This window comes from Artemia franciscana, chromosome 8 (assembly GCF_032884065.1).
Source record: "Artemia franciscana chromosome 8, ASM3288406v1, whole genome shotgun sequence".
Taxonomy (NCBI): domain Eukaryota; kingdom Metazoa; phylum Arthropoda; class Branchiopoda; order Anostraca; family Artemiidae; genus Artemia; species Artemia franciscana.
This window is the reverse complement of record NC_088870.1, coordinates 30,668,539-30,812,717: the sequence shown is the minus strand read 5'-3', so window position 1 is coordinate 30,812,717 and position 144,179 is coordinate 30,668,539. Positions and strand designations below refer to the sequence as shown.

The window sequence follows — 144,179 nt, the reverse complement described above, 5'->3', positions numbered from 1 at the left end:
CTTCTAAGTATTTTTGTTGCTTAAAAATTTAGCAATTGTAATGTTTGTCTTGTTTCTTACCCTTCTACGAAATGGGAAGCGCGGGACCCGGAACACCTATCCCCAGCAGTTTAAGTACAAAAGTACAGCCGGTACAACGGCTATTCCGTCCCGTTCCCGATCTTTTCTGCATTTGTATTGTTTTAAGCGTTATTTTTATTGTCTTATAAGTCAATCGACTGAGGTAGTATTTAAGACCTTACTTGGTAGTTGATGCATAAGTTTAAAAAATTAGGATTTAGGATGTCCTGTTCTAAATCTTCATCTAGGTCTGTGACGTTGCTGATGTTGGGTTTCCATATTGATATAGGGTATCATCTATGGGGTCTTCGTGGGTGTGTGGTGTTTGTACCCGCCGGCTGGATATTACGTCTTCCCTAGTCTACGGTGTTCTTTTAGAAAGATGAAAATGATTGTAGTACAATAGATGGCGTTATTTGAGGTGTCACTTGGGTGATAGCTGTCTGGTTGAATCAGATGTGTTTTCCGGGCATTTTTTGGTGGTTGATAAATCATGATAGGTGCTTTTCAGTTTTTGACCATGACGTATCGTCGGCCAATGTCAGAGTATTCCAAATTCTGTAATAAAAATTTTCAAAGCAGAATCATGTTGTTAACACATAAAATGATATTAACAAACGTTACTAAGAAGCATTATTATAACATCATAATTGCTTAGCAGTAATATTATTTAAAAATTCAAAGGAAAATTGAATGTATAATAATTTTTTAGGTACATTCGAAGTAACGTGAGATATATGAGGTTATATATTAATTAAGAATATTCTTATGTGTATTACACTAATACTGTATCATTATGGTGACATGTAAATATAAAAACACTGAACAAAAGGGGGTGGTTAAATATAAGATTACATAGAGGTCTTAATTTACTCTGGATCATAATTTTATTCAATTTTCTGAACTTCCAATGCATGATTTGTCGAAAATTAATACAATTTTTCATCATAGCCTTTCAATCACCATGCCTTGGAATATTTTTAGTTTGGAAATAGAGTAGTAAAATTACAAGAGACGACCTCTTAATTCGCTTGCGCACAAGAAAAGAAAGGAACGAATTTTCCGTACTTGTTGGAGGTCTATATTTACATAAAAGTTTCTGCCAAGAGTATTTTTGATGTATACGCCAAAAAGAAATACAGTATATTGCATCATAGCCTTTTAGCTGTTATACACCAACAATATTTCCTACAGTAGGGAAAGGATATGTGAACGTACGGGAAAAGACCTCTCAATTTTCCTGTATCCTCACATCCTCCCTGTTAAAATGGCTTAAATATCATCAGGAACAGTAGTGTTTAATTGATGTATCTCTTGTGCCTCAATTATATCTTTATTTATCCTTCTTTGCTTTAAGAGTTTTCCATAGTTTATTGTTAGTAGCGCTCTTATTGGTAGTGAAATAAGAAATACCATGGATATAGTGATTATAATATTATACCATGAATTTGGTGAGAATAATCCGTATTGACTCTCCACGTATTTCAACCTTTGGTCTTCGTCAGTGAATAAGGGTATTTGCAAATCTAATGCTTCCTTTATTTTTGTTTATTGCATTGTACCTTTAATCTTTTCTATTTTTGGCCATATGGATGTTTTAGATTCCTCATTGTTTATATTCGGAATTGTTAGAGACAAGTTTATTCCTTGAAAGTTTATTATTTTTGGGCTAATGACGTTAGTGCTGGTTGTGATTAGAGGTGTTTGCACAGTTGTTTCTTTAGTTACAAGTCTGCAACCTTGTTTGATTGTAATAGTTCCAACGTCCTGTAACACTCTTTCGGTTCGATAACTGGGGTCAATTTTTTCTGTATTGTTGTAGCAGGATAAGGTTCCTACCGTCTTTTTAGGTACTGTAAATAACCATAAATCGTTCCGTAAATTAATGAAAGTTTCTCTTTTGGTTCTTCCTATTAGGGCTTCACAAGAGTCGGGAATATTTTGTTGCTGTGTTTCCTTCAGGAATAGATCTAGCATGCATATTTTTATTTTTACGTTATATATAGGCAATGTTAGTTGGCAGACCAAATTTTTAAATGACACGCATTCCTTTAATTCTTGGGCATTTACTAGTGCGTATTTTCTCCTATCTTGATCTATTAACATATATTCTGCTTCTGGGATGATGCTCATAAATGAGTTTGTCTCTTATGTTAATGGGGAAAGTAGATATTTTGTATAGGTCATATATGGATTGTTGATTAATTAATGGAATTGTGACTACTGTAAAGAGTTGTTCATTCATTTCGGTGATATGCACCTTTAGTTTTGTATAATATAAAAACAAGTTAGCTACTTCTGGTTCTACTGGTAAGTGGAGACCAAATGTTAAGTGAGTTTTTATCTCGTTTAGAATGTTCTTTAGGTCCGAGGGATCTACTAAGTCGTAAGAAAGGGATCTTCCTGTTAATTCAAATAATGCGAATTCAAATTTACTGACATCAGTAGCTAAGTTCAACAAAGACATAATAACAATGTCGAGTGACACCATTGTTAGGCTGGAATCAGAGATTAATCTATCTACTTCATTTTTTAAATAGTTCATTGTGTTGACTGTTCTTGAGATTTTTTTGGATATGGCCTCAATTTTATGTTTTTGATAGTTGGCGATACTTACTTGTATTTTTTTGTACATGTAGTGTTGTATTCATGGCTGTGTTGAGCCTTTTAACATAATCTCTTAATATATTTAAATTTTCTTCGGTGGACAAACCGAATAGACGAGAAGCAAGCTCCCCAACTATTGGGATTAAATTTGCCGATCTTTTTCATTTACTCCTTCGGAAAAATGCTTCAAATATCCGTGTTGTGCTTCGTTTAAGTTTTTGTATTTCTGTATTGAATAGTTCAAATATCGCTTCCAACCTTTGTCTATATAATATGAGGAATGCCTGATGAGTTGATATTTTATGAGCATTTTCCATGGTTATTTCCGGGAGGGGTTCTAATTCATTTTTAGCTGGTTCGTCAGCTGGTATGGCCAGTCGTGCGCAAGTTTTTTTTACCGTCTATAGTCTAACATTCTCTCCAGTGATTTTCATCTTAGCATTTTTTGTCTCCATCCATACATTGTGTTCTACCATAGTCGGTGTCGACAAAAGGGATTTGCCATCTAACTTGTATTCTTCCTCTCTTCGTAGAAGTCAATATCCAGCTAGTGGATCGGTATGGTTGCCTTACTGTTATTAAAATTTCATCGTTGTTATTTGGCATTAATACACTAGGGATAGTTTCTGTAGTAATTTCTGACATTGAGGTGTCTAACTCTATCGGTTGTGGGTCAGTAGTCGTGGGGTTTGACGTGGGGAATGTTTCTTCCACTTCTGTTATTGGGGTATATTCAGTTTCGGCCGTTGTTTCTTCGTTTTGAGTATTGGATTCCCAGAAGGTTGTTGTTTCATATTTCTTTGATGTACATTTTGAGGTTTCCAGTACTTTGTTAGTGGTGGCCTCTATATTATTTTTAGTAGTAAGATGTGGAATACGGGAGGTTGTGTTAGGTTTTGTCGTTTCTGTTTTGACGTTTATTATTTTACAGAAGTATTGACATTTGAACTTGTATTTCGGTTTGCTAGTACCATTGGTAGAATTTGATGTTACTTCTATGTTTTCTATACCCCTTATTGTTTCTTGTATTTTATTTGTTCGTGTTACAAAGTCAGATACAATTTTAGTTGTTTGGGCTTCAGTTGGAGCAGTTTCTTGTGTGTTTAGGGGAATATCTGTCACATCTTTCGTTTCAACTTCTGTTGGCTTTATTTCAGAGAAATGTATCTTTTCTTCTATTGGTTTCTTCTCAGCCTTGTTAGCTGATTTTGGCCTATTCCATAGTTCTTTGAAGAAATTCCAGACTGTGAATTCGTTTAATAATGCATATAGTGCAACATAAAATTTTCTTTGTCTAAGTTGGGTCTTAATTGGTTTAATTGTATTTTGGGTCTCTTTATTGGTATCTGGGTTTTGGTTTTCATTAATTGATCTTTTTTTCTCTTTTCAATGGCATTTCCGAGTCCTATAGCTTTATCAATTTCGGCCATTTTTGCATCGAAATCATCAACTATTTTCTTTGTTTTGAGTTAGGGATAAGTAGGGGATGGTGTATCTTTTTTTCCTTGTGGATGCTTTTGCTTGCTTGTAGTCCCTTGTCTGATCTTAAAAATTGAAAAATTGATTCTTTCAGGTCATAGGTATTTTTCTCCAGTCTTATTACTTGTTGGAATAATGTCTCAAATGGTTTAGGATCTAGCTTCATAAATATTTTCTAAGCGTTGTTACTAGTTAGAAGTGAATTTTTGTAATTGAATATTATTCCGTGTTTTACGACGTCTTGTGTGTAGGCATGTATACACATGGTCATCAAAAATGTTAAGATCATCATTTCTTATCTGTAAATTGTTTAATTAATTATCTTTTGAATAAATATGGTAAAAAAAATGAATTGCGTAACAATGAGATTGATAAAATAGCATTTGAATTGCTTAGCATAAGTACATGTTTTAAATGCCATCTTAAGTTTAAAATTTGTGAATACAGATTGTGATTAACATGAATACTGAGCCCTGTGATAGGTCTGCTTATGATAGATTAATCTAAAAGGCTAATAACCTTATAGTTTAATTATTAACAAATAGTAACTTTATAAAAATAGCTAATTTACAAATATCAATTAAAGCTGAGAAAGGATGTGATCGTCTTTTCGAAAAATCAGGACAAAATTAGAAAATAAAACGATAATATTTTAAGGGTGTAGCATTTGGTATCTTAGGTATATTGTCAACAAATTAAAGAATCAACTTGAGACTTACTAATAATTTATTAGTGACTTTCTTGATTTTTTTTTGTTTTAGGCCTGGGATGGGGTTAATTCAGGACCTATTATATGTTCATTACTCGCTACTAAAAGATGGCTTAGGGGGAGATGAATATGCATTAGCAACATTTACGTGAAAATTATTTTATTGTTTATAAAAATACCTGGATACTGAAGAAAATAATAGCACTTGCGTCCTGAGAGAATCGCCGTTAAACTTCTTCAGGATCTTAATCAATTAAGAACGAAAGGAGTAGCAACTATGGCTATTATCAAAATTAGCTTTTCTTCAATACTAATACGTGTCTTCACTTATTTATTTACGGTTAAAAATCAAATTTACATAATGTCAAGATTTTTTGTTCGGCGGGACGGGGTGTTAACCTGGTTAACACCACATATCAGATAAAAGTATGAAGTAAATTATTTGTTTGTTATGGCTTAAAGCTCAAATTACTGATTATGGAGGTGTAATAGAAGGGTTATCCATTAAATTGATATGGTATTCCTGCCTGCTGAAAATTTATTAGCTTATTTTATTATCAAAATTTTGATTTATGGTTCAAATTTGAATTTGGTTAAAATCCAATTATAGATGGGTTAATATAGTCTGGAGCTTAAAATGAGGGATTGATATTAAATAATAAGATTATAAGGGCTATATCTCAAAGATTAAAAAAAAAACAACTTATGACCTGTAATTTGAATTCAGTCGAATTTTAGCCTAATTTAAATGATAAGTGGTATGTTTTTAGTCTTTTTGTATATATAAGCTTATATTGTCTCATAATTAAGAAGAGATTGTATCATAATCATCTTCAAGAAAAGTTAAATTATTAGATTAAAAATTTCGAAAAATTTTCCAACTTTCCCCCTTTTTTTAAATATTTGTTCTAAATTACACTTTTCAAGCCAAATTTTTGACAAACTACCCTGGCTCCTGAAATTTTGTAGGTGAAGAATAATTATATATATGTAAATTTATATACACATACGTACCTATATATTAAGCATGTTGTTAATATAGTCTACAGTTTAAAATAATAGCATTTTGATTTCTTGTATTTCAGAAATGAACAGCTAAAAAGTTTTTAATAATTTTCAGCCTTCCAAAAAAAATTGTACAAGTTGTGAGAAAAAATAAAAATTTGCACGTCAGTTTAACTTCTAACCATAAGTCATGCTTTCTTTAATTATATGGGGGCCAAGTTATATCACAATTAAAAATAAGATTTTTGCTGATGAGGTCTGCTATCACGGGGTAATATTTACCCCGTCGAGGATTATTCAGAAACATTATAGTATTAATTCCTTTAGGTTAAAAGGAAATTAGATTATTTTATTACTATATGCACAACTTTATTCAGCGCATAGTGACGTGTGGTAAAAAAAAATCATTTTTATTATATTGTGAAAAACGAATTAAGTATTTTCATGCAGCGTATTGAGTTTTTCTTTATGCGTCACATATAACGACATAACGCGGCGCAGGGGACTGCACATTTAGTGTTTTCCCATGTAACACGCGAGACAGAATGTTGAATGTTTTAGGTAGGAATGCATTTTCAATGCAATTACCTAGTTTGCTGAGTCTTATCGTATAAGGAAGAAAGTTACGATAGATGTTTTTCTTGAAGTTCCTTTTAGGTATAATCTGAACATTATATATGTTTATTGTGCCCAAGTTTGCGACCTGTCGTTTTGACTCATAAATAACATTTCTTTGACTTTCCAGATTCTTATAACTGAAAGGTTTATTTAAATACATTAGGGGGAACGTACGAAAATGTCCTTTTCTTTGTTTTGAACTGATTGCTATGCTGATTATATACAATGTATTACATTGTAAGCTGTGATCTTAATCTTTAGGTTTCAACTTTTTTAAGATTTCTGCGTATTCCTGTAAGTTCTTTTCTTTTTCATTCCTTGTTGGGTTGTTAAGTTGGAAACACCATATTTTTATTGAGTTAAGCGTGATATTTAAATATATTTTGTGACCAAAATGCTTACCAATCGTAGTCTTTGTTTTTTGGAGGGTGTTCAAAGTATGGACCTTGCTATGAATCTAGGTAGATTTTGGACAAGGTAAGAAATGTATTTTGTTAGATATATTTGGTATTTTCAAAATTAATGAGAATTTTTTTTTTTATAACGCCCTATAGTGTTAGCAATAGTTTCAGAGCTCCGCCTTCCTTTTTACTAAGCCAATCAAATCTTATCGATGATTAGTTTGTACTGTTGATAAAAAATTTCTGATCTAATTGGAGGGAATTGAAGATTTGAATAACTAAATATATATAAATATATATATATAACTTACTTATATATAAAGTTGTCTGTTTGTGTGTGTGTCGAGTGACGTCATGTTTGTGTGTCGACTGACGTCATGATTGTCGACTGACGTCATTATAAGGATTGAGCTGTATGCTTCATGAAGTTGTTTGTCGACTGACGTCATGTTTGTCAACTGATGAAATTACATACCGGGACACAAATGACGACCGGGACACAGGGAATATAAATGACGACTGGGAACCTCAAAGAGAAATTACAGACTGGGACATCCGGACGCAAATCACGACCGGGACACAGGGAATATAAATGACGACCGGGGCACAACTACAACGGGGACGCCGGGGGCACAGGCGGGATATATAAATGACGACCGGGACACAGGGATTGTTCGAATAGAAGTTACAGACCGGGACACAAGGACACAAATGACGACCGGGACACCGGGACACAGGGAATATAAATGACGACCGGGACACTCAAAGAGAAATTCCAACTTGGGCACCGGGACACAAATGACGACCGGGACACAGGGAATATAAATGAAGACCGGGACACAGGGACACATCATTAGAATAATAAGGAATAGATCTGAATACGGATTGTTTTTACCATGGACAATTATATGTTGCATGTTCAAGAGTCAGTAAACCTGACAATCTATTTACTTGCAACATATATATATATATATATATATATATATATATATATATATATATATATATATATATATATATATATATATATATATATATATATATATATATATATATATATATATATATATATATATATATATATATATATATTCACAGGTGGGACACAGGGACACAACTACAATGGCGCGTAACGACTTACGCGCGTGGGGGGGGGGCTTGGGAGGCGCGAAGCGCCCCACTAACTAGGCTTTGGGGTGCTACAGCTAGTATATATATATATATATATATATATATATATATATATATATATATATATATATAGGCATTCGTAACATAACTAAGTATCCTAAAATTTTTTAATCAAGAGTTTTCTTATTTTGGCTAGGATTTAAACGAAATCTGTTAGGAGATAAATAGTTTATTGGGCAAAAAAAATTTTGTACTAAACAAAATTTAATCTGTTTTGCTGCATATGAGCGGGCATAAACTTGTTGAGAGTACCCCTGGCCCTACCCTTTATTTGTTGCTTTTTTATCCTAAGGTTTCAATAGGCTAAGTTTCGAGTAGCCTATGAAAGGAACACTTGGGACAAAATACCATCATCACAGCTTGTTGCATTTCTGTTGGGGTATACGCATATTTTATTTATTTACAAAGGCCAGCAAAATTCTGACAAGGTTAGCGGTTTTAGTAATTTTAAACATATTAAAACGATTGTAGGCATATAGGTAAAGATTGTTTCTGGGTGGCTTTAAATTTTTCGGAAAGTTAATAAATTTTAGCTACTTTTAGCTACATTGTACTTCGTCTGTTTTTTTTTTTTTTTTTTTTTTTTTTTTTTTTTTTTTTTTTTTTTTTTTTTTTTTTTTTTTTTTTTTTAGAAGCGGTTATTTTAGTAGTGTTTGTGTCGGCAAGCGTGATTTATTTTCAAAATTATTACCTTAAAAACATATTTTCTGTTTTATTCCCTTTTCGTTTTCCTATAACGTTTGTTTGTTTTCCAAATTCAGTTACGTTTAGGGGCTTTTTGTTCGAATTTAATCTCTGATATTACTTCATAATTAATTTAAATCAAATATAGAAGTATTCTGGGGCTTAAAGGTTTGTTTTACAGTTGATTTTATAATTACTCGAGATATTAAAAATTGGTCCATTTGGAGTTGTTAAGAATTCTTTTGACCTGGGTATGCGACTTGACCAAAAGGTTAATTGAGATATTTGATGTTATTTTCGGAGTTATCTTCAACGAACATTAGGTATTGTTGTAAATATTTAGGGATTTGAAGGTTATTCAAGGTATAATTTATATTTGCCTTCCGCATAAGAAGACGGATGCGTTTTCTATACTTCTCTTTTAAAGTCGGCCGCGTTGACACATTACAGATCATTTTGAAAATTAATGTTTTGTGAAAATATAAGGGGTCTTTACAGCTTATTAATTTTTCACATATGATTACTTCTGTTTCTGGTGCTATTTTTGACGCAAAATTTTCGTCGCATTTGCTACAGTTAATATTTATTTTCTTTAATTCATCTTAGTCCTGCTTATGAAGGTGGAATTCTCGACCGTCTCTTATCAGATTACTTTGCGAATAACAGGTTTTATAATCCTTATAAATGCTGTGTAGTATGTTTGGTTCCTCTAATATGACATTATTATTTTTTCTTATTAGTATTGATAAAAATCTTAAGGGCCATATGATCATAAAGCCTTCTTCATTATAAATTCTCCAAAAGTTTTCGCGAATCAAGGTTGCTATTAGAGGATATTTATTTATTTTTATTTTTTTTTGGGGGGGGGGGTCTTGTTAAGCAGGGTGGTAAAAGTCAAAGACGCAAGTCGTTGTTTATATTGGAAGTCTTCTCTTTTTATTTTACGTGAAAAGGAACAGCATAATAAGATAAATAAAATTTTCGTTATTAAGTTATTACTAAGGATAATAAGAACTTCAAGTAGAAGGTACAGGGTTTGATAACGTAAATTCCTTGTTGCATCCTTAACGGCAGTTTCTAGATCTTTGTCCATTAAATCGTGGTTAATTTTAGATAATTTTGGCAAACTTTGGGTTTTATCCGGAATTCAAGATGTATGGTTTTTGGGGTATCTTGGGGGAGTTTTTATTGTCCTTAATGTTACATCAAAACTTCCACAACTCTTTAACCCGGTAAGGTTTGGATTACTTAAGGTTCTTTTTAATGACATAATTTTTATCAATATCTGTTAGTTAAAAGCAAGTTAGTTAGTCAATTAGCGATTACCTGGTTGACACCGGGTTCTTCTAGAATTGGGTATGACGTATTTATTACGGGTATTGATTCTCCTATTTCACGGTCAGCCAAATTTTCTTTTAATTTAGTCAGTTCTTCTTTGTCTATAAATTAGAGAAATTACATAAAGGATGTGGAAATAGCTTGCTAAAATACTGTTTTGAGATCGTCAATGTCATAATTTTCCGTGATTCTTAATATTGGTCCATTATTGGTCAGTAGTTTACTTTCCGATTTTAAAAGATAAGGGGTTGTAAATGTTAATTGGAAATCTTGGTTGCCTATTTCGGGACCATTTTCAATGTACATTAAATATTTCTTTAGAACAGTGTGGATTTGGAGGCTATTTACTGAATGATGAATATCCCTTTTTCTCAAAATTTGCCGCATTTGCTTTCTGCATTGATCTTTTAGACTTAGTTTATTTGGGGCTGTGTGAATTATCTTGTAAATCAATTGCTTACGAAAACATAGTGGGCTAGTAGTGTCCAGTAATTTTTCATAGACAACAATATCTTTATGCGGTAATTTTTGATCCAAAGTTCTCATCATTCATGTAGAACTTAATTGTTACATTTTTTAATTCTATATACTGTTCATCATAAATATAATGGGTTGTATTGTTTACTATCATTGGGTCAAAATCTGCACCGTAACATAAATAATTTTCATATATTCCCAACTGCATATTTTCATTTTCAACTATTTTGTAATCCAAGTCTAGCAGTAATTCCAGAAACTTCAAAGGCCAAACTATTTTGAAACCTGGTTCTTCTTGCATGTGCCAAAAGTTTTCGCGTATTAGGGATGCTATTAAAGGACATTTGTTGGGGGCGTTGCAAGAAGTAGTGCTGCGAAGGTGTATAAAGCATTTTCGTGCCTATAATTGTAATCTTTGCTCATTATTTCTTGTGAGAAGGAGCCATATAATAAAATAATCATTCCGTGTATAATGAAGTCGTCTTTAAGAATGACGGGAACTCGTAATAAAGAACTTAAGGTACTATATTGTAAGTTCCTTATTGCATTTGTTATTGCGGATTCAAGGATTATTTCGTTTAGCTCATGGTCTATTACCGAGAGGTTTGGTAAACTTTGGGTTTTATTTGGAATCCAAATACTTGTCTCGTAGGTACTTGGTCTTGATTGGGTTTTAAAGCATCGGTACTACTTAAGGTTCTTTTCCGTGGCATCTTTCCCTTGTTAGTATTAGTTACGCATATAAGCAGGTTAATTAGCTAATGGGTTATTTTTTTCGATTTTGTAACAAATTTTGGGTGGTCTACATTTATCGATTAAAAGTAGGTCGGTTTGATTGGGGCCCTTACAAAACCAATAGCGTATATTAAATTTTTGTTGTAATTTTCTTATAAATAATTGAAGGCTTATTAAATTTTTTCCTTTTTTACTTTTATTTGAGTACTTAATTTTTACTTCGCCTGTAGCGGGTTGATACTTTGGGGTATTTGCTAATTTTAAGCCAAATCTATAGGTATGAGGTTCGAATTTCGTTAAATCATAATTAAGGTACCACGTTTCAGCGTACACTTCTTTACCATTCTCGTCTTGAACTAAGACCGCAGCCGCGTAGATAACATTTTCTTTAGCGTGAATAATTGAAATAAGTTCCGTGTCTATAATTGCTTTGGACATGTTTTGGTAGTAAATTGGGTAATGAATTAAATGTAGGAGGATTTAGCAACTTAGAGAAATTGGAAATGATAAAAAGAAATGTTTTGTAAATTGGAAATTGGAAATATTGAATAACAAGCAGAGAATAAAACATATAATAGTTTCTATATAATTTTGCTCAAAAACGTGCGATTATTATATGAAATGGAGAGAATTAGATTATAATATTGGTTGAAAGAATGAATAATATAGCAATGGGGAAATAGAACAGACACTGCTTATGAATCAAAGTAGACTCCTAAGCGATGTCAGCAACGGCTCCCGGCTGTAGGCCTCCAAGGGTAATGGTTTTGTCAAATTGAAATTTTATTTAATTTCACTTGTTCACTTTATCACATTGTTGGAGAAGCGAAGAATCGTCGATTCAGAGAGTCTTTGCCGTTTGTGGTGGGTGAGAGCAAGCTGAAACACGCTTTGCTCTCCCGCCACAACCCGCAACGGCGCCCGTTATCGTTTAATTCCAGGTTGCGTGTATAGTAGACTGCTCCTAACCTCGGTTGCGATCTTAGTTTCTAAACCTAAATCTTCTTGTTTGGTATGCGTAAGCTACTGCAGTATTAATAAGCTTTCTAATTAACGTCTAGTTACTGTTAAATTATTCTTATGGTAAGATATGTTAACAAAGCGATAGATTATATTATTGGAGAAACTATAGTTCAAGAATTAGGAACAGTCTAATTGCAAAGATTTAGAATTCTATGTCACAAGAAAAAGGGATTGTTATGTTAAGGATATTTTATCAAATTAGTTTGCAATTAGGAAATTATGGGCAACATATAGGAATACGTTTAGTTCTTCAGCAACGGTTTACGGGGGCGCTTGTTGGCACTTAATTTCTTTGAGTTATTCTTGGGATAATAATGCACTTTTTAATAGGTGTTTGTTAAACGATGATACAATCATATAAGGTTACTTTAAATCTAAGGTTTTAATTCCTGCTAGGCCAGTGTTAATGATAGAGGTATTGACAAGCTTTAACGTTGAGGAATTATTTTTGCGGTAAAAAAAAATGTTAATAAAACGGTTGTACTCTTGAGATTATTCTTTTTTAAAAGATGATTCGGGACTTGCTTAAAATAATGAGCACTTTTTGACAAGGTAGGCCAATTTTTTCAATCGGAGTCTTAGCAAACTTCCTTAAAAGTACTTTATTTTAGGGATGTTTTATTACGGAGTGGTTCCTTGGCAAAAAAAATTAAATTAAAATACTTTTTATGAATCATATCTTGATTTTATCAGTAAATAACTATTTTTATTATGCCCCAGGCTGATAGATTGCTTATTAAAAATCTAATTTATCTGGTTTTTTGACAACTCGGCCTGATCTTGTTGTTACCTTTTCTTCTTTAGGCTCACTTTTCTTCTTTGGTTTTGCTACCGATATTAAGTTAAATTTTTTATGTTGTTTCTAAGGGAATTTTTGACCTTTTAGTTGCACCTTTTTAGCTTGGGCAGTAGCACTATGTGTTCTTGTTCCTTCTGATTCCTTGAGCTTATCTGTGTCTGATTCACTGTCAGTACCTGAGGAACTAGTACTTGCAGATTTAGTGTCTGGTTCTTTTGAAGAAGTATGAGATTTAGGTGTTGACCCTGCTTGACCTTCATAAATTTCTTCTCGCGAAGTAGAGGGTTTACTAATTGATTCGTCTTGTTCATTTCTTGGCTCGGGAGAATTGAAGGATTCTTGGGAGCTTTGGTAGGATTCAAATGTTTTCTTGGGATGCCTCCATTGTTTGTAAGCCATATCCTCAGGAGGATGGGGGATTGATTGCATCATGGTTTCCTTCCAAGATACCCAGTCCTTTGGTTTTGCTTTTGAAACGGTCATATCATGATACTGGTCTATGTCTCTATGTCGCCAGGAGTCTGTATAGCCTTATTTAATTCATCGTGTAATGAAAAAGGTCTGTCTATTGGTGTGACAGGGTGTACCAAATTGTCGGGAAAATGTTTTGGAGGATGAGGGGTTGATATTCTATCTGGGAAAAATTGTGTTTGTGGAGAAATCATATAGTCCAATGCTTCTGACTCCTCAATTGAAGATGAGTCGGTTTTCTTTCGTCTCCGCGTGATGGGGGTACTTTTTTGGGGGGTAACCATTTTTGTCATCGTTAGAAATTCATTAAATTTCTCCTCGTCACTACTATTCACAAAATGTCCTTGTTTAAAATTGAAAGGTTTAAGCTCACTTAGTCTAGAGCGAGGTGGTTCATTTTCGTCTTGCGAGGTATTCGATGTTGAAGGTTGAGGGGTCCATGTTTCTGTGAATTTTGCCCTTTTTATACGACTTAACATGCGTTTTATAGATTTTTCCCGTTTTTGGTTTTAATAGTTTAAATGTAACTTTATTATCATATTTTTTAATTATTCTGTGGGGTCCGGTATATCGGTCAGAGAGCTTTTGGCCGGCTGATTTGTTTTCATTTTTTAAGTAAACAATCTCCTACTTGAAAATTGAGTTCACCTTTGACATTATGGACATTTTTGGCCTCTTGTTTTCTTTTTGATTTTTCTATTTCTTGCTTTACAAGTTTATAAGTTTTTCTCATTCTGTTAATAAATTCTTGCTTATAATCTTCAGAGTCATTATAGTATTGTCTTGACTCTATAATTTCATTATACGGGATTCTAAAGTCTCGTCCGAATAATATATAAAATGGGTTATCACTTATAACTGGGGAGTAAGCCGTATTAATCACATTTGTTAAATATGGTAAGGTTTCGTGCCAATCCCTTCGATTTTCTTTTGTATAAATGCTTAAAATGTTAGAGAATAGCTTGTGTCTGTTCTCGATTTTTCCATTGGCCTGGGGGTGGTAGGGGGTCGTTACCAATTTATTTATTTGAAGAAAAGACATTAAATCCTTGGTCACTTTTGATACGAAATTAGGACCATTATCGCTTAATACTGTATTAGGAATACCGAAGTTAAGAAATATTTTAGCAAGGGCCTTGCTTGTGGCAAAAGCATTTTGGTTTTTCAAAGATTTAGCAAATGTGCAACCAGAAAAATGATCAATTACAGAAAGTACGCAGGTGTGTCCTTTGTTAGACGTGGGTAATCCTCCGCTAGTACCATATAAATCAAAAGAAACTATATCAAATGGAAACCTGGCCGTAGGAGTCCTTCCTATTGTTGGATTAGGGTGGATTTCGGGATTTTTTCTTAAATTACATGTTTCGCAAGTATAAACATAATTCTTCAACTTTGTTAAGGCTGAAGTGACGAAAAAGTATTGTTTTAATCTATGGAAAGTCTTACCTAATCCCAAATGACCTCCTACCTCAGAATGAAAAAATTCAAAAGCGGTTTTTTCAAAAATTTGAGGTAAAATTGGTACAATTTAAGTTAGATTTCTATTATTGTTATCGGTCATTATTCTGCACAATATTTTTTCATCCAGATCATAATAGTAATTATCAATTTCTTTCTTGAAAGATTTTTTGGCATCAGGTAGCTCTTTATCATATAAGAAATATTCTATTAGAGCAGCACAAGTAGTGTCTTTCTTTTGATATATTTTTATATTATTTAAGGAAAACGGGCTGTTTTTGTGTTCTTCCTCAATCGGTTTATTGGTTTTTATTTTTAAATTTATTTTTTGGAGCATATTTTGCTTTTATTGTGTTTACTTCTTCGTTTTCATTTTCATCGGGAGTATTATCTGGAAACCTACTAAGATAATCACATTTGGCTTTTTGTTTTCCCTTAAGATATTCAAATTCATAATCCAAATCTTGGATTTTTAGTATCCATCTTGCGAGTACACCCGTCGGCTTTTTAGTATGCATCTTGCGAGTACACCCGTCGGCTTTTTGAAAGTTTGCAAGTATTGCAGGCTTTTGTGGTCCGAACGCAGTTTAAATTTTCTGCCTACCAATTAGTGTCTGAACTTGTCCAAATGGTGGATAATTGATAATAATTCAAGCTGTGTAGCAGAATAATTACTTTCTCCGGGTGTGAGGGTACGAGAAGCGTACGCTATTGCTCTTTCTTCCCCATTTATTATTTGGGAGAAAATCGCCCCTATTCCCTTGGTTGAGGCATCCGTTGTAACAATGAATTGTCCTGTTTGGAAATCGGGTAATGATAATACAGGTTCTGAAGCAAGAGCCCTTTTTAAATGATCAAATGAATCCTGAGCTATTTTAGACCAAGAAATTTTTGTGGGTTCCCTCTAGTGAGGTCCGTTAGAGGTTTCGCTACTTGTGCGTAATTCCTTATAAATTTTCGAAAATAACTCATTAATCCTAAGATTCCACGTAATTGTTTAATAGTTTGGGGGGGTTATATTTTTAACAGATTTTGATCTTTTCAGGGTCTGGGGAAATTTGTCCTTGTGTTACAACTACTAAAAATTTTAGTTTTGTTTTAAAAAGATTTACTTTTTCTGGTCTACATTTTACATCACCTTCTCTGAATTTTTCAAATACTTTTGCTAGGGTTACTAAATGGTCTTCTGGATCTTTGTCCATTGCTATGACGTCATCCACAAAGTGAATGATATTATTAAGACCTCTTAATAAATGAAGTAGGGGTCTACACAATGCACTTGAACTAGTTTTTAGTCCAAACGCTACTATATTCATAAGTATTCATAAGAGCCACATTCTGATGTAGAAAACACGGTTTTGTAAACATCCCCCTCTGCTATTTTTACTTGATGATAGCCTTGTGTCAAATCCAGGGAAGTAAATATTTTATTTTTATTTGATATTGAATCTAAAATTTCATCTATTCTAGGCAGGGGAAATTTGTCACTGACTATCTGTTTAATTAGGGCTCTATAATCTACTACTAGTCTAAGATCATTATTTTTCTTTGGCTTGAGTATAACGGGTGCAGAATAAGGACTTGTGCTTGACCTTATGATTTCGTTCTTTTCGTGTTCCTGTATTTTATTTATTAGCCATTCTTTATGTTTATAAGGAATACGGTAGGGCTGTTTTGCCACTGGTATTCCCGTAGTTTGTATTGCGTGTTCATAAAATGGGATAAGTCCTATGTCATCTTCAGATGTCGAGAAAACATATTTATATTCCCATAATAAGTCACATAATTGTTGTCTCAATGGAATGTCCGTTATGTGACTTAGTTCGAATTTTTCAAGAAATTGAATTCTTGTTAGGGTTTATTCCTTGTCAACTTGAATGTTTATATTATTCACTAAGTTTTTTTTCCGAATTTTTTCAATTATTTATGTCCGTCTCAGATACTACTTGTATCTCTACTAAGCATGTTCCTTTGCTTAGGGTAATCATGTCATTTACGTGATTGTTCGTTACCCAAATGTAACCTTCACCCTTTTCGTAATTTATAATTTGTTCTTCACAGGTTATATTTATTGGGATATCTTCCAACGGTGAGGCTACCCAAATTTCGTTTTTATCATTAATGGGTTCTATCATTTGAGATATTTGCACTCTCTGCATAGATTTTGGGGGAATTTTTGTTTTTCGTACTATAAACACATAATATTTTTCGTTGTGATTTTCTTCTATTGAATTTAGCATATTATCTGCTTTTTTTTTCTGGGGTTTTCTATATTTGCTAGTTTTTTCCATAAATAAGTAATTTCTTGAATTTGTTTCTTCCTATACTCTTTCATATTGCCTATGTTCTCCTTTATTTTGTTTGCTTGTATGTTATTTATCATTGATTTGGTTTCCGTCGGGTAAATAAACTTTGAGTTTGTTACTTCTAATAATATTTTATTGGCTTTTAAAAAATAAGTGCCTATTATATATATATACAAAGACGTGTTAATATTAACTGGAGTAATCTGAAGTCTTCTGGCATTACATACAACGCTTTAAGCAGCCCGAAGTACTGGTTCTGCCTGCCTACCAGTGGGTAAAGGCAGGCATACTCAGCAGCCCCTACCCCTGGGGTGTAAGAGGGGACTCATCAGGTGAGACCTATGCTAATTTTAACTTGCTCCTGCTTTATTATTTGAAATTTGCTGCTAGATCGTGAACCATATCCTGCCTTATACCCAGCCTGCCATATACTACTGCTTTTTCTGTACCTGTCTTGTTGTTCATATTAAGTAAGTAATGAAAGGTCAAATCAAGCCACCCCGTGAACTTAGGTCAGACAGCTCACTCCAATTCTCTGGATCAGAATCTGTCTCAGAGCAAATACTCATGCTGACTAGCCACATGAATAATATAAAAATTAAACACAAAATGTTAGCAGATTCACTGCATCCTGACAGCCTTAAATCTTCAGTGAAAGGGTTACTTGATGACCTCATATTGGCCAAGATCTCTACCCAGGTAGATGAGGCTGTGACCAAAATGAAAGAGGAACAGGCATTCATTCAACATGATGCCACTATTTCTTCAGATAAGCTGGATGCAATCAAGCAGGATGTGTATACTGGCCTCAGTCTAGATCTTAGTAGTCTAGTTGATAAGACCCTTGAAAGCTATAATAAACGCATATCTTCAATTGAATCTTCTTTGACTACTCTAGGGTCATCAATGAAAGACCTTGAGAGCTCTTTCAAGCCTATCCAGTCTAACCTGGCAAGATTAAATGATCGTTTTGAACAACAGGCTTTGAGCAACCAAATTATTGTCTTTGGGGTGAAAGAAGATGCCCCCATTGAAAACACTGAAACTCAGTTCATGTCACTATGTGCTGTGAAATTTCCTGGCATACCAATTACCCAGTCTGATGTTGTATCAGCCAAAAGAATTGGCAAACCATCTGCCAAACCCAGACCCATAGTTGTAGAATTTTGTAATTTACGAATTCGCCAACTGCTTCTCAGACAAAAGAAGGATTTGAAAGGATCTGGGACACTATTTTCTGAGATGCTTACAAAACCTCGCTTACAGCTTCTTTCATATGCCAAGTCAAAGCTTGGTTTACGTAATGTTTGGTCCAGTAAAGGTGATATCCTGTATAAAACTCAGTCTGGAAGAGTAGTTAAGTTCAGTGATCAGGATGAAATTGATTTGTGTGCTGCAAATGCAGAGATTTAAAGTGATGGATTTTAGTTCACTTTGTTATAATGTGTTGAATTGTTTTTGTATGAATTTATTTTATGTTCTTACATTTTTCCTCTTTCACTCTTCACTGTCTTCACATAATTCTGACTTGTGCTATATTATGCTTTGGGGCAATACCTTGAATGATATGTCCCTTCCCACTAATATTGCTCTATGTTTGTTTGTGATTCTACCACCTTCATGTAGTTTGCTTTCTGTTTTACTCTTGTCATATCAGCATACTTATAGCTCACATAATTTTAACTGGTTACACATTATATTTTGTGCCACTCCTTTAATTAATATGTGCCTTTCCACTGATTTTTCATTAAGTTTGTTTGTGATCCTATCACCATCATGTTGCATGGCTTCTGGAACATTCTTGTTATGTCTGCACACTTGCAGCTCATCAAGTTTTGACTGGTCCCATATTATATTTTGGGCCAATATTATGGTTAATATATGCCATCCTACTGAATTTTTTTATTTTTGTTTTTGACTCTCTCACCTTCATGTAGGCCAATTTCTATCATATTTTTGTCATGTAAGCATAATTGCAGCTCTTATAATCTTGACTGGCTCCACATTATACTTTTGGCCAATACTTTGACAAATATATGCCATCCCACTATTATTTCCTTATTTATGTTTGTGATTGTATCACCTTCATTTTGCCTTAATTCTACCATATCTTTGTTCTGTGTGTTCACATGCAGATCACATAATTTTGATTACTCAAATCTATTTTGGTCTTATACTTTGAACATCATGTGTCTTACCATTGATATTTATTTATATTTGTTTGTGTTCCTATCACCTTCATGTATGTTATTTTCTATCACACTTTTGTCATGTCAGCACACTTACAGCTCACATAAATTTTACTGGTCCCATATTGTAAATTTAGCCTATTCTTCAAATATTATGAGCCATCCTACTAATGTCTCTTTATATTTGTTTGAGATCCTATTGCCTTTATGTAGCCTGATTTCTGTCATTGTTTGTCATGCCTTAACACTCGCAGCTCATCTTTTCCTGACTGGTGCCACATTATTTGACCCTTTTCTTTGGTTAATATTTGCCATCCCACTGATATTTCTTTTTCTTTGTTTATGATTCCATTACCTTCAAGTGTACTATGGATAGTGTGTCATTTGTGAAGGTTTTATATGTCTGAGATAAATATGGGTGATTTCTCTTTCCTTTTGAATTCTTCTATTCTTAATTCAGTTATATTTGATCAACCAAGTAGTGCTGGTAAACAAGAGGCACACACTTTTGACCCTCTCCTTGAATCTATGGTTAGTTCTAGCTGTAATTATCACACCACCATTGATTATTGTGATAATATTATGCCCTCACTCTCTTCAAACAGTTGCTTTAATGTTTTTTGTTTGAATGTGCGTGGGATAAGAGATAAGTGGGACACTCTTAAATCGTATCTGTGGTCTGATAATTCTTGCCCTTTTGATGTCATAGGCTTGACAGAAACATGGTTATCTGACAGTGATAATTTTACAGCTTATGACATGCATGGTTATATTGCTATTCATGTCCCTAGAATGGTAACAAAGTGTTCTGGGGGTATTTCTTTGTTCATAAAATCTAGTATTGAATTTTGTAGAAGATCTGATCTTGAATCCTTGTTTACATCGGTGGTGTCTAATAGTAGGACAGTTTATTCTCTTGTTATTGATCTGAAAAGCCAGGTTGCATGTGATACTGTTTGTTTGTTTTATAAGCCCCCTCCTTTTCCAACACATCTGTTCTGTGATTTGCTTGATCAGCTTTCTGGTGTGGGGACTTTCTCTAAAAAACGGATTTGTATTTTGGGAGACTTTAATTGTAATATGTTAAATGTTGGATCAAATGATGAATGTGACCATCTTTTTGATGTATTTTCTTCTTCTGGGCTACTTCCTTCAATTTTTTTTCCTTCACGTGTTGACCCTTCAAGAAATTCTGCCACTTTAATAGATAATATTTTCACTTCTCATTCTCCTAATTTGAAGTTCTCGTCTGGTCTTGTTTTCACTGATCTTTCTGATCACTTCCCTATTTATCTATCACTATCTGTGCCTAAAACAGAGATTACTGTGGATGAGAAAGGCGAGTCTTCTTTTAGAACTTTTACAGATAGAGAAATTTCTAATTTAATACATAGTCTTCAGAGTAATGATTGGTCTAGTGTTCTTGAAGCTAATGATGCTGATTGTGCAACTAGATTATTTTTGTCTCGTATGGGCACTCTGTTGGATAAGCATTTTCCTCTTAGAAAGAGGCCAAGGAATTTTACACCTAAATGCCCATGGATGTCTAGAGGTCTGATCAATGCAACCCATATGAAGGCGTCTTTGTTCAAGACTGCATGTAAAAGTAAGACACAGGAAGATCTTCTGAAGTATAAACATTACAAAAATGTGCTCACTTCTTCAGTTCGTTTAGCAAAAAAGCTGTATTTTTCACGTCGAATTAATGAGTGTAAAGGGAATTTGCGCAAGGTTTGGACTGTAATTAATGAAGCTCTCTCCCGTAAGAAACTCAAACAATCTTCCCCATCTCTTTATAGGAAAGCTGATGGATCTGTTGTGGATAAAAAATCCTTAGCAAGTGCCTTCAATTCGTATTTCACCACACTTCCCTCAGTTCTCATTCCACCCCCGAGTAGAGTAAGTTGTTTTCCTATGACAGAGAAGTCTTTTTTCCTTTCCCCATGTAGTACTACTGAGATTTCTAGTATTATTTCTCAACTTCCAAGTAGTTGTTCAGTTGATAGTTTTGGTTTGAGTAATAATGTCCTTAAAAAAATCAGTCAGTTCGTTTCTCATCCCATCTCACACATAACTAACCTCTCTCTTTCTTCTGGTTTTTTTCCTCATTTATTTAAAGTTGCTACCATGGTACCCTTGCATAAAAAAGGTGATTCTTCTCTAATTTCAAATTACAGACCTATTACAGGTCTATTTAAATTACAGGTCTATTTCTCGACTTTTCTAAGGCCTTTGATATGGTTGACCACAATGTTCTTCTGTCTAAACTATCTTTATTTGGAGTGCATGGAGTCCCACTAGAATGGTTTAGGTCCTACCTCTCAGAAAGATCTCAGTATGTTTTGGTTAACTGTACTTCTTCCTCTACTTTGCCTGTATTGAAAGGTGTCCCACAAGGCTCTGTGCTTGGACCACTTTTATTTCTAATTTACATCAATGATCTTGTTGATGGTCTTCATCCCCATGTTCACCCTGTTCTTTTTGCTGATGACAGTAACTTTTTCATTGCTGCGGTGGACCTGCCATCTGCCACTTCTATGGCTCAAGGTCTTCTTGATAAAGTAAAGGATTGGTGCTGGTCAAATGGTATGGCTCTTAACAGCCGAAAGAGTGCCATTGTCAACTTCAGGACCCCTTACCGTATGCGAGACGTACAGGAGCCAATCACCCTGACTTTTGGGAATGATATTATACCACAAGCTACTGTGGTGAAATTTCTTGGTGTGTATCTTGACTGTTTTCTTTCTTTCAAACCGCATATAACTCACACCCGTTCCTTAATCCTCCGCCAGTCTTCAATGTTGCACCGGATTAACTCATTTCTTCCTCCTGATATTATGGTTTCTCTTTATTATGCTTTTATTTATCCTTACCTTTCTTATTGCTGCTCTGTCTGGGGTAATACTAATAAATCTCTTCTCTGCTCACTTCAAAGAGCCCAAAATAGGGCAGTGAAGGCTACTTTTCTTCTCCCTCGGCTTTACCCTTCCTCTGATCTTTATAATGATACTGGAATAGCTCCGCTGGATCATATTATAGGTAAAAGTACTCTTTATTTTGCGCATTCTGCTTTTCTAGGTACTCTCCCACCGCCCCTACAGCAGTTTTTCTCACGGACAGGCTCAGGTAGGTACTTTTCTTCTTTACGTAATTCTCCTCGACGATTTATTTTACCAAAACGATCTTCTACAGCAGGCCAGAGGTCTCCAGTATATCAATCAATTCTATTATGGAACTCCATCCCTTCGGATGTCCCTCTTTTTCTTTCTGCAAAGGCATTATTTCGTCGGGTATTTCCAATTCAATAATTTTTCTCTCTATTAATCCTTTCCTAATTTGTATGTCTCTTCTCTTCTTTTAATATCATTTTCAGCTATATGTTAAATCTCCTTCTAAATCTTCTATCTGTTAAATATCCTATCTATTCAATGTCCTTGTCTTGTTCCAGTGTTTTTTGTTTGTTTGTTTTTTTTTTTTTTTTTTTTTTTTTTTTTGTATGTATGTATTTTATAATAGTGTTTTATTCTTGTTCTCTGTGGTCCATTACAAGCAAAGCTTCTTGGGCCTAGTAACCACTTTACTTTTGTAATAGTTTTTTCTTTTAGTATCAATAAATTGATTGATTGATTGATTATGGCTTCGTATGGAAAATTCTTACAAATTTTAAATCGAGTATAGAAATTTCTGTTGTCTTGCGCAAGGCTAGGTACACAGTTCCCTTTACGTCCAGATCATGTCCGGTTACGCTTGTTAAATTGGGACAGATATTGCTCATTCGTCGTTTAATATAATTGGGCAATTTGTTAAATACGGATGTATTTATCACATTTTGCCCCTGAATCTACAAGTGCTGAGAAATATATATTCCCTGCATTAAAATTTCAAATATTGGTAACATATTATTATTATTTGCACTCAAAAATGGTATAATCACTGGTGGGGACCTATAAATTATCTTGCCACCAAATTTTGGTCCTACGAATTTTGGAGGTTTGTATCGTTTCCCTGGGGTTCTCAGATATCAGGTGTAGAACTTTCATTTGTTCTATTTTGGTTTCCTTGATTATTATTTGAGGTGGACTTGTTATATTGTTGCCGTCGGTTGATATAACTACCTCTTGTATTTCTATTCCAACTATTACTAGGTTGATTTGTCCTTCCACGATACCCTCCGCGATACTGATACGTATTGCGTTCGAAATTCTGATTTTGGGTTGGGTAATTACCTCTTGTTAAAAAACTGTTCCCTCGATTGCCTCTAGGGGCGTACCCACTATAGTTTGTCCTCCTGGATAAACGGTTACTCGTACCCCTAAAATTAGGGCGATAATTATTGTTTTCAAAACAATTTCTTGCAATATGTCCTAACCGGTTAAAGCTGTAGCACCATAGTGGTTCATTATTGGTTTGTACTCTCAATTGATTATTCGTGGCAAAACGTACTTGTCTTGGAGGTGTGGTGGTTCGAATTTGATTTCATAGGGGTTTTATTTTCTACAGCGTTTATTGATAGTTTTTGATGCTGTAGGACAATTGAATCTATTTTTACGGCTCTCTCCACTTCCTGAACTGCTAGTTCTAAGTTATCAATATTTTTAGCTATTAATAGGCGATATAGCTTTGGGTTGAGTCCCTGTTTAAATGCATTAAGTATTATTTTTTCATATAATTCTCCTTCTCCTGGACCGTATCGCGCTTCTGTTGCGATTCTAATTTTATGTAAATACTCTCTGACGTTTTGGGTCTGTTCGAATGTAACTATGACATGTTTCAGTTTATTCAATGAACTTGTGTCAATGAATCTTTTCTGGAAGGCCCGTTGCAACAATTCTATCGAGTTAATTGTTGAGGTGGCTTCTGTGCCTATCGTATTTTCAATTTTTTTAAGAATGTTAGTGCCTGTCCTTTTAGTCTTAAAAGCAGCATGCTTTTTAATACTTTTAAGTCATTTTTGTCATTTCTACGAATTGTCCTAAATGGATGTTGAATTGGTCAACGTCCGTATCTCCTTCATATTCTGGTATTGATTTTGGAGTTTCTACCGAAGTTGCAATAATTTGTTGCGCTTTTAATATTTCATCTTGTTTCTGGGTCCTCTTTTAAAAGTTATTGTGTATATGATAATTTCTAATAGTTTTTAATTTTTATTAATGTTTTATTTTAATTCTTAAAGATTTTGATTATTTTTGAATGGGGTATACGTATATTAAACAAAAATGCAAAAATAGAAATAAAATTGCATTATACTTAAAAATCAAAAAATAATTTGTAAATAATCATAATTGTCTATGTTAGTAGGCATTCATAGTGTCAGGTACCTACAGTTCCTTTTACTGTCTTCTTTTTCTGACCGCGCCAAATGTTACGGGGGGGGGGGTTTGTTAAAATATAATTCAAGTGAAGTTGTTGTGTGTTTTACTTAGGGGGGATTTTTGCTATGAGGTACTTGTGATTTTTCTAGGTCTTGGTAGCTTAATGTTGATGAGATATGGGAGCTAAATTGCTAGCAGAATAAAAAGGCTCTGTAGATAATCCCCAGTAACCTGGGAGACAGAATCATCTCATCTGAATCAAATAGTATGGATTCCCTTGGGACTGTACCTGAAGACTGGAGGAACTGTACCTGATGCCTTAGTACATAGACGAAGATGATTAAAGACAATAACTTTTATTTTCTTACTTACATACAACTTTGGATAAAACAACTTCAATAATCTATAGCATGAAAGGGTGCACATGAACACTGGAACTCAACTATCATAAAACTGAATCCCCTAGCTGCCTGTGTCGTGCTAATATAAGTCTAAGACGCGATTTCTAAACAAGAACTTGGTGGACGACCTGGGCAGGCGACCTCTACTGCAAAATGTTGCAATACTGCTGGTATTTCCCAATTATGATACTTTGACCAGTCTCCACTCCCAGGAGTTATTTTTGTAACAAGGATTTCCCTTCTGGTTTTGAGTTCAAAAAACAAAGTTCAAATAAACCATTAATAGAGATTTGATTTTGATTGGTTGATTCAAAAAGAAACTTCTACTCTTGAGTAATTTATGTTTGCCACAACGACAAATAATTCGACTTGTGTTAAAGGCACCTATCCCATAAAGTATTGAATTTAACTGCTAAATTCCAGACTCTATAAGACTTAACTTTAAACCTTTTTCTAATTTGAAATTTACTACAGGGGTATGAATGAGAAATTTAGTCCTGAATTTAAGAGTTTCTTAAGGGGTATGAATGAGAGATTTGGCCCTGTATTTAAGAATTTCTAATGGGGTATGAATGAGAGATTTGGTCCTGAATTTTATAGAGGGGGGTGCTGGTCTATATGTTACATTGAGAGCCTTTAAAAACTGCTTAATAACTGCGTTTACCCAAACTAAATACATTTCAGCAGAGTCCATTTTTTTATTTTCACCCCGTGTTCGATAACTTGTCCAATGGGATTTTTACTTATCGGGGTTTAACCCCTAAAAGATAGCAACAAATACTCTTCTGACCACGTGTCACTTAAAACGGCAAGATTAATTGCGAGAATAACAACATTGGTCACGTGTAATTATTGCTTTAATGCTATGTGAAGTTCTGACAAGGAAGAGGCTGGGACTTCGGGTCTGTTTCTAATTTTACAGGTAAATACACCTTCAGCAATTATTTCAGACATGGGTAGCCTAATACAATTTGTGTGGCCAGAAGTTTAATTGTAAGATTTCAAATTGTGGTTGTCATTTGCCTTTTTAAGTCATTCCATTCAAGATGCTTTGGATATTTTTTATTGTGATAAATTGTCTTAATGCTCTGAAAGGGGAAAACTATTTCAATTGCATAGGATAGGGAAATTTTTGTAGGCTAATTAATTCAAAGTCCTAAATTAGCCAGGGAAGTGTTTGTTTTTTTTTCACTAAAAAATCACCACGTTCTTTGAGCTCCAATTATATAGCCCTGTTTTGGCCCCCTTGTGCCAGTATCGAGTTCCTGATTGTCATTTACACTAAATTTCACTTTTTCTGTTACCTATATATGTTTGCCCCAGTTTTACCATTGGGTAAAACTGATACAAACAGTATTACTGGCTCTCATATAAAGTGAATGTACCACTTGATGCCTTTTTTAATGCTGTTTAGAAATATAATAATCGCTTCTACCGCAAATTCAGATTTAAGCACTTTTGATCTCTTAAAAATGACCTATATATGGGGTCATTACAAATCTGTAATAGTTTAGAAACAAATTTGGGCTATATATTTGCACATCAGGGGGTGGGGGTAAAGTATAGCATATATTAAATATGTAAACTAACCATTGCTGGAATTTTTTTATGTGTGTGCTGTTGCACTGGTGATTTCTCTTCTCATTAAAATTTGATGTGCGCAAACGCATTAAAAATAAATAAATAAATATGCTTATGTATATATAGCTTTTTGCTACTTATTCTTCTCTGGTTATATAATGCTTGATGTGGTATTAGCCAAGAGAAGGACCTGTGGACCTATAGAAGAAAACCTGTTAAAAAAAGATGATTCTTTGTAATTTACTTAATAATTCAATTTAATTATAGCTTTAGATGCACATTCTACACGTAGCCCTGCTTTACTTTAGCCCCAACCCTCTTAATATGGAAATCTATAGCTGAAATTACATACTTTCTATTGATTCTGCCAATCTATCCCTCAACCTTAGTACCTGTTAACTGAGGCAACTGTGGCAAAAAAAAAGAACTGGAAAAACAAGTAAAATGTGGCAGAAAACATTGGAAATATATAATTTGGGCTATATATTTGCAAATTAAGCATGTTAGGGGTGAATTTCTTGTTGTTCATATTTTGATTTACAGATAAAGTGAATATACCACTTGGTACCTTTTTGTATGTTCTTTACAAATATAATAATTGCTTATTTTGCTAGTTCAAGTTTAAGCACTTTTTGACCTTACTTAAACCTAACAAATTTTGGCAGTAAAAAACATACATTATTTTGTCAAAATGACCAAAAACACGTACCTTAATTGAAAATTTGGCATCAAAGAAGAAGAAATACAGCATAATATTGTAAAATTTATTAATCCAACTTAATTGAGGAAAATCAGTGCTCATAGATTATACAACATGTAAAAAATGGATTAATAATGAAACAGTAAGTTTGAGACCAATGTTTTAAGCTTTTTTATACCCAAAAACTATTTGAGTATACTTTGGTCATTTTCAAGAGCTCAAAAACTTGCACTTGAAGCACTTATTATGTTTGTAAAAAACATAAAAAGGCATCAAGGAGTATGTTCACTTTATTTGTAAATCAAAAATATGAACAACAAAAAATTTACCAATTATTAGTATAGCTCCACAATTTTTCCCTGGGTATGTAGGCTTAGTGGAAGGTCACCTATACCTGATCATGTCCCTACTGTTTTTACTTGGTTGAAAAGAAATCCAAAGAAAGTTCCTATTGAAAAGGAAAGAGACCAAAAGTGAGATTGAATTTGTTATAGCTTGGAGGTTTGCCCCTTCAGTCTGTTTAAAGAAAACAGATTCATAATTGAAGCTTTGTTCATTTCAATCTTAGGGATGTACATTTGTTACACTTCATTAAATGGTAGTAAAGGGATACTTTTATTTATTTGTCTTGTTTGTTTTCTTCATAATTTTTTAAATCTTTAAATTGATATACATTTCTTACAAATTAATTAGTCATATCATAGTTCCACTTGCAAGTTTTGACCTACTTCATAACCCTGGTCTCAAAATTGCATATAAATTTATTGAAGCTAGGAAACATAGAACTCCTCTCTGTTTAAAAGAAAATGGATGGACATAAGTAGGTTTTAATGCACTAAAGTCCTAGGGCCATGTAAATTAAAACAAAACAATGAAGATTAACTTTAAACTTCCGGACAAGACATAAATATAAGATTCACAAAGAAAAACCATTCACAAAATTTTACTTTTGTGCTCAGTTGCCAACCTGAGCAATTGCCCTAAATTTTAAAACCTTGCAAAACATTCACCAGCCACCTCTTATGACCTACACTCTTGTCTGTATATAAACAATTCATTGAATAGGAAGGACCACCTTACAAGCATTTCTTCCTTTGTACTTATATTTAATGGGTTTAAAAGAAAGCTTCTATGGCTAAGTCAGAAGCCCAGTAAAGGACCAGGTGATCCTTTAGCCAGGAAGTGCAATAGGAAGCTAGGGGCCAGTCATCTTATGCTTTCGCATGCCCTTCCCGCTTACTGACCCCAGATCTCTCTAGGTAACCTGTTAAGTTTGGGCCAATTCTGGCTGAACTTACAGAGTTACATCACTGACCTTATCCCAAACCAAATAAACTGCTAATGCCAGGAATTAAACCTGTGCCCTTTGGATAAAGGATTCTCAACCTAGAGTGCCAGCCGCTTAGGAAGGAACACAAAGGTCACCAGAGAACAACAATTATTTGGAAAAAGAAAATATTGAAAAAAAACAACTCAAGTCATAGTTGCTCATTGCTGTCCCACAAACAACATGTATTTTATTAAGACAAATTAATTTTTAAGCAGGTATTAACAAAACTCCATCAGGGATTGTATTTACTTAAGGTACAATCAGCAATATGAATGCTTAGTTTTGTGATATTCTAGTCTTGAAATAATAAAAAAAATAGAAATTATATATTCTATTTGTTTTCCACAAGCTCATTTGAGAAAAATCATTTGTGACAACAATATACCCATGGTTGGCTCAGAATCTCTCTAAAATGCTTTAAACAGAAGAATTTTAAAAACAATTATACTCATCAGCAAGAAAAATATTAACATAACTCTCTAAACTTGGCACTTTTTAAGACAATTTTTAGCAAAGCAAATGCAAAACTTTAATGGTGTCCTATGTCATCTAAAAAAACCCATTAAAATGTGTCAGATAAATTTTGATGTAAGATGCCTAAAATGCTTTTAGTTGAATCTGTGAAATGAAGGGCCGGGTATTCCTTTACATTTTATACAACATGTAAAAAGAAAAACAGTTCACATTTTTTCACAAAAGAAGAAGCTTGATGTAAAAAAAATAAATGTATTTTTAACAGAAAGCAACTGACATCAATGAAATCAAATAAAACAAAAATTCATGGAGAACAAATAATATAAGCCATATATTTAACCTATAATGAGGTGGCATAAAAGATTATTTCTAAAATTATTAAAAAACAGTGTTATGGCTTAAAGTTCTGCTCAATCAACATGAGTTGTCTAAGGCCAGAATAATTAGGAACTAAAGCCAGAGAAAAAGAAACTGATAACCAAAAAATAAAGCACCCAAAAATTTCAGGACCCTTTAGAGGGAAAAGAAGTAGAAGTAGGTACTTCAAAATACCTTCCTGGGACATACTTTAGCCTGTAGACACATCCCTGAAAGTTTCATTTTCCTAGCCTAACCTCTTTCAAAGATAGCCAAAAGTAGCTAAAGTAAAATTTTACCCCTACTTTACCTTAAAAATCCAGTTTAAATAGCAATCTCAACAAATATAGACTAAATAAAAGGCTATAGGTGTTGGCCTAATCATTCTAAATTTTTTTCAAGTAAAAATTATAGGATGGTTTAGAAACTAGGCCTGTTTGACATAATAACATTTGACTAACTCACCAATGTGATAGCTGCCTCCCTAAGAACCAACCTTTTTAATAACAAAAAAACTTTTCTTCTGACTGCTTAGCATATGCAAGACAGGCCTAGAACACCAAAAACCCTTTAGATACTAAGGAATATGCATAAGATTACTTACAGGTCACTGGAAAGCTAAGATTATTTCCACTATTTACAGTTTCCTTGTCTTTTCTCTAGACTTAACGATTTCACATGTTTATCCAATTTTTTCCAATTCCAGAATTTGTATGAGGGTATACAGACTGCATACAGTCCTTTCACCCCTTTGACTTCAAGACGGCACTAGCAATCCTTCTTTTTCATCCTCTCTTCTCTTCTGATTGGTTTGTGGGAAGTGTGAGTACTTGAGCTGCCTGTCCCCAGCAGTTTAAGGCCAAGAGGCCGGCTGGTACCAATACGGCTCTTCCTACTCACTCTCGCTCTCTTCTGCACAGTAGATCTTCATTAATAAATTAGCTCGTTTTCCATTGTCTTTTCATAATTTTTTATCATCACCCTATTGATCGGCCTTTCAGTATTAGGAGGTAGTTGTAAGCTTATGATGGAGCCAAACATTTCTTCAATCTTTAGTTTTTTACAAATTATCTTAATCTTATTAGTTTCGGGTGCAAGTATATGGCAATCAAAAAATATGTGTTGGGGAGTTTCCTCTTTTGTTAAACACCACCTGCATAGTGGAGAATGATATAAATTCCATTGAAATAGGACAGAATTCAGAAAAAGATATCCTGATTTCAGTCTATAGTACCACACTGTGTCTTCTCTAGAACGAAATGGGGAGTTTCGAAATGGTAGACACTGTATTTGTCCACGGCATTTCATTATATCTCGTAGGTTCTCCAATTTTGATTCTGGTTGGGGGTCAATATTTGCTGCTTCATTTGCTAGCCTATCAGCAGTCACGTTATGAATCAGTCCTTTATGACTAGGAATATGCTGGAAGCAAACAAAAATACCACATTTATTTAATATTTGTAGGTCATCTCTTATTAATTTTAAATCTGAATCAGCAGCCTCATAATTTATTTTTCTTATTAATTGAATTGCAGAATTTGAATCTGTAAGGATTAACACATTCTTTGACGAAAGGTTTAGTCTAGGCATAGTTTCAAGTGCTTTATGTATAGCAAATAACTCTGCTGACAGAATTGAAGTGTGGGATGGAAGAGTTGCCGATATATTCAAGGATCCATTTAAAAAAATATGTAGTATTGACGTCACAATCCTCAATAATCTTTTTATTTGGGGGTTATAAAGTGCAAGCCCCTGGACAAGTAATCCTGAGCGTTCGAGGAGATAATCCGACTAACCTCTGACGTCATGTGCGTCTCAAAAAACGCTTGGATTAGTCAGATTAGTAATCGGACAAGTAATCGAACACGGGGCTGGAAATGTTGAAAAATGATATTTCGACGTTGTGCCACCTAAAGGTCGTAACTGACAATATTATAATTTTACAGGAGACAGAAATTTTAACCTTCAAAGTTGCAAGCTTGCTTGATATTATTAATATTTTCGTACATTCGATGAAAATAGCAAATTTATACAGCACCATTGTAAAAAAATCTCTAGCCCCCTCGCTTTATAGGCTACTGCTATTTACGACCTTTAGGTGGGACAAGAATATGTGCCTATAGTCACTTAAGACCCTCAATCGGATATCTAATTTTAATCAAAATACGTTGTAATGTGCACAAATTAGTATTCTGCTTCATCGTCAACAACCTGTTGATCCACATCTTCAACATCAGGCTCTTCTAGAGCATCTCTCACCACTTTGGAATATGGCAGATTTTTGTAGAGGTCATGATGGATTCGAGGAATAACTAATGACTTGCAAAGATCCTGCATATCCTTGTACTTGGCAGCAGCAAGAGGCAGACGCTTTGGATAAGCTTTCTTGAGCTGCAGTTTGAACTCAGAGGCGTTTCCACTTCCCATTCTAATATCAAACGACTTAAAGTTTGATTCAAAATCATACTTGAAATAAACCAAGCTGGGAGCGTCTTTGCAGACACGAATGTACTTGATCTTGTTCCAAAGAACAGTAGTACGGTCGGTTGACTTTTTCTAGTTCTTTATCAGATCTTCTCCAAGCTGGTGAAAGTCCGACCAGTACTTATATGATCGTCAATAACATTCACAATGTACGGAAAAGGGTTGATCCGTGCTAGAAGGCAGATGGTCCGCCAACCCTCGATGGTAAAAACTGGCACGTTCTTGGCAGCCCGTTCAATGCAAGCGTGCATTGTATCTCCCTCTTGCTGCGTATGCCCAGATTCTAGAAAAATATGGTTTATTTTAGGGACATTTGGCAGGGTCATTATCGAAAACACATACACAAAACGCGACCATGAACTGGCTCCTAAACTGTCCCCCACAACAATCGGTCACAAAATAGAACTTTCTCTCGTCACCATTTGTTTTCATTAGGTTGAACAGAACTGTACAAGTTTCATTTGAACCCCTCTTGCCATAGGTCTGGTCCTACAAATTGCAAATACCTTCCCTTGAGTTGAGGTCGTACACAGTTAGATTGTAGATGGCCAGTTTGCGCTTATAGAAAATCGGTCCAGCCTCCGACTTCGGTGTCTCAAGCACTTTCTGCAAGTCAACATTGTAAAGCTTTGCTGACTCAAAGCCTTCTTCACACTGATTTATTTTTTCGTTTATTTCATTTTTCAATTCTCTTGCCCTTTTAGCCCTAAGAAGATGTGCATCATAATTTGCTTTTTCACCTTCTTTTTCTGCAGGCAGCAAAAAGTACCACCTAGTGCAAACTGGACACTGATCTTTCTTGGGAACATGAAAAGATCTGTTCATTGTTTTGAACACTTTAATGTAAACTTTTCTTGATGCTGGTCTTCTTCTTTCTTCGACACACTTTTCGAGATACAGTCTGTACAGCTTAGACAAGTTTAGTTGCGCATCCAAATACAGCCTGGTTGAATTTGCTCGACAGTAATGGGAATCGACTGCAGGGAAACTTTCAATGTGCTTTCTGATAAAATCAATTTGTTCGTGAGTTACCCTTTTTTTGAAGTTCTGGGGGCGTGTCTCAGCCCTCTTATCTGAAGAAGCAGTGCCTGCCCCAGAGGTATTCAGAACACAGTTTCTGACAAACTTTTCTCCGAGCCCTAGGGCACCAAGAAAAAAGGCTTTGCACATCTTTTTCTTTTCACCTGTGACTGTTAGAAAATAATCGAATGTACTTGTTCGCCTATTTGTCTCTCCCATCTTTCTCTTAGTTGAGCGTTTCACGACATGCTGCAGTATGAACTGTTTTTGTGTATGCATATTCCCATGTAGTCTTCCAAGCTCCCAATATTCGCTGAAAGATTTCTGAATTTCTTCCTCGCTTATGCTTCTACATGAAAAAAAACCTGCATTTGCAGGTAATTTTCTTCCACTGACGTTTTTCCACAGTTTTGTTAGTTTTCTGTGACGAGTATTCTTCCCCTGCAGCCCTCTTGCTCTTCCTTGTAAGGTTAGTTTCTTTTGAAGTGAAAGAGACCACCACGACCTCAATCACTTGTTCTTCAGCGTCAAAAACTAAGGGACAGCTACCATGGCTTGAAGATGCATTTTCTGTTACAAGTACTGCAGGGGGTATACGTATACTTTCCGCGATAGTCTCTGCTTCTGTCTCATTTCCCACTGATCCAGAAGGAGCATCCGGGTCTCTAGCAGATATTTCTATAGCTTCTTCTTGACTAGAATCATCGCTTTCAGGCTCAGGCTCGAGCTCAGGACGCCAATCATCATCACCATCACTGCCACCTGACAGGTCTTCATCTGATATGTCATCGAGATGGTCCAAAATGTCTTTGGTTGATAACACTCGGCGAGTCATGGAAAATCCCTGGAATGGCAAATTTAGGTCAATTTGAAAAGAAAAGCTGGAAATTTAATACTTCGTTTCCATTCACTTAATATAAATTAAGGGAGAGTCTCAATGTTTCGAAAACTGGGTTGGCTTTTGTGCATAATGAAGTGATTGAGGGACAGGCACTTCTTCCTTTGTTACCTGATGTGAGTACACACATAAGCCAGCCCAGTTTTCTGAGTACTGACTCAGACTACTGGCAGGAGCTCTCCCTTACTGTAGGTAGTAGACCTTGTTAAGCAAGAGATAAGGTTCCAGTTTAGCAACGGTAAAATCAAAGGTATTTTTGCTCACAGCCTATAGAGATTTTGCTAGGCTACCTAACACGCATTCGAAAACATTTGTAGGTACTCCTGATCTTGCATTTGCACATATTTTCTGGATAAAATGCAAAATAATTGGACAAAACAGAGGTTACCAGTCAGGCATTATCTGGTGTTACCCAACCTTTTCTTGTAGAAAACTGAGTTTGCATAGTTAGGTTATTCAAGAAATAATATGAAGAAAACTTCGTTTTCTTAAAGAGTTAAAGAGGATGCGTCCCAAAGTTGAACCTTAAAACGTACAGGAATTAGGAGAGGCAGTTGGGGGGCTGCTTATTTTCTCCCTTTCTGTATCAATAAATTCAAACTGACAAAATTACCTAATTTTACAAATTTTAAAAAGTTAGCAGCTAGCGGTTTCGCTCCACCGACCTCTGGGTTATGAGCCCAGCACACTTCCGCTGCGCCAAGCTGCTGTTAGTGTAAGAATTTTTCAAACAAGTGATGTTATTACACGAGAAAATTTTACCTTCAATGGGGAAATGAGTTTTTCTAAGCTAGAAAATCGGGGGGTTAAGATTTTCCGACGAAACTTTCCAGGAAAATTACTCGGAGAATTCCGCGTCGAATGAGTCTTCGTACACCCAGATCCGATGTCGGCTGTGACCTGTAGGTGAAGAGGGAAAAAAAGGAGAACATGAACAATTAGTGGCTATGCGTGGTTTCTGGAAATCAGGGAAGGAGTTATCGGATCGAGCTGAAATTTCGCGGATAAGCTCCTGGGCCCTAGGGGACCTTAACTTGTGAATTTCAGCCCGATCGGACAACGTTAAAGGGGGAGGGGGGGGGGTGGTCGAAACTTTCGGCCAGATTTTTCCCATGAAGGAAACGTCGGAGGGGGATGAAATTTGGCAGGTTTCTTAGTTGGAGCTCGGGCTACGAAATGCATCCCTCCCCATCCCTTTGCAACCACTGGAACCGAAGATCGCTCAACATTGTCGTGGTTCGCCTCTTTAAAGAGGCACGAGTGTGCCTCCTTGATAAAATAAATACTATAGCACCTCTTACCTCGGATTTCTTTCTGCTAGCCCAGAATTTATTGAAAAAACTCCTTTTCAAGTATAACTGTGGACAGTAAAGGAAAGGTCGCAACTTACTAATAAACGTAACTGACACGATCCGACAAAAACTGATCCACCTAAAGGTCGTAACTACCACTTCCGACCTTTAGGTGGGACAAGGTTTTCACATACGTCTTTTCAACGTTCTTAGTTGGGACCTTTCACTTTCATATTTACATACTCTGGGCACAGAATATGAAAAAGAAAAAAAAAACAGATAAGAAGCTGCTGCCGTCTCGTTTTTGAAAAAAATGTCAGTTACGACCCTTAGGTGGCACAACGTCGATTTGAGACTTGAGGAAAACGGCTCAGCGTGGTATAGTTTTTTGATTTGAGGGTTTGATATTTTTGTTCTTTTTTTAGTTATAGTGGTGTTTTACCTGGGATGCTGGTAAAGTGGGATCCACATCACTCTCTTGGAGTGATGGTGGGGCCAAATGCAGTTGGTCCAAATAATGACCAGGGGCAGGCTCCCATGTACACAACATTTATTCCACAAGTTGTACCTATGTCTTAACCTATACAGTACCAGGGTCAGATTATAAAGCATACCCCTAACTCTATCCCTCTTAGCTATGTTTCATCTCCCACCTATCCAACCTATACCATCCTGACAACAAACAAATATTCTGGGTTCAATGAATAGAGCTACCCAGCTTTGTCCTCTTAAGACAGTAATGAAGAGCTGAGAACAGCTGGAAATCCAATGAAAATAGAAGGTATTGTTGTCCATGAAAATGGATTAGTATTACCAAGACTAGGATATGTTCTCAGCATTGCCACAAAAAGGAGAGACTTGTCCCCAGACATAGAAAAAGGTCCAGCTGCAAAGTGTAAACCAACAAAATTGACAACACCTCAAGCAGGTTACTACAACAAAGGTACACAGTGCATCATCCCAGAGCAAGAACATTATTAAGTGCTATTAGAAATTATTATAGAGCAAAGTAGAAGAACCCCCCCACCCCTGATTATGAAATTGCAAAGTCAATCCAAATAATATTGAAGAATTTTGAATTTAGGCTGAAAGTCAAGAAAAAAAGAATGACCATGCTTTTCAAACAGTTCATGGTAACAAACTGTAGTAAGGAGCAACCCTATATAGGTATCAGAGAACCATGTAGCAAAAATTTCAAGCTCTTATCTACAAAAATGTGGAACTGTGTATTTTTTCCCAGAAGACAGAGCACGGGTGTGTGTTAATTTGTTGTTTTATTCCTCTGGGGTAATTGTATTGACCAAGTGGTCCTAGAATGTTGCAAGAGGGCTCATTCTAATGGAAATAAAAAGTTCTAGTAACCTTTTTAAGTGACACAAAAACTGGAGGGCACCTAGGCCCCCTCCCACGCTCATTTTTTCCCAAAGTCAATGGATCAAAATTTTGAGATAGCCATTTTGTTCCACATAGTGAAAAACCATAATAACTATGTCTTTGGGGATGACTTACTCCCATACAGTCCCTGAGGGAGGAGCTGCAATTTACAAACTTTGACCAGTGTTTACATACAGTAATGGTTATTGGGAAGTGTACAGACATTTTCAAGGGGATTTTTTTGGTTTGGGGGTGGGGTTGAGGGGAGGAGGCTATGTGGGAGGATCTTTCCTTGATTCCCCAATATCTCAATGAAATTTGATATTTAGAAGGATATTGTGGCTCAGAGCTCTTATTTTCAACCCAACTGGATCTGGTGACATTGGGGGGAGTTGGGAGGGGGAAACCTAAAACTTGGAAAACACTTAGAGTAGAGGGATCAGGATAAAAATTGGTGGGAAAAATAAGCACAAGTCCTGGATACATAATTGACATAAACATAACAGATCTGCTCTCTTTGGGGTAGTTGGGGGAGGGGTTAATTCTGAAAAATTAGAAAAAATGAGGTATTTTAACTTACAAACGGGAGATTGGATCTCAATGAAATTTGATATTTAGAAGGATATTGTGTCTCAAAGCAAATATTTTAAATCCTGACCGGATCTGGTGACATTGGGGGAAGTTTGGGGTGGGGGAACCTAAAATCATGGAAAACGCTTAGATTGGAGGGATCAGCATGAAACTTGGTTGGGAAAATAATCAGAAGTCTTACATACGTGATTTACATAATTGGAACGGATCCACTCTATTGGGGGGGGGGGGGGTTAATTCTGAAAAAAAAGAAAAAATGATGTATTTTTAACTTATGAAGGAGTGATCGGATCTTCATGAAACTTCATATTTAGAAGGACCTTGTAACTCAGATCTCTTACTTTAAATCTTAACCGGATCAAGCGTAATTGGGGGGGGGGGCAGTTGGGGGGACGGGAAATCTTAGAAAATACTTAAAGCGGTGAGATCAGGATGAAACTGGATGGGAAGAATAGAAACCTGTCTAAGATACGTGACTGACATAACCGGACCGGATCTGCTCTCTTTGGTGGAATTGGGGGGGGGGGTAATTTTGAAAATTGAGGTATTTGTTACTTACGAAAGGGTGACCAGATCTTAATGAAATTTGATATTTAGAAGGCTCTTGTGCTGTAAAGTTCTAATTTTAAATTCTGACCAGATCCTGTGACATTGGGGGGAGTTGGAGGGGGAAACTGGAATTTTTGGAAAACGTGAAAATTGGGGTATTTTTATCTTACAAATAGATGATTGGATCTTAATGAAATTTGATTTTTAGAAGGAATTCATGTCTCAGAGCTCTTATTTCAAATCCTGACCAGATCTTTTGACATTGGGGGGGGGGAGTTGGAGGGGGAAATCTTGGAAAAACACTTGGAGTGGAGGAATTGGGATGAAGCTTGGTGGATAGAATAAACAAATGTCCTTGATAAGTGATTGACAGAATCGTACTGGATTCGCTCTCTTTGGGGGATTTGGGGGGAGGGGTTCAGTGATTTGGCGAGTTTGGTGCTTCTGGATGTGCTAGGACAATGAAAATTGGTAGGCGTCTCAGGGAGCTGCACAATTTGACTTGATAAAGTCGTTTTCCCAGATTCGACCATCTGGGGGGCTAAAGGGAGAGGAAAAATTAGGTATTTATAACTTATTAGGGGGTGATCGGATCATAATGAATTTTGATATTTAGAAGGACATCTTGACTCAGAGTTCTTGTTTTAAATCCTGACCGGCATTAAGCCTCTTATTTTCCTTTTTAAATCAATCGATTGATTCATAGAATTTTGTTAGAGCTCATACCATATGCTCTCTTGGCTCTTAGCTCATCTTGCCTCATCACTAGTGCCATATGAGCTCTTAGCTCTTGTTATTTAATTTTCTCTACAAGGCAAAGATGATGCTGAAAAGATTTTATTCATCAGCAAACTCAACAATCTCACTCTAAAGGCAAAAAGAATACAACCTATAGTAAGAGGAATAATTAAAGGTATCCCTCTTAACTTATCCATTGAGGAAATCATGGAGAGCTTACAAACCCCAGAAACATGGAAAGATGGTGTAAGGCAGCAAAACCAAGGAATCCCCCAAGTGGCTAAAAAATGTCAAATTGGGTTCTGTATGGCACAGGTAGCTTGTAAAAGTTATGATGATGTGCTAAATTAGATGAGGCAACATCAACATCAGTTCTGTCAGACCTCACAAAGCCAGATCATGAACAAACTTGTAAAATCATCCAAAAGAGAAGCAGCTAAAAAGTTAGTAATTGGTCTAACTTTTGAACTTTTGCTGAACTTTTCTCAGCAGTCAATTGCTAAGAATAAAGACACTGTGATAAAGTTTGTACTCAATTTTTTGCAAAAAATACAATTAAGCTTGCAGTTGATATGAAAAGTTCCTCTAAAGGTTGACATACTTGACAGGAGAAAAGGATCACATCCAACATAATCATTTTATTGAATATTTTTCAACTCTTATGTAGTCTCAAAGAAAAGGAAGATTTACTGCTGCTTGCAATACCTAATCCATCAGACATGTCCTCCTCTCCAATGTACCCAGTTACAATAGTGGCATTACCCTCAACAAATGCATCCTGAGGCTTAGTCTTTTTAGTAAAAAAACTGGAAGTGTGTTTACAGAGTTCAAATCCAGTTTTCTGGCCATTGATGCCAGCTTGCCAATCCCCCTCTGATCCTGTAGTGCCTTTAAATATTCCTTACAGTATTAATATGCAAAACCCTACAAATCAGCATAATTTTGTGAAGAATTTGGCTGTGTTGACAAGGCAAAACATATTGTTAGTTGCCAAAATAGACTGGTAGTCCAAATGGTTAATGAAGATTTTGCTTTGGCTGCAGTACCTAATAGTATGAAAATTTGGGTATGGAACTAATAGTATGAAGCTGAGTCCACAAGAATTTTTAAAATGGACACTGATTTTGATGTTTCTGAAATCTCTGTGCTTGTTGAAAATATAATTTCTAGGACATGTTTTGCAAATTTAAGAGTTGTGCAGCTGAAGCTTAAACCAAATGATGACCTTGATCATGCATTGAAGTTTGGAGTGAAGATCAAACATTGTTTATTTTGTGTAACTTAATCAATCAGAAGCCCAAGCAGTGTCTCAACTACCAAGGATTTGTACATTTTGCTTGAGAGTGTTCAAAACCAACCAAGTGTATTAGATGTGTGGGTAATCATAGTAATAAGCATCATGCATGCCAAGCAGACATAAAATGTTCAAACTTTGGAAAACCCACAGATGTAACAGCTTGATTTTTGTAGAAAAGAAAAAGCACCTTCTCTCTCAAGGCCAAAGAAAGAATGTTATTTCCCTAGGGCATTAAAAATTTATGTCAGAATATTAATGGTAACTGTAAAAAAATTGAAATTATTGAATATTGTGTCATCATTTGAGCGTTTGCCTGATTCTCAGTTCTCTATCAGGCCAGCAAATATTACAACTGGCAGTTTAGCTATTTCATTAAACTTCACCAGTTCTTTGTTAGATTTGAGTGACATTTATATTGCTGTTGAGCTAGGATGTTATTTATTGCTGTGTATGTCTATGCTGACTAATTACCTCACCAATACTTCTGATAAGAAGTTTGCATTGGCTTGCTGCATCACTATCAAAGATTCTCCAAAAAATTCAAGCTACCAACAGGTGGCTTGTCATCTCTGATGATTTTAACACAAATCTGAATGACCCTTCTCTGCTGCTTACACAAATAATTCTATCATCACTTCCGCTTTGCATGTCTGTACTACAGAAATCTAAACCTTTCTCTTGGGTTCATAACTCTGGGTCAAACTCAAACCTAGATTTTGTCCTGTCTAATTATCCAAAACTTCAATCTACTACCATTACTATTTCAGATGATATCATATCAAGCCACCATCTACACCTTTAGAAAAATAAAACACGACCCTGTTGGCAAAAAAAAAAAAAAAAAAAAAAAAAATCAACCATGAGTGCATGAGTCTCAGTTATTTTGTTTAATATAAATGGCACCAATTTTATTATTGATGAGTTGTAAAGTTAAAAGTTACTGGCAGTAGCTCATCTGGTGGACTAGCCTGTGTCTTCAAACAGGACATTCATCTACCCTCCCCAGTACTGTTCTACTCCAACGAATTTTTTTTGGCTGTGCATATTGGCAGTATTGTATTTATAAACTCTTATCTCCCATATGAAGGATACTTGATCAGATCCTTGACTAAATTTGCAAAGTTGTGTGGTCTGCTGAAGTATCTTGCAAATCAGGTACTGTCAAACTCTCTACAGTATATAATAATTGGGAACCTCAATACTGATATCAGTTGATCTTCTGTGAGAAGTGATTTACTTTTTGAGTGTCTTCCATTGTACTGTATTATGCCCAAATCCCAAAAGTTTTCATGTATTCATCACTCTGGAAGTACAAGTGACATTAATCATATTGATTGCTTGCCTGGTATTATCTCTTCTTATGCTCATGTTTATGTTAAGGAGTAAGATACTGACCACACGCCAATCTCAGCAACATTTACATTGGATATTGATCTATTGAAAACCAATTGCTTGCAAGAAAAAGCAACTGGAGCAAAGCAAATATACTGCACTACATCTCTACTTTGACAGCCCTTCTTTCTACCATATGCATTCCATATTATCTTCTTCAGTACCAGGTACCTACAAATGGTAAAGTCAATATTTACTGTTATTATATCCAACTTGTGATGTGTATGAAAAAGGCAGAAGTAGCTGCCATACCTCAGTAACAAATTCGTAAAAGAACACAAAAGCCTATCTTGTTTAAATTTGTTAAAAAAGTAAAGCAAAACTAATGGCTCCAGATATGGAATGAATGTAGTTGGCCAAGTTCTGGGTGTGTGACTGATCTCAAACATAAAACTAAACCAAATATAAACGTTATTTGCGGTTGGCATGTTACTGCAGTATGGATTTCCCTGTGAGTAGGAAAGATTGGCGAAAAGTGATCAATTCTGACAAGTTAAATGATGATACTATGACAAGTAACTGCCTTCTACCTTCAGCTTGGTATAAACATTATTCTTTGATCTTTTCGGTGATTAACTATTCAGTGCATTCTGTATATACTCGCCTTCTCCCCCCCCCTCTTTAGCACAGCACTTTTAAAACACGCTTTAGCACAGAGCAAATTTTTTACGCCATTTTTACAACCTTCATGCTCATAGTGTATTTGGATTTATTTTAATATTACTTCAACATTTCATGCTAATTTATTTCCTCATCTTAGGTTTAACTTTTTTCATATTTCTTTTCATGAGTGTTATCACATAAATATTACCAGTGCATAGGATTCTATAGGCTAGGAAGTTTTATAGAATCAATGTATTTACAGTCTATGCAAAAACAGGTGTTTAAGCACTGAATGGTTGGCCTTTGGCAGATCAGCAGCAGTAATGTACTCAAGTAGTAGTAATGAGTCTCAAGCAGTAGCAAACCAGAGAAAAACTCTAAAATTTGATTTGATATGAATATGTACATTGGAATTTTTATACCAATATATACATCAAAATAATTGCTATTTTAGGCTGATTTTAAATATATAAGTTTCATCAAGTTTAGTCTTACCCATCAAAAGTTACGAGCCTGAGAAAATTTGCCTTATTTTCGAGAAAAGGGGGAAAAACCCCCTAAAAGTCACAGAATCTTAATGAAAATCACGACATCAAATTCAGCATATCAGAGAAGGCTACTGTAGAAGTTTCAAGGTCCCGTCTGCAAAAATGTTGAATTTATATTTTTTGCCAGAAGAAAGACCACAAAAGTGTTTTTTTTTTTCAGGAGCTGTTGTATTGTCCCAGTGGTGCTAGAATGTTGCGAGAGGGCTCATTCTAATGAAAATTGAAAGTTCTAGTGCCCTTTTTAAGTGACCAAAAAATTTGGAGGGTAACTAGGCCCCCTCCCATGCTCATTTTTTTCCCATAGTCACCCAATCAAAAATTTGTCAAAAACCTAATGAATATTTCTTTGAGGACAACTTAATCCCCCATAGTCCCCAGGGGAAGGACTACAAGTTATGAATTTCGCCCATTGTTTACATATAGTATTGATTATTGACGATGTATACTAACGTTTTCAAGGAATATTTTTTTTGGTGGCGGGGGGGGGTCGTATTTGACATAATAGGATCTTTCCATGGAGGAATTTATCAGGGGGTAAGAAACTTTCCATGAGGGGGGCGCTGGATGTCCCAGCATTACTTAAAAAAAACAATGAAAAATTAAATACAAAAAACAAGTTTTTTCAACTGAAATTTAGGAGCAGCATTAAAACTAGGCCCCCAATCACGCTCATTTTTTCCCAGCCACTGGATCAAAATTTTGAGACAGCACTTTTGTTTAGCATAGTCAAAAAATCCAGTAGCTATGTCTTAGAGGATGCATTAACCCTCATAGTCCCTTGGGGAAGGGCTGCAAGTTATGAACTTTGCCCATTGTTTAAATATAGTATTGGTTATTTTGAAGTATACTGACGTTTTCAGGTTTTTTTTTCGTGATGGGGGGGGGGGGTCGTGGTGAGGGGATTACGTGAGAAGATCTTTCCTTGGAGGACTTTTCATGAGGTAAGAGAATTTCTATGAGAGTGGCGCTGGATTTTCCAGCATAATTTAAAAAAAAAACAATGAGAAATTAAATAAAACGACAAGTTTTTTTCAACGAAAAGTAAGGAACAACATTAAAACTTAAAACAAACTAAAATTATCATGTATATGAGGTGGTTTGTCCCCTCGTCAGTACCTCGATCTTTACAATAAAGTATTCTTAGTAATTTAAAAGAGATATTTATTCTAATTAAATGGCCTTTGTGATTCAGGGGTCCTTGTTAAAGAATTAGAACAAAATTTGAACTTTAGTGTATAAAGTGAGGTATTGAAGAGGGAGCTAATCCTAACATATACGTAATAAAAAATATACAAATATAGAAATTCGTTAAGCAAGTTGATTTGTAAGTTATGTGTATTTATCAAACAGTTTGTGGTAACAAACTGTAGTAAGGACTCAATAGTAACCGAAACTCAAAAAAATAGAATTTTGATACCAGTAGTTACATCAAAAGAATCGCATTTTAATGCTGATTTTAAGTATATAAGTTTCATCAAGATTAGTCTTACCCATCAAAAGTTACGAGCCTGAGAAAATTTGCCTCATTTTAGAAAATAGGGGGAAACACCCCCTAAAAGTCACACGATCTTAAAGAAAATCACACCATCAGATTCAGCGTATAAGAAAAACTTATTGTAGAAGTTTCAAGTCCCTATCTACAAATGCGTGTTCATTTGTTTTTTGTTTGTTTGTTGTTTTTTTCCAGGGGTGATTGTATCAACTCAGTGGTCCTAGAATGTCGCGAAAGGGCTCATTCTAACCGGAATTAAAAGTTCTAGTGCCCTTTTTAAGTGACAAAACAAATTGGAGGGCACCTAGGTCCCCTCCCACGCTGTGGGAGCTATGAAAAGCTTTTCTACTGAAAGTGAGGAGCAGCATTAAAACTTCAAACAAACAGAAATTATTACGCATATGATGGTTTTACCTCCTCGTAATACCTTGCTCTTTACGCTAAAGTATCTTTAGTAATTTCAACTATTTATTTTACGACCTTTGTGATTCAGGGGTCATTCTTAAGGAATTGGTACAAAATTTAAGCTTTAGTGTAAAGAGCAAGGTATCGACGAGGGGTGTTTACGTTAAATTTTTTTACTGTTTTAGAATGTAGAGTTCAGAGAAAGAGTCAAACTTTAGCGTAAAGTGCGGGGCATTGAGGAGGAAAAGTCCCTTTGATATACAGAGTAATTTTTGCTCGTTTTAAGTTTTAATGTTGCTCCTTACTTTTATTCTTTAGTAATTTCAACTATTTATTTTACGACCTTTGTGATTCAGGGGTCATTCTTAAGGAATTGGGACAAAATTTTAGCTTTAGTTTAAAGAGTGAGGTATCGACGAGGGGTGTTTACGCTAAAGTTTTTTTACTTTATTAAAATGTAGAGTTAAGAGAAAGAGTCAAACTTCAGCGTAAAGAGCGGGGCATTGAGGAGCAAAAGCCCCTTTGATATAGAGAGTAATTTCTGTTCATTTTAAGTTTTAATGTCGCTCCTTACTTTCATTTAAAAAACCTTTTTTTTGTTAATTACTAATAAAAACGTTCGTTAATAAAATTAAAAGCTCTTGTGGCGTTTTGAAGTGACCAAAAAATTGGAGGGCAACTAGGCCCCATCCCCCTTCTCTTTTTTTCTCAAACGATCAAAACTTTGACCCAGCCATTTAGCCAAAAAAAGTAAAATTTATACGTAAATTTCTTTTTAATTATTCATATACGTTGAGCCAAAATCAAAACCTGCATTAATTCAAAACGTTCAGAAATTAAATTAAAAAAGCAAGTTTTTTTTAACTGTAAGTAAGGAGCGACATTAAAACTTAAACGAACAGAAATTATTCAGTATATGAAAGGGACTGTCCCCTCCTCAATGCCCCATTCTATACGCTAAAGTTTGGCTCTTTCTCACAACTCTACTTTTTAAAACAATTAAATACTTTAGCGTAAAGACCGGGGCATTGAGGAGGGGACAGCCCCTTTCATTTACGGAATATTTCTGTTCGTTTTAAGTTTTAGTGTCACTCCTTACTTTCAGTTAAAAAAATAACTTTTTTTTTTCAATAAATAAAATGTGCCTGAAGCTCAAGCATAAAAAGAGGAAGATTAATGTTTTTTTTTCTCATAAAACCTTTGTTGCCATATGCTCCTATTAACATCATTATCTAAGAAGTAAGTGTGGTTTCAACTACAGTACTAGGTGGGGATTTTTAATTCAAGATGGTTGAAAGTAGCTCAACAATATCCAGTAAAAATTCGCACTTTAAAATTGTAACTTTTGACAAATGCTTAGAAAAAGGCATACCTTCATTAATGTCACCACGTATTGTACATATGTATGTATCCCAAGGCTTACCTTTTTTTAAACAGTTTTTTCCTATGAATTTGTAAGCAGTTTACAGATAGCTGTGTCTTTATTTTTATTATTTTTCATTCCTCTTGGGTAGTTCAAGCTTAAACTAATACTTGTATCCAAATTTGTATCTATCACAACTATTGAACTAATCTTTTATATTTTGCAGGAACAGACAATAGGTGCACAATTTGAATAATAAGGAAATAGTGGATTTTGTACCATGATAAGTTTTTAAAGGTGAAAGGAAATCCTTGTCTAGAAAAGTATTTGTGTAAAGAAGAATATTGATTAAAAACATGATGTCAATTCTAAATCTACCTGAAGAGATTCATGATGTGATATTTGCGTATTTATCTCTTGGTGACGTTCTCAATTGTATGCAAGTGTGTAAAAAATGGTATTATATATTACAGAGAGGCAATTCCGAACTTTGGCAATACCACAGTGGGAAAACTGTTCCATGTGAAGCTTTAGGATCTGAGATATTGAGTTCTTTGTCCTCACATAAATCCAAATTAAAGGCTTTTAAATATGCATGGAATCCAAATGACTGTGCTTTCCATAATTATATAAAATCGAATGGTTTTACGCTTCTAAGATATCCAGAAGATATCTTACACTCTAGATACACTCTAGATTACACATATCCAATAGGAGACTATCGTAGAGCACTATCTTACGATTCATTACACGATTGTGCAAGAGGAAAATTAGGCTTTGAAGCTGGAAGACATTCCTGGGAAATAACATGGGAAGGGCCATTAGGAGCTTTTGCAAAGGTTGGAGTAGCAACCAAGGATGATTCCAATACTGATCCTGAGACTTTATTTGGACGTCGTGGTGAAAGCTGGGGATGGGATTTAGCCAACAATTATTTGATTCAGAATGGTCTTGTGCAGACATTTTATCCTCAATCTCCCAAATATGGCTATTGCCCAAATTATCAAATGATACCCGCATATCAGGTAAGTTCATTATAAATGAAAAATTAAGCTTAAGATTTATAGAAATCTTCTCGGAAAATGTTCCTAGTAATGGGTTTTTGCATTACTTACCAAAGATTTTTTTTAAAGATATGCTACTCCCTATTGTTTAGAAACTTGTGTCTTAGTCAGTTTGCTGAATTAGGTTGAAAATATTTTAAATCAGGATCCTTTTACTGGCTTATTTGAAACATGTTTTACTCTATTTACCAACAAAAAAGCCTCAGTAGATTTCAGCCCAAAAATACTTCATTCAAGAGGAAATAGTTCGATGAAGGTAGTTGGGGGAGATGTATTGTAGGATGTATATGGAGATGGTAAAAATAGTACCTTAACTGCAAAGTAATTACCCCTTTCTTCTAAGACCATTTGCACCATAGGTTAGCAGATATTTAACCCTTGGGAAAGGGAGGGATGGGTAAAGGATTTTTGTAAGAAAAAAGGTTGAAAATACAAAACAAAGCTATTTTATACCACCACTTTCCTGGGTTATCATTTTGATTGTTGAGAGCAAGGTGGAGGGGCAGGGGGAATCTAACGTTTTCTTTTTAATACTTGCAACTTGAAATATCTTGGTTTGTTTGAGCAATAAATCCTAGTGACATTGTATTCATTATTTAGTCGCTTTATAGACCATTATCACCTACCAATCAATTGAAGACATTCTTTGACCCATGTGAATCAAGTTTATTAGCACATGTTGCTAATGACTGGTGTTTTGCTAGGATGTAGAGTGAAGGATGGTTCGGTATTAGATTGAAGTGGTGTTTGGCTGCTATAAGATTTAGTTATTGTATTTAGTAGTTAAAACGTAATTTGTATATATTACTATAAACACGTAGACTTTAATTTGAAAAGGGAGGATTAAAAAGATAAATCTTACTTTGCTTTTCTTCTAAAAAAAAGAACACTGCAGGACCTGGAGAGGAAGTTGGTATGCATGGTATTGTTATAGAGGGGAGGAGGGGGGCTGAACTTAGATAACGGTTCTGGATGTAGTACTAGATGCGTGTCCAGAACTAAAGAGCAAAATTTCAACTAAATCATATGAAAAAAAATCAACTATAAATTTTTATTATTTAGAGCAGAAAGGATAGTGGAAATTAAATGTGATTGTTTGAATTGATCTTGTGGAAACTTTTGCTACCACATATATTGTTAAAAATTGAAAAAAAAACAGCTTAAAAATGTACACCTCTTCTATGAAGATGGGATGGTTTTGGGAAATTTTGGCGAATAAAAAACGTTGTCCAATGTATCTACTTAATTTTGCTTTTTCTTTTCACGTTTCAACATGGCAACACTGACGAAAAGGTGGTAGTGCTCTAAAAGCTTCACAATTTTGAAACAACTAAAAGGGAAATCATTAAAAACTACAGTTTTCAGGTACAGTAGAACTAGCTATGACCAACTTCTAAACTATTCTCTATGGCAAAACTTTTTTTTTGCTTATAGTCTTAATTGTACACTGTAGTAAAATCAAAATTTTGTCTTTGTTTTAGATCATAAACATTAGTTTAATTATCTTTTTTCTCTCATTCTCAGATTGGAGACCGAATCCGTGTGATCTTGGACTTGGAAGAGAATACACTTGCCTTTGAAATGAATGATAAATTCTTGGGAGTTGCATTTAGAGGTATTCTTGATCACATAATGACATATTCGTTTTTCATGGTTTATATTTGGCTGGCTCATAAATAAAGTGTAATATTGAAATATGCACCGGAAATACGGAAATAAATAAAGTGTATAAGTAAATTTGATGGAAACCTTGTGTCCGAATTTACCATACGTATTGCTTGCACCGGAAACGCCTTCGCCTAGTCAAGAAATGTCTGACAATAGTCTTCTCTCCATGATGCTGACAAATGTTAATTTTTAGCTGGAAAAGTAGATGCAAATTTTTTTTTAGCAATAACCTTATCAGGATCAATCTATAATCTATCAAGATCGTAGCTTAAAAATCTGGTCCAAAGCGCCAAAAAGATCGGCGTAAAAAGACACTTTTATCTGCCAGTCTGCATGAAAAAACCTAAGTTGAAGCAAGTCCAACTTAATGTGGATTATTCCCGCAGAAATGCTCTTGCGTTTCTTGCAATTCACTACTCTTTTGCTTTGTATAATTGGACCAATGAATCGAGATATTGCTTTGTTGATTTGTATTCCTATGACCTTCACTTACACATTTTCATTAGAATTTATATTGAGAGGAAAATGATGTTTAAAAAAGTTTAATAATATGGAAAATTAAAAACAATGGCTAAAACAGCAACACAACCAGTATATACTAAAAGGCTGGGCATAGAATGGCAAAGAACACCTAAAGCTTACAGCTTTTTCACCCCTCATGATCGTCAAATATTTAATTAAACTTACAACATTTGTTGTTGCTAGAAGCTCAGGTTTTATAGGCTGTTTTGAATGCACATATAACTACCATCTTATGAGTTTTCTCTTTATGAGAACGTATTTCCAGATTATAAATATTCAGATTACCGTGAAATGAAGTTTAAAAGACGTTTAAGTCAGTATTTTTTACTGCCTATAGTTACTCCATTAACTATACATAAGTATAATCAAGTTCGAGTAAGTTTAGTTATTCAAGTATCTACACATAAGTAAATTCGAGTACGAGTAACCTCAGTCATTCGTGTAATTATACATAATTATGTTCGATTTCAAGTAATTGTGATTATTCGAGTAACTATACGTAAGTATATACGAGTAACTTTAGCTGTTCGAGTAACTATGCATAAGTAAATTCGAGTTTGAGTAACTTTAGTTATTCAAGTAACTATACATAACTATATTTGAGTTCTAGTAACTTCGATTTTTAGAATAACTATGCATAAGTGTATACCAGTAACTTTAGTTATTCGATTAACTATACAGAGGATAACTTTAGTTCTTCGAGTAAGTATATACAAGTATTATTACTCGTATAAACTAGTTAACTAATAACTGTAATTAATCTTCAATATAAAATGATTTTAAAGTTAAATAGTCAAGAGTCAAGATTGGGATTTTAGAACTGCATTATGCAACTCTTTTGAACCTGTTCAAAGTATTACCAGTGTTATAGGTTTTATATAGTATAGTTTTTATATTATATTATATTTATTAGTATATTTTGAATCTACCTTAGTTCTGCCCTAGGATGGATGAATGATAGACTCTCTATCAACTAGTGAAATGACATCATTTATGCACAATTCTGAATTAAGGTTTGCCTCTCACTCAAACTATCTGTCTTGGCTTTTTCTCCAACTAGCCATGGCTCTTCACTTTTTGATCATAATCCACCAAGCTGATTTTAATTCAACTCGAATCAATTTGAATTCAGGAGTCGTGTGTCAGTTATTTTTTTTTGAAAAAAACATGTGTTTTCCATTAATAAAGCGCGTCCCAATCCTTTCAAACCGTTTATTTTTTGTTATGTCACTTGGTATTAACCAACTGACATATAGCAATCGCAAATTCTGTCGGTTTGTCGGTCCCGGTTTTGCTACTTTAGGCACTTCCAGGTAAGCTAGGACGATGAAATTGGGCAGGTGTATCAGAAACCGGACCAAATTAAATTAGAAATAGTCTTTTTCCCGATTTGACCATCTGGGGGGGGGGGAGAGTGATGGGCCGGTTAATTCAGAAAAAATAGAAAAAGGAAATATTTTTAACTTACGAATGGGTGATGGGATCTTAATGAAATTTAATGTTTGGAAGGATATTGTGTCTCAGAGCTCTTATTTTAAATCCCGACCGGATCTGGTGACATTGGGGGGAGTTTGAGGGAGAACCTAAAATCTTGGAAAACGCTTAGAGTAGAGGGATCGGGATTAAACTTGGTGTGAAAAATAAGCAGAAGTCCTAGATACGTGCTTGACATAACCGGAATGGATCTGCTCTGTTTGGGGGAGTTGGGGGTGGGGGGGGGGTAGGTTAATTCTGAAAAATTAGAAAAAATTAGGTATTTGTAACTTACGATGGAGTGACCGGATTTTAATGAAATTTCATATTTATAAGGATCTCGTAACTCAGATCTCTTACTGTAAATCCCGACCGGATCCATTGTCATTAAGCGGGGGGGGGAGTTGCTGGGGAACCAGAAATCTTGGAAAACACTTGAAGCGGAGAGATCAGGATGAAACTTGGTGGGAAGAATAAAAATAAGTCCAAGATACGTCACTGATCCGCTTTAGATCCGGTGACATATGGGGAGTTGGGGGTGGGGGGCTAAAACCTTGGAAAACGCTTAGAGTGGTGGCATTGAGATGAAACTTGGGGGGAAAATAAGCAGAAGTCTTAGATACGTGATTGACATAACCGGAACGGATCCGCTCTATTCGGAGGAGTTGGGGGGGGGGGGGTTAAATTTGAAAAATTCGAAAAAATTAGGTATTTTTAACTTACGAAGGAGTGATCGTATCTTAATGAAATTTCATGTTTAGAAGGACCTCTTAACTCAGATCTCTCATTTTAAATCCCGACCAGATCCAGTGTCATAGGGGGGGGGGGGGAAATCTTGGAAAACGCTTAAAGCGGAGAGATCAGAATGAAACTTGGTGGGCGGAATAAAAACATTTCCAAGATACGTGACTGACATAACCAGACTGGATCACTCCTCTTTGGTTGAGTTGGGGGGGGGGAGTAGTTCGGAAAAATTAGAAAAAATGAGATATTTGTAACTTACGAACGTGTGATCAGATCTTTATGAAATTTGATATTAAGAAGGATCTTGTGCTTTTGAGCTGTTATTTTAAATCTCGACCAGATCCGGTGACATTGGGGGTGTTGGATGGGGAAACCGGAATTCTTGGAAAACGTGAAAATTGAGGTATCTTTGTCTTGCGAATCGGTGATCGGATCTTAATGAAACTTTATATATAGAAGGATCTTATGTCTCAGATGCTCCATTTTCAAATCGGATCTGGGGACATAGGGGGCTGGAGGGGGAAACAGAAATCTTGGGAAACGCTTAGAGCGGAGAGATCGGGATGAAACTTGATGGTAAGAATAAGCACAAGTTATAGATACGTGATTGACATAATGGGAACGGATCTGTTCACTTTGGAGGAGCTGGGGGGTGTTGATTTGGAAAAATAAAAATAAAATTGAGGAATTTTTAAGTTAAGAATGGGTGACCAGATCTTAATGAAATTTGATATTTAGAAGGAACTCATGTCTCAGAGCTCTTATTTAAAATCCCGACCAGATTTGTGGACATTGGGGGGAGTTGGAGGGGTCTTGGAAAATGCTTAGAGAAATCGGGATTGAACTTAGTGGGTAGAATAAGCAAATGTCGTTGATACGTGATTGACGTAACCATATGGATCCACTCTCTTTGGGGGATTTAGGGGGTGGGGTTCAGTGCTTTGGTGAGTTTGGTCCTTCTGGACGTGCTAGGACGATCGAAATTGGTAAGCGTGTCCGGGAGCTGCACAAATTGGCTTGATAAAGTCGTTTTCCCCGATTAGACCATCTGGGGGGCTGAAGGGAGAGGAAATATTAATGAATAATGAATTTTGATATTTAGAAGGACCTCGTGACTCAGAGCTCTTATTTTAAATCCCGACCGGCATTAAGCCTCTGATTTTCCTTTTAAATCAATCTATTGATTCTTAGAATTTTGCTAGAGCTCATACCATATGAGTTCTTGGTTCTTGGCTCTTGGCTCGTCCGGCCTCGTCACAAGTGCCATATGAGCTCTCGTTTTTGTTCTAAAACCCAAAAATATGTTCAGAAAGTCCTATTGTGCTTCTGGGCCCTGAGCGTTTTCTCGTTGCTATTGTAGCAATAAATCTTTTATTTGGCTATGATTTTGCTTAATTTCTTTTAACCTCTTTATTTTTTTCGGTGCTATGTTGAGAGGGAGAATGAGCTAATTGACTTGTAAACTGTCAAAAACGAGACTCAAGAAATTTTCCTTTTATCTTTTATTAGTTAGCCTTTTGTAGACACCTTTTACTTTTGATAGTCTGTTTGAAAGTTAGATGATTTAACAAAGCCATTGTTACCGTTCTTCTTTTTCTTCTTCTTCATCTTGTAACAAGATCAGGCATTTTGCAACTCACCTGACACCTTAAATTCTTATGTTAAATGGTAATTCGTTTTACCGTATGCTCCCCAGATGCTGCTGTTGCGCCTAAAGATTTTATCTGACTTTTCCAAGCTTTGCAAATAATTGCTGAAAGTATTTACTGAGCTAGTCTCGAAGAGAAGATCAGCAGCGTGATGTAAATCAGGAGAATAATATTCTGACTGAATACACATTGTTCTGATATTCTTTCCTTTGATAGCAGCTTAGGAAACAGATTTTGCTAATTATCAATGTTGACTAACAATCAGTGTTGAGTTTAGAAAAGCCTCAACATTATTAATTTGCTAGGCCACTAGTCCTTAACTCTTTTACAAAATATCAGCAGGTTTAGTAAACAAAAAAACGAAAAGTGCTCATCAAAGATTATGGTTACACTATAAAAGTGAGAACTGGCGATAGTCGACGAGAAACCCCAATATCATCTAGCTTTTGGTGGCACTTGGTATTTTTAAGTATATTAATATGAAAAATCATTTGAATTTATGCAGTTGGTAGAAATAGTGTAGTATAATAAGTGTCTAATCTCAGATTCGGACAGAAAAACGATTACAAAGCTTGAAAAATGCCAAGTTTCACCAGACGCTAGATGGTTTCAGTGTTTTTTTTTTGCCGACACTAGTGCCAGTTTCTATTCTTATAGGCTACCCATATTGTCTTGTGCGGATTCTCCTATATTTTGAGAGTGCAATACTCCTATATTATGTAATCAGTATTGGAGATTATAAAGGAGATTATGGATATTATACATATTTTTAACAGTTTGTTTACTATGAGATAGAGTTGTTCTCTCCAAGGTCATGCTTTAGGCTGCAGTCATGATGTGTAGAAGTCAAGTTAAATGTCAAAATCTCGTTTGTATAAGTTTTATTTTGTTATGTTATATTCCATGTAGTTTTTATATTCAATAAAAACTCATTTTTATTAATGGTAAAAGGTAAATATTTCTTTTTAGAAGGTGAAAATATTAGAGCTCTTGCCTGGGGCCAAAAAGCATGGTTTTTGCTTGTCCTTGAGCCAGAACCTATAGTGTGTTAAGTGACTTAGAGTTTTATAGCCTATGTCAGAGAGAACTATCTGAAGTTATGCAGTCAAGCTTTTGCTTCACCAAACCATGTTTCTGCTTTCGGACGGAAAGCTCCGTTCTAGCAGGCAAGCAGGCAGGCACAGTTTCAAAGTGTAAAATATATGTGGCAGTTACCTGGCCCCACAGCCAAATATATCTTCTTAGAGTGATAAATAAAAAAAATTACAGAAACAAAAAGTGGGGACCGAAAGCGCTGCCATCTATTGTTTCTACCCATTTCTGTTCTAGATTTCAGTTGAGTTTATCATTCGGTTTTCGCACTTAGGATTAGGGTAGAGAAATGATATCAGATGTGCCTCTTAAACTTTAAAAATTCTCTCATTCCTAAAGAAATTAGAGTTTATCCTTTTTCTCCTTTCTAAGTGAAGACATCAGAAACTATGCCTACGGCAAAAAAAAAACAACTTTTGAACTAAGACTGATAATTTTTTTTCCCGGTAGTCGATAGCTATTGATGAGCTGATCAAAGTATATGTCATCCATTTTTTGGTAGAAAAATTCCTTCTTGAGATATCGTTTGAAAGTTTAAAGGGGTTGACAATTTCAGTAGTAAGGTACACACTGAAACCAAAAATAGGCCGATACAGAAATGTTATCAGATGTGCCTCTTAAACTTAAATAGTTTTCTCATTGCTAAAGAAATTAGGGTTTATCCTTTACTCATTTCTAAGTGATGACGTTAGAAACTTGGCCTACGGCAAAAAAGTCAACTTTTGAACTAAGACAGATAGATTTTTTTTTTTTTTGGTGGAGTCGATAGCTCTTGATGATCTGATCAAAGTATATGTCATCCTTTTTTGGTATAAAAATTTCTTCATGAGATATACCAGTTTAAAAGTTTAAAGGGGTTGACAACATCAGTAGTAAGATACACACTGAAACCAAAAATAGGCCGATACCAATTGAGAGAAAAATAGGGGAGTTTTAAGCAACAGTCGCCTGTTAGCTCATCATCATCTTCGGCAATGAGGGGTTCGCAACTTTTGCTAATTGGTGTACCTGTTATTTGTTTCCGGTGTGTTTTTGATGGTAAGACTAATTGATTTCTGTGGTAAGACATGTAGGGGATTTATAAGTAATAATCAGATGTTCTGAGATCTGCTATAAATGGTAACATTTCGTTCTCTGGGTCCTTTTGACGGAAACATTGTAATAACTAAAGAAGGTTACCATTCAATTTCTCAGCTATTATTCCTTACAAATATAAATTTAGGGTGAATGATGTATCGGAGTTCTGGAAGTTAGTTAAAAAATCAACAGAAAATAGAAGGTTGACTGATTCAATCCCACAGAACGATACCTTGCCAGAATACTTAGAACAAAAATACAAAAAAGATATGCACCAAAAAGGACTAAGAGAGATTTGATGAGGAGATGAGTAGTTTAGAAGAGACGGCCAAAATGAAGTTGGATTTAGAGAACGCTAAATAACTGGAGTCAGTTGAACATGAATAAATATGGTGTGCCTTGAAAAGTATGCGAGAGAACTCAGCAACGGGCATGGATGGAGTACCTATTAAGATGTCGAAAGGGTCAGGAGCAGAGATACTGTCAGTCCTTGCATCAATATTCTCGGCTATTTTAAGCACATGTTTGTGGCCACAAAATTGGCAGAAATCGATTCTGATTCATTATTTAAGAAAGGAGAAAGGAACCTGCACAAGAACTGCAAGGGGATAACTCTAGGAAGTTCTATTAGTAAGTTATTTTGTAGAGTACTGTCTAAAAGGATGTAAAAATGGTTGCATTATGAAGGTAGATTAATTGAATGTCAGGCAGTGCTTAGGGAAAATTATAGTACAATAGATCATATTTTTTGTTTACAGGTTTCAATTAGTAAATATACAAGGTATAGGACGAAAAAGCTATATTCGTCGTTCCCGCACATTGGGAGAGCATTTGATGAAGTTTCAAGGAGTATGTTGAAAGGGTGTTATTGAAATTAGGATTGCCAAATAGGTTAGTAGAAGCTATAATGAAAATGGGTGAGGGGGTTAAAGTAGTAGTGAAGGTAGGTGTTTCCTTTTCTAGGCCAGTTTTAATTATGGTAGGCCTTAAACAGGGATGAACTCTATCACCGCGTTCGTTTTCTCTTTTATAAATTATATTGAGGAGTAATTTAGAAATAGAAATGTCCCTATGTTAAAATTAATGTCGCTGGATCTATTTTGTTTATTACTTGCAGAAGACATTGTATTGTCTACGAAATTGGCTCCGAATTTGCAGAATATGTTAGAGGTTTAAGATAGTAATTTTGGGAGTAAAAAAATTAGTTATAATTATCGATAAATGAGTTACATTAATTTTAAAAAAAAGAAATTGAAATGAACAAGTTTTATTTAAAAGAAAAGAGGTGATAGAAGTTAAGTATTTTATACTTAACAGGTTAAAGCTTAAGAGGTTACAAGTTCAGGGAGGTGGAGTGAGTCGGTGCAAATGGCAATTTAGAAGGGTCAGGAAACTTCATGGGCGTTATTGAAGAGCCCCCTTAGGCATCTAGGACCAGCAGATACTAAGCTTCAGATGAGGATATTTGAGACGAAATTAGGCCCAGTATTGAGCTATGGTGGGGAAGTTTGGGAGTTTGAAAAAGGGGAACGAATAGGGAGATTTTTGGTGTTAAAGGGTGATCTAGGATTGTTTTCATTGAGGGGAGAATGATGGGATCCTGGGAAAAAGTGACTCCGAACATTAGGTTAGTAAATACAACTTATCTGGTGGTGTTGCAGGATAGAAGGAAAAGCTTATGGGCTTCCCAGTTGAGATCAACTTTAAAAAGTTGCGGGTTATTAGGAGTCTGGAATTGAGAGAAGGGGATGAGACTAGAAGTAGGAAATGTAGCAAAATTAGTAAAGGGTGTGCTGGAACATCAGGAGATTCAGAAAAAGCAGTGTGAAGTCGCAGCCTCGGCATCCCTCAGTGTTTACGATGATTTTACGATACGATGAACAAGATGCTTCAAGCGTCTCCTTTGTGTCGATGATTTTCATATTCTCCTCTTCAAGTTTTTCAGTTTGTATCCTGATCTTATGGATAATTTTTTTTTTTTTCGTCAAAGTTAAGGCAAGCAATAAATCCAAAGTTTACTGTCCTTTTCAGAAGGCCGCTAGCTACTACTTTCTTCGTCGCATCGGTGATCTTTATCTGTATAAAGAACAAATATTGCTTCAAACGAATATAGATACTGCTTGTATGGTTTCAGCCCTTGTCGTTCACCGAATCTGTGATAAGTTTTGGAAATTAAGTATGTTTTCAATCGAAGAGTTTTTTTTTAAGTATGGCAAAATGCTTTCTAGATGAAGGAAGAAAATGTACATGCCGTCAAGGATGATGAAAAGCTAGACTATCGAGAGAGATGAGTTGCAACTAGGTTCTATAACAATGTTTAGTCTGTGGCACGGAATATAAGGCACAGGGTGCAAATTGTCATTGCCACTTTTGTCAACAACTCTACTAATTGTTGAAGTATTAAGAGGTTTCAGTGCAATCGACTGATAGCTATTTACATAGCTCAAACACAGAAGATATAGATTGTATTTCCAACAAAATACCTCTTGCATTCAATGTAAAATTTTCCGAGGCAGTGTCAACAATGTCATTGGAACTAGGAACTAATGATACAGTGTATTCCAGCTTCGTGTATTCCAGCGTCGGGGCTTTTATCGGAAGCGTTTTGCCCTATAATTCACTCCTTCTTACCATTTATAGATCGGTGAGATGATTCTAAAAAATTACCAAGGTTTCAAGGTTGCTCATTACTTTTGTCAAGATAGTATGTCAAGTATGTCAAGATAGTATGTCAGTATGAAAAGTATGTCGAGATAGTATAGTCGTAGATAGATAGTAAGTCGAGTAAGATAGTCGTAAAAGTAATAGTAATAAGTAGTAATAAGTAGTCGTAATAGTAATAGTCGTAAGATAGTCGTAGAAGTAAGTCGAGATAGATAGTCGTAAAAAAAGTATGTCGAGATAGTATGTCAAGGATAGAAAAGTGGATGAAAATTAATTACCTAAAAGCTGAATTATAAGAAACCTCATTGGGTATTTGTTTCTAGGTTGCCAGATTGTTACCCATTGTTAACATCTTCCTTACCCAATGAGACTGCAAACTCTGAACTTATGCAGTATGACTTACTGAAGAAAAAGGGGTGACGTGATTAACACTTACAAATTGATTCACAACAATCCAATTCATGGTCTCTTCTTCTTTTTTTTTTTTCAGAAGAGCCCATAGAACAGAATTCTATCATGTATTATTTGCAAAAGCTTATTGCGGAAGACAATTTTTCCATTTTCAGTCCACATTCAGTACATTTCATTTGAAACGAGTCGAGTTTTACCTCTATAAGTTGGGCATGTATAAGTTGTATTATGTTAATTCAGGAAAACTTGTATATACCAGCAAATTGCAGCAACTTTTGCTGTTTCATCTAGTTTCTCTCCTACCTCACCGTTATCTAGGTTTCTGATAACAGAGACAGAATATATTTAAAAAGAAATGTGATGGTTCCTGTAATTTTAGCAGGGTTTCTGAAAATGATAAACGCTATGTTGTCTGTAATATTCGAAGACATGAGATAAGTGATATTTAAAGAATAAAAATAAATTATTTAAACAATGAACAACAAGAAATAAATACATTATTTATTTTTTATTTTATTTATAAATTCTATTATTTTATTATTACTCTATTGGTATTCTTTTTTTTTTCAGAAGAGCCCATAGAACAGAATTTTATCATGTATTATTTGCAAAAGCTTATTGCGGAAGACAATTTTTCCATTTTATTTTTGTGGAAATAAAATCTAATAGCTAGGAGAACATACTTTGCTCATTATCGTTTTTCAATCAATGCTCATTACTACATTCAGTACATTTCATTTGAAACGAGTCGAGTTTTACCTCTATAAGTTGGGCATGTATAAGTTGTATTATGTTAATTCAGGAAAACTTGTATATACCAGCATCTTGCTTTAACCCATTTAAGCTTTAATTTCACCAAATCCTACTTTCTCATGATGGTGGAAAGAGAAAATACTCATTTTGTACAATGTCAAATATTGCCATTCATATTTTTCAAAGACTGGAGAACAAAGAATTTGTTTTTCTGCCGTTTTAATGAAAATTATCTGTAGCCTAAATATTTTTATTAATTTTTAATTGTAGAAACGTACTTAAGTAATATTCGAAATTAAGATTTAATCAACGTTAATATAAACTCCAGAAGTCTTATTATTGCCCATAGTCAAGGCCTTATCCAGGGAGAAACCTGGGGGGTTTGACTCTGCCCCTCCCACCACCACCCCCCCCAACCCGAAATGTTTTCCCGACTCGTAAAAACGTAACAAAAATGAATATAGACACATTTCTTATGCGTTTTAGAACATTTTTTGTGTAACCCCTTGAAAGTATATCATCTTTGTAAAACCCCCTCCGAAAAAAAACCTTGGATGCTGCCTTGCCCATAGTATTGATATTTTTAAGCTGAGGCATTCAAAGAGGCTGGTTTATATTTTAAGCACTTCCTAGCCACCATCTATCCATATTTTTTTTCAAAATGATGACTTACGATATGCATCAAATTAAGTATGTTCAAACTCACGTAAAACATCCTAAAATATTTAATTTTTCTATCGTAAGACATACCTAAAGAGTCTTGTTTCCACTCTAAAATAATCATGCAGAAAAGTGGTAGTTTTTAATTTTAAATATAAGGAAGTATCGCAAGTTGGCTTATTTGATCTGCTAAGAAATTGTAGTTTTGATTTTGTATTGATTTTCTCTTCAACTTATAAGAAGAACTTTGTTATTGTTAATTACATTGTGCTGTTTTTTCATTATGCAAAACAGACTAGACGAAACGAGATAAGTCAACCTAAAGTGATTGACACAAAAAAAATTCAAAGTCAGTTTTGTAATAATAGGTCTTACAATATACAACGACTTTGTTGTTCTTTGCTATAATTGGTCTTATGTCTCTTTAAATCTCTCTCTCTGTAAATTGTCAGGAAATGTGTGCAACTGTTTTTATAGATAAGAATTCTGAGGGGTATTTTATCGCTCTTAATTCTGAGAAGGCCCAGATAGGAAATCCGCTTATTTAAGACAAGTCCTGATTTGCTTACGCTATTCCTGCTTTACAATCTAACTTAACATAAAGAATACGGGAAACTCTGCTAAGTACAATTTCACTGGTCTTCTAGCACTGTGTTCAACAAGTGAATCTTCAAGTAGTGGGTCAAGAAGCAGCTCTAACAGCGGTAGCAGCAGTAATTCTGATTCAGACGATTTCCAAAGTGAGGATCAAGGGGCCACTGCAACCACCAAAGGTAATTGAAATGAATAAATCTTCTTTACTTCTCACGGATATAATGTTTTGGACAAAATTCTTTAATCAGTTGGGGGCCTTGCGAAAACGGAGCAGGAACAGGACAAGTTGGGCACTTTTTTATAATTGTAAGCATAATGAATGTTTTACAGTGAACATAATGAAGCAGACATTTATTACGCCCAACTATATGTTTCCCTTATTCCAACCAATCCCAACCTTTGTTTCCAACCAATATTTGTTTCCCTTATTCCTTGGCATAGTCTATATAGTCAAAATAGTCCTTGTTTGCCAACCGTCCAAGATTAAACGAAAAACTGGATGTCCTTGTATGAGGCGGGAGATGTCATAAGAAAATATTTAAGGGAAATGGGAACTTCTTGAGGGATGTAAAGAGGGCTGCTTTAAATAGATTGAGATGGAGGGGCGTAGGTAGCTGTGTTTACCCCAGGCGGCTACGTGCTGCAGTGCATTGTTTGTAATAGTAGTAGCTTCCTATTTATGCATACTATTCAAGCGTCTTGGCTGAGTGGTTGGTGCGCTGGCGTGGGAATTCGGTGTCCAAGGGGCACGGGTTCAATCCCAGTTGTGACCAGTTATTTAGTTTTGGACGGGGTCAGTGGCGTGACTGTAAGCTCAGCCAGAGTGGACCCAGCTCTAAATGGGTATCTGGGGAAGGTAAGCAGGAAGGGTGTGTGAAAGCACAGGATGGTTGCCCCCAACCCCCATTGCGCTTCCTGGCTGAAGGGCCATGAAACGGAGATCAGCACCGCCGGTTTGGACCTTAGGGGTCTAGTGACGTCTCACTTACTTACTTTACTTACTTATGCTATTTACTCTAAAATTTATGTTTGCAAATTCTAATTAGTTTGTTGTAATACAATATTGATAAAATGATGTAGCGCTACTGTTTTCAGCACCAGTACAGCAGTTGACCTCCAAAGGAGTGGCATTTCAAAATAAACGAACGCCCACTGGCGTGCCCGCTGCAAGTACTCGACCAATGGCAACAAAGACTCGAAATCTCGGTCACACAACTTCTATTGTTACCTGTACTGCAGCTAAGGTAGGAAAACATTCAATTATTGATAATTTTAATAGGGGCGTGCTAAAATACCGCCCTTCAGACATTGTTGTTATTAAAGTATATATTATCATAGAAATGAAAACAGCTATATTAAGTTTAGTGCCCACCACCATCAGGATTTGAGTTACTGCTTACATTGAGTTACAGGATTTGATTACCAAAAAAAATAAAATTGTTCGTATGCATTTTACTCAGGATACGAGGGGATTTGGACAAAGATTTTGGGGGGTGGGGGTGAAACTCGGTAACTTTTCCCCCTAGATACGGTCTTGGTTCAGTGCTGAAGTATTGATGTAATGATTGGTTGAAAGTTGTCATTTGATTTAGAAGAAAAAACAAGGTAGTTAAAACCTACTTCAATAATTTGGAATGGCTTAAATCGAATTTTCAAAAATAAATTTATTGAATATATTTATTTAAAATTTAGTTTAATGTGTTTATAAAACGTTCAAATATATTTGTGTGATTTAAAAAAAAATCTATTGTAAGATTTTCATATCGTATATATATAATTTTTGTTTAATTATCTTTATTTTTTGTATCAATCTCTTAAATTATGCATTATTGAATTCTTGCATCAGAGCGTCATCATTTCAGATTCTACCTTTGTTAAGTCCATAAAACTTAAAATAATTCAATTAAAACCCTTGAAGTTCTAAAAAGAATCAGTTTAGAAAATTAAGCAAAGCAACAATAAAATAGTAGTAAGCTAGAAAACTGTATGAGAAATAGTTTAAGCATTGAAAGTCCCTTGAACATTTTCCATCGACACATTTAACGCCATCTTTCAGAAATTACTGTAGCTTACAGCTTTTCACTTCCTAACTGATTGCTAAAGAAACATTATAGTAAATTATATAGTAATGAATAAGTGCTAAATAGTACTTTGTGATTCATTAGTGAATGGTTACTGTTAAATAATGGCAATACTAGTTAATTGTTTTAATAATAGCGGGAAAATAATAGTAAAATAATAATTGTAAATTATAGTGTATTAAATTATTGTTCAAATATTTTAAAAATACAGTAGTCCATTTTCCCTTGAGAAAATATATAACACCATCTGTCAGAAACCACTGTAGCTTTCAACTAACTAACAGCTGACTAAAGAAACATTAATTTGAAGTGGATAATTAACATAACCAAGAACTTTTTTGGTAAATTACTAAAAAAAGATAATTAAATTAGTAAATAGGAATAGAACAAGTGGTTGATTTAAAATCAAATTTGCTGAAGTCGGCTAGAAATGGTATAATTCTGTTCTATGAGTTCTTTTAATGGAAACATTATAATAACAATAGAATAGTACCATTTAATTCCCCGTTGAACATTCTTTCCCAAGATGATGGTTGCTACAATAACAGTTGTGCCTCATCCCTCCAATAGAGTCATATATAGCCTTTACATATTGCCAAGAAAACGTTTTAATAATTATATTCTCTCTATATTATGCAGAATCTTTCTATTAATTAGATTCTTGTGCTTTCTTTTATTTTTACGCACGTTTAAAATCATTTTAAAATAATATAGCTATCTTACATTTATCTTAAATGTAACTCATATATCTTATGTGTAACTAATATATGTAACTGCTCCCATTTTTGTCAATGGTTTTGGGCCATAGATTCATATAAGAATAAAAGTTCTCGTTAACAAATATAATATATTAAAAAGATAAAAATAAATGGTATTTAAAGATTACAAATAAATAATTCAAGCAATGAACAACAACGGATAATTATAATTCTTATTTATTCATAAATTTTATTATTTATTATTACTCTTCTGTCAGTCTAGTGTTTTTATTTTCTTCAGAAGAGCCCATAACACACAATGTTACCACACAACATTTGCAAAAGTGTTTTTGTGAAAATTAAAATTTAATTGCTAGGAAAGTACTATCATTGTCCTTGTTTTCCTTAATATCGGTTATAAAAGTGTAAGTTCACTTATTATCGGCTTTCGGTCAATGCTTAGTACCTCATTTAGTACTTTTCATTTCAGACGAGTCGAGTTTATCCTCTCTGTCAGACTTGTATAAGATGGCATGTATAAGTTGTACTATGCTAATTTAGTAAAATTTATGAATACCAGTATGTTGCTTTAACCTTTTTTACCTTTAATCTCGTCAAATCTAATTTTGTCATGATAGGGGTGGTTTGGCCTCATTTCTTATTTTTTTAGTTTCTTAGTTTGAGTTTCATAGAAAGAAAAAATACCCAGCATTTTTTTACAACAGCAAATATTGCCACTTGTAGTTTTCAAAAAGTGAAGAACAAAAAAATTGTTTTTGTGTCGTTCTAATAAAAATTGGTAGCTATATAATGTGTTTTTCTAAAATATACACGATTGCTTGTGCTTAAGGCTATAATTTTTCTTTTAAAAAAAAAGAAGAAAAAAAAAAGATTATTCCAAAAATTGATCTTTCTCGGTTTTCTTTTATTTTCTTCTTTTGTTTCCTTGTTTGGCCTAATACCGCTTATAAGGAAACAAGTTATGTCTGTTACAATTAAACAGAGGATAGGCATTTGGATAATTCGGCGACATTTTAACACTTATTAGCCGTCCGACCCGAGCGGTTAGCGCGCTAGACTTAACATCCTTTGTCTGCGAGGACAGGGGTTTGAGTCCTATTGTAACTGGTTATTTGGTTTCGAACGGTTGTCAGAGGTGTGACTCTGTAAGCTCAGCCACAGTGTCACCCCCGCTGCAAATGGGTACCTGGAGAAATCTGAGCAGGAAACGCCGGAGGATTAACCCCCAACCACTCATTGCACTCACGGCCGAAGGTAGTAAATCAGGAGATCAGTTCCTGCTCTACACAAATGCGAAAAAGTTAAAATAAAACAGTTAATACCAGTATTTTAGTTACCAGTATTAAACAAATTATTAGTTTTACGTACTCATGTTTACAGAGGTGGAGTGTTGTATACCCTTAGGGTATACAACTAATACTCTACTGCAGCACCAAGCCATCTCAGGGCAACACAGCTACGCGTGCTCCTCTTCTATCCCAATCTATCCAAAGTCTCCGTATTTACTCCCTATCAGGAAATTACAATTTCTCTTAAACCTTTCCTAACGACACCCTTCCCCCCCACCTTAAATGAGGACAATCTCCCTTCAGTTTAGCCTTAAACGGTTGGATGAGAAGGACAATCTTTGGCAATCTGTCAAACTTCATCCTCAGATCGTTCCCTAGCCATCTCAATCTTTTTCTCATTATTTTTTAATAATAAAATTAACAAGACATTTGCGAATCTCCTGCCATAGTTTTGACAACACCATTCTAAGTCTCGTATTTTCTAGCCAAAACGCACGAGGGAGCTTGATTCTACACCCGACGAATTCTTAGAAAAACGTCCCAGAGAAGAAGAACTTTCTCAAGAGCCAGTCACTCAGACTCCAGAAAGTATTCAGAGAGTGGCAGATCTCCGAAGGTCTTTATTAGGAGGACGAAGAACTACAGGTTTGGCTGTAGCTGTGGAAGAAGGACTCAGATCTACTGTTTTTCGGCCTTCCTCTTCTGCTACCAAGGAGATAGAAATTAGCAGCGAATCAGGTAGCAGCATGTCATTTGGTTTTCTTCTTTTTCTTTCTTCTTAAACATATTTCGGTTTCTTCGTGCATTTATGCTGTGAGAGTGCTTATCTGTGTTTGTGTCATGAGTATATACTGACGAACAGCCAAACTATTTATTCTAAAATTTTTAATTTTTGCAGAATTATCTCAAAACCATGAAAATGGTTATGAGTAATTTTGTATTTGTCTATATTACTTTTGGATGTTTTCTTTTTTACTTTTAGTATTGATTTTTTCTCATAAATCAGTTTTAAGAGGATTCCTTAAAGAATTGCCGTTTCTCGTGCATCATAAACTTGTTTAGTTCTTTGACTTAACTATTTATAATTGATTTGTCTGTATTGCAAGAGTTGTCGAGCTTGGATATGACATGGGAGAAAAATGACAGAAAATTAAAAGCTGACTCAAGCTTTCCCAGAAATCTTAGAAAAATAGATTTTGAAATTTAATGAAAATAACATTCTTAGAAACCGAGAAGAAACCTATTTCTGATTAAACGGAACAGAATTCTTTTTAAAGCCTAGAAAATAGCAAAATTCGATTTCACTGATTTATTTTGCCTACCTTAACCTGATTGATTCTTCAGTCTATCCAAAAATAGCCTAACATTGCTTCCCTTTGCTCCCTGTCGTCAGTAGCTTTAGATTTTGACCCTTGCATGCTTCTCGCATGCCACATTTGCCCTAGCATCTCTGTTCTGTCCCTTTATGGTTGTTGTTTTCTTTTTTGTTGTTTTCTTTACTTGTTTCTTTTATTTGCTTCTTGTTTTTGGATATTTTTTCTGATTTTTGTATTATATATCTATATCTATTTTCATGGTTTTAAAATTATCCTGCATGAATTTTCTCTTTTCGAGCTTGATTAGTTCTGCTCATTTTTCAGTGTAACCAAAAATATTGTCCTATACTTATTAAGAGTGAATCTATTACTATCAGTGTGACGGTAGCGTGTGTAGCGTGGAATTCTTATTTCACTCGAAAAAGAGGGGTTTTCATTGGCTCAGTGACGCTTTTAATAAAGGCATAAAATGTCATTTTTTCTTTCAGTAACTTTTCGTCAGGGGAAAAAGCCTCTGATTAGTTTGAAGCAATTTCATGCGCTCACTTTCATCGAATAAAAGGCTGTTCTGCGATATTGTTGGTATAAATTTGGGATACATGGTTTGGCTAATGTTCGCCTTATGTGTAACTGTGCTTAACACTCTGCAAGCGTACTGGCCCAAAATAGTGATACTGGGGAGGGGGGAGGGATTTAGTTTTAAATGAATGTAATATGGTTGGACCCTTTTCGCCACCCTAAATAGTTCTTTCTCCATTTATTTGTATAGTTTTTTTTTTGTAGACTTCATTAATTCGGACTTGGAAAGGTTCCTAGTGTAACATTAGGTTGCATCTTTAAAACGATTATTTCAAAAAAAATCTGCCGAACTTATAGTACTTGTCAAAAATGAATTATAAGTAAACATGAAACTGTTATTAAACAATAAAATGTAACAATTAGACTTAAAAAAAGAAGAAGTTTAAAACGAAAAAGAATAAGGTAGAATCGAATCGAAAGTGGCCTTGGGATTTTAAGACATTTTTCAACATTTTTTGCCTTCTCATATTTTAATTCTTTTATATTAATCTTTGATTGCGCCGTACTCTTTAGTTTACTCTTTGATTGCGATCAGAATAAATAAAAACCTACTATAACCATATGTGTCTTGAACAGTCTTGAAAAGTACGAACAAAATCAAACTCAATGTTTGATATATAATGCTATTAATTAATTAATAAATTAAATTAATGGTATTAATTTTTGAATGATCACCTGTTCAAGATTTTCTTTCGCTGTAATTAATTTTCATTTTCAATGTTGCAATAACTGGAAAAGAAATTATTTGTGATATAATTCGTTTTCAGTAAAGCTCCAATGACGCAATAGGTTTTAGGCTTTTACAGTGAAAGAAGGAGGCAAAACCCAAACTCTTTTTTGTAGAGATTTTTGTTCGTTTCAAGTTTGCTTTCCATATTCAGCTTAAGCTTTACTCGTTTTAAGATTTATTTATTCGTTTATATAAGTGCCTGTTGTATGTTTGCCATGATTGTTTATTTAATTTTAGTTCATTTTGGGTTTCATTTATTTTTTAATAGTAATTTCTTTTTTTTTTTCTTAGTTTGAGTTATTGTAGGTTTCTATTTCTTCTGATCTTAAGTTTAATATGGCCTTTACTTTTCTTTAGAAAGCTTATTTTTTCTTAAAGTTTTCTTAAAATTAATTTCTGTTCGTTTATGGGTGCCAAAGTTTCAAGTTTTCCAAATTCCTTCTTTTTTATTTACTCCAAAATAAATTAGCAGTTTTGATAAGAAGTAATAAATTATACTGAATATTGAATATATAGCGATATTAATTGCTGAAAGCTCACTAGCTTAAAATTTCGTTTCACCCTGGCTGGATTTAAAGCTTTGACGCTTCTAAGCCCAAGTGTTTTTGTCGCTCCGTTTTTGCAAGATTTTCGGGGAAATCCCCAAAAACTTTGGGAATTGTGAAAGTCGAAGGGGCTAGTGGGCCTATGGGTAAATCCTGGTCTGTTTTCAATGCAATTTTCATTTTATTGTCAATATTGTAATAAGAACAAAAGTAAATATTTGTAATATAATTCCTTTTAGTAAAGTGCAAAATACGGTCTTGTGCTTTTACCATTAGAGAAACGAGCAGTAACCATACTCTTGTTTGTTGTGAAAACACCATTGAGTCGAAGTAAATAACCCGTACTCCCTGAAAACGACCGCAATCTAACAACCAACCTTCAATCCAATTCTCGCTTTTGTTTGAATTCTGTTCTCCCAATTATTATAATAAAAAAAAAGGTAAACTAATTTTGGAGAACTTTGTAGCCGCTCAAGTTAGAGAATGATAATTCTCTTTTACCGAAACGGGCAGTCGCCATACTCTTGTTTGTACTGAAGATACCATTCATTAGAATTACTTAACCATAATTCTTTCGGAATGAATTTGGGAAAAAAACTTTCATAATTTTTTTTTTAATTAATATTTGTTCGTTTTTTGATTGCAAAAAGTTTCAAGTTCTTAAAAAACTCCTTATTTCAAAATAACATATTTTTTTTTCAACATCAAACTTTCTTCAAAGTATGAAAACTAGTATCAAAGTATCAAAGTAAACAAAGTATCAACGTAATAATAAGCAACTTACACAACTTACAGCCGTTGCACAGTAAATCAAAGTTAAAATGTAAATCACTAAGTCCAAATATCAAAGTAAGCAAAGTATCAAAGTAACAATAATTAAGTTCCATACATCAGAGCCATTTCCCCGAGACTGGGAGGGAGCCTACGCTCCACTAGAAGTGGGGCGTAGGCTAGTTGGCCATTGATCACTTTTTACTCTTAAAACAGAGCTATAAGTTTCAATTTCCGATCGAATGAGCCCCTTTCAAAGTTATTACGGCCACCTCTTCCACAGGACCCTATACTCTAATAATGGGCAGCTTACATAAGTTACAGTCCTTGCCCTGGTGACTAGGGAAGATCTCTCAACCCCTAAGCTATTGTAATTTGAATTTTGGACTATTTGAACAATGGCTATTTTGAAATTTTGATAAGATGTATTTGGGGAAAAAAGAAGGCACAAGGAGAGGGGGGGGGGTTCATGTTACTTTTTAATCACTTTCGATTCTAAAAAACTTACAACTTAGATCAGTTACAATTCTCGTCCTGGGTACTATGGAGGATTTCTCAACCCCTAATTTATAGTAATTGAACTTTGGACTATTTTGAACGAAATGGCTATCTAAAAATTTTATCGGATGTATTCGGGGAAAAACAAGTGAGGGGCGAGGGGTAGATACCCTTCGATCACTTTTGGTGACTCTTAAAACGGTAACTTGATTGGTTGATTGGAAATCTTTCAATTTCCAATCAAACGAGCCATCTCTGAAGTTTATGCTACCAACCCTTACATAAAACCTCATATGGCGTCGGGGCATAGCTTATACCAATTGCCCCCAGGCTCTGGGGGGATTTGCCGACCCTGGGATTTGTTATTTTATCTCTAATTATTTTGAACAAAGAACAAAGTTTCCCTCGGATGTTTTTTTACTCTTAAAAAGTGAACTAGAACTTTCAATTTCCAATCAAATGATTCCTCTCTGAAAGTTATACGAGCATCCCTTTCATAAGAACCATATATACCCCCAGGGCATAACTTACAACGCCCGGGCCCTGGGTAGTTGTGTCGACACCTGAGTTTTGTTAATTGGCCTTTTTTTTCAAAATAACTATCTCAAAATTTTCATCAGATGCATTCAGGGAAAAAGGGTAGTGGGGGGGGCTAGTTACCCTCTGATCACTTTTGGCTCTTGAGAAGGACACTATAAATTATGATTTCCGATCGAATAAGCCCTTCCAAAGTTTATACGATCATCCCTTCCATAAAAACCTTATATGCCCCCAAGGCATATTTTACAACACTTGCCTCTAGATTCTGGGGGGGGGGGCTGTTTTATCCCTGGAGTTTTTGTTACATTATCTTTGGTCTATTTTGAATAAAATGGCTATATACAAAATTTGATTGGATGCAATAAGGGAACAGAAGGCTGGGAGGGAGGGTTGATCATGCTATCTTATCGTTGGACTGTTTCGAACAAACTGGCTATCTCAAAATTTTCATTTGATGCGTTTGGGGAAAAGAGGGTTTCTGTGTCAGGGGGAGGGGTAGATGCCCTCCGTTAACTTTTGACTCATATAAATGTAGCGATAACTATCAATTTCCAATCAAATGACCCACCTTCGAAGTTTATACGACCACCCCTTACATTAAAACCTTATACGCCTCCGGGGTATAACTTAAAAACACTTGTCCCCGGGCTCTGGGGGGCTGTGTTGACCCCTGAGTTTTTTTTATCTGATGTTTGAAATATTTAAAAATGGCTATCTCAAAATTTGTATCGGAAAGATTAGGGGGGAGGGGGGAGGACAAGGTGGGCTAGTTTTGCTCGGATGTCTTTTGACTCTTAAAAAGTGAACTAGAACTTTCAATTTCAAATCAAATGAGCGACCTTCGAAAGTTATACGACCAGCCCTTACATAGAACCTTACACGCCTCCGAGGCATAACTTAAAACACTTGCCCAAGGGCTCTGGTGGGTTTTGTTGACCCCGGACCTTTTGTTATCTGATGTTTGAACTATTTTAAAAAATGCCTATATCAAAATTTGTATCGGATGGGTTTGGGAAAAAAGGGTTAGGGTGGGGGGAGAGGGTATTTGCCCTCGGATCTCTTTTGACTCTTAAAAAGAGATTTCCAATCAAATAAGCCCTCTCTGAACTTTATACGATCATCCATTCCATAAGAACCATATATGCCCCCAGGGCATAATTTACAACGCCTGTCCCCAGGCCTTGGGGGGGGGGGCTGTATCGACACCCAGGTTTTTCGTATCTAACCTCTGAACTATTGTTTAACAAAATAGCGATCTCAAAAATTTTATCGGCTGGGTTTGGGGAAAAAAGGGTGTACGGGGGGGGGGACTAGTCACCGTCAGATCTCTTTTTACTCTTAATAACTGAACTAGAACTTTCAATTTCCAATCAAATGAGCCCTCTCTGAAGTTTATACGAGCATCCCTTCCATAACAACCGTATTTTACCCCAGTGCATAACTTGGAGTGCCTGCCCCCGGGCTCTGGGGTTTTGTCGACACTGGAGTTTTGTTATCTGACATTTGAACTATTTATAACAAAATGACCACCACAAAATTTTTATCGGATGCATTTGGGGAAAATGGGGCGTGGGGGGATAGTCGTCCTCCGATCTCTTTTGGCTCTTAAGAACTGAACAAGAAATTTCAATTTCCAATCAAATTAGCCCTCTATGAAGTTAATATGAGTAGCCCTTCCATTTTAACCATATATGCCCCTAGGTCATAACTTACAACGCCTTCCTCCGGGCCCTGGGGTTGTATCGACACCTGAGTTTCGCTATCTGATCTTTCAACTTTTTTTTTAACAAAATGGCTATCTCAAAACTTTTATCGGATGGATTTGGGAAAAAAGGTCGTGGGGGGGGGGGGGCTATTGGCCCTTCAATCGAACTTTCAAAAGAACTTTCAATTTCCAATCAAATGAGAACTCTCTTAGGTTTATACGAGCATCCTTTCCATAAGAACCATTTATGCCCCCAGGGTATAACTTACAATGCCTGCCCTCGGGCCCTGGGGGGGTTGTGTCATCCCCGGAATTTCTGTCAAATGATCTTTGAAAGTTTTTTTTTAAATTACCATCTCAAAATTTGTATCAGATGGGTTTTTGGAAAAAGAGCGTGGGGTGGCTAGTTGCCCTCTGATCTCTTATTACCCTTAAAAACAAACATGAACTAAGACTTTCAATTTCCAATCCAATGAGCCCTCTCTGAAGTTTATAGGAGTATCCCTTCCATAAGAACCATGTATGCCCCCAGGGCATAACTCGCAACGCCTGCCCCCGGGCCCTTGGGGGTTTTTGTTGATATCGCAGTTTTGTTATATGATCTTTGAACTATTTTTACAAAATGGCTATCTCGAAACTTTTATCGAATGTGTTTGGGATAAAAGAGCGTGAGGGGGTGGAGGTAGTTGCCCTCCGATCACTTCTGACTCTTTTACTGACGTTGCCTTTACTATAGGCAACGTATAGCGTTGCCTCTGATTTTTTTTTATTATTATTATTCTATATTTATTTTTAATATCTCTTTTTTTTTAATTGTTACTTGTTTGTGTTTATTTCAGTGATGATTTGGTTAGTTATATAATTCAGTAATTATGTACTGGTTGCGTTTTTATGGCACTTGGTACCTACCAAGTGACATATAGCGATCGCAACTTCTGTCGGTCTGTCTGTTCCGGTTTTGCTACTTTAGGCACTTGCAGGCAACCAAGGACGATGAAATTTGGCAGGTGTATCAGAAACTAGACCAGATTAAATTAAAAATTTTCATTTCCCCGATTTGACCATCTGGGGGGGGGGGGTTAAATCGGAAAAATTAGAAAAAAATGAGGCATTTTTAGCTTACGAAGGAGTGATTGGATCTTAATGAAATTTGATGTTTGGAAGGATATTGTGTTTAAGAGCTCTTATTTTAAATTCCGACTGGATCTGGTAATATTGCGGGGAGTGGGGGTCTAAAATCTTGGAAAACACTTAGAGTGGAGGCATCGGGATGAAACTTGGCGGGAAAAATAATCACAAGTCCTAGATAAGTGATTGACATAACCGGAACAGATCCGCTCTCTTTGGGGGAGTTGGGGGGAGGGCTAATTCTAAAAAAAATTAAAAAAAATGAGGTATTTTTAACTTACGAAGTAGTGATCGGATCTTAATGAAGTATGATGTTTGGAAGGATATTGTGTCTCAGCTCTTATTTTAAATTCCGACCGGATCCGGTGTCATTGGGGGGGGGGGTCCTGAAATCTTTGAAAACGCGTAGAGTGGAGGGATTGGGATGAAACTTGGTGGGAAAAATAAGTACAAGTCCTAGATACGTGATTGACATAGGATCCGCTCTCTTTGGGGGAGTTGTGGGGGGGAGGTTAATTCTAAAAAATTATAAAAAATGAGGTATTTTTAACTTACGAAGGAGTGATCGAATCTTAATGAAATTTCATCTTTGGAAGGACCTCGTAACTCAGATTTCTCATTTTAAATTCCGACTGGATACAGTGTCATGGGGGGGGGGACCGAACATCTTGGAAAACCCTTAAAGCGGAGAGATCAGGATGAAACTTGGTGAGAAGTCCAAGATATGTGACGGAAATAACCGGACCGAATCCGCTCTCTTTGGTGGAATTGTGGAAGGGGGAGGGGGGTAATTCAGAAAAAAAATGAGGTATTTGTAACTTACAAATGGGTGATCAGATCTTAATGAAATTTGATCTGGATCTTTAGAAGGATCTTGTGCTTTAGAATTCTCATTTTAAATCCCGACCAGATCTGGTGACATTGGGGGGATCTGGAGGGGGAAAAACGGAAATCTCGGAACCTGGAAATCTTGGAAAACGCTTAGAGTAGAGAGATTCGGATGAAACTTGATGGGAAAAATAAGCACAAGTTATAGATATGTGATTGACATAATTGGAACGGATCCGTTCTCTTTAGGGGAGCTGGGGGTTGTTGATTTGGAAAAATTAGAAAAATTGAAGTATTTTAACTTAAGACCGGGTGATCGGATCTTAATGAAATTTTATATTTAGAAGGAACTCATGTCTCAGAGCTCTTATTTAAAATCCCGACCAGATCTGTTGACATTGGAGGGTGTTGGAAGGAGAAACCGGAAATCTTGGAAAAAGGTTATAAATGTCTTAGATACCTGATTGACGTAACCGAACTGGATCCGCTCTCTTTGGGGGAGTTAAGGGGTTGGGTTCAGTGCTTTGGCGAGTTCTGTGCTTCTGGACGTGCTAGGGCGATGAAAATTGGTAGGCGTGTCAGGGAGCTGCACAAATTGACTTGATAAAGTTGTTTCTCCCGATTTGACCATCTGGGGAGCTGAAGGGAGAGGAAAAATTAGAAAATTGAGGTATTTTTAACTTACGAGTGGGTGATCGGATCTTAATGAATTTTGATATTTAGAAGGCCCCGTGACTCAGAGCTCTTATTTTAAATCCCGACCGGCCTTAAGCTTCTGATTTTCCTTTTAAAGCAACCTATTGATTTTTAGAATTTTGCCAGAACTCATACCATATGAGCTCTTGGCTCTTCCGATTTCGTCACAAGTGTCATATGAGCTCTTAGATCTTTTTAAAACATATTTGTGCTTTGTTTGTAACCGGTTGTTAAGCCAGCATGAATTATATTTAATAAAGATGTCGTCCAATCCAAACACATAGATTGGTCCTTATGGGCTTGCAACTCTTGGATTTCTTGATCGTTTAGGGTTCGCTGGACTTCCTTCCATACTAACATGCTCGCATCCACTGGGCCTTTTCCTTTATTCCACATCTCCGAATGCCCACTAAGGTAGAGTATATTTTTGACCTGATTTGGCCACAAAGCATGTCTACCGTCCTTCAAACTCTCCAAATAAGCTGACTCAAGAAGCCGAACTTCAGGTAGCCTAATTGTTTTCTCCCAGAATTTTACCATTCTAACTAATCTAACACTCTTCAAAGCGGAAACCCTCAAATCTCCTTTCAATACCACTGAACTAAACGAATCCTTCAAGCCTAAAATTCCTTTAAATATCTTAGATTAAATACTTCTTACTTAGTGGCTTTACCGAAACCCCAAACTTCAGACCCCCAATGTAGACCAGAAACTACTTTTGTCTGGAACACTTTGCGGAATCCTCATAGGAGCTAGCTGGCCTAAATTACCTCTCAAAAACATATTTGTTAATCAATTACCCCTTAAATCATAATCTTGTACCTGCCTAAACATCCCCTTTAGCGCGCTAAAACTTAAAACCCAGATGAACAAATTCCTCTTTAACCTCTAACATCACTCCTCCAAAATCAAATCTACCTCCCCTTTGCTCCCAAATACTAAAACTACTGACTTCTTAGCATTTAACCCTAAATCCTTCTTTTCTAAATTTTATTTCATTACATCTAATTGCTTCTGAAGATTCTCTCCACCATTAGAGCTATATCATGCGTAAATAACGTACATAGTGTAAACCAATCCAAAGATAAATAAGGGACTCCATTACTTTTCATAAAACTCTAAATCATTAACGAACAAGGAGAAAAGCTTAGGAGATGAAGTACATCCTTGTTTCACACCCAAATAAGATGTAACCAGCCTAGAAAATTTTCTCATAAACTTCACAACAAACTTCATCCTCCGAGACATATCAGCTAGGACCTCTAGAAAATAATACGGCAAGCCTGTTTTTAACAGACTTTAAAATTAACAACCTCCTATATGCTGAGTCAAGAGCACTTTTCAGGTCTAAAAGAGCCACAAATAGTCAAAATTAGTTACAAATTTAGAAATAGCTAAATAAATAGCTACAAATTTCCTTCTCAATATTTCCAAAGTAAAAATATAGTTAACGGTGATGAAGGTTGATCTGAATCCCGCTTGCACCGGACTGAGTATTTCCTCCTTATCTAACCAATCTCTAAGCCTAAATTCCAAAACCTTGCAAAATAGTTTACTTTCCACATTCCCCACAAAGATGTACCTTTCATGTAACTTTTTATTACCTTTCTTAAAAAGAGGCACAGCTACCGAAGTGTCGAGAATGTCGAAGTGCTTTCGAGAAGAGATAAATATATACACAAACAATTATTGGTCGTTTAAAGAAAGTTGATAGATAATAAGTATTTAAATATACAACAAGTCTTTTTTTTAGCTAATGAAAATGGGGGAGGAAATGATGGCAATTAATGAGCAACGCAATGAATTTGACTCACACATTGACATAATTCAGTCTTGCTTAACAGTCGTCCAGAAGTGAGATTCGTGTTGATGTTCAACTATCAAGAGCCTTTAGTTATTTCTTTCCAGAATTCAGTCTTGATGAACAGCCATCAAGAAGTGAGATTGGTGATGAAAATGGTGAAGTTTCACTTTCAAGAGCCTTTAGATATTAAAGACAATTTTAGATATATTTTTAAACATGTTATGGCCGCCCCATTGAACAGGTTCTTCTTATCAATCGTACCGTCGTAATTGGCGACAAACAGTTTTGTTTTACATTGACTTAAATGATATATTTCAAGCTTGCTAAACAAAAACCATCAATATACGTAACTTATAAATGATACATCGACTCTGTGTAGCAATAGTCACTATCATGAAAGCTTAAGAAACGATATATTGTGAATGCTAAAGTCTTAAAGCTCTTTAAAAATACATCTCATCTAAATTCAACGCGTTTCAAGTGTTTGAGCAATCTTTCCTAAAGAATTAGTTTGAGCAATCTTTCCTAAAGAATTAGTTTGAGCAATCTTTCCTAAAGAATTAGTTTGAGCAATCTTTCCTAAAGAATTCTGATGAAAAGTAGAACTGTAGTGTAAAAAATGAGGTTGAGGAAGAGGCCGTCTCCCTCATATACCGTACGTAATAATTTGTGTTCATTTGAAGTTTTAAATGTGCATTTTAGTTTTAGCTGAATAAAAAGCTTTGTATATTTAATTTCTGAATATTTTTAGATTAAGCCAGGCAATCCTCTTCCCTACCTGCCCCTCTCCGTATAAATATTCCCTGGAAAGTTCCTCCAGAATTTTTCTTCTGCGTGGAAGAATCCCCCCACAGTATATTACCCCCCCCCCCCAAAAAAAAAAAAAATTATCATGTTTCCCAATAACAAATGCTATGTACGAACAATGGGCGAATTGTCATCCCAAAAGGCATAGTTATTGGACTTTTCAGCTATGCTGAATCATATAGATGTATCAGGATTATTCTCAGGTGTCTGTGGGAAAAATAAGGACGTGGAAGGGGGACTAGTTGTCCTCCAACTAGGCAACTAGAGATACGCAACAGAGGGATTTTCATTAAGGCCAATTGAACTATTTTGAGAATCGGCATAAAAAGCCAATTCTTTTGTATTTCTATTGCTATCACAGCTCTGCTCTTTAAGAGTTTCGGAAACAATTAGACCAAGTCACTCTTTAACTTTCACTCGTAAAAGTTTCAACTTAATTCTATCAGCCGGTCACTGTATATTTGGTTGAAATATCAAGAATTTTTACAGGTAATAAATATCACAGGCAAAACTTGGCATTTATGTTGATATGACAAAAACTTTGTTGATATGAAAAAAAAAGCATTTATATGAAGAATAATTGCTAGCAGTAATGAAAAGTTTACTAATTTAATTATGAATATTTATAAGGACCGTGAAAAGACCTGAAACATCCAAGCTCAAAGTACTCCTACCGCTTCACATACATATATATTTTTTTATATATATATATATATATATATATATTCTATTTTCACTTTGTAATAAAATATTTTTAAACTGTTATATATTTTTTTCATTTTAAGTACAAATTGAAAGCTAATGTTGTCTTAGAATCATGGAGTGATATCTCAATGATACTTACTTGGCGTAGGTTAGGCGAATAAACTCTTATGGGGAATGCATTTACAAACCCAAACTAGAGTTTTGATTTTTTGAAGACAAACATTTTTAATTTTCAGATCCTTATTGGATTACCAACAAGTTGAATAGTAAATAGGCTGGATTTCAATAAGGCATCTGAATGAAACAGTTTGTGGTTACGAACTGTAAGTAAGGAATGACCCGGCTCAATATCAATCGAAACTCTAAAAAATGGAATTCTAATACCAGTAGATGCATCAAAAGAATTCAATTTTTCTGCTGATTTTAAAAATATAAGTTTCATCACGTACCCATCAAAAGTTATGAGCCTGAGAATATTTTGCTTATTTTCGAAACAAGAAAGAAACACCCCCATAAAAGTCATAGAATCTTAATGAAAATAACACCATCAGATTTAGCGTATTAGAGAACCATATTGTAGAGGTTTCTACCTCCTATCTGCAAAAATGTGGAATTTTGTATTTTTGCCAGAAGAAAGATGACGGATGTGAGTTTTTTTTTTTCCCAGGAGTTATCGTATCGACATGGGGGACCATAAAATGTAACCATAAAATTTACGCGCCATCCTCCATAAACTGTTAGATGGTATTGTTGATTTTTCGACATTAGCACTAGTTTTCCTTCTAATTTGCCTTCTAACGGAGCCTTCGGTTACAAACAAAGACCTTTTTCTTCTTCTATCCATTTTTGTTTTTTCAAAGTACGGTAAAAACGGGATACTGTCCCACTAATACAAAATATTCGGGCAAATAATAATTGCCAAGAAATATTCAAGCAATAATCATAAAAAATAATATTGAAAGAGAAAAAGGAAAAAAAAAGATTTGCTTCTATTATTTTCCTAATAAAAAAAATACCTTGCTGAAAATTGGATATAATCCGGCTACTTTTTGACGGTGTGTTCACCTGGGGAAGGGCTCACGGGAGGCGTGTGCCTCAGATTTTGAAAAATACCTTTCTTCGGATGTATTTCCATTTGAAAATGTTTTTTGGTATTTTCATTGAAAAACTAAAAACAGAAAGATACAGTTCTTCTCCCTAGATTTTGAAAAATATGCTTTATCCTACCCCGTAGATATACAGGGATTGACACCATTGATTTTTGAATGCTGCTTAAGTACATACTTTTAGTGTCTTATAATTTGTATTTAAGCATGCTTCAATTTGTTTATCTTGAAGAAATCCCCGTTTATGGCAATTTTTAAAATGCTTGGTTATTCCCTGTATTTATACGAAAATTTTAAGTGCTCTTTTCTTCATTGAAAATGTCAAGTTTCGCACTTGTACGAGTTTGTTTCGAGTCTATGTATGAGTAAAACAAGTTTAAAGTAAAAATTAATAATAACATAAAAAACTAAGCGAATTTAATTTCCCCCATTGACCGATATATTTCACCGATTGAATGGACTCCATTTGGATTCTTAATGACCATTCTGTATTCAATATCATACATTTCAACAGATTTTAGGCTATTGAAGATGTTAGTATCGTGCCCTGGTAAATTCACCAAACACTATTAATTAGCCCTCCAAATGCATGCATTATCTCTCAATGACTTTTCTAACACTAAATACTTTCGTAACTGTCTTACCTTACAGTCCTGGGTTGCATCAGAAACGAAAATTGCTCGGCCTTTAAATTGAAACAGCTCATTGAATAAAAATAAAACAACGAAACAGCCATAAAAATTAGCAACTCATTTATCCATTTTCGCTCTCCTGTATCATAACATTGAATTCTTGTTTTGCTGAATATTGGGCACCAGAGACAGCACAGTAGAACTATTGCCCATATAAAAAATCATGGGACTTCAACCAATTATATGTTTTTCCCTCGCCACTTGTTATGGGTCTTGTTTGATGTTGGGTGTACACTTCGTTAGAAGTTTTGTGTGTCAGATCATCTGCTGGCTCAAAATGATTAAAACAATTTGTTTTTGGGGTAAGACCCCAGACATTGGCCAAAGAACTTTGGGCAAATATTGCCTATAGATAGTAGTGGTTAAGTGGGCATCATTTGCTGCTTTCCATTAAGAGTACATTTACAGCCCACTTCCTGTTAGACAAATACGCACGATCGATTAACTCACACTTTTAGGTCTCCAGATAGCTAGGAGCAGAACCATATCCAGGGGAGGGGGTAGACCCCCCCCCTGAATTTTCTGTTCGGTTTCGCAAAAAAATAACAAAAATGAATAAAAATTTTACCCTTCCACACAAAAATTCTGGATGCGGACTTGAACAGGATGCTCTACAATACGGTATATTTGGTAATGTTTCGGTACAACCAAATTGTCTTGTATATTTTGGTTTTACTTGCTCCTTTTCCCTCGGATATTGATTGTCGTATCCAGGACCATTACCCTTCTGGGGGCTAAAATAACTTCAATAATATGAAAGTTGCAACTTGGAATGTTACGACGTTAAAAAACAATATCGTATCGACATTGAACAAACGAATTCGGATGATTCAGACTGGACTTATCAGGAGTTTCAGAAACACATATCCACGGTATAGGAAGCATGAAATGAGGTGAAACAGAGTTTGTTTAATCAGGCAGACCGAATGGGGTACATAAATAGGGAGTAGAACTCATGATGAACAGGGAAGCTGCTAAGTTTTGTATAGATTGGAAAGGAATCAATTATAGAATACTAATCGTTCATTTTATGACTATACATTGCAGGAAATCAATTATAGTAGCATATACCCCTGCAAAGTGGACTGACGGAGATAGTATTGACTCAGATGAATTTTTTTTGCCCTTACAGGAACAAATGGATCGAGTCTCAGGTAGAAATATGGCATTTTTATTAGAAGATTTTGGCACCCAGGTATCCTAACATAGGTGAATTTGGTGTACCAAAAAGAAACAGTAATGGCTACAGACTGCTGCAGTTTTAAAGGTGTAACATTCTAGTGCACTGCTGCAGTTAAGATGGGAAATGAGGTTGGCAGCTGGTTTTTTATTATATCGAGGCTAAGTAGGGTTGTGTCCTATCCTTTATCTTAAGGAGCAAGGAAAAGGCTATGGAAGAACACAACTTTCCTGGACTCAGATTATGCTGATGATCTAAGCATTCTCGATGAATGTGTGAGCAAAATGTATAATCTTTCTTAAGTTTAGCGAATTCAGGGTGCTAGAATTGGTTTGAAAATTAAGAAGTCTAAGTCACAAAGGCTAGAAAAAAGTAAAGATGAAAAGGTGACATTGGTTAACAAAAAGATTGATAAACTGGACAGCTTCATTTACCTTTGCAGTACTAATAGTTAAGATGGCGGGAGCAGTGAAGATGTTGAAAGTGGAATACTCAAGGCTCACGGTTTTTTTTTCAGTAGAAAAAAGTTTGGGAAAATATGAAAATAAGTCTGTGAACCAAGATTAGAATGTGGGAAACTACAGTGATGACAATGGTCAAAAATGGTTCTGAAGTGTGGGTGCTCTGGAAAATGGTCGAAGCATTACTAGATGTTTTCTAGAGAGACCGCTTACAGATTGTTTAAGGTACCCAGCTGACTGACCGTATTTATTACATTAGGCTGTACGAAAAGTGTAGATAAATCTCACTTTCTAGGGCTATAATTAAAAAAAAGTTTAGATGGCTAGGGCATGTTCTGCAGATGGAGGATGGTGGTTTGTCGAAGATTTTCCTATCCGGCCAACCTTCCTAAAGCTAAACGGAAAGCAGATCATCCGCGGTTGGGGTGGGAGGATGTCGTAAAGAGAGATATGTCGTAAAGAGAGATATGTCGGGAATGGAAACTACCTAGGAGGGTGTGACGAGGGAGGTTCTGAATAGATTAGGATTTAGGAGAAACGTGTGGAGCTGCTTTTGCTATAGGCGGCTTGGTGCTGCGGTAAGTTGTTAGTAGTAGTAGTTTATTTTTCAGTTATTCTTTTACCATATTTTTATTGTTAATTGCTATTTAGAGAAATGGCTCTTTTATTGTATTAATTAAAAAAAAACTTTTCCCACGGAAAAGTTTTTCTAAGAAAAGTAAAGAACTACATGAAACCAAAAATGAGCAAAGATAGTATCAACTAATCTAACAAGCGTAAAAATACCACGAATCCCCATCAATAAATAAATGAAACCCAAAACGAACAGGAGTACAATAAATCCACGAGTCAAACTCAAAGCGAGCAGAGTTTAACATGAATAGGACTTTGAGCCCCATTGTCTTCTAAAGAAAAGAACTTAATTTGCAGTTTACTAAAAAAAGAAATCCAAATGAATGTGCATTGTGCATATACACATGCTGATATTTATTCCTTAAAATCTTAATATTTTTTTTTTATATATTACAGTTATAAAAGTGAAAACATTAAAAAAAAAAAATTTCTTTTTGGGTTTCATATATTTATTGATGCTGATTTGTGGTAGTTTTGCGCTAGGTAGATTATTTATTCTAGTTTTACTCATTTTTGGGTTAATGGAGTTCTATACTTTTCTTTGAAAAAATCACTTTGTGGAAATTGTTTTTTATCTATTTTTCATCAGTTTTTGTTTGTCTTATATCGAGTTAGTCTTTTTCAGGGAAAAATAAAATAATAGTTTAAATGTTCTCGGTTTTTTAAGAGCTTATAGTTTGGCCTGCTATTTGTATGCTGGAAAAAGTTTTTCAACAATTTTTAACAAAATATACACTTTTGAAATTCTTGACACAAATTGTAGTGTTTACTTTAATTTTATACCTCCTCTAGTTGACCTGAAAAATAAAACTTAATACCATTCCCAAAAGATTCTACCCATAATCTTTGACAATCCAAGTTGTCAACGATTATGGGTACACGTACACTATGGGTACGCTTACACACTTTTGATTTCGTTACATTTTAAAACATGAGGTAGGAATAAAAGTATATGAATTTGAACTTAATATCCTCAGTTAATCTTGGGATATTGCTGAGATGTCTTATTGGAGACCAGTAGACACACGCGTTTCGATTTAATCCATGCCCGTTGACAGCTTGGATACGCTTACACACTTTTAATTTCGTTACATTTTAAAACATAAGATAGGAATAAAAATATATGAATTTAGACTTAATATCCTCAGCTAATCTTGGGATATTGCTGAGGTGTCTTATTGGCAACCAGTAGACACACGGTGCGTTTTTAAAGCAACATTTAGTTTTTAAGCATACTGGGCAAGGTACACAATTGTGGAGGGTTGACCTACCCAATAACCCTAGATATATAATTGATAGTTGCTAGACCGTTCGGCGTTCGGCTATGCTGAACAAAACGGTTGTCTAAATATTTTGATTGGAAGTTTTTGAAAAATTATGAGCGATATTTGCAAATCTCTGAAAGTTTTTCGTATTTCATAATTGCGGTCCCTTTTTTTCTGTAGATAATTTAGATTGTTTGTTTTTCCTTTTTTTGAAAATACTAAATTTTCTGTTTAGAGGAGGGCTGATTGGCCTCTAATCCCTCTTGACTCTTAAAAAAAAACAACTAAAACTTTTAATTTTCAATCAAATTAGCTCCTTTAAAATATCATTAACATTACTGGCTATGATAGAGTAGCGCTGCCAATGATATTGCTTTTTTTTATTCTTACCAAAATTTCTTTTTATTCGTACCAAAGACACTAATAATCAATTTTAGACGGGAATAAAGAAAACAAATATTCAAATGATTTCTATTGTGTTAAAGCTTTTTGTTTTTCAAAATTTTGTATTTATTTACCTGTTCTCTTCAAGCTTTTACTTTTTCAATTCCTGTATTTAGAAAATTTGTGTTTAAACCACTCCTGACTTTTTTTTTTAGTAAGAAAGGGAAGGAATATTAGGAAAAAGACGTGTTTTTCCTTTTTTCTATTGCTTGAGGGTAGCGGTGGGTAAAAGGGCGTTATTTGTCGCTTCAAAAATTGAAATTCTCTGTCTTGCATCTCAAGGTCGTAAGCTTTTGATGAAAGTATCAATTTTAATAAAATTGCCAATCTGTGTGAAAAGGAAATAGATGTTCACAATTAGCCAGTAAAAAAACGCACATTTACTCGGCTATGTAACACACATTTACTATGCTAATTAAACTGATAAACAAAATGCGGCTTGCAATTCCGTCAATCAAAAAAATAATTTGAACTCAAGCGAAGTGCAAAGGGAACAAATTTGATACTTTTTTAAAACTTCCCAAGTTGGTCTATGGCTCTTTATGGGAAAATCTTCACAGACTTTCACAACAGGTATCTCTGCGACTGGGAAATTTTGTTTTTATGTGCTGAAAAATAAGTTCGAGTGTCACCATTTTAAAGCGTAGACTATTTTGTTGTTAGAATAAAGTTTCCCTCCACCAGTCTTCTCAAAATTGAAAACAAACAAAAATTCAACATTGTTGCAGAAAATAAACATGGGAAATCTTCAAATTGTAGTATAAAATTACTTTTACTTTTAGACCCCCCCCCCCAAAAAAAAAAAAAAAAATATGAAAATTAGTTTTATTTGAATTTCCCAGTGAAACTGTTTTTCGGCATTTCTGTTGGGAAAAAAGAATCGAAAAACGACAAAACTACCGCGCCTCCCCCCGCTAGATATATAAAAATACATTTTGCTATACAGAAGTTTTGTGAATTGATGCGCCTACTTTTCTTACTTTTCCTTTAACATGTGCCCTGGTAAATTGTCAGATGGTGCCTACATCCCACATCTAGATGAAAAATACTAAAATTACATGTTTTGATTTTGAATAGCAGAGATTGAAAACTAAATTTGAAATAAAAATTCCGTTTGGATGTTAACTTACTTGTTTTGAGTTTTCCAGCTTTTTCTTCTACCAGGAAAAGGCGCGTCATGAAGGTTCCTCTGATTCTCTTACACCAATGCCATGCGTGACTGATACTTGAGTCGCGGGACCTGTTTTTAATACTTGTGCGCTCAAGATTCTATTTATCTTCCCGGCCTAAAAAAAACTGACAGTCACGACTCAAACTTAGCGTTCTTAGGAGTTAGAATCAGTTAAACTAAATACACTCCAATTATGGCTGATGCAATACAAGCCTCTAAAAGAACAGTGAAAAAGAGGCAGAGTCGAGAGTACATCTTAGCTTGCTTAGGAGCTAGAGAGGCAGAGCTGATCAAACTCCTAATCTAAATGATAGAATACGACCCTCTGAAAAACATTCGGAGTCGATTGTATAACATAACATACATAAGAGCACAAAGTTCTCAGTTCTCAAAGCATAGTTTTCTTGCAGTGAATATTGAGAAGACTAATTGTATGATTTTTAGTCGTATTGATTAAGTTGCAAATAATTGTCATAGTATTCTTTTACTAGGTGTTTCCATTAGTCAGGTTTTTCAGTGTAAATATCTAGGATTTTATTTTGATGTAAATTTTAGTTGGATTCATCATTGCAAAGTTTTATCTTCAAAATTGGCTCGTGGAGTTGGTATTTTAAGAAGATTTCATAAAAAAAAAATTTCATCTACATGTTCTGAAAGCCATTTATTATTCAATTTTTCATCCTTATCTAGTGTATGGTTGTCCATTGTATGCAAGCAATTTTTCTAGTCATGTGAAAAGGATCCAGATTATGCAGAATAACGCAATTAGAAGTTTGGGTGAGTATCTTGCGTATGGTAGTACTAGAGATTGTTTTAGAGATTTAGATGTTTTCAACATTGATTTTATTAAGTCTCAGCAGATTTTAAATTTTGTATCCCAGGTTTTAAATGGATTGTCTCCTCAGTATTTTAGAAGTTTTTATCGATGTAATTCAAATTATCACGATTATTCTACAAGGAATTGAACAATTTACTAGTGAAATCAGGCATACAACGAGATCTGGGCTTATGATTAAACATGTAGGTGTTGATATTTGGAACTCCATTCCAGAGATTGCTAGGTGGTCTGAAAACCTTATGTTATTTAAAGTAAGAATAAAAAATAACTTTTTGAATAAATTGTAAATTATATTGATTAAACATTTTTTTTTTAGATGAGAGATGGGTGTTCAGAGATTGCATAGTGTTTCGTTTATTTATTTTTTTTTCTTTCTTTCTTTGCGTATTTCTTTTATTTTGAATGAATAGTTGCGATTTATATGTTGTTGTTTTGCTGCTGAACAGGGACATTTTAGGTCCCTAAATTGAGCAGCATATTATTGATTTTAGGTGCAATTTTAGTACTCTTTTGGATGAAATAAACGCATACCTACCTACCTACCTATCTACCTACCTAAACAAACTCCTAATCCACCTTATGGAATGCTAACACCTAGGAAGAGATTCGGAGTCGGGAGTATAACATAACGTACATAAGAGCAGGAGACTATGAACTAAACAAACTAATCCGACTTATGGAATATTAACCTCTAGGAAAAGACTCGAAGTTGAGAGTATAGCATAGCTTGCTTATGAGCTGAAGTTGACACAGCTAAACAAACTCCAAATATGACTAATAGAATACTATCCTCTAGCAAAAGAGTCTGATTCAAAGATATCGCTTAGTTTGCTTTAGAGGTGGAGCCGACAGACCTAAACATACGCCTAACCCGACTAATGGTAGAATACCCTTTGAAAAAGGAGTCAGAACCGAGAGTATAGCTAAGCCTTCTTAAGAGCTGTAAAGGGCCGAACTAAACAAAGTCGTAATCCAGATGAAGGAATACTTCACTCTAAAAAAGAGTTGGAATCGAGAGTATAGCCCAGCTTGTTTAGACGCTGGAGTTGGTAGTACTAAAGGCCTACTTATGGAGTATAGCTTAATTTGACCAGAAAATAATATAAAGTAGAAAGATGAAAAATAGATAAAGCAAATTAAACACCTAAATGTCAAAACTGCAATACAATATTAATAATGAAGACTTAATCTATTAGCCAAAAAAAGCAAAGTTACAAACAGAAAACATATAAATTTTGAAAATGACTAACAGCAATTTAAAACTTTGATTACACCATTTATAAGATCCATCAGGTGATGTAATGCATCTGAGATTGAACAAGTAACGTTCAAAGATAAGGATTCTTAAGTATTTTATTTGTTTTTTCCTCATCCTCACATAAATTACTGTGGCACTGGTCTACACGTTCTAAGGGTTTACTAAATCAGATATTAAGTTTACTTCTTTTTTCGTTGTTCCTTTTTCTTTGTTTTCCTTCTCTTACCTTTCTTTCTTTATATATTCCTTAAAGGATTTTAATGCACTTTATTATAGTAATTGTTTGAGTTATTACTATTGTTAAACGTTGTTATAACATTGTTATTACGCAAATATAAGGAAGTATCGCTAGTCGCCTTATTTGATATTCTAAGAAGCAGTAATTTTGGTTTTATTTCTATTTTCTCTTCACTTCTATCATAAAAACTTCGTAATTATTAATTAATTTAGCTGTTTGTTTTTCATTATGCAAAAAAAACTTGACAAAACGACATAAGTCAAGCTTAAGTGATTGACACGCAAAATTCAACGTCAGTTTTTCTTATAATATGGTCTACGTTATTCTAGGGCCTTGTTTTGCTTTGCCATAATAGGTCTTTTTTCCTTCCCCTCTGTAGATTCCCACTAAATCCACGCAATTTTTTTACAGTTGGAAAATCTGAGGTACAATCAGAAATGAGTAAATTAGGATAAAAAGTCACTGGTCTTTCAGGACTGTCATCAACAAGTGATTCTTCATGTAACAGATCAAGCAGCAGCAGCAACAGCGGTAGCGGTTCTGAATCAAATCGTAAATATATTTATAGAATTTATTAAATTTTTGTTAACATATTTACAAAATATACAAATTTATTTGTCTGATTAAAAAAAAAATATTTTAAATTTTTATACCGTTCACATTTTTCAGATTCTATCTTCCTTAAGTCCATAAAATTTGAAATAATTCTGTAATTCAAGTTAAACTCTTAAATCCTTCCAAAAATAATCATTTTAAAATTATTACAGTTACAGTAAAAATAATAGTAAGCTAGAAATATGTAGTAGAAACAGTTTAAGCATTGAAAAGTCCCTTGGACGTTTTCCCTTGAGACACATAACTCCTTCTTTCAGAAATTACTATAGCGTAAAGTTTCTAACTTTCTAAGTGATTGCTAATGAAAGATCATAGTAAGTTATATGGTAATGAATAAGTACTAAATACTATTTTGTGGTACATTAGTAAATAGTTACTGGTAAATAATGGTAATAGTGGTTAATTGTTTTAGTAATAGTGATAAAATAGTAGTAAAATAATAGCAGTATCAATAGTTGTAACTTGTAGTGTATCAAATTGTTGTTCAAGTATTCTAAAAGTATATCAGTCTGTTTTTTCCTTGACAAAATATATCAACATCTGTCAGAAGCAACTAAAACCAAAAGTTTCTAACCAACAGCTGACTAAAGATACATTAATTTGAAGTGCAGAATTAACAAAACCAAGAACTTTTTTTGTAAATTAAAAAAAGTCAAATGAATTAATAAGTAGGGATAAAATAAGTGGGTGAAAAAAACCAGATTTGCTGAAGTCTGCTATAGATGGTAACATTTTGTTCTGTGGGTTCTTTTGATGGAAACATTGCAATAACAAAAGAATAGTACAATTCAATTCCTCAGCTAATATTCTTTAAAAAAATAAATTTAGGGGGAATGATGTAACGAAGTTCAGGAAGTTAGTTAAAAAATCCACATAAAATAGAAAGTTGACTGATTCGATCCCCCAGGGCCGATACCGATTTTAATTGAAGAAACATACTCAAGCAATATTCGATATCAAGAGTTAATCAACCTTAATATAAACTCCAGAAGTCTTATTATTGCCCATAGTTAAGGTCGTATCTAGGAGGAAACTTATGGGGTTTGAATCCCCCCTGGAATGCTTTCCCGACTCGTGAAAACATAACAAAAATGAATATAGACGAATTCCTTACGCGTTTTTGAGCTTTTTTTTTGTGTAACCCCCTTGAAAGGACATCATTTTTTAAAAACCCCTCCGAAAAAAAAAATCTTGGATGCTGCCTTGCCCATTGTATTGATAATTTTGAGCTATGAGGCAAGTTCAAGAGGCAAGTACATATTTTAAATACTACCTAGCCACCATCTATTCATATTTGTCATCAAAATGATGACCTGCGATAGGCATCAAATAAAGCAAGTATCGCTAGTCGGTTTATTTGATGTGTTAAGAAGCAGTAGTTTTGGTTTTGTATTGATTTTCTCTTCACTTATAAAAAGAACTTTGTTATTGTTAATTAAATTTTGCTGTCGTTTTTTTTTTCATTATGCAAAACAAACTAGACGAAACAAGATAAGTCAAGCTTAAGTGATTGACAAAAAAAAATTAAGTCAGTTTTGTTATAATAGGTCTTACAATATACAAGGACTTTTTTGTAATTCGCTGTAATTGGTCTTATGTCCTACCTCTCTGTAAATTATCACGAAATATGTGCAACTGTTTTTATTGATAAGAATTCTGAGGGGTATTGTATCACTCTTAATTCTGAGAAGGCCCAGATAGGAAATCCGCTTATTTAAGACAAGTCCTGCTTTGCTTACGCTGTTCCTGCTTTACAATCTAACATAACATAAAGAATACGGGAAACTCTGCTAAGTACAATCTCACTGGTTTTCTAGCATTGTGTTCAACAAGTGAATCTTCAAGTAGTGGGTCAAGAAGCAGCTCTAACAGCGATAGCAGCAGTGATTCTGATTCAGACGATTTCCAAAGTGAGGATCAAGAGGCCACTGCAACCACCAAAGGTAATTGAAATAAATAAATCTTCTTTACTTCTCACGGATATAATGTTTTGGACAAAATTCTTTCTGTCATCAGTTGGGGGCCTAGCGAAAACGGAGCAGGAACGGGACAAGTTGGGCACTTTTTTAGAATTGTAAACATAATGAATGTTTTACTGTGAACATAATGAAGCCGACATTTCTTATGCCCAGCTATATGTTTCCCGTATTCCTTGGCATAGTCTATACAGTCAAAATAGTCCTTGTCGGCCAAATGTCCAAGAATAAACGAAAAACAGGATGTCGTTGAATGAAGCGGGAGATGTCATAAGAAAATATTTAAGGGAAATGGAAACTTCTTGGGGGACGTAAAGAGGGCGGCTTTAAATAGATCGGGATAAAGGGGCCTAGGTAGCTGTGTTTACCTCAGGCGGCTAGGTTCTGCAATGCATTGTTTGTAATAGTAGTAGCATACTATTTACTCTAAAATTTATGTTTGCAAATTCTAATTTATTTGTTTTGATAGAATAGTCATAAAACGATGCAATGCTGCTATTTTTGTCTCTGCTTTTATCAGCGCCAGTGCAGCAGTTGACCTCAAAGGGATTTCCTCTTCAAAATAAAAGAACGCCCATTGGCCTGCCCGCTGCAAGTATTTGACCAATGGCATTACAGACTCGAACTATTGGTCAAGCAACTCTTATTGTTTCCTGTAATGCAACTAAAGGTAAGAACAAATCCAATTACTAATAATGTTAATAGCGGTGTGCCAAAATACCACACCTCAAGCATTGTTGTCAATAAAGTATATATTATCATAAAAATAAAAACAGCTATATTAAGCTTAGTGCGACACTGTCATCAGGATTTTAGTTACGGGGTTTCTATCATCAGGATTTTAGTTTTAGTGCTTATTTACAAAAAAAAAGATAAAAATTGTTCAAATACATTTTGTTCAGGATACGAGGAATTTTGGTTAGTTCAACATCCCCTACAACAAGCCTTGTAAGTTTCAATTTCGCACGCAAAACTGTTATTGATATTGCTCATATACCCTTTTGACAACCTACATACAGATGACGGGTTTCGATTCAGTTTGCCTTCCCCCTAAATCTCCTCTGAAAGTTTCACCTTCGTAACCTTAGTTATAGTTGTAATAGTAGTCACAGCAGTAGAATTTTTACTTCCAATTTTCAGATTCAGAACTTACAATTTACAACCAAATGAGCAATCTCTAGAGTTTGTACAACCACCCCTTCCATAAATACAACCCTTGCCCCAGACCCTGGGGGTCTGTATTTACCCCAAAAGCCTTGCTATATGATCTTTAGACTATTTGGAATAAAATTGCTATCTCAAAATATTTATTGAATATGTTTCGAAATAACACGACGTATGTGTGGGGGAGGTGGGAGGGAGGGTGGTAGCTACCCTCTGATCCCTTTGACCGTCAAAAAACGCACTAGAACTTCTGATTACCAATCCAATAAGCCACCTTAAAAGTATATACGACTACCCTTTCTCTATGAACCTTATATACCCCAGGGCATAACTTACAAACTTTTACTCCAAGGCTTGGAGGGGGGGGGGGTTCCTCAAAGACATAATATACATACACTTCAACTACTCTGACCAAAATCGCTATTCAATAATTTTGTTTGGATTGTTTTTTTCTGGGGGGGGAGCTGGTTGCTCTCAAATCCTTTTGACTCTTAAAAGGGGATACTATAACTTTTATATACAAATCAAATGAGACCAATATCATGTATTTTTGGCAACCCATTCCATACTAAACCTTATGTGACCCCAGGACATAACTTAAAAACCTTGCCCCGGGGCTCTTGGGGTAGTGTCACCCCTGAAGGCATTGTTATATGTGTTTTGGTCTATTTTGGTCAAAGTGACTGTCTAACAATTACAATCTGCTGCGTTCGGTGAAAAGGGGTAGTCGGAGGGGGGGGGCTAGTTGCCCTCTATAAATTTTGAACCGTAAGGGAACTATACCTTCCAATTTTCTACCAAATGAGCCTCCTTTAAAGCTTATACAACCATCCCTTCTAAAAAACCTTAAATGCCCTAGGGCCATAAATTTCAACCCTTGCCCCCAGGCTCTGGGGGTTTGTTTCAACTCCAAAAGCCTTGTCATATGACCTTTGGACTATTCTGAACGAAATGAAAATCTCAAAATTCTACATGGTACATTTGGGAAAAGCACGATGTTTGTGTGTGTGGAAAAGTGGGGGAGAGAAAGTTGCTCTCTGATCACTTTGATTCTTAAATTTGGCAATAGAACTTCTGATTATCAATCCATTGAGCCCCCTCCAAAGTTTATACCACACCTTCTATAAAAACCTTATATGCCCCTAGGGCATAACTCACAACCCTTGCCCCGAGGGTTGTGGGGGGGGGGGAGAGTTTGTCATCCTCAAAGACATAATTTCATGACCTTTCAACTAAGCTGAACGAAAGGGCCATTTCAAAATTTTGATTGGATGTGTTCGGGGAAATGATGAACATGGGGGGGGCTATATGCCCCCCATCACTTTAGACTATTACAAAGAGCACTAGCCTTGTCAATTTCAAATCGATTGAGCTCTTTTTGAAGTTTCCATAACAACTCCTTTTATACCAAGTTTCGCGGTCTAAAACCAAAAAAAAAGAAAAATACATTACGCCAACATCATTCTTTACTTAGGCAGCGCTATTGCGCTGCCTATGATATTCTGCTTCCTTGGTTGGTGTCAATGAGCAGAAGTTGTATGTATTTGGTTTGATTGTTTTGTTTTTATTCTTCAAAGATATTAGCGTACCAAAGACACTAATAATCAAATTTAGACGAGAATAAAGAAAAAAAATATCCAAATGATTTCTAATGTGTTAAAGCTTTTTGTTTTTCAAAATTTTGTATTTATTTACCTGTTCTCTTCAAGCTTTTACTTTTTCAATTCCTGCATTTAGAAAATTTGTGTTTAAACCCCTCCCGACTTTTTTTTTAGTAAGAAAGGGAAGGAATATTAGGAAAAAGACGTGTTTTTCCTTTTTTCTATTGCTTGAGGGTAGCGGTGGGTAAAAGGGCGTTATTTGCCGCTTCAAAAATTGAAATTCTCTGTCTTGCATCTCAGGGTCGTAAGCTTTTGATGAAAGTAGCAAAATTAATAATATTGCCAATCTATGTGAAAAGGAAATAGATACTCACAATTAGCCAGTTAAAAAACACACATTTACTCGGCTATGTAACACACCTTTACTGTGCTAATTAAACTGATAAACAAAATGCGGCTTGCAATTCCGTCAATCAAAAAAATAATTTGAACTCAAGCGAAGTGCAAAGGGAACAAATTTGATACTTTTTTAAAACTTCCCAAGTCGGTCTATGGCTCTTTATGGGAAAATCTTCACAGACTTTCACAACAGGTATCTGTGTGACTGGGAAATTTAGTTTTTATGTGCTGAAAAACATGAATCCCCAGTTAAGTTCGAGTGTCACCATTTTAAAGCGTAGACTATTTTGTTGTTAGAATAAAGCTTCCCTCCACCAGTCTTCTCAATTTTGAAAATAAACAAAAAAACAACATTCTTGCAAAAACTACACATGGGAAATTTTCAAATTGTAGCATAAAATTACTTTTACTTTAAACCCCCCCCCCCAAAAAAAAAAAAATATGAAAATTAATTTTATTTGAATTTCCCAGTGGAACTGTTTTTCGGCATTTCTGTTGGGAAAAAAGAATCGAAAAACGACAAAACTACCCCGCCTCCCCCCGCTAGATATATAAAAATACATTTTGCTATACAGAAGTTTTTGTGAATTGATGCGCCTGCTTTTCTTACTTTTCCTTTAACATGTGCCCTGGTAAATTGTCAGATGGTGCTTACATCCCACATCTAGATGAAAAATACTAAAATTACATGTTTTGATTTTGAATAGCAGAAATTAAAAACTAAATTTGAAATAAAAATTCCGTTTGGATGTTAACTTACTTGTTTTGAGTTTTCCAGCTTTTTCTTCTACCAGGAAAAGGCGCGTCATGAAGGTCCCTCTGATTCTCTTACACCAATGCCATGTGTGACTGATACTTGAGTCGTGGGACCTGTTGTTAATACTTGTGCACTCAAGATTCTATTTATCTTTCCGGCCTAAAAAAACTGACAGTCACGACTCAAACTTAGCGTTCTTAGGAGTTGAATCAGTTAAACTAAATACAGAAGTTTTTAGAAGTTTATTTAGAAGTTTTTATTTAGTTTTTTATTTAGAAGTTTATTTTAGAAGTTTTTATCGATGTAATTCAAATTATCACGATTATTCTACAAGGAACTGAACAATTTACTAGTGAAATCAGGCATACAACGAGATCTGGGCTTATGATTAAACATGTAGGTGTTGATATTTGGAACTCCATTCCAGAGATTGCTAGGTGGTCTGAAAACCTTATGTTATTTAAAGCAAGAACAAAAAATCACTTTTTGAATAAATTGTAAATTATATTGGTTAAACATTTTTTTTTAAGAGGAGAGATGGGTGTTCAGAGATTGCATAGTGTTTCGTTTATTTATTTTTTCTTTCTTTCTTTGCGTATTTCTTTTATTTTGAATGAATAGTTGTGATTTATATGTTGTTGTTTTGCTGCTGAACAGGGACATTTTAGGTCTCTAAATTGAGCAGCATATTATTGATTTTAGGTGCAATTTTAGTACTCTTTTGGATGAAATAAACGCATACCTACCTACCTACCTATCTAAACAAACTCCTAATCCACCTTATGGAATGCTAACCCCTAGGAAGAGATTCGGAGTCGGGAGTATAACATAACATACATAAGAGCAGGAGACTATGAACTAAACAAACTAATCCGACTTATGGAATATTAACCTCTAGGAAAAGACTCGAAGTTGAGAGTATAGCATAGCTTGCTTATGAGCTGAAGTTAACACAGCTAAACAAACTCCAAATCTGACTAATAGAATACTATCCTCTAGCAAAAGAGCATTCAAAGATATCGCTTAGTTTGCTTAAGAGGTGGAGCCGACAGACCTAAACATACGCCTAACCCGACTTATGGTATAATACCCTTTGAAAAAGGAGTCAGAACCGAGAGTATAGCTTAGCCTTCTTAAGAGCTGTAAAGGGCCGAACTAAACAAAGTCGTAACCCAGATGAAGGAATACTTCACTCTAAAAAAGAGTTGGAATCGAGAGTATAGCCTAGCTTGTTTAGACGCTGGAGTTGGTAGTACTAAAGGCCTACTTATGGAGTATAGTTTAATTTGACAAGGAAATAATATAGTGTAGAAAGATGAAAAATAGATAAAGCAAATTAAACACCTAAATGTCAAAACTGCAATACAATATTAATAATGAAGACTTAATCTATTAGCCAAAAAAAGCAAAGTTACAAACAGAAAACATATAAATTTTGAAAATGACTAACAGCAATTTAAAACTTTGAGTACACCATTTATAAGATCCATCAGGTGATGTAATGCATCAGAGATTGAACAAGTAACGTTCAAAGATAAGGATTCTTATGTATTTTATTTGTTTTTTCCTCATCCTCACATAAATTACTGTGGCACTGGTCTACACGTTCTAAGGGTTTACTAAATCAGATATTAAGTTTACTTCTTTTTTCGTTGTTCCTTTTTCTTTGTTTTCCTTCTCTTACCTTTCTTTCTTTATATATTCGTTAAAGGATTTTAATGCACTTTATTATAGTAATTGTTTGAGTTATTACTATTGTTAAACGTTGTTATAACATTGTTATTACACAAATATAAAGAAGTATCGCTAGTCGCCTTATTTGATATTCTAAGAAGCAGTAATTTTGGTTTTGTTTCTATTTTCTCTTCACTTCTATCATAAAAACTTCGTAATTATTAATTAATTTAGCTGTTTGTTTTTCATTATGCAAAACAAACTTGACAAAACGACATAAGTCAAGCTTAAGTGATTGACACGCAAAATTCAACGTCAGTTTTTTTTTATAATATGGTCTACGTTATTCTAGGGCCTTGTTTTGCTTTGCCATAATAGGTCTTTTGTCCTTCCTCTCTGTAAATTCCCACTAAATCCATGTAATTTTTTTACAGTTGGAAAATCTGAGGTACAATCAGAAATGAATAAATTAGGATAAAAAGTCACTGGTCTTTCAAGACTGTCATCAACAAGTGATTCTTCAAGTAACAGATCAAGCAGCAGCAGCAACAGCGGTAGCGGTTCTGAATCAAATCGTAAATATATTTATAGAATTTATTAAATTTTTGTTAACATATTTACAAAATATACAAATTTATTTGTCTGATTAAAAAAAAAATATTTTAAATTTTTATACCGTTCACATTTTTCAGATTCTATCTTCGTTAAGTCTATAAAATTTGAAATAATTCTGTAATTCAAGTTAAACTCTTAAATCCTTGCAAAATAACCATTTTAAAATTATTACAGTTACAGTAAAAATAATAGTAAGCTAGAAATATGTAGTAGAAACAGTTTAAGCATTGAAAAGTCCCTTGGACGTTTTCCCTTGAGACACATAACTCCTTCTTTCAGAAATTACTATAGCGTAAAGTTTCTAACTTTCTAAGTGATTGCTAATGAAAGATCATAATAAGTTATATGGTAATGAATAAGTACTAAATACTATTTTGTGGTACATTAGTAAATAGTTACTGGTAAATACTGGTAATAGTGGTTAATTGTTTTAGTAATAGTGATAAAATAGTAGTAAAATAATAGTAGTATCAATAGTTGTAACTTGTAGTGTATCAAATTGTTGTTCAAGTATTCTAAAAGTATATCAGTCTGTTTTTTCCTTGACAAAATATATCAACATCTGTCTGAAGCAACTAAAACCAAAAGTTTCTAACTAACAGCTGACTAAAGGTACATTAATTTGAAGTGCAGAATTAACATAACCAAGAACTTTTTTAGTAAATTAAAGAATAGTCAAATAAATTAGTAAATAGGGATAAAATAAGTGGGTGAAAAAAAGCAGATTTGGTGAAGTCTGCTATAGATGGTAACATTTCGTTCTGTAGGTTCTTTTGATGGAAACATTGCAATAACAAAAGAATAGTACAATTCAATTCCTCAGCTAATATTCTTTAAAAAAATAGATGACTGAAAAAAAAGATAGACTGAAACGTCAGAAGTCTTATTATTGCCCATAGTTAAGGTCGTATCCAGGAGGAAACTTAGGGGTTTGAATCCCCCCTGGAATGCTTTCCCGACTCGTAAAAACATAACAAAAATGAATATAGACGAATTTCTTATGCGTTTTTGAGCATTTTTTGTTTAAACCCCTTGAAAGGACATCATTTTTTAAAAACCCCTCCGAAAAAAAAAAATCTTGAATGCTGCCTTGCCCTTGTATTGATAATTTTGAGCTATGAGGCAAGTTCAAGAGGCAAGTACATATTTCAAATACTACCTAGCCACCATCTATTCATATTTGTCATCAAAATACCTGCGATAGGCATCAAATTAAGCAAGTATCGCTAGTCGGCTTATTTGATGTGTTAAGAAGCGGTAGTTTTGGTTTTGTATTGATTTTCTCTTCACTTATAAAAAAACTTTGTTATTGTTAATTAAATTTTGCTGTTGTTTTTTTTTCATTATGCAAAACAAACTAGACGAAACAAGATAAGTCAAGCTTAAGTGATTGACAAAAAAAAAATTAAGTCAGTTTTGTTATAATAGGTCTTACAATATACAAGGACTTTTTTGTAATTCGCTGTAATTGGTCTTATGTCCTATCTCCCTGTAAATTATCACGAAATGTGTGCAACTGTTTTTATAGATAAGAATTCTGAGGGGTATTTTATCACTCTTAATTCTGAGAAGGCCCAGATAGGAAATCCGCTTATTTAAGACAAGTCCTGCTTTGCTTACGCTGTTCCTGCTTTACAATCTAACATAACATAAAGAATACGGGAAACTCTGCTAAGTACAATCTCACTGGTTTTCTAGCATTGTGTTCAACAAGTGAACCTATATTTCAGCAGAGTCCATTTTTTTATTTTCAGTAGTGGGGTGTTGGACAAAAACAAATTAAAATAAGATTCTTTCTGAATAGAAGAAAAAAGGTTAGAGGTTCGTTTTATTTAACAAAAATTAATTAACGAACAAGTCTACTTTTTTCGCTTTTAGCGTTTTATTTGCCGGAAAGTAAACTAAACTTTTTGTCAACAATATATTTATTGATGATATATATTTTTTATATGTATGCTTAGCATCCAAGCTTCTCTCTCCAGGTTAGGCGGGGAGGGGGTGAACGCTGTCTCCAATCAGTTTTAAAATTTGTGTCTATTCATTGCCATTAGCAATTCATTCACTTTCTATTAAAGAGTTAACTCCTATAATCAGATTACTTTTTTAAGTTAAAAGGATTAAATTTGATATTGTTTTGGAATTTTCTATTACGTAATTTGATTCAAGTATAGACTTCTACTATGTGATAGGGCTCTTTTTTACAAGGTTCTGCTGTGGCTGCAGTCATGATGTGTAGAAAATCAAGTTAAATGTACAAATCTTGCTTGTGTAAGTTTTATCTTGTTATGTTAATATTCCATGCAGCTTTTATATTCAATAAAAACTCATTTTATTAATGCTTTTGGACTCTATAATGACAAAAAAAAAAAAATGCTAATTTTAAAAATAATTATAGCACTTTATGTTGACACTACTTGGATAAGCTTACAGAAACTAGATTGATACGACAAGGAACTTAAAATTGAGCCATTAAACATCCATCTAGCATGTTACAATAACATTTCTACGGCAAGGTAATAGAAAATATATAACGTAACATGTAGTCTCAATTTGTATCCGAAAGTTTTTTACGTGCTTGAATACTGATTGAGAACTGGCATCAATGTTTTGGCTACTTTTGAAAAAGTAAAAAGACTTTTCCTACCATTCTATAACGCTGTGTTCATTCCATGCCGAGGACCTTATTTGTATTTTGATTGAGTTAAATGAAATTAACGGTGTTCAAGCAGTTCTTGGAAGAATCGGAATATGTTGCTGATTTCAAATATATATGTTTTAACTATCAAAGGTTTCAAGCCTGATAAAATTTACCTATTTTTTGAAAAAAGCAGGAAACATCACAAAAAAGTCATATTTATCAATGGAAATGATAACGTCAGATCCAGCGTATCGGAGAAACCTGCTGTAGAGGTTTCAAGCTGTTATCTAAAATAACGCGTATTTTTTTTTCCAGAAGAAAGATCACGGATGCGCGTTTATGTATTTGTTAGATTTTTGTTTATTTTCCCTGGGTTGATTTTATGGACACCAAGGACACCATATCATAGGACACCAAGTTGTCCTAGAATATCAGGAGAAAACTCCTTCGAACGGAAATCAAAAGTTTTAGTGACCTTTTTAAGACACCAAAAAGACTGGAGAACGACTAGGCCCACCTGGCACTCCTTTTTCCTCAAAATCGTCTGATCAAAATTTTGAGATAGTCAATTTGTTCAGTACAGTTGAAAAGCCGAACAGCCAAGCCATTGCAGATATCATGCAGAGGCGCCATTTGGGCCAAATCTTGGGGTGAGCATGGGGCATTTGACAGAACTTGAGACTTTTATTATGAATCTAACCTACTTTTAAAATTTACAATTATTAATAGCAAATAGCGTAAAATGGCGCCTCTGATATCATGACCCCTAAAGCCTCAGGGGAATGGTCTTTAAGTTATAAAATTTGCCCCATTGTTTACATATAATACTAATAATCATAATAATAATTTATTGATCACCCACTTCACAAAACAGACGTTAAGTGGAGTAAAATACAAAAGAAAAATAGCAAAAGTAATACAAGAAACAAATTTAATCACATACATATTTTTATTGTATAAAAATACATTTTATATTGTATATTGTATAAATATATTGTATAAAATATTTTATTATATAGTATTTGTTATTGGGGAACTTACATACATTTTTGTTTGGGGGGGGGGGATTTCAGGGAAATTTTTAAACTTAGGAAATTTGCCGGAATTTCTAAGAAAACTAAGAGAAAGCCATTTAGCCAAACGAAGAATCAGTATGCAAATTTCATTTTAATAATTTATGTGCGGAGAGCCAAAATCAAACATGCATTAATTCAAAAACGTTCAGAAATTAAATGAAAAAAACTAGTTTTTTAACTGAAAGTAAGGGGCTGTTCTCTTTTCAACGCCCTGTTATTTACGCTAAAGATTTTTACTGTTTAATAAAGTAGAATTGAGAGAAAGAGTCAAACTTTAGCGTAAAGAGTTGGGCGTTGAGAAGGGAACAGCCCCTTTCATACATGGAATAATTTCTGTTCGTTTACTTGTCGCTCCTTACTTTCAGTAAAAAAAACTAGTTTTTTAAATTTAATATCTTAAGGGATGGCAATAATCCTTGAAGCCCCAGGGAAAAGGAATAAAATTTGCGCAGCTTTTCCACAGTGAAATGTTAATAGCTTTTGTAAGGTTTTGGGGGAGGGTTGATTTTCAATAGGGATGAACGCTTGAACGTCTGAAAAAACAGGAAACATCACAAAAAGTCATATTTATTAATGGAAATGATAACGTCAGATCCAGCGTATCGGAGAAACCTGCTGTAGAGGTTTCAAGCTGTTATCTAAAATAACGCAGATTTTTCTTTTCCAGAAGAAAGATCACGGATGCGCGTTTATGTGTTTGTTAGTTTTCTGTTTCTTTTCCCTGGGTTGATTTTATTGACCAAGTTGTTCTAGAATATCAGGAGAAAACTCCATCGAACGGAAATCAAAAGTTCTAGTGACCTTTTTAAGACACCAAAAAGACTGGAGAACGACTAGGCTCACCTGACGCTCCTTTTTCCTCAAAATCGTCTGATCAAAATTTTGAGATAGTCAATTTGTTCAGTACAGTTGAAAAGCCGAACAGCCAAAGCCTTTGCAGATATCATGACCCCTAAAGCCTCAGGGGAAAGGTCTTTAAGTTATAAAATTTGCCCCATTGTTTACATATAATAATAATAATAATAATAATAATAATAATAATAATAATAATAATTTATTTATCACCCACTTCACAAAACAGAGGTTAAGTGGAGTAAAATACAAAAGAAAAATAGCAAAAGCAATACAAGAAACAAATTTAATCACATACATATTTTTATTGTATAAAAATATATTTTATATTGTATATTGTATAAATATATTGCATAAAATATTTTATTATATAGTATTTGTTATTGGGGAACTTACATACATTTTTTTCGGGGGGGGGGGGGTTCTTCTTGGGGATTTTCTGCGAGAACTTTCTACTGGGGGGATTAAATTTTCGGGAAAAATTTTAAACTTAGGAAATTTGCCGGAAATTCTACATGTAATTCATCTTATACCTTGCTTTCTTTTGTCGACTCAATTTTACACTTGTAGATATTAAGGGCATTTTTTCACCAGAATTAGTCCAAAGAATATATCCATGGGGACGAGGGATTTATCCGTGGAGGCGCAGCCAGGTTTCCTGGCGCCGTTTAGGAAAAACGATCAGAAATGAAATTAAGAAACAAGTTTTTTCAACTGAAAGAAAGGGGCAACATTACAATTTAAAACGAATACAAATTATCACGTATATGAGGGGGGTTACTCCTCCTTAACAACTTGCTCTTTGCGTTAAAGTTTGAAAATTGTCCCGATTCTTTGAGAACGACTCCAGAAACATAAGGTTCTTTTAATGAGAATAATAATAAGATTTTTTTAGAGCACCACAAAACTTTAGTGTAAAGAGCAAGATGTGGAGGAGTAACGACCCATCCGGAAGACCTAGGTATTAACACTAAAGTTTTGACTTTTTGTCCTAATTCTTTAAAAATGATTTCTGAAACACATTGACCGTTATATTGGAATAATAAGCTTTGTTCTAATTTCTATAAAAAAAGACTTTACCGTTAAGAGCGAGGTCTTGAGGAGGAGGCAACCCCTTTCATGTACGTAATCATTTCTTTTCGTTTCAAGGTTTGTTGCTGCTCCTAACTTTCAGTTGAAAAAAACTTGTTTTTTAAATATAATTTCCGATCGTTTTTAAATAATATTGGGAAATCCAGCTCTCTCCCCATGAAAAATTCAGGTACTTGTGTAGTAGGCTACACGCCACTCACTCAGGTTTAAGATGTGTAAAACTCAAGAGCAAACCGGTTTCTTCGTTACTTTAGAAACAAATTTGGACTATATATTTGCAAATTATGGAGTTGGGTTGGAGGGTAAAGTATAGCAGGTAAGCTTGCAAAATGTGCTATGTTCAATTATTCTGCATATTATGAACTAAGAATTATTTTCTGACTTCAAACTGTCCAAATAATTTACCCACCCCCCTTAAGTGCAAATATACAGCCCAAATTATATATTTCCCATCTAATCTGTCACTTACCTTTGTCTTGTCTCACGCTAAGCTGAAAGAAACGAACAAAGAAACCGGTTTGTTCTCGAGTTTTACAGAGCGTAAACTCCTTATTTGGAAAGCCTCATTTTGCAAGGGGGCTTCTTACAGAGGAGTGTTTACCAGGAGGGTGTATTTTCCAGGGAGGTATATTTCGCGAAGGGGTATTCTCAGGGGGTATTCTCCAATGGGGGTGCTTTACGGGGGAGAGGAGGGGTTGGACTTCAGGGGGTAATTTCCGCGGGGGGTAAGCGCTTGGGGTATTTTCTGGCGGGGGGGGGGGGGGGTAAACACACTTAGAACTTTCCAAAAGGAGAGGAGGGGGACTGGCAGTCCTCATGAAAAAGGATACACCGCATTCAGCAATAGCCCCAAGACAGTACCCAAGTGAGATTGATGTGGTCAGCGTGAATTTAAATTTCCAAGATAGACATCCCTTAAAAGTCTAATTCCTTTACAATCCTAATGGCAGTCATGATATTAAAACCATGCTTGAAGAAGAAGCAAGAGATAAAACACTGTCATTTTTGGTGACGTTAATGCTCATAGCCCTATATGGGAAAATTTCGTGCACTCCAACATTGCGGGTAAGAACATATAAGAATTTATCCTTACCTCTAACAGTTTCACAGTTCTACCTCCCCAAGGTCTGTCCACCTACTGCAATATTATGAATAATGCTTCATCAACGATTGATTTACAGATTGGTCTAACACGGGTTGAGTCTGAAATCCAAATTTCTCTTGTCCTAGATCTTCAGTCAGACCATGCTGCAACTCTTATCGAAATCCATGCAGTAAAATACACTCCTGTTCCCCCAACAATGAGACTTCATCTAAATACAGCAAACTGGAATCAAATTGCCATAGGGCTTCATACTCAGTACCCCTCTAACAATGTAAAACTCTTAAACGGTCTGCCCTCTATTTTGGAGAGACGGAATACTCTGATCATCGAATATTACAAGAACATACAAGTTATGGGTCACAAGCATGATATTTTTAAGCTCACTTTAGTATGTCGTATAATTTGACTTCTATAAGATCATGGAAAATATTTAACGAGCTTGTCCCATCTTCGAAACTTGGTTAACCCTATTTCATTCATTTTCTTGTCCCCCAGGATGGCAAATGTCATCTCCAAGTGTTTCACTAGAGTGAATACCGTTGCAAAAGACAAATTACCTGCCAATCCAAATTCAAGCACTTTTCCATGAGAAAATGACAATTTTGCATCAAGATTCTCTCTAAATTTACGCTGATGTCCCAGTTAAAGGCAGCAAATGTGGCTCTTTATCTGTTAACAATTCACTGAACATAAAAACCATCGGTATTAAAATAAATTTTAAGGTCATTAGTATTAATCTACTGGCTTCCAAAGGAGTATAATTGCTCTCAGACTCCAAAGATACCCTTCAGCTCGTTGATAATACAATACCCATTGGAGTGCCATGGATGCAGGTCTGAGGAAAATCAGAGATCAATTAATCAGTCTCCAAAATAGCCCTATTGAAGTCAAGTTCCAGCATATCCCTAGCCACAAAGGTATCAAATGCAACGAGGTAGCAGACCAGCTAGCTACGAAAAATCACTAGCAACAGAAAAATCACTTCGTACATAAGCGCCTAAGCCATCTTATCGCATACTACTACTGTTACGGAAAGGGAAAGAATACCTTTGAATTAAAAAAAAAAGATATAGGAGATACATAAGTTATAAAAGTCTGTTACAACTGTTAGTGTATTGGGCAATTTTGAAACGCGGATATCACTGGATTTCACATCCCTAGTTTCTTGGGATATAACACTCAAATATAAATGTCCATTTTCATCATACACCTCATTGCACAGACTGGGAATGTTCAAACTCGATAGGTTAAGAAACTGCGACTCTAGTTGCTTAAGTTTATCTTAAGTTATATTTAAGTTTAATTTTAATTTTAAACCAGCGCTATGATCAGCACCTTTATCCTATTATGTAACCGTCAGGAACCAAAGATGATCGGGGTAGCGATAGTACTTAGGCCAAATTTTGAACTAGAATAGCAATTTCACCTATCTTCTCGAAAACACGTCCTTGGCTAGACCAAGCATTTCTCGTTCCAACAACATTTTTTGAGGCCTGTAGAATTGCTCGACGTCACTTTATTGAACTTTTTGTTACGAAAGTACACTTGCCAAGAAGTTTTGACCGATTTTTTATTATTTCCCTGGAAAGTAAGGGGATTTTGAAGGTTACTTCGACCAGTGGGATATGATTGTATTCAAAGCAAAGGTATTTCTGAATCTAGTTTGTCTGAATGACTGTGTTGTAATGTAATTGGGTGTGTTTGCAAGAATTCAATCAGTCTCCAACGATAAATGTTTAATAATGGCACAAGAAAAAAAAAAATTAAGGTTGAGAAAATGATCCACTCAGGATAAATTTTATCCACAGGTAGCGCAATAGCGCTGTCTATGATAAAAAATGAGTTTTGGGGAAGCGGGAGAGATGAAAACTGATATCTTACTTCTGGGGATATTTCTAATCCGCACTTTCACTTTTGGTGCGGGGGGTGGGCTAATAGTGCATCTCCTATTACGACAGCCTTTTTCTTTGTAAGAAAAAAAAATTGCATTTACATGTTTAAGCTTTTTTTAAGCAGTTAAAAGCGTTAACTTAAGGAGCCATGGGTTGAAAGGCTGGCAACCTCCCACATCCAAGGAGTTTTTATGTTTGATTTATATGTTTATGCTGCTTCTTAGTTGAAAAACTTCTTTTTTATTTTATCCTATGGAATCATCTGAAAATTCTATTTTCTTTATTCTTTGATTCGTGTTTTAAGGGCTGGGGATGAATGATCATAGCAGGGTAAAATAAAGGTTAAAAAAATTAATCTGCTTATATATTTGAAATATGAGTTCTATTCATCTTAATTTTTTGTCTTATTCTGACTGGGAATTTGATATGCTGTTGCAATTAAGTAAATATAGAAAAAAAAACGCCCCTTAAAGATACTTGAGATCAGAAAATCTTCTGAATATAAAGCGAACAATACCCAATACTAGTGGACGATACCGAATGCTTTTTGTGTGAACAGTTCTTTGCGAATTGTAAAAACTTTCTTTTAAACTATCGTTTGTTTTGTAAAGTCAAAGATGATCCTCGTCGGCCACCCATTTAAAGTCATACGAAAATCTGGTCATTCCCAAATGGGGCTGGAGGATGGAGTTATGAAATATTTATGAGTGATTTGAAATTTTTAGGAGGGTGTGAAGACCGAGTCTTTTTGACAGTTTGGGATGGAGGAGCCTGCGCAGCTGTGTTGGTTTCAGGCGGCTTGGTGGTGCGGTGAGTTGTTCGCAGTAACAGTTTTAGTAGTAATAATAGATTGCATGTCACTACCAAGCCTCACAAATATATAACTATTGACAAAACATGAAAAGACAATTTGAATATGACCTCGCTTAGCAGCCTAACACTTCATTAGACTGTTCAAAACTCTATTAAACACTTCACAGACATCAATTGGAATTTATATTGACGCTGAGAAATACTTGCTACGAGCAATGCAAAGTTTCGTTACTTAATGTCTATCAGGAGTATGAAAAGACCTAAAAAATCCCAGCTCTTGTTAATTCGTAATCAAACTATGAGTAAAAATCGACAACAAGCTTTGGATTTTTTGTGTGGTGAATATGCGGAAGGAAAAATGAAGAAACTTTAGTGCAAGAAACTGGCAATCTTGTTCAAACTCAAAGTGTCAGACTAGTTGAAATTGATTCCCCCACCTCTGACAGTCTTTCAGAAGTCGTGTGGTGGCGCAGCAGTGGATTTGACCTTAGCTTGGTAATACGGGACCCAGAGATCGAATCATGCTGCAGCAATGCACTGCAGGGCCAACGTAGGGACCATAGTAGTCAAGAAGCGTCGTTAATCTGATACAATAAAATACAGTCTTTCAGAAACAAGCTGAACAATTTGAATTCCATGTCTGTTAGCATGGACGGAATTTAAGATAGTTAGAACTGATGTTTCGAGATCTATGGGAAATGCCTGATTTCAATCCAGATTTCAGGAGGTTTAAGGAAATAAAGATCATGTGAAGTACATTTTATTCGCTGTTTGCTTTCTTGGCCGCCAGGGTCTTGCTTTGAGGGGTTGAGATGAATCAAAAACATTTGCAAAGTGGGGTAATTTGTTTCAACAGTTGGAGGAAAAATCTAAAGACGACGAAAAGTTGAAGGCCTTGGATCAGTGTCAATACGGTCACCATAGCATCATGAGAGCAAAAGTTACGCAGTTACACTGATATGAAACGCCTTTAAAACTAAAGAAAAGCTTGGCGTATATTACAGTTCAAGATTTATTAGAGACTTTTGAAAAAAGCTTTTGTGTAGATAATCCAAAACCAAGTATGACGTCACAGTTAAATTTATTTCAGTCGAACGTTAAATAAATTACTCTTAGAGCTAACATCACCAGAAAGGTCAGTGACTTCATTTAAAAACTCAATGACGCCATTCGTAGCATAAATGAAGCAGTGCATTGCTCACACCCTCAGTACAAAAATATTAACGCTAGTTATATGTTGTTGTAAAGTTTGTTTAGGAAATAGATACACTATGATAAAATTTGAAGACAATATTGGCGAACTGCCGAAGTTGCACAAATCCAGTTTTATAGGAGAACTTGAGGACCTGAACGCCATCAAGGAAATAAATGCGAAATTAGAAATGGTATGTTCTAACAAGGCCACTCCTTTAATCTACGCTGTGCATAACAAATCTGCGTTGGAAGTTGTTGGATATCTTCTTGGAAAAGGTGCAAACCCTAGTTACCGCTCCTATGGACCATTTGAAAATAACTTCCAAAAATTTGTAAGTGGTCAAACACCTTTACACCATGCTGTTTGGAAGGGAAGAGATGATGTGTGCAAGTTACTTATTGATTCCGGTGCCGAATTAGATGCAACGAATGTATATGGTGAAACACCTTTAGTTACAGCTATAAAAGCCAATAATTTGAATCTAGTCAATTTCCTTTTGGACCGTGGGGCAGATCCAAACTACGGGGAGTGTTTACACCTTGCTGCTAAGAAAGGAGGTGCTGACATGTGTAAGTTACTTATTGATTTTGGTGCTAAGCTAGATGCAATGAATGCAGAAAATGATGCACCTTTACATATTGCTATAAGATATAAAAATTCAAATCTTGTCAAATTTCTTTTGGACAAAGGGGCAAAACCGAACTGTGACAAACATTTGAGCTGTGGCGATATCAAAACTGGCTTTTATTTGTGTCCTTTACTTTCTGCTATATATAACCATAATTTTGTTATAGTCAAATGTCTTGTGGAAAGAGGTGTTACAACGTGCAGTTCACAATTTCTTAGTGGTCAATGTTATAGCGGACTTTTTAGGGATGAATTTATGGATGAAGATCATTTATGGGAGATTCTTGTGGGAAAAGATGATGCAGAAGCAGCTTTTAGATAGAAAGAAAATGAATTTAAATGTCCACAAGAAAGAAGAAATGGATCTTAACAATGGACCATCAAGAAAGTGTAAATGTTTACAAAAGAACCGAAAGCTAATGAGCCGAAAAATGATCCAATTGAAAAAGATGTCAACTCTAAAAGGACGGCAAACAAGGAGGGAAACAATTATTCATCGTTTTTATAAACTAGCTTTAGGTTTAAAATTGTTATTAGTCATTTTCGAAATTTATATGTTTTCTGTATGTAATTTTGCTTTTTTTGGCTAATAGATTAAGTCTTCATTATTAATATTGTATTGCCGTTTTGAAAATTAGGTGTTTAATTTGCTTTTATCTGTTTTTGATCTTTCTACTTTATATTATTTCCTTGTCAAATAAAGCTATACTCTATAAGGAGGCCTTGAGTACTACCAACTCCAGTGCCTAAACCAGCAGGGGTATACTCTCGATTCCGACTGATTTTTGAGTGAGGTAATCCTTCATCTGGATTACGAGTTTGTTTAATTCGGCCCTTTCCAGGTCTTAAGAAGGCTAAGCTATACGCTCGGATCCGACTCCTTTTTTAAAGAGTATTATACCATAAGTCGGATTAGGCGTATGTTTATGTCTGTCGGCTCCACCTCTTAGGCAAACTAAGCGATATTTTTGAATACGACTCTTTTGCTAGAGGATAGTATTCTATTAGTCAGATTAGAAGTTTGTTTAGCTGTGTCAACGTCAGCTCATAAGCAAGCTGCGCTATACTCTCAACTCCGAGTCTTTTCCTAGGGGTTTCGTATTCCATAAGTCCGATTAGTTTGTTTAGTTAATAGTCTCCTGCTCTTATGTATGTTACGTGATACTCTCGACTCCGAATGTTTTTCAGAGGGTCGTATTCTATCATTTAGCTTAGGAGTTTGATCAGCTCCGCCTCTCTAGCTCCTAAGCAACCTAAGATGTACTCTCGACTCTACCTCTTTTTACTGTTCTTTTAGAGGGTTGTATTGCATCAGCCATAATTGTAGTGTATTTAGTTTAACTGATCACAACTCCTCAGAACGCTAAATTTGAGTCGTGACTGTCAGTTTTTTTTAGGCCGGAAAGATAAACAGAATCTGGAGTGCACAAGTATTAGCAACAGGTCCCACGACTCGAGTATCAGTCACACACGGCATTGGTGTAAGAGAATCAGAGGGACCTTCATGACGCGCCTTTTCCTCGTAGAAGAAAAAGCTGGAAAACTCAAAACAAGTAAGTCAACATCCTAACGGAATTTTTATTTCAAATTTAGTTTTCAATTTCTGCTATCCAAAATCAAAACATGCAATTTTAGCAGTTTTCAGCTAGATGTGGGATGTAAGCACCATCTGACAATTTAACAGGGAAATTGTTAAAGGAAAAGTCAGAAAATTCACAAAATCTTCTGTATAGTAAAATGTATTTTTATATATCTAGCGGGGGGGGGGGGGTAGTTTTGTCGCTTTTCAATTCTTTTTTTTTCAACAGAAATGCCAAAAAACAGCTTCTTACTGGGAAATGCAAAGAAAAGTAATTTTCAAATTCTTGGGGGGGGGCTATGGGGGGTAATCCTAACCTTCATTCAAAATTGAAACACGTGGAGAAAAGCACATCAAAGATCAAATGATACCTTACGCCAGATGAACTTTGCTCAAGTTAGTGGACTAGTGCTTCTGGGGGTGGACATTTTCCACAAAAAAAAGGTTATAGAAGTTAAAACTAATTTTATGCAACAACTTCAAAATTTCCCATGTGTATTTTCTGCAACAATGTTGTTTTTTTTCAATTTTGAGAAGACTGGTGGAGGGAAACTTTATTCTAACAACAAAATAGTCTACGCTTCAAAATGGTAACACTCGAACTTAACTGGGGCTCCAAACTTTTCAGCACATAAAAACTCAATTTCCCAGTCGCACAGACACCTGTTGTGGAAGTCTGTGAAGATTTTCCAATAAAGAGCAATAGAACAACTTGGGAAGCTTTTAAAAGTATCAAATTTGTTCCCTTTGCACTTCGCTTGAGTTCAAATTATTTCTTGGATTGACGGAATGGTAAACTGAATTTTGTTTACCAGTTTAATTAGCCCAGTAAATGCGTGTTACATAGCCCAGTAAATGTGTATTTTTTAACTGACCAATTGTGAGCATTTATTTCCTAGAAAAAAGGAAAAACACATCTTTTTCCTAATATAGTTAGTTCCCTTACTATCTAAAATTCCCCTTACTTACTAAAAAAAAAAGTCGGGATGGGGTTTAAAAACAAATTTTCTAAATGTAGGAATGGAGAAAGTAAAAGCTTGAAGAGAAGAGGTAAATAAATACAAAATTTTGGAAAACAAAAAGCTTTAACACATGAGAAATCATTTGGATATTTTTTCTTACCTTATTCTCGTCTACATTTGACTATTAGTGTCTTTGGTACTTTAATATCTTTGAAGAATAAAAAGAAAACAATCAAACCAAATACATACAACTTCTGTTCATTGACACCAACCCAGGAAGCAGAATATCATAGGCAGCACAATAGCGCTGCCTAAGTAAAGAATGATGTTGGCGTAATGTATTTTTCTTTTTCTTTGGTTTTAGATCACAGAACTTGGTATAAAAGAACTTGTTATGGAAACTTCAAAAAGGGCTCAATCAATCTTAAATTGACAGGGCTAGTGCTCTTTGTAATAGTCCAAAGTGATGGGAGGGGGCAGATTGTAGAAGTTTCAAGCTCCTATGTACAAAAATGTTGAATTTCGCATTTTTTGCCAGAAGACAGATCACGGATGCGTGTTTATTTATTTTTTTCCCAGGGGTGATCATATCGACTCAGTTGTCCTAGAATGTCGCAAGAGGGCTCATTCTAGCGGAAACTAAAAGTTATAGTGTCCTTTTTAAGTGACCAAAAAAATTGAAGGGCACCAAGGCCCCCTCCCACAATCATTTCCCCCCAAAGTCACCAGATCAAAATTCTGAGACAGCCATTTTATTCACCATAGTTGAATAACCTAATAACTATGTCTTTGGGGACAACTTACTCCCCCACAGTCCCCGTGGGAGGGGCTGCAAGTTACAAACTTTGATCTGTGTTTACATATAGTAATGGTTGCTGGGAAGTGTACAGACGTTATCAGGGGAATTTTTTTGGTTTAGGGAGGGGGAAATTTGAGGGGGAGGGTTACGTGGGATGATATTTACGTGCAGGAACTTCTAATGGGGGAAGAGAACTTCAATGAAGGGGGCGCAGGGTTTTCTAGCATTATTTGAAAAAACAATGAAAAGTTGTTTCTACTGAAAGCAAGGAGCAGCATCAAAACTTAAAACGAACAAAAATTATTACGCATATGAGGGTTTACCTCCTCGTATTACCTCACTCTTTCCGCTAAAGTATTTTTAGTAATTTCAATTATTTATTCTACGGCCATTGTGATTCAGAGGTCAAACTTAAGGAATTGGGACAAAACTTAAGCTTTTGTGTAAAGAGTGAGGTATCAACGAGGGGTGAACCCCTCCATACACGCAATAAAAACATGCAAATATAGAAGATCATTACGTAAGTTAATTCGTAAGTTACGTATATTTTTTACTAATGAAAACGTTTGTAAAAAATTAAAAGTTCTAGTTGCCTTTTTATGTCATCAAAAAATTGGAGGGCAACTAGGCCTCCTCCCTCGCTCTGTTTTTCTCGAAATCTTCCGATTAAAAATATGAGAAAGCCATTTAGCCAAAAGAATTAATATGCAAATTTCGTTTTAATTATTTATGTGCGGAGAGCCAAGATAAAAAAAAAAAAATGCATTAATTCAAAAACCTCCAGAAATTAAATAAAAAAAATAAGTTTTTATTAAATGAAAGTAAGGACCAACATTAAAACTTAAAAAGAACAGAAATTACTCCGTATATGAAAAGGGCTTTTCCTCCGCAACCTCTCGCTCTTTATACTAAATTTTTTGGCGACGAAGACCACACTGCCTTTCCATAACAAACAAATACAACGTAGAGACAATAGGGAAAATTTCAAGACAGTGGAAATTATTTCTGTAGATATTTCGGCCCTATGTCCAAGGGCCGTCTTCAGCACAATACAAGAATAAGAGAGAAACTATATATATATATATAAAAGAACTTACATCAAATTGTGAGGATTAAAAACTGAATAATTAAAAACACTTTTTAAAACTTTTTTTAAAAATAGCCCTAGCATCCTTACTTCAACGAAGTTCAACCAGGACTGGTGAAAAGAATGAAATGAGAATATAAGCTCATTCAAACTGAAGAGAATAAAATGATTAGATGCAATTTCTTAAAGCTAATCTTGCTTGTTTAGCAGCCTGTCTCAAAGGCCTTTTCGTAGTTGGTTCAGTACTATTGTAAATCGGTTTAGTAAAATATTTTGTTAGATCATTTTTAATTAAATTTGAGTATAAAGAATTTAGTGAGTATTCCCCCAAGTCCCTGTTCAAAGAAATATTATTATTTATTTTGAGATTAATTTCTCAATCGAAATTAATCTCAAAATAAATAATAATATTTCTTTGAACAGGGACTTGGGGGAATACTCACTAAATTCTTTATACTCAAATTTAATTAAAAATGATCTAACAAAATATTTTACTAAACCGATTTACAATAGTACTGAACCAACTACGAAAAGGCCTTTGAGACAGGCTGCTAAACAAGCAAGATTAGCTTTAAGAAATTGCATCTAATCATTTTATTCTCTTCAGTTTGAATGAGCTTATATTCTCATTTCATTCTTTTCACCAGTCCTGGTTGAACTTCGTTGAAGTAAGGATGCTAGGGCTATTTTTAAAAAAAGTTTTAAAAAGTGTTTTTAATTATTCAGTTTTTAATCCTCACAATTTGATGTAAGTTCTTTTATATATATATATATAGTTTCTCTCTTATTCTTGTATTGTGCTGAAGACGGCCCTTGGACATAGGGCCGAAATATCTACAGAAATAATTTCCACTGTCTTGAAATTTTCCCTATTGTCTCTACGTTGTATTTGTTTACTAAATTTTTTTTTTATTATTTCAAAAAGTAGAGTTGTGAGAAAGAGTCAAACTCTAGCATAAAGAGCGAGGCGTTGCGGAGGAAAAAAAAATATGTCAATAAGTATTTATTAGTTTTTTTTTCCCAGGGGTGATCACATCAAACTAATAGTCCTAGAATATCAGGAGAAGGCTAATTCTAACGAACAATTTGAGTCATTTTTAAGTGACCAAAGACTGGAGATATCATCCCTCACCATTTCCCACTAAAAGACCCTATCAAAATCTCTAAATACCCATGTCATTAAGTGTGGTTGAAAAGTATCTGTAGCTTTCAAACAGTTCGTGGTAACGAACTGTAGTAAGGAGCGACCCGGCTCAATAGTAAAAGAAACTGAATTTTGATACTAAAAATACATAAAAAAAATCGAATTTTTACGCTGATTTTAAATATATAAGTTTAATCAAATTTAGTCATTGTCATCAAAGTTACGAGCCTGAGAGAATTTGGCTTATTTTGGAAAATAGGGGAAAATACCCCCTAAGAGTCATAGAATCATATAATCACACCATCGCATTCAGCGTATCAGAGAACCCTACTGTAAAAGTTTCAAGCTCCTATCTAGAAAAATGTGGAACTTCGTATTTTTTGCCATAAGACCGATCACAGGTGCGTGTTTATTTGGTTTTTATTTTCAGGGTCATCGTATCGACCGAATGGTCCTAGAATGTCGCAAGAGGGCTCATTCTAACGGAACAGTTTTAGAGCCCTTTTTAAGTGATCAAAAAAATTGGAGGGCACCTAGGCCCCCTCCCACGCTCATTTTTTCCTAAAGTCAACGGATCAAAATTTTGAGATAGTCATTTTGTTCAGCATAGTCGAAAACCATAACAACTATGTCTTTGGGATGACTTACTCCCCTACAATTCCTGGGGGAGGGGCTGTAGATTACAAACTTTGACCAGTGTTTACATACAGTAATGGTTATTGGGAAGTGTACAGACGTTTTTCAGGGGGATCTTTTGGTTGGGTGGGGGGTGTTGAGAGGAGGGGGCTATGTGGGAGGATCTTTCCTTGGAGGAATATGTCATGGGGGAAGAGAAATTCAATGAAGGGGGGCAGGATTTTCTAGCATTTTTATAAAAAAAAACAATGAAAAAATAAACGTGAAAAAGTTTTTTCAACTGAAAGTAAGGAGCAGCTTTAAAACTTAGAACGAACAGAGATTATTACGCAAATGAGGGGTTCATCTCCTCCTAAATACGTCGCTCTTTACGCTAAAGTATTTTCAGTAATTTCAACTATTTATTTTACGGCCTTCCTGATTCAGGGGTAATTCTTAAAGAGTTGGGACAAAATTTAAAATTTAGTGTAAAGAGTGATGTATTAACGAGGGGAAAAAAAACCCCTCATATACATAATAAAAATATAAGAATATAAAAGTTCGTTACGTAAGTTAATTCTTAAGTGACGTATATTTTTTAGTAATAAAAACGTTCGTTAAAAATTAAAAGTTCTTTTTGCCTTTTCAAGTAACCAAAAAATTGTAGGGCAACTAGGCCTTCTCCCCCATCCCTTTTTTCTCAAAATCGTCTGGTCAAAACTAAGAGAAAGCCATTTAGCCAAACGAAGAATCAGTATGCAAATTTCACTCTAATAATTTATGTGTGGAGAGCCAAAATCAAACATGCATTAATTCAAAAACGTCCAGAAATTAAATAAAAAAAACTAGTTTTTTAACTGAAAGTAAGGGGCTGTTCTCTTCTCAACGCCCCGTTATTTACGCTAAAGTTTTTTACTGCTTAATAAAGTAGAATTGAGAGAAAGAGTCAAACTTTAGCGTAAAGAGCGGGGCGTTGAGAAGGGAACAGCCACTTTCATACATGGAGTAATTTCTGTTCGTTTACTTGTCGCTCCTTACTTTCAGTTAAAAAAACTAGTTTTTTATATTTAATATCTTAAGGGATGGCAATAATCCTTGAAGCCCCAGGGAAAAGGAGTAAAATTTGCGCAGTTTTCCCACAGTGAAATGTTAATAGTTTTTGTAAGGTTTTGGGGGAGGGTTGATTTTCAATAGGAATGAACGTTTCCCTAAGAAATTTCAAATTTAAGGGTACTTTCTGGTATGATTTGAAATATACTCGATAATTAAATAAAACAAATAAGTTTTTCAAGTGAAAATAAGGATCAACATGAAAAACTTACCGTATATGAGGGAAATGATTTTTCTCAGCGTTTGTTTCTCATTCTACATTTTGACTTTTTGTTAAAACTCTTTAAGAAAGACTTTTGAACCACAAGTCCCGTTGAATTTTAGTGAGATGTGTTTTAAATAATTTTAAGACATTAGCCTAAACAGTGAGAGTTGAGGAGGGGTAATTTTCTTTGTATACTTATTAATTTCTGATGTTTCAAGTTTTAATCTTGCTGTTCACTTTCAGTACAATTCTTTTTAACAAAACGAAGTTTTTGTCATGATAGTTGAAACTACAAGGGTTGAGAGGAGGTTTTATTAGAGGACCGGTTAGAAATTTTCGAATCTTTTCTATTAAATATGTTAATGTTGTTAGACTTTTGGACTCTATAATGACAGAAGAAAATGTTAGTTTTGAAAATATTTATAGCACTTTATGTTGACACTACTTGGATGAGCCTACAGAAACTATACTGATACGACAAGGAACTTAAAATTGAGCCATTAAACATCCATCTAACATGTTACAATAACATTTCTACGGCAAGGTAATAGAAAATATATAACGTAACATGTAGTGTCAATTTGTATCCGAAAGTTTTTTACGTGCTTGAATACTAATTGAGAACTGGCATCAATGTTTTGGCTACTTTTGAAAAAGTAAAAAGACATTTCCTACCATTCTATAAATCTGTGTTCATTCCATGCCAAGGACCTTATGTGTATTTTGATTGAGTTAAATGAAATTAACGGTGTTCAAGCAGTTCTTGGAAGAATCGGAATATGTTCCTGATTTCAAATATATATGTTTTAACTATCAAAGGTTACAAGCTTGAAAAAAACAGGAAACATCACAAAAAGTCATATTTATTAATGGAAATGATAACGTCAGATCCAGCGTATCGGAGAAACCTGCTGTAGAGGTTTCAAGCTGTTATCTAAAATAACGCAGATTTTTCTTTTCCAGAAGAAAGATCACGGATGCGCGTTTATGTGTTTGTTAGTTTTCTGTTTCTTTTCCCTGGGTTGATTTTATTGACCAAGTTGTTCTAGAATATCAGGAGAAAACTCCTTCGAACGGAAATCAAAAGTTCTAGTGACCTTTTTAAGACACCAAAAAGACTGGAGAACGACCAGGCCCACCTGACGCTCCTTTTTCCTCAAAATCGTCTGATCAAAATTTTGAGATAGTCAATTTGTTCAGTACAGTTGAAAAGCCGAACAGCCAAGCCTTTGCAGATATCATGACCCCTAAAGCCTCAGGGGAAAGGTCTAAGTTATAAAATTTGCCCCATTGTTTACATATAATAATAATAATAATAATAATAATAATAATAATAATAATAATAATAATTTATTTATCACCCACTTCACAAAACAGAGGTTAAGTGGACTAAAATACAAAAGAAAAATAGCAAAAGCAATACAAGAAACAAATTTAATCACATACATATTTTTATTGTATAAAAATATATTTTATATTGTATATTGTATAAATATATTGCATAAAATATTTTATTATATAGTATTTGTTATTGGGGATCTTAAATACATTTTTTTTTTGGGGGGGGGGATTCTTCTTGGGGATTTTCTGCGAGAAATTTCTACTGGGGGGATTAATTTTTCGGGAAAAATTTTAAACTTAGGAAATTTGCCGGAATTTCTACATGTAATTCATCTTATGCCTTGCTTTCTTTTGTCGACTCAATTTTACACGTGGAGATGTTAAGGGCATTTTTCTAGATAAAATTTTCACCAGAATTAGTCCAAAGAATATATCCATGGGGACGAGGGATTTATCCGTGGAGGCGCAGCCAGGTTTCCTGGCGCCGTTTAGGAAAAACGATCAGTAATGAAATTAAGAAACAAGTTTTTTCAACTGAAAAAAAGGGGCAACATTACAATTTAAAACGAATACAAATTATCACGTATATGAGGGGGGTTACTCCTCCTTAACAACTTGCTCTTTAGCCTAAAGTTTGAAAATTGTCCCGATTCTTTGAGAACGACTCCCGAAACACAAGGTTCTTTTAATGAGAATAATAAGAAGTAATCATTTCTTTTCGTTTCAAGGTTTGTTGCTGCTCCTAACTTTCAGTTGAAAAAACTTGTTTTTTAAATATAATTTCCGATCGTTTTTAAATAATATTGGGAAATCCAGCTCTCTCCCCATGAAAAATTCAGGTACTTGTGTAGTACACGCCACTCACTCAGATTTAAGATGTGTAAAACTCAAGAGCAAACCGGTTTCTTCGTTACTTTAGAAACAAATTTGGACTATATATTTGCAAATTATGGAGGTGGGTTGGAGGGAAAAGTATAGCAGGTAAGCTTGCAAAATCTGCTATGTTCAATTATTCTGCATATTATGAACTAAGAATTATTTTCTGACTTCAAACTGTCCAAATAATTTACCCAAACCCCCTTAAGTGCAAATATACAGCCCAAATTATATATATCCATCTAATCTGTCACTTACCTTTGTCTTGTCTCACGCTAAGCTGAAAGAAACGAACAAAGAAACCGGTTTGTTCTCGAGTTTTACAGAGCGTAAACTCCTTATTTGGAAAGCCTCATTTTCCAAGGGGGCTTTTTACAGAGGAGTGTTTACCTGGAGGAGGTATTTTCCAGGGGGAGGTATTTTTCGCGAAGGAGTATTCTCAGGGGGTATTCTCCAATGGGGATGTTTTACGAGGGGAGAGGAGGGGTTAGACCTCAGGGGGTAATTTCCGAGGGGGTAAGCGCTGGGGGTATTTTCTGGGGGGGGGGATAAACACACTTAGAACTTTCTTTTTGTTTTCTCTAAAATATATTAAAGAAAAAACTCCCACGTATATATTGATATCTAAGTAATTATATTTTAAGCAACAGGTCAGTTTTAAATAAATTCCAATGAAGAGAATACAGATTATTTTTTTATAATTTGTGTTCATTGGTTATGTAATGCATTTTCGTAAGCCTATCCTATTGTTTTTAAATCAGAGAGACAGCTAGTCCCGCCTTTATAAAAACCTAATTAGTCAAATCAGGTTAAACTTTTGTGTTCATTGGTTAAGTCTTGCCTTTTAAGCCTGATTGGTTTACTCAGGGAAAATTGTATTTTGTTCATTAACCTGATTAGTCGAAACCTGATTGATCAATTCAGCTTAAATATTGTGTTCATTGGTTATGTTGCATATTTTCGTAAGCCAAACATATTATTTTTCAAACAGTTCGTGGTAAAGAACTGTAGTAAGGAGCGACCCGGCTCAATAGTAACCGAAACACACAAAAATGGAATTTTAATACCAATAGTTACATCAAAAGAATTGCATCTTAATGCTGATTTTAAATATATAATTTTCCTCAATTTTAGTCTTACCCATCAAAAGTTACGAGCCTGAGAAAATTCGATTCGCCTTATCTTAGAAAATAGGGGAAATACCCCCTAAAAGTTATAGAATCTCAATTGTTGAGGAAGGGTTGCCCCTCCTCGAAGCTTCGCTCTTTACGCTTTTTTATTGTTTTAAAAAGCAGAGTTGTGAGAAAGAGTCAAAATTTAGCGTAAAGTTCGAGGCATATTAATTTCTATTCTATTAATTTCGAGGAATAATTTCTCTTCGTTTTAATGTCATTCCTTACTTTCAGTTGAAAAAACTTGTTTTTTTTTTATCTATTCTGCTATTCAAAACCCTCATTACATAAAAATATATTAAATTTCCACATATGTCGCCATAGAATGAAGTTACTCCGTGGAACAGTTTGTCATATTACTCTAGCTTGAAAAGTCCCTTTTTTCTAAGCCATAGTGCCAACGTGCCAACAATAGGGAGGATTGAAGATCCAGGCTCTCAGGGTGGCTAAAAAACCTTGATAAAAAAGTATTATGATGAAAATTGTGTATACCAACAACTGCAAAGTTAAGTAACTGTGTATTTTCTCAGTTTTCAGTCTCCATTTCTCTATTTTGAACTTTTGTAGTCTTTATATTTTAGGTCGTTGTGTTGTTAAGTCTTTAAAGGATTTTTTCTTTTACATTTCTTTCTCTAAGTCACTATTAACCATGGTGTCGTTTTTTTTTATCTCGGAAAAGCCACAATCAGGTATAGCCTAAATCGGGGATTCATTCTTAGTGGCAGAGATCGACAAATATAGTCCTAGGGCCACGATAAATCATAAAAATATTCTCACAATCAACAATGGACTTGTGTCAAAGAACAGAACACAAGAAACAAATAAAACCAGAAATTGAAGGCTTTTGAGCAAAAAAGTCATGATGCTTCTAACGATAGTTCAACACCAATTCCCTTTAGCATTTTCAACATTTTCAAAGGTTTTGGAGATGGGCTACTAGCTTCTCGAACTTTTTTGCAGTGTCTAATTTAAATAAATGACTTTTTCAGATAAATCAAAATAGTTTTTAAGACGACCAAAACACTATATCATTGCAAACTATTCAACATTACAATAATGCAAAGAATTTGTCATTTAAACAGTCATAAACATTTGCAAAAGCAGGAGAATAAAACTTATGCTGCTATTGTTTCCAATACAAGTTGCTTTCCAACCGCTAGGATCGGATTGATAGAGCTGACACCTATAATATTTGTCCTAACCTATATATAGAAATGATACTTCAAAGGGCCAGTTACCTTAACAATTACACAATTAGTTGATTAAATAAGAATTATAGTAAATGAAACTATTTAAGTACAAAATAAAACATTATTTCAGTCAGGCCTAAAGATTGTATTTCACATGTTTACACTTCTAATTAAATTGCCAAAAACTGTTTCGTAAGCTCTTCTTTAAGTGACAAAATAAATAAAGGACAGGTCCTTATTTAAATAAGGTGGAGTTCTAAATAGGGACAGGTCATTCTATTAGACAGTGAAACAAAAACATAAACAAAGGCTCTAAATGTTTTGATGACGCAGTCTGTCATCTTCATCAGAGTTACTAACGTACCTAAAACAAAGTATATTTATACTACACAGAATAATCACGTTAGGGTCAAAACAAGTTACCGGTCCATTTACTTAAAACGTTCACTAACTGTTCCTGAATTTTCTGAAATAACTTCTTAAAGTGAGGATAAGGGTGGCAACGTGTGTTTAATCTGAGCTGTGGGTTCGTGTCAGCTGCACATCAGACAGTCCAGAAGTGTTTTAGTTGCAAATACGACTTTCACACGCGATAGCGGTGATATGGGGCTTGAAATTTGCCTTGGGTCGATTCCAAAGTTTTGCTGAAAATTTAAGCAGCTAAAATTTAAAAATAAGATGATTCAGTGAGTTTTTGCAGTCCTCATATTACACTAGCCTTAAATAGAGCACGTAACTGACTTTTTTCAACTGTAAATTAAAAACTATAAAAGGTTAAACTAATTGCTTACTAGCCATTGGTAATTTCTTCTATTTGTCCCAGTGGAGTATTTTCAATACGTCCCAATAGAATACACAATGGAAAATATTCTAAGGAAAGGTTTTCAGTAGTCATATGGCTGTGTCAAGTCACCTTTCGGTCGTCAATCACGTACGGTGATTGCTGAAGAAACTCTACCCGTAGTTGAGTAAGTTTCGTCCGGGGTTCTTATGAGTTATGCAAAATTCCTGGCTTCCAGATTTTTAGCACTCCTAATTATCTACTATCTTTTTCAGTATGGTACTTGTTTACAATAGCGAACAAACTTTGTATTGGTGTCAATACTCGAAAATTTTCTCGGGCCGTCCTGTTGTATATACGAAAAGTAGATGTTTCTGAAGAATCTTATGAGTTATGCAAAATTCCTAGCTTCCAGATTTAAGATCTCCACTTAAAGTCCGGCTTGAACACCTGATTCTGCAATTTGGAAAATCTGTCCTTGCCAATACGAGCCACCGATCACTACTACCCAAACCAGCCCCTCCCAATAGTCGAACTCGGTTACAAAATAAACTTCTACCCCCTAAAGTACGTGCTAATTGTTACACTAACTCATTTATGCCTTTCTTCACATCGATTTTCAATGCTGAGCCGTAGAGTGTGATTTTTGTTTAAACGTAAGAATTTAGCTATGCTACGATAGTTTTCAAATATACCGCTCTCTCTCTCTCTCTCTCTCTCTCTCTCTCTCTCTCTCTCTCTCTCTCTCTCTCTCTCTCTCTCTCTCTCTATCTCTCTCTCTGGCAAAGTCCATAACTTGCGGCCCTTCCCCCGGGGACTTTGGATGATTAAGTCATCCTCAAAGACATGGTTATTAGATTTTTCGACTATGCTGAATAAAATGGCTATCTCAAAATTTTGATCAGGGGACTTTTGAAAAAAAAATGCATGTGGGAGGGGGCTTAGTTACCCTCCATTTTTGGTCACTTAAAAAGGGGACTCAAACTTTTAATTGCCGTTCAAATGAGCACTCTCGCGATATTCTTGGAATATCGAATTGATACGATAGCTCCTGGGAAAAAAACACGCATCCGTGACCTTGTTCTGGCAAAAAATTCAAAATTTCACATTTTTGTAGGTAGGAGATTGAAACATCTACAACATGGTTCTCTAATACGCTAAATCTGATGGTGTGCTTTTCATTAAGATTCTATGACTTTTAAGGGGTGTTTCAAGCTACATATTCTCAGGCTCGTAACTTTTGATGGTTACGACTATACCTGATGAAACTTAAGGTTTTTTAAAATCAGCTTAAAAATTGAATTCTTTTGATGTATCTACTGGTATCAAAATTCGGTCTTTTAGAGTTTCGATTGCTATTGAGCCAAGTCGCTCCTTACATACAGTTCGTAAACACGAACTGTTTGATTCAGATGCCTTATTGAAATCTAGCCTATTTACTTTTCAACTTATTTGGGATCCAATAAGGATTTAAAAATTAAAAATGTTTTTCTTCAAAAAATCAAAATTTCAGTTCGAATTTGTAAATGCATTCCCCTTAAGAGTTTATTCACCTAACCTACGCCAAGTAAGTGTGATTGAGATATTATTTCATAATTCTATGAAAATCCTAGCTTTCAATTTGTGCTTAAAAGGAAATTGAAGCATCATAAAGTAAAAACATATTATTACAAACCGAAAATTACAATATATATATATATATATATATATATATATATATATATATATATATATATATATGTTACACTATCTTTACCGTTAGACCGTTACACTTTATTACCGTTATACAAGCTCAAAAAATTGAGTTTTAAATTTAATTAAATTGCTTAAAATGTAAAAAACTGGTGATTGCACAAATATTTCAATATATTTTGACAATGGATTAAAGCATTTCTTTGACAATGGATTAAAGCATATATACTAGCTGTTGGGGTGGCGCTTCGCGCCACCCCAACACCTAGTTGGTGGGGGCGCTTCGCGCCCCCCCCCAAGCCCCCCCGCGCGCGTAAGTCGTTACGCGCCATATTAGTTACGCGCCATTGTAGCTGTGTCCCTATGTCCCACCTGTGAATATAGATAGATATATATATATATATATATGTTTTTAACTACGTAAAACTTGCGAATATACAACATTCTTTGCTGTCCCATTGTCTGTGCATATAAATAGATTGTCAGGTTTACCGACTCTTGAACATGCAACATATAATGGTCCATGGGAAAACAATCCGTATTCAGATCTATACCTCATGATTCTAATGATTGCCCTTGAGCTTTGTTGATGGTGATTGCTAATCGACGATTCCCTGTGTCGCCGTCGTCATTTATATATCCCCGTGTGCCCCCCGGTGTCCCGGTCGTCATTTATATTCCATGTGTTCCTGTCGTCATTTATGTCCCGGTGTCCCAGTCTGTGAATTCTCTTTGAGGGTCCCGGGCGTCATTGATATTCCTTGTGTCCTGGTGTCCCGGTCGTCATTCGTGTCCCGGTGTCCCAGTCTGTATATACATTCGTTTTTGAATTGGTCTTTTTTTTAGGTTTTAGTTTTCTGCCTTTTTTTAGTTATACCTCGCGCCACCCCAACACCTAGTTGGTGGGGGCGCTTCGCGCCCCCCCCCCCAAGCCCCCCCGCGCGCGTAAGTCGTTACGCGCCATTGTAGTTGTGTCCCTATGTCCCACCTGTGAATATAGATAGATATATATATGTTTTTAACTACGTAAAACTTGCGAATATACAACATTCTTTGCTGTCCCATTGTCAGTGCATATAAATAGATTGTCAGGTTTACCGACTCTTGAACATGCAGCATATAATGGTTCATGGGAAAACAATCCGTATTCAGATCTATACCTCATGATTCTAATGATTGCCCTTGAGCTTTGTTGATGGTGATTGCTAAGCGACGATTCCCTGTGTCGCCGTCGTCATTTATATATCCCCGTGTGCCCCGGTCGTCATTTATATTCCATGTGTTCCGGTCGTCATTTATGTCCCGGTGTCCCAGTCTGTGAATTCTCTTTGAGGGTCCCGGGCGTCATTGATACTCCTTGTGTCCTGGTGTCCCGGTCGTCATTCGTGTCCCGGTGTCCCAGTCTGTATATACATTCGTTTTTGAATTGGTCTTTTTTTTAGGTTTTAGTTTTCTGCCTTTTTTTTAGTTTTTTTTTAGTTATACCTCATGATTCTAATGATTGCCCTTGAGCTTTGTTGATGGTGATTGCTAATCGAACATTCTCTGTGTCCCCATCGTCATTTATATATCCCCCTGTGCCCCCCGGCGTCCCCGTTGTAGTTGTGTCCCGGTCGTCATTTATATTCCCTGTGTCCCGGTCGTCATTTGTATTCCGGTGTCCCAGTCTGTATATACATTCGTTTTTGAAATGGTAAATGATGAAATAAATTTTGTATTTTTCCCCTTTTTTTCTTTGTAGTTTTTTTTTTGGTTTTTACATTTTTTTAGTTTTTTTTTCTTTTTTCTGTTTAGTTTTTTTTTATTTTTATTTTTTTAGTTTTGTTTTTCTCCTTTATTTTTCTTTTGTTTCCTTTTTTTATTTATTTTTTTTATTTTTTAGTTTTTTAGCTTTTTTAGTTTTTTTATTAGTTTTTAGTTTGTTTTTTTCTTTTTAGTTTTTTGTAGTTTTTACCTTTTTTTTAGGTTTTTTTTTACTTATGTCCTGGTCGTCATTTATACTCCCTGTGTCCCGGTCGTCATTTGTGATGGTTTGTTGACGGTGTTTTGTTGATGGTGATTGCTAATTGAACATTCCTTGTGTCCCGGTCGCTTTCTCTTTGAGTGTCCTGGTCGTCATTTATATTCCCTATGTGCCGGTGTCCTGGTCGTCATTTGTGTCCCAATGTAATTTCGTAATTTCGTCGGTCGAAAACATGACGTCAGTCGACACAGAAACATGACGTCACCTGACACACAGACAGACAGACAACTTATTTTTATATATATAGATAGATAGATAGATATATGTTACACTATCTTTACCGTTAGACCGTTACACGTTATTACCGTTATTATCGTTACACAAGCTCAAAAAATTGAGTTTTAAATTTAATTAAATTGCTTAAAATGTAAAAACTGGTGATTGCACAAATATTTCAATATATTTTGACAATGGATTAAAGCATTTCGAAAACCTTAAAACAGAAAACGAAACCAATTTACGTCATCAATTTGATCCAAAAATGACATAGCGTTGCCAGGACCAAGAACACAAGGGACAATGAGAATCCATATATAGAAGCCGGGGGCTTGCCATGCTGGGGCCCGCAGGGACCGGTGGCAAAGCCGTCGGGACCCAGCACTGTCTGCGGTTAGAACAAAAGGGACAAGGAGAATCCATATATAAAAGCCTGCCGCGTGCCATACTGGAGCCCGGTGCCATGCTGGGGCACGCGGGGACTGGTGGGGAAGCCGCCGGAACCCAGCACTGTCTGCAGTTAGAACATAAGGGACGATGAGAATCAATATATAGAAGCCTGCCGCATGCCATACAAGGGCCCGACGCCATTCTGGGGCCCGCAGGGAACGGTGGCGAACCCGCCGGGACCCAGCGCTGTCTGCGGTTAAAACACAAGAGACAATGAGAATCCATATATAGAAGCCTGCCGCGTGCCATGCTGGGGCCTGGCGGCGAAGTTCTAGTTGCCTTTTTAAGTAACCCAAAAATTGGAGGGCAACTACGCCTCCTTCTCCACCCCTTATTTCTTAATAAGCCAAAAAAAGAAGTAATATACAAAGTTCACTTTAATAATTTATGTGCAAAGACCCAAAATCAAACATGCATTAATTCAAAAACGTTGAAAAATTAAATGAAAAAAAAACTAGTTTGTTTAACTGAAAGTAAGGAGCAATATTAAAACTTAAAATGAACAGAAAATACTCCGTATATGAAATGTGTTATCCCCTCCGCAATCCGTCGCTCTTTACGCTAAGGATTGACTCTTTGCCACAATTCTACTTTTTAAAACAATTAAAAAATTTAGCGTGAAGAGCAAGGGATTGTGGAGGGGATAACCCATTCCATATACTGAGTATTTTCAGTTCGTTTTAAGTTTTAATATTGCTCCTTACTTTCAGTTGAAAAAAACTAGTTTTTCTATTTAATCTTATATAGACAAGAACATAACTTGCACTTTACTGAAATTAATCTTTTTTCGAGGTACTTTTTCTATTTCTTAACAGAGGTACTTTTATGGGAAGGGAGCAGAGGGGGAATTTGTCCTGGGCGGAGAAATTATTAGGGGCGTAAAATTTCAAAACATATAATCTAACAGTTATCAATTTGTTATTTTTGAAGTTTATTTTTATTAAAATAAATTAAAGGGGGTAGTTAATGCATAAAAATAATTAATGAATCACAAGTTAATTAATAAATTAAAAACTATGATACAAAAATTTGATAGAAAAAATCAGGTGGGTAAGACAGACGTATTGGTATTCATTTTCCCCGCATAATTTACACTTTTAAAGCTTGAAGGTGGAGAACGAGTAGCAAAAAGAAAAAACAATTTTCTTGCAAAATTGTAACGTAAATTTTTAGTAAAAAACTTGACTGGTTTTAGTAAAACCAGTTATAATTATATTTATTATTAAGATACTTTATTTTAAAATAAGTACAAAACATCAATCAGAAGCAAATCAGTTTTCAGTGAATATGTAATAAATTTTAAATGGTAGTCTACACTACAGTTTTGAATAGAGGTTTTGAATAAATAATCCCAAACCAAGAATGACGTCATAGTTAAATTTATTTCAATCAAACGTTAAATGAATTACTCTTAGAGCTGACATCACTAGAAAGGCTAGTGACGTCATGTAAAACTCCATGACGTCATTCGTAGCATAAATGGAAGCAGCACATTGCTCACACCCTCAGTACAAAAATATTACCACTAGGTATACGTTCTTGTAAACTTTGTTAAAGAAACATATACATTATGATGAAGTTAGATGAGGAAGTTAGAAAATTTAAAGACAATATTGTCGAACTGCCGAAGTTGCACAAATCCAGTTTTATAGGAGAACATGAGGAACTGAGCGCCATCAAGGAAATAAATACGAAATTAGAAATGGTATGTTCTAACAAGACCACTCCTTTAATCTACGCTGTGCATAACAAATCTGCGTTGGAAGTTGTTAGATATCTTCTTGAAAAAAAAGCAAACCTTCTTGAAAAAAAAGCGGTAACTAGTTACCGCTCCTATGGACCATTTGAAAATAACTTCCAAAAATTTGTAAGTGGTCAAACACCTTTACACCATGCTGTTTGGGAAGGAAAAGCTGAAGTGTGTAAGTTACTTATTGATTCCGGTGCCGAATTAGATGCAACGAATGTATATGGTGAAACACCTTTAGTTACAGCTATAAAAGCCAATAATTCTGATATAGTCAAATTGCTTTTGAAACGTGAGGCAAATCCAAACTGCGGGGAGTGTTTACACCTTGCTGCTAAGAAAGGAAGTTCTGATTTGTGTCAGTCACTTATTGATTCCGGCGCTAAGCTAGATGCAAGGAATGCAAACAAGGATACACCTTTACATGTTGCTGTAAGAAATAACAATTTGGAACTAGTCAACTTTCTATTGGACAAAATCCAAACTACGGTAGTAAATCCAAACTGTCGATTACTAATTAATGCAATGAATGCAGAAAATGATACACCTTTACATATTGCTATAAAATGCAATAATTTGAAACTAGTCGAACTCCTTTTGAAAAAAGGAGCAAAAGCAAGCTGTGACAAGCGTTTGAACTGTGGCAATGGTCTTTATTTGTGTCCTCTACTTACAGCTGTATCGTGCTTAATGTATAAAAATGGGTATAATAAGGATATAATCAAAAGGGTTGTAAGAAAAGGTGGTATAAAATGCAGTTCACAAACTTATAGCGGTGAATGCTATAGCGGACTTTTTCGAGATGAACTTACGGATGAAGATTGTTTATGGGATATTTTTGTGGAAAAAGATGATGCAGAAGTTGCCTTTGGAAAGAAAGAATGTGACGTAAAAGGTAGAAAACGAAGGAGAAATGCAGAAGAGCATGAAAATGTAATATTGCAAGAAAAGATAGATCTTGATAATGCAACGTCAAGAAAGTGTAAAGTTTTAAAAAGAAGTGAAAGATAAAATAGTCAGATTAAAAAAGATGTCGAATAGTGAAATCTAAAAGGTTGGCAAAGCATCGAGCGAAACAATTATTTGCCATTTCTATAAACTAACTGTTAGTTTAAAATTGATAGTAGTCTTTTTCAAAATTTATATGTTTTCTGTTTGTAAATTTGCTGCTTTTGGCTAATAAATTGCCTCTTCATTAGTATTATTGTTTTGCAGTTTTGATATTTTAGGTGTTTAATTTGCTTTTATCTGCTTTTGATCTTTCTACTTTAGATTATTTTCTCTTCCAATAAAGGTATATTCATTTTTAAACCCACTAATGGCTCTGGAAGATTTTGTTTTTTTTTTACAGAAAGTTAGAAAATTTGGCATCAAGACGAGTATTATGAGTCTTAGCTGATAAAAAAAAGACACTTGACCCTTTTTCGGCAAAATAATTATTTTCAAGTTTTCCCTGAGCATATTTTTTTTATTTTTTTTTTATGCTTACAGATAAACGTTTTAAGCTTTAAAGGAAAAAATGACTCGTCCTATTTTGGATGAACTAACATTTTGGATACACAAATTTTTTGTCTCCTTATTCTTTGCCTAAACTTGGTTAATTTAGTTTGTCCTTCCCAGGTAGTTCCTGAAAATTTCAACTCTTGACTAGTCGTTCCCAAGATATTGCAGATAACCTATTTTTACTGTTTACTTCTTACTGTTGGAAATCTTGCGTATATCCTTGGTTTAAAAAAAAGCTAATTAAAAGCTATTTTGTTTGAAAAAGTGAATGAATCTTTTGCATTGCTAATCTGATACAAGCTCCTTCAACCTTTATTAAACAAAATAAAAAACAAGTTTTTACAACTGAAAGTAAGGAGCAACATCAAAATTAAAACAAACAGAAATTATACGTATACGAAGGAGTTGCATATTCATAAAAGCCTCCCTCTTTCGCTAAAGTTTGGCTTTTTGTCCGAATTCTATAAGAGAAAATATCGAAATACGAAGTCCTTTAAAAAATAAGCTTTTCTAAAAATGCTAAAAAATTTTAGCTGAAAATCCCCCCCCAGAAAATTTCTTGCGGACGATACTGGGTGATTTTTTATTTTAGCACACTTTTATTTGGAAAAGACTTTAATTGCTGATTGTTTTTAAAATAATACCGGAAATCCTCCATTCCATGGAAAGTTCTTCCTGAAATTATCCCCCAACTCTTAGGAGAAAGATACACCCGCGAAGAATTCCCTCAGTAAAATTTATCTTGTGGAAAATCCCAACGGAGAATTTAACCCATGGAAAATCCCATAGTAAAATTGAACTGGCAAAGAGAAAGTAGGACAAATAAACAGAATTTCGTATAGGAATTCTGAAAAATTCCCCCAGCGTAAAATTTCCATTGGAAAGTTTTTCAAAGAAAAGTAAAGAGCAGCATTAAACCAAAAGTGATTAAAAATAAAGTCAAATAATATTCCAACGTAGAGCTACCACAGGTCACCGTAAATATATAAAAGAAACCCAAAATGAACAGAAATTACCATAAATAAACGAGTCAAACTCAATCCAGGCAAAAGTAAACATGAGTAAGGCTGACAACCCCCACGCCTTCTCAAAACCAGAACATAATTCGCACCTTACTGAAAACAAAATATATTTGAAATGTTTTACTTTTTGAGTTTAATAAATAGAAAATTATTTAAACTTTAAGGAATAAAAATCAGTATATGTGTATTAAACTTTTTTTTTAGTAAAGTACAAATTATGTTCTGGTTTTGCTTATACACAGAATATTCTAGATGTCTAGGCAAAAAGAATATTTCCAGAAAAATGTAATAAAAATATTTTATTATTAAGGTTGTGATATTTCTAACTTGCGATGGGGGCAATTCCTAAACATAATACGTATACCAAAAAACTTACAAGAATGAAAACAGCCAATAGTAAAAAAAAAAGTTTCAAGCATCATCCAGCATCTGATTTTGTTCATTTTTTTGCCGACCTAAACATCTGCATGTTCACCCTTTCAGGTACTTTGAAACTTAGAAGAATGCAGAGAAACAGTAGGCATACCGGCTTTAAGCTCAACTAGCCGGCCAAAATATTTCCAAGCTAACCTACCTCTACTTTGAACAAACTAGATTTTGGCAAGATGTGACAAAAAAAAACTGATTATCATCACTTACAGAAAAATGCTTGGCTTTAATCTTATAACACTGGCTACTAATTGCGTTCCAATGATAAATCGTCGTACATTTAAATCTCATGTTTCAAATTCTCTGTGTGCCAGACAAAAAGGGAGTAGAACTTTTAATCACCGTTCAAATGAATCCTTTCACGACATTATAGGACCACCGGGTTGATACGATCACTCCTGGGAAAAACACACATCCGTCATCTTTTCAAAAATCTTTTCAAACATCCGTCAAAATTCCACAGTTTTGCAGATAGGAAGTTGAAACCTCTACAATTTGGTTCTCTAATACGCTAAATCTGATTAGATCTGATATCCACTCTTCCAATATAAGCCCTTTTGCTGTCAAAGGGCACTTAACCTCCAAAAGAGCCTTCTCACCCGAAGGAAAAATTGCTATCCCGTCCGGACTGGCCCCTAGAAACCCATCTTCCTTGTGAATGAAAAGCCCAGCAGAGTTCACAATACAACCCGTTTTCTTTGCAAAAGCTGCAATAGCTACAGGCTCATACATCTGACCATGCTCCATTGCCTTTGTTTGGCGGTTTCTGGGATACAGCAGCTGCCGAACTAATATACCCACAGTCTTCAACCGCCTTTTACAAACAGCACCAGCTACGGAAGCGGTAATTCTGTTTTTTCTGTATTCTATCCAGTTATTATCGATAGAATTTTTCCGAAGCCTAGTGGCTTTTTTGATACTGAGGATTCCGTTGCAGTACATTGGAGACGGGTCAAAAAATCTGTTTTTGCAATTTCGAGCGCACTGCAATCAAGATCCGGAGCGGTTGCGTTCGAGCCGTAGTTTTTGTCTGCTCCGGTTGGCTCCCTGATTTCTTTTGAAGAGAGTTTTGTGGAAGTATTGGTGAAAAGGCGCTGTCTAGCAGACAGTTTTTTACGTCGAGCAGTAGTCATGGCCCGCTGCTGTGCAAGTTTTTTCAACTGCCTACTTGGTAAAGATCCTACAGTTCTTCGAAATATTTCAAGGCGATCTGAGTGACCTTTCATAAATCATATTCCTGCTGCTTTAACACGGGTGGTATATCGCGCAATTTGGATAACCATGATGTTTTTGCCATCTATAAGCCTTGCAACTATGCTCATAAAATATTCTGCAAGGTTGCTCGTGTTATTTCCTATCAGTAGACGAGCCCTTCTGGTCAGCGTATCAAAGGCTGAATACACATGGCTGAGAAAGATGAGAAAGGGGTGTCTTCAGGATTAACCTGTAGAACTTTCCCGGAGAACGAGCAGCATGTAGGACAAAATCTATGCTCGCCACGGAAAATATGCAGAGGAATTGCCTTCAGCGCACTGATGAGATCCTTTACGCTTTTCTTCTCTGTGGTGGCACATGCAATTGCATTTCTAGCAAAATCACACATTTTCTTTATAATTGCAGCACTAAGAAATCTTCTGCATTCGGCATTTTCATGCTGCTTCTTATATAGTCTGTTTTTCAAGCATTTGGACGCATGATTAGCACACAATATTTTCTACATTTCTGCCATATGGTACCCTTGCTATAATTTCAGAATGGGTACTCGAATCGCCGTTGGCAACAAATCGAGCATATCTTAGATTGAGCATGGATGTTGCCCCTGCCAGTTCATAAAACTGTATGTCAGGAACAGATGTATTTACTTGATGCCTGTCTTTCACGCAAGTACTGCAATATTTATTTCTAATTCCTAGATTTAAGAGTTTCTTCAAATAGAAACCTATCACCACTCCACAGCCTGAGATTGCACGATACCTATTCCCATAACTTCGTGTACACCAACTTCCATCAACTATAACACATGTCTCTACAGCTCCATTTAGGTGAATTTTCTCACCTGCTTCCAGTGCCATCCTTCGCTCAGTTTTCCCATTTTCGATAAGATAATCATAGAGAACTTTTTCCAATTCTACGCAAATTTCTTTCTCAAGTTTCGTAAAGACTTGTTGAGACGGAGTATTTATTCCAATCGTAGAGAAATGTTCTTGAACCTGGGCGTGAGTCATCCCACCATTTATTGCACCAACCACTACCTCATTGTTGACACTTACTGTTCCTGTTTCTGTTTTGTGTTTCTTTCTGATAGTATTCACACTATCAAAATCAGTCCTTTTCCGTTTTTTGACTACGGTTTCCATTGAGTCTGTTTTTTTAAGCCTTCGAGAACCAAGGGGCTTTTCTGTGTGAATTGTGGTCTCTTCATGACATGATTCGCATTTGAAGATGAGTCTTGAGGACAATCCAGCTCTATATTCCTTGGAAAACATCATATTCGAAACCAACTTGATGTCTTGGCACCTGTAAATACAAAGCTAACTGGTTGTGAGGAAGTAAAATAGTAAAGTAGCGATTTTATTGTTTTGGTAGAAAGGAAAGTGCTATAGCTTCAAAAAGGATAGGTAGTATGTAGAGTAGTGAGCGATGTAGGGTAATTAAAATATGAAATAAAATACAAAATATAGCTAGAAATGGGTGAGAAGTGGAAATTATACGATCTAATCGAAGGTTTGTTGTATTTCATTGTCAGATTAAACTACCCAATTTTATTAATAATAAATAATAAAGACAATTATAACTCTTTACATTATTAAATAAAAAAACAAGTTTTTTTAACTGAAAGTAAGGACGAAACTAAAATTTAAAACGAACAGAAATTATTCCGTGTATCAAAGGGGCTGTTCTCTCCTCAACCCCGCTCTTCACGTTAAAGTTTGACTCTTTCTCTCAACTCTACTTTTTAATACTGCAAAAACTTTAGCGTAAAGAGCGGGGCGTTGAGGAAGGAACAGCCCCTTTCATATACGGGGTAATTTCTGTTCGTTTTAAGTTTTAATGTTACTCCTTACTTTCATTTAAAAAAAAATCGTTTTTTTTTATGTAATTTCTGACCGTTTTTTAGTTAATCCATGTTTTGATTTCGGCACTCCGCAGATGAATAATTAAACCGAAATTTGCATATTTTTTTTTTTGGCTAAATGGCTTTCTCATAGTTTTGATCGAACGATTTTGAGAAAAATGAGCGGGGGAGGAGGCCCAGCTGCTCTCCAATTTTTTATTACTTAAAAAGGCAACTAGAGCCTTTAGTTTTTTACGATGGTTTTCATTAGTAAAGATATACGTAACTTACGAATTAGCTTACCTAACGAACTTCTATATTCGCATGTTTCTATTACGTATATGAGGGGGTTCGCCCACTTGTCAATACCTCACTCATTACACTAAAGCTTAAATTAAAGCCTAAATCCTTAAAAATGACCCCTGAATCACAAAGGCCGTAGAATAAATAGTAAACAACTAAAAATACTTTAGCGTAAAGAGTGAGGGATTAGGAGGAAATTAACCCTTTATATGTGTAATATTTTTTGTTCGTTTTAAGTTTTAAAGCTGGTCCTTACTTTCAGTTGAAAACACTTTTTCATATTTATTTTTTCATTGTTTTTTTTTTTTAATCATGCTAGAAAATCCTGCCCCTTCCCCTTCATGGAAATTTTTCCTCCCCATGACAAATTCCTCCATGGAAAGTTTCCCCTCCTTCCAACCGAAAAATCCCACTGAAAACGTCTGTACACTTCCAAATAATCATTACTATGTGCAAACACTGGTCAAAGCTTGTAACTTGCAGTTTCTCCCACGGGGACTGTGGGGGAATAAGTCGTCCCGAAAGACATAGTTATAAGGTTTTAACTATGCTGAATAAAATGGCTATATCAGGATTTTGATCGGACGACTTTTGGAAAAAATGAGCGTGGGACGGGAGCCTAGCTGCTCTCCTATTTTCTGGGTCACTTAGAAAGGGTGCTAGAACTTTTCATTTCCATTCGAATGAGCCCTCTCGCAAAATTTTAAGACCACTGGGTCGATACGATCACCCCTGGAAAAAAATGAAAAATAAATAAATAAACACGTATCCGGGATTTGTTAAATGACTTTTAGGGGGTGTTTCCCCCATTTTCTAACACAAGGTAAATTTTCTCAGGCTCGTAACTTTAGACGGGTAAGACTAAACTTGATGGTGAAACTTACATATTTAAAATCAGCATAAAAGTGTGATTCTTGTGATGTATTTCTTGGTATCAAAATTCTGTTTTTTAGAGTTATGGTTGCTATTGAGCCGGGTCGCTCCTTACTATAGTTCTGTAGTAACTGTTTGAAATTATCTCTACTGTTAAGTTCGCTTTATGTTGGAAATAAAATGAAAAAAAGAAGTTTTTTAACTGAAATTAAGGAGCTACATTAACGAACTGGAATTACTCCGTATATCAAAGGGGCTTTTCCATCCTCAACACCTTGCTCTTTACGCTAAAGTTTGACTCTTTTTCTCAAGTTTTCTTTTTAAAACAGCAAAAAACTTTAGCGTAAGGAGCGGGCCGTTGAGGAGGGAAAAACCCTTTTAATATACAGGGTAATTTCTGCTTGTTTTAAGCTTTAATGTCGCTCCTTACTTTCAGTTAAAAAACTTGTTTTTTTTGTGAACGTTTTTGGATTAATACATTTTTTTCTGTTTTTTCCTGTTTCTCTGTTTACCATCCTGGCATGTCCAATGAATTGTGGGACAGAATAGAAGCAGTTCAAAAAACGTGTCTAAGAATTATTTTCAAACAGGGTAAAGGGCCTTACATTTCCTTTCTTCGGAGAGCAAATCTAGTTACCCTTAAGGAAATGAGAGTACAAATTTCCTTGTGTTTGGCCAACAATACCGTGCATAAGGCTTGTACAACTTCTTTTTTCCCTAGTGAACATTTACCCACCCGCCACGTCAGGGGTGAATCCAGGATTTTTTTGATTTTATTTTTTTTTTGGGGGGGGGGCATATAAAAGGTTGCTCCGATAAACTTGTGGACAAAGAAAAACCAACAATTTAAAGGGAATTAAAACAATTTCTAAGTCGTAGGTAGGTAGTGGACATGGACTTTTATTTAATATAAAATCTGATGAGTTCTATTGAAATTAAAGTCAGTTAGAAATATTGATACAAAAAAAGTAAGTTTATAAGAACCACCTCGCAACAAAAACAATTAAAATCCTCTACAAAAAAATAATCTATTTAATATTTTCTGCATAATTTGTAGCATTTGCACTTCTGGCGACTATAGCGAGTTAGTTAAACTTTGTTTTGTCAAAAGGAAAATTAGTACCATATTTTGGTATCATACCATTTTTGGTATCATCTTGGGGAAGAATGTTCAACGGGGAATTAAATGGTACTATTTTATTGTTTTATATAATGTTTCCATTAAAAGTACTCAGAGAACTGAATCACACCATTTTTAGCCAACTTCAGCAATTTTTTTTTTAATCAACCACTTATTCTATCCCTGTTTGCTAATTTATTTAGCTTTTTTATAGTAATTTACCGAAAAAGTTCTTGGTTATGTTAATTATCCACTTCAAATTAATGTTTATTTAGTCAGCTGTTAGTCAGTTAAAAACTACAGTGGTTTCTGACAGGTGGTGCTAAATTTTCTCAAGGGAAAATCGACTATTGTATTTTTAAAATATTTGAACAATTATTTAATACACTATAATTTACAACTATTGATACTACTATTATTAAAACAATTAACTAGTATTGGCATTATTTACCAGTAACCATTCACTAATGAATCACAAAGTACTATTAAGCACATATTCATTACTAGATAATTTTCTATAATGTTTCTAGCAATCAGTTAGGAAGTTAAAAGCTTTAAGCTATAGTAATTTCTGAAAGATGGCGTTAAATGTGTCAATGGAAAATGTCCAAGGGACTTTCAATGCTTAAACTATTTGTACTATGGTTTTCTAGCTTACTACTATTTATTGTTACTTTACTTAATTTTAAATGTATACATTTAATAAGTTTATCATTGAAAATTCAATATCTGCCAAGACAAATTATTGAAGTACGTTTTAACTACCTTGTTTTTTCTTCTAAATCAAATAATAACTTTCGACCAATCATTTCATCAATACTTCAGCGCTGAACCAAGAGATTATCTAGGGGGAAAAGTTAACGAGTTTCACCCCCAAAATCTTTGTCCGAATTCCTCGTATCCTGAACAAAATGTATTTGAACAATTTTTATCTTTTTTTTTTGTAAATAAGCACTAAAACTAAAATCCTGATGATAGAAACCCCGTAACTAAAATCCTGATGACAGTGTCGCACTAAGCTTAATATAGCTGTTTTTATATAGATAAAAAATTTAAAATATTTTTTTTTTAATCAGACAAATAAATTTGTATATTTTGTAAATATGTTAACAAAAATTTTATAAATTTTATAAATATATTTACGATTTGATTCAGAACCACTACTGCTGTTGCTGCTGCTGCTTGATCTGTTACTTGAAGAATCACTTGTTGATGACAGTCCTGAAAGACCAGTGACTTTTTATCCTAATTTACTCATTTCTGAATGTACCTCAGATTTTCGAACTGTAAAAAATTGCATGGATTTAGTGGGAATTTACAGAGAGGAAAGACAAAAGACCTATTATGGCAAAGCAAAACAAGGCCCTAGAATAACGTAGGCCATATTATAAAAAAAAACTGACGTTGAATTTTGCGTGTCAATCACTTAAGCTTGACTTATGTCGTTTTGTCAAGTTTGTTTTGCATAATGAAAAACAAACAGCTAAATTAATTAATAATTACGAAGTTTTTATGATAGAAGTGAAGAGAAAATAGAAACAAAACCAAAATTACTGCTTCTTAGAATATCAAATAAGCCGACTAGCGATACTTCCTTATATTTGCGTAATAACAATGTTATAACAACGTTTAACAATAGTAATCACTCAAACAATTACTATAATAAAGTGCATTAAAATCCTTTAAGGAACATATAAAGAAAGAAAGGTAAGAGAAGGAAAACAAAGAAAAAGGAACAACGAAAAAAGAAGTAAACTTAATACCTGATTTAGTAAACCCTTAGAACGTGTGGACCAGTGCCACAGTAATTTATGTGAGGATGAGGAAAAAACAAATAAAATGCATAAGAACCCTTATCTTTGAACGTTATTTGTTCAACCTCTGATGCATTACATCACCTGATGGATCTTATAAATGGTGTACTCAAAGTTTTAAATTGCTGTTAGTCATTTTCAAAATTTATATGTTTTCTGTTTGTAACTTTGCTTTTTTTGGCTAATAGATTAAGTCTTCATTATTAATATTGTATTGTAGTTTTGACATTTAGGTGTTTAATTTGCTTTATCTATTTTTCAGCTTTCTACTTTATATTATTTCCTTGTCAAATTAAGCTATACTCTATAAGGAGGCCTTTAGTACTACCAACTCCAGCGCCTAAACAAGCTGGGCTATACTCTCGATTCCAACTCTTTTTTAGAGAGAAGTATTCCTTCATCTGGATTACGACTTTGTTCAGTTACAGCTCTTAAGAAGGCTAAGCTATACACTCGGTTCTGACTCCTTTTTCAAAGGGTATTATACCATAAGTCGGGTTAGGCGTATGTTTAGGTCTGTCGGCTCCACCTCTTAAGCAAACTAAGCGATATCTTTGAATCCGACTCTTTTGCTAGAGGATAGTGATCTATCTTGAACTTGCCTCATATCTTAAAAATATCAGTGCAATAGGCAAGGCAGCATGCAAAGTTTTTTTTTCGGAGTGGGTTTTACAAAATGATGTCCTTTCAAGGGGGTTACACAAAAAATACACAAAAACACATAAGAAAATCGTCTATATTCATTTTTGTTACGTTTTTACGAATCGGGAAAAATTCCGGGGGGAGGAGGTTTAAACCCCCTAAATTACCACCTGGAAACGGTTTTGACTATGGGCAATAATAAGACTTTTGTAGTTTATATTAAGGTTGATTAGTTCTTGATTTCGAATATTACTTAAGTAAGTTTCTTCAATTAAAATCGGTATCGGCCCTGGGGATCGAATCAGTCAACCTTCTATTTTCTGTAGATTTTTTAACTAGCTTCCAGGACTCCGTTACATCATTCATTATAAATTTATATTTGGAAAGAATATTAGCAGACAAACTGAATGGTACTATCCTTTTGTTATCACAATGTTTCCATCAAAAGAACCCACAGAACGAAATGTTACCATCTATAGCAGACTTCACCAAATCTGGTTTTAATTCACCCACTTATTTTATCCCTATTTACTAACTTATTTGACTTTTTTTTAATTTACTAAAAAAGTTCTTGATTATGTTAATTCTGCACTTCGAATTAATGTATGTTTAGCCAGCTGTTAGTTAGAGACTTTTGGTTTTAGTTGCTTCTGACAGATGTTGATATATTTTGTCAAGAAAAAAAAAGACTGATATACTTTTAGAATACTGTAACAATAATTCTATACACTACAAGTTACAACTATTGATACTACTATTATTTTACTACTATTTTACCACTATTACTAAAACAATTAACCTCTATTATCATTATTTACCAGTAACTATTCACTAATGTACCACAAAATAGTAGTTAGTACTTATCCGTTACCATATAACTTACTATGTTGTTTCATTAGCAATCACTTAGAAAGTTAAAAACTTTAAGCTATAGTAATTTCTGAAGAAGGAGTTATGTGTGTCAAGGGAAAACGTCAAGGGAAAAGCGAAATATATATTTTTTTAATCATACAAATAAATTTGTATCTTTTATAAACATGTTAAATTAAATTAAATAAATTTTATAAATATATTTACGATTTGAATCAGAACCACTACTGCTGTTTTTGCTGCTGCTTGACCCGGTACTTGAAGAATCACTTGTTGATGACAGTCCTACAAGACCAGTGACTTTGTGTCCTAATTTACTCATTTCTGATTGTACCTCAGATCTTCCAACTGTAAAAGAAAAATTGCATGGATTTAGTGGGAAATTTACAGAGAGGAAGGACAAAAGACCTATTACGGTAAAGTACAACAAGGCCCTAGAACAATGTAGGCCGCATTATAAAAAAAAAAACAACTGACGTTGAATTTTTTGTGCAAATCACTTAAACTTGACTTATGTTGTTTTGTCTAGTTTATTTTGCATAATGACAAAAAAACAGCTAAGTTAATTAATAATAACAAAGTTTTATGATAGAAGTGAAGAGAAAATAGAAACAAAACCAAAATTACTGCTTCTTAGAATATCACATAAGCCCACTCGCGATACTTCCTTATATTTGCGTAATAACAATGTTATAACAACGTTTAACAATAGTAATCACTCAAACAATTACTAGAATAAAGTGCAATAAAATCCTTTAAGGCAAATATAAAGAAAGAAAGGTAAGAGAAGGAAAACAAAGAAAAAGGAACAATGAAAAAAGAAGTAAACTTAATATCTGATTTAGTAAGCCTTTAGAACGTGTAGATCAGTGCCACAGTAATGTATGGGAGGATGAGGAAAAAGTAAATAAAATACACAAGAACCCTTATCTATATAGGCTTCCAATGATAGTTAAAAAAAAATGAAGAACTGTTTTGCCCGTAGTTATTTTCACAGACCTTAAACACTATAAACGCCAAAGAGTACTATTTCAAATGATCTCCATGCCATGTTTGATGTGAAATCAAGATGTAAAACCTTATCGTGTTGTAAATCTCATTTATACGGATTACTTTGCGCTGAAGAAGTGGATAGCTTTATCCATTTGAGTAGCATTAGTAGCAAGGAAGGTTCATTTAATGAAAAACAGACAAGGTGCAAGGTATTGTTTGGCGGTTGATGAAAGCATGATGGATAGCAATAGGAAGGAATAGTCAAATTGAAGCTAAAAGCCAAAGTGCCGATAGTGCAGTTCTGAAACATGGATGGTTTTAAAAATCAAGATATATGTTCAAGATATTTTCCAGAGAAATTGATAAGTTTCAAATGGACGGGGGGGGGGGGCAATACATGATTGCCGGTCTAAAAGAAAAACAGACGAAAACCAAAACCTTGGTCGTAGAATAGCCAAAGGAATTATATCGGAATTCAGAATTCGAGCAAAGTGTAGACTGAAAGTGGTGTCAAAGACACGACCTGGGCGAATTTTAACAAAAGATAAATGCGGCGGCATTTCCAATTTCTTTCCTCACAAAATAGTAGACACTACTGCTTTTATTCGGCCCATAACCCGACCAGCTCTTAGGTAAGAAAAAAGTCAAAGAATACGGCGTTAGACTTTACAATCCTACCGGCGGTGTTGATCTGCGTTTCAAACCCCCTTTAGTAAGGAAATGCAATGAGGGGCTAGGGGCCGGTAATCTTGAGCTTTTGCAAACCTTCCCTATTTACCTTCTCCAAATTTCTCCAGGTGCCGATTTAGAGCTGAATTGACTCTGGCTGACCTTACATAGTCACGACACTGATCCCCTGTCCCAAACCAAATAAACAGCAACATCAGGACTCGAACCCATGTCCACACGAAAAAAATAATTTAAGTTTAGTTTCCAAAATCTAAAATTTTAGCATGCTTAGACTAGTGTGCTACAGAGCGGGGGTCTATGACAAGGAAGGGGAAGGGTCCCTCTACCCAACTAATAGCATATTGAATTCTCCTCAAATAGACTACCTTAATTAGAATTGTTTGAATAGACAACAAAAGTTCTTTTAAAACAAAAAACCAAGCGTGACACATAACCAAGCACATCATTATTTTGCAACAATTTACAAATCTTTCCGTTTACTGCCATTTCTCCTTTAGCTATAGCTTATTATTCATATCAAAATAAGACAGAAAAAAAAATATACGTCACTTCAATTTTATTAGTTCCTTTTTTAAAAATAATAGGAAGTATATTCAACTTATGTAAGCAAAAGAGTAGATCCAAAGCTAACCGTAGAATACCATCCGGATTGAGCAATTGAAGTATTAAGAGGTAGTATTAAGAGCTATCTCTATTTTTTTGATTTGTTAACAGGCCCATTTCCGTCTAAGACTTAACAAATCATGCAGGTTGATACATTCCACGCACGGTGGAAGTGTGCCACGTTTAGCACGAAGAACCTTATTGGGGCTGAAATTTGCAAGGAGAGATTCACGCGCAGTGGAACTTATGTCCATTCGAGGTGCACCTATGATGGCAGAGATAAGGTAAGCCCTTAGATTCATCCAACGTGTGCTAAAGAACACAGTCTTGGTAAAATGGTGATTTAAACTTACTTTAAAGATAATTTTTGATCAAAGTTAACAAATGAGATAAACATGCAAGAGAATATGGAAATGATCATCAACATTTTAGTATTTCGAGACAAAAGAGAGAGGACTAAAATTACTAAGGCCAGAACAATATTGGAGAGACGGGCAAATATCACTTCTTGGCTAAACATCTGGGGGAACTCCAAAGTAAAGAACTTAACCAACTAAAGAATACTTTAGCACTATTCTTAAACAAAATATCTATGCTTAAAATTATCCTAAGACAAAAAAAAAATAAAAATTCCACAGACAAAAAAAATTCTCCCACCCCCTAAATTATTAGAAGTTTGGAATCAAATCCAGTGAAATACTTCTTTTTTTATCTTATTTCAAATGGTTAACAGACTAAAAATTTGGCAACTAGTTCACCCAATTGCAGTTTAAATATAAAAGATAAAATTAAACGAAAAGGCAATTAACCATCAAATGATTGCCCTAATTTAACTGTTGACACTTTTGCCTTTCTTTCTCCAGAATTCCCCCTCAAAATCAATGGTGATCATAACCAAAACAAGTGATGTATCTTCTCTGTTTGCCTACATAGACTGTTTAAAGCTGTACATTAATTTAGCCTAATTCTAGTAGAATAAACAACAAAACAAACAAGTTAGGATAAAAATAACCATTGAAGTGTGACCCTAAGTAGACCATTGATACTACTGATATTGCATCAACACCCTGCTCCTGCATCCCAATAACAGCAGGGAAGAGTCTCTTTTTTGGTAGTCCTGAAAGAAGAAAAAAAGTAAATGCAGAACTTGGGCTTTGGCGAACCAATATCTCGATTCTGGTGTAATCAGAAAAATTAACTGTAGGATACAAAAGTGGATGATTCCGTTAATTCCCATTTGTGCATGTGAAGTCATATATATGTGAAGTAAATGGTGACCTTCAAGAAGAACGAAAAAACTAATATTTTTACCTTTTACGATTAAGAAGATGAGTTTTTACTTAATACAAAAACTACATTGAATATCAACATAGCAAGATAAAACTTATACAAACGAGATTTTTACATTTAACTTGACTTTTACACATCATGACTGCAGCCTACAGCACGACCTTGTAAAGAACAAATCTAACTCATAGTAAACCAATTGTTAAAAATATTTATAATGTCCATAATCTCCTTTATAATCTCCAAAACTGATAACACAATATGGGAGAACTGCACTCCCCTTCCTTGAACATCAGGGAAAATTAATTTTTTGCATGGGAAGTAATATTCCAGAATTAGCATCCACACAAAATAATATGGGTAGCCTAGAAGAGTGGAAACTGGCACTAGCGTTGGCTGAAAAAAAACAACACAGAAACGATCCAGCCTCTGGTGAAACTTGGCACTTTTCAAGCATTGCAATCGTTTTTCTGTCTGAATCTGAGATCAGACACTTATTACTACACTATTTCTACCAGCTGCATAAATTTAAATGATGAATCTTATTAATATACTTTAAAAAAAAACAGAGTGCGACCAAACGCTAAATGATAAGGTTTTTTTTTTGTCGACACTATCGCCAGTTCTCACTTTTATAGTTTAACCATAATCTTTGATCAGCGCTATTTCTTCTTTTCGTTTTACTAAACCTACTGATATTTTGTAAAAGAGTTAAGGACTAGTGGTCAATTAGCTCATTCTCCCTCTCAACATAGCACCAAAAAAATAAAGAGGTTAAAAGAACTCAAGTAAAATCATAGCCAAATAAAAGATTTACTGCTACAATAGCAATGAGAAAACGTTCAGGGCCGAGGAACACAAAAGGACTCTTTGAACATATTTTTAAGTTTTGGAAGAAAACCAAAAAATAGATACAGTTTAAAAAGCTTGGAGCACGCTTTATTAAGGGAAAACACATTTTTTTTTTTCAAAACAAAATAACTGACCCCTGACTCCTGAATTCAAATCAATTAAAGGGGAATTAAAATCAGTTTGGTGGACTATGATGAAAAAATTAAGAGCCATGGCTAGTTGGAGAAAAATCCAAGACAGATAGTTTGAGTGAGAGGCAAACCTGGTATAAGCCTTTTTTAGAATTGTGTAAAAATGATGTCATTTCACTAGTTGATAGATAGTCTATCATCAATCAATCCTAGGGTCAGAACTGAGGTAGATTCAAAATATATTAATAAATATAATATAATATAAAAAGTGTAATAATTCAAAACATAACTCGTACTAAAATTTAAACTTAATGCCTCTTCATGATTTCAAATTTGCAATTTTCAGAGGTATAACTCATTTTTTTTCTATTACTATTCCTTAACTTGATTCAAGATTACATAATTTTGGTCATGATTTTCAAACCTATTGCTGTTTGAACTTTTTTATTTTTTCTAATGGCTGAGAGCTTTTCAGAACCCGTTTGGTTGACTTAACAATTGAAAAAATAACATCCAAGCCAGGACAATCACAGTCAGCCCAAATCGACAACTAAAACTTATGATGGTGCTTGGTATCTTGCAATTCATCGTCTTCTTTCCAACCCTGTTGCTGTGTCCCTATTTTGACCCTTGTCAAAGGTACAGATACAGAACAGGCGACTTTAAAAAGCATGTCTCAATTCAGATAGAAAGCAATCAAGGTCCAGTGGGTTCCCTTTCAGCAAAGTAGACAGAATGTGGAGATGGATTTTAATTTTCATTAGCAAAGAATCAAGCCTGTGCTGAAAGGACAATATATCTGTGTTATCCCATGATACTTCTGTAAATCAACAGGGTCTTGTTTTATTTTGTAAAAAGGACATGTAGATGTTGAACTGGAGGTGCAGATTGTTGCTTGATAGGATGCCATCTAAAATAGTAATGGTGGTAGATTGAAGGGTGGTTTTGCATATTAATATTGTCAGGAATATTTGAAAGCATCACAGGAACAGAGGTAGATTGGCAAGCTGGTGTCAATGGCCATATAACTGGGCTTGAACTCTGTAAAAATCTTTTCTGTTTTTTCTTTTACTATAAAACCAAGCATCAGGATGCATTTCCTGAGGTGCAATGCCACTATTGTAAGGGTGGAAAAGAAAACATGTCTAAAGGGTCAAGTATTGCAAACAGCAGCAAATCTTCCTTTTCTATGAGGCTGCATAGCAGTTGAAAAATGTCCAGCAAAACAATGATGCTGGATGGGATCCTCTTCTCCTCTCAAGTATGTCAACCTTTAATGCAACTTTGCAAGTATCAATTTTCTGCTTAATTGCATCTTTTGCAAAAAATTGAGTACAAACCTTTATCACAGTGCCTTTATCCTTGGCAAGTGACTGCTGTGAGAAGTTCAGCAAAAGTTCAAAAGTTAGACAAATTACTAACTTTTCAGCTGCTTCTCTTTTGGACGATTTTACAAGTTTGTCAGTGATATGGCTTTGTGAGGTCTGACAGAACTCATTTTGATGTAGCATCATCTAATTTAGTGCATCAGCATAACTTTTTATAAGCCACCTCTGCCATACAGAACCTGATTTGATATTTTTCAGCCACTTGGAGAGAATTCCTTGGTTTTGCTGCCTTAATGGGCACCAACTGGATGTTAATGAGTGACTTCCACCACAATTGGCACTCATGTATGATTTCGGTCTGATTTCAGGGTCTATTGTTTTCAATGGGCACTGGTGTGACTGGTATTTCTCTGAGCACCTCAAACATATTGACTCTTTAGCTCTACATTCTTTTTGAGTGTGTCTATATTTCTGGCACTTGTGACACTGAAGGACTCTGCAAAAGTATTTATATACCTCCCTTTTTCTTTCAAAGCACCAGATATTTGGTGATAGGGTCCTACCCTCAAAAATAATTAATAGTGAAAGACTATCTTCAAGTTTTTTAGATTTTTTATAGTATCTTTTCTGCTCTTTTCCCAATTTTGGGGGTTTGTAAGCTCTCCTTGATTTCTTTCATGGATAAGTTAGGAGGGATACCTTCATTTATTCCTCTTACTATAGGTTAGATTCTTTTTGTCTATATAGTGATGCTGCAATGTCCTAGCAAATAAATAATGTAGGGGCTTTTCTACACTTGACACTGATTGTTGCTCAACATTGGCAAAAATCGTTTCCTATGCTGCTACCAAAGGAAAGATCATAAGGACAGGGCACATTCAATAAGAATATTATTCTCCTGATTTAAATCATGCTCCTGATCTTCTCTGTGAGATTAGCTTAGTAAATGCTTTCAATAATTATTTGCAAAGCTTGGAAAAGTCAGATAAAACCTTTGGGTGCAACAGCAACATCTGGGGAGCTTACAGTAAAACGAATTTCCATTTAACATAAGAATTTAAGGTGTCAGGCGAATTGCAAAATGCCTGATCTTGCTACAAGATGAAGATGAAGAAGATGAATGACAACAATGGCTTTTTGAAATCATCTAACTTTCAAACAGACTATCAATAGTAAAAGGCATCTACAAAAAGCTAACTAATAAAAGATAAAAGGAAAATTTCTTGAGCCTTGTTTTTGACAGTTTACAAGTCAATTAGCTCATTCTCCCTCTCAACATAAGCACCAAGGTAATGAAGAGGTTAAAAGAATTCAAGTAAAATTATTGCCAAATAAAATATTCACTGCAACAATAGCAATGAGAAAATGTTCAGGGCACAGGAACACAATAGGACTCTTTGAACATGTTTTTAAGTTATGGAAGAAAACCAAAATA

The 144,179-nt window shown here is 34.9% G+C and overlaps 3 protein-coding genes and 2 long non-coding RNA genes across 8 annotated transcripts; 3 read left to right on the top strand and 2 right to left on the bottom strand.

Annotated features, from left to right (window-relative positions):
• The first annotated feature begins 35,750 nt into the window (after positions 1-35,750).
• On the top strand, positions 35,751-76,085 carry LOC136030291 (uncharacterized). Of its 3 annotated transcripts, none has more exons than XM_065709155.1 (7): positions 35,751-35,798; positions 45,978-46,776; positions 48,340-48,430; positions 60,176-60,301; positions 61,218-61,366; positions 64,697-64,949; positions 75,301-76,085. In XM_065709155.1, the coding sequence occupies exons 2-7, from the start codon at positions 46,108-46,110 to the stop codon at positions 75,333-75,335; spliced, it is 1,323 nt and encodes a 440-aa protein (XP_065565227.1). In that variant the 5' UTR covers positions 35,751-35,798; positions 45,978-46,107; the 3' UTR covers positions 75,336-76,085. The 3 variants fall into 3 exon arrangements, with proteins under 3 accessions (XP_065565227.1, XP_065565226.1, XP_065565225.1); XM_065709154.1 differs by having other exon boundaries at positions 35,755-35,777; positions 64,697-64,952; XM_065709153.1 differs by having other exon boundaries at positions 35,760-35,798; positions 64,697-64,952.
• A 7,692-nt stretch (positions 76,086-83,777) lies between these two features.
• Positions 83,778-111,032, bottom strand: LOC136030290 (uncharacterized). The gene is made up of 3 exons (XR_010618233.1): positions 110,678-111,032; positions 92,665-92,820; positions 83,778-83,930 (listed from the first exon to the last, which is right to left on the bottom strand). It is a non-coding gene; the product is annotated as an uncharacterized LOC136030290 (long non-coding RNA).
• LOC136030289 (uncharacterized) lies at positions 83,924-89,577 on the top strand. The gene is made up of 4 exons (XR_010618232.1): positions 83,924-84,592; positions 86,561-86,701; positions 88,582-88,707; positions 89,210-89,577. It is a non-coding gene; the product is annotated as an uncharacterized LOC136030289 (long non-coding RNA).
• Positions 111,033-123,150: 12,118 nt separating the features above from the next.
• Positions 123,151-141,315, bottom strand: LOC136030287 (sericin-2-like). Of its 2 annotated transcripts, XM_065709151.1 has the most exons (4): positions 140,159-141,315; positions 137,068-137,208; positions 134,678-134,755; positions 123,151-130,700 (listed from the first exon to the last, which is right to left on the bottom strand). In XM_065709151.1, exons 1-4 carry the CDS (start codon positions 140,223-140,225, stop codon positions 130,669-130,671), a joined length of 318 nt encoding a protein of 105 aa, XP_065565223.1. In that variant the 5' UTR covers positions 140,226-141,315; the 3' UTR covers positions 123,151-130,668. The 2 variants fall into 2 exon arrangements, 1 of the variants encoding a protein (XP_065565223.1); XR_010618231.1 differs by lacking the exon at positions 123,151-130,700 and having other exon boundaries at positions 134,595-134,818; positions 140,159-140,620.
• LOC136030657 (ankyrin-1-like) lies at positions 125,053-126,240 on the top strand. The gene has a single exon (XM_065709726.1). It carries the CDS (start codon positions 125,053-125,055, stop codon positions 126,238-126,240), a length of 1,188 nt encoding a protein of 395 aa, XP_065565798.1.
• Positions 141,316-144,179: the final 2,864 nt, after the last annotated feature.

Coding starts and splice junctions, on each gene's coding strand:
- LOC136030291 (XM_065709154.1), top strand. CDS start 46,108: ATGATGTCAATTCTAAATCTACCTGAAGAGATTCATGATGTGATATTT. Junction 60,302..61,217: donor GGCCACTGCAACCACCAAAG/GTAATTGAAATG, acceptor TACTGTTTTCAG/CACCAGTACAGCAGTTGACC. Junction 64,953..75,300: donor AATTAGCAGCGAATCAGGTA/GCAGCATGTCAT, acceptor TCTTTTTTTTAG/CTAATGAAAATGGGGGAGGA.
- LOC136030657 (XM_065709726.1), top strand. CDS start 125,053: ATGATGAAGTTAGATGAGGAAGTTAGAAAATTTAAAGACAATATTGTC.
- LOC136030287 (XM_065709151.1), bottom strand. CDS start 140,225: ATGCAGGAGCAGGGTGTTGATGCAATATCAGTAGTATCAATGGTCTAC. Junction 137,209..140,158: donor CTTAGGGTCACACTTCAATG/GTTATTTTTATC, acceptor TTTCTTTTACAG/TTGGAAGATCTGAGGTACAA. Junction 134,756..137,067: donor TAGTGGTTCTGATTCAAATC/GTAAATATATTT, acceptor CTGGTCTTTCAG/GACTGTCATCAACAAGTGAT.